Below are 138,700 nucleotides of genomic sequence, written 5' to 3'. Positions count from 1 at the left end.
CATGGTGTCGCAACAGTGCCATCTTCAATTCATTTTGCGCTTCACAAGGCAATCTGCAGAGTGAAGTTCTGCAACTGTTCCACTCTGCTTACTCAAGCTTTTAAACCCTATATTATTTGATTCCCAGTTCTAATAGTTGCAGTTTTGGGGAAGTGAGGGACTGCGTTATAAAAAGGGGTAGCAAAGAGAAACGATAAATGAAAAACCAGATTATTAGATGGGGGAGGGGAAAGGGACGTACAAAAATGCAACAGGTGAGATCCATTTTGATATTGGTGCAAAACCATGGGATAAAAAGAATGTCACCAAAGTGAAAGGAACAAGTGAAAGCACACTTTAAAAAAAATACAATTTATTAATTTTATAATAACAAAAAAACTAAAAACACACACACATCACAATCAAAATCATACACCTTAATTGACTTCCCTCCAACTCCCCCTCCTGGTTCCATTATTTTATACTTGTTTATATAAGTCCACAAAATCTTATATTTTTAACTATCCAATTTTAAAACCTTATGCATGGTATTACAAGTGACCTTTAAAAGTTCAACTAATGTAAAGCCCAATACACAAGCTTTGTGTAAGTGGAAGCACACTTTAAACTTTTGTTGTTTCATGGTTTTTACTCCCTGGGTAGAGCATTCCACAAACAGAGAACCGTAGTTCCTTGTGTGCTTAGGAGTTCCTGTGTGTGCTAGGGCTCCCCTATTCACTTCCACGGAGGAGACAGAAGTTCCATGCTTTTGTCCTTTTGAAGGAGCTCCATGTTTATGGAGCTCCATGTGGGCACTAGAGAATCAATGGAAATCTGAAGGCAGGGCAATACTTGTAGGAAAAAAGAGTGTTGATTTGACTCTCCTAGAAATTGAAACTGCTATAATGTTGCGTCTAACAAACCACATATCTCCCCCCCCCCAAAAAAAATAGATGAAGTAGTTAATGAAACATTTTCATTAGTCACCCACACATTGTGCAGTCCCTTCTGCTGGCTCTCTGGGCGTACAAAACACAATGACTATGTGCCTACTGTTCAAATCTCGTCAAATGCACATCTTCACGACACAGATTGTGAAGCCTGGCATTAATTATTGAAAGGCATATCAAAAACACTTCAAAATGCTAAGTAAAAACATTTGTGCGACAGTCTAATCCAGAGCTGCTATACACTCTGTTACATAATACAAGAACAAAGAGCTGGTAAACTCATTTTAAATACATTTGCCCAAGAGTTTCTTTTTTAAAATATGCAGTTCATTTGCAAGTATATTAAAGCAAAGGGAATGAATAATACTAGATTGGATGAATGAATGGCATCTATATTTATCACACTGGATTCAAAAACTGTGAGGGGACACTGATAATTATGTTTCAGAGCCTGGTACATAATAAATTTTCTCTGTTGTCTGTATTGTGCTCCAGAGGTTTGAAGAAACCTGTGACGAAAACATGAATGTAAAACAACGCAGAAGGCCCGTTCTGTGCTGCTCCAGTTGTGAAGTGTAGAAAAGTCTGATAATACAGAACAAGCAATCTGATGCCTTTCTAAATGCTTAGATTTTGGCTTTTTTAGTCCCTTGTGATGCAATGCTGGATGGACTGTGTCAGAATAGGGCATAAGAAAAGAAGGACAATAGCTCCGTGATAGAACACGTGTTTTACTTGCAGGAAAAGGAATTTCCATTTGATAAGGTCTTTGTTAAAAGGGCTGGGAAAGAACCCCACATAAAACCCAGGAGAACTGCAGCCTGTCAAAGTAGACTGAACTTGATGGAGCATTGGTCTGACTTAGGGTTAGGCAACTCTTTATAATTAAAAAAATAGCTTAGATAGCTCTAATAGGGACTTAGACAATTTTATGGAAGCTAAATCTATAAATGGCTGCCTACCGCCATACTCTAGCACCCTCCCATCTGGACTCCTGTGATGTCCTTTATGTGGGACTGCCCTTAAAAAACTACCTAGAAACTACAATTAGTGAAGAACCTCCTGCCAGAGTGTTGGCTGGGGCCGCTGCAAGGGATCATAGGACAAACAAAAATGTGTGTGCATGCGTGTAAAACAAATACATGCCCTCAAATTTCCCCCCAAATACCAGGATTGTCATGAAAACCCTTAAACCATCACAGCTTCTCCCTTTTCCACACAAAGTCCCAAATTCACAAGGAGCCTTTCTGTTATGTACTGAAGTTCTCACCCTGGGCCAGTAGGGATACTGTAGATAGTTTTCACTCAGGTCCACATATACAAATAAGGAATTGAAAGTGACAGTCAGTGATTGGATAGTTACAGAAAGTTGTTACTGTTGCTTTGTAGTTGAGCTCTATATAAGCAGTTTGGCTTATACTGAAGGGTTCACCCTTCAGCCCAGTTCTGTTCTGGCCTATGAATAAAGAGCTGTTTGAAGAATTGCTGTGTCGTCTGATATGTTCACCCACAACTTAACACTTTCCTTCAGTAAAGAACTTCAATGTGTTACTGGAAGTTCAAATCCATGTGTCTCTCCAACATATTTCTTAGACGGAGTCCCCAGGCCTGCTCCCATCTCCCCCACTCAATATGGCGACACTTCCTGTTTTTATGTAAGTGAGATCCTGGTTACTTGAATGCCCCTAAGAAAGTCTTTCACCATTTCCCAGTCGGTTGGTCTCCTGTAAAGAAAGCACTGAGTGGGGGAAAGGCCTGTGCACAAGGCTGGTGTCCTGGCTGCGAGGGGTGCCAAGCAGTCGTGGGTGCTGAAGAGCGGCCATTATGGTCACTTGGCTCTTGCTTGTTTGGTTCGGCCGCTGCATCTGCTTCCCATCTGCTCCTCTGAGGAGGAGGTGTGCGGTCTGTGGGAGACACACTGATGTAGAATATGTCTCTGTTTTCATCTGAGGAATGTTGCAGAGGGTACGCAAATATGCTGTGGTGGCTGAAGTGTGTTTGAGCAAAGGAGAGCAAGGAAACTCTTGGGAATACTTCAAGAGTTCTCAGTCGTGAGGGAACATCAGGCCATTGGATGAATGGCTTGAGTTGCCTCAGAGCTGCTCCGCCAGCTATGGAGTTAAATGAGACATGAATTATACAGCATGTACACCGATATGCGGCACAGATTATTTATAATTAAATAAATGTATGCATGTCTAAAGTTCACGGCGCGATAAATAAATGTACGCGTGTCTAAAGTAAACAATGAAGGAGGTGAGCATGGATCTGCATATATATCAGGCATAGGCAGCGAAAGGCCTGTTGACTGTCCTGAACTTTTCTTCTGGAAAAAATCCCTCCCACTTCAACTGCAGCCACTGGCCCATTGCTGCCCTAAAACATCTTGGGACATGGGGGGAATTCTTTCCCATCTTCTTATGGTATATGCCTTATTTTTGTGATATAAGTTACACGGAGAACATTTCTGATGCGGGATGGCATTAAACTTTCAAAAACGAGGTAGCCACGAGATCAGTCGGTTTGTCAGTGACAGTTATGCTTATTTTATTAAATTAGTTTTTATTTAAAACTTTTATTAAGTTATTATTATTAAGTACATCTTTTGTCTCCTTTTTCAATTCATAGTCTTTTTCGCAGTTTGTTTACATGTAGTCAGAGACACTTTTGTCATGGACATCTTGCGATGGGGGAAAAGAGAGGGGAGAGAGAGAGGAAGGGAGACATAGCTGTCTGAAGGAGCGTCTCCACCCCCATCATTCTACCCAGACACTGAGGTCCAGCACCGAGGGCCTTCTGGTGGTTCCCTCACTGCAAGATGCCAAGTTACAGGGAACCAGGCAGAGGGCCTTCTCGGTAGTGGCGCCCTCCCTGTGGAACGCTCTCCCACCAGATGTCAAAGAGAAAAACAACTACCGTATTTTTCGCTCTATAAGACGCACTTCCCCCCTCCAAAAATTAAGGGGAAATGTGTGTGTGTGTTATGGAGTGAATGCAGGCTCCATGACTTCAGCGAAAGCAACGCGAAACCTCTGAATCACAGCGGGAGCGCTCCCACCGTGCTCCAGAGGCTTCGGGTTGCTTTCACTGAAGCCTGGAGAGCGAGAGCGAGAGGGGTCGGTTGCGCAAGAAAAAAAATTCTCTCCCTCTCTGCGCAGCGCCCGTTCAGCGAAGTGGGAGGAGAAATGGAACGGCTCCGTTTCTCCTGCTGCTTTGCTGAAGGGGCGCTGTGGAGAGAGGGAGAGAATTTTTTTTCTTGTTCTCCCCCCCTCTAAAACTAGGTGCATCCTATGCTCAGGTGTGTCCTGCAGAGCGAAAAATATGGTACCAAACTTTTAGAAGACATCTGAAGGCAGCCCTGTTTAGGGGAGCTATTAATATTTGATGTATTATGGTATTTTAATATTTTTTGGAAGCCACCTAGAGTGGCTGGGGAAGCCCAGCCAGATGGGTGGGGTATAAATAATAATAATAATAATAATAATTATTATTATTATTATTATTATTATTATTATTATTATTATTTTATTAGTGGGTGTTTTTCTTTCATTCTGTTGCATACTGTTAGTTGTGTCAGCATCACGTGGATAGGTCATATATATATATATATGATATATATCCCCCAAACAGCATACAAATCAATACGGCTAACCTGACCCAGCAACCAACTGAATGCAACCAACCAAGCTCTGCACCTCCTAACCTTTCGCAATGCAAGTAAAAAGACAGTTATGTTTATTCAGAGCATAATTAAGAAAAGGGTATAAAAGGATCTCTACCAGGGTGGATATGAATAGTAGATGTAGTCTAGATAAGGGGAGGAACTTGTGGTGCTCAAGATTTTGCTGGATTACTGTTGCCATCATCCCTGGCCATTGCCCATGCTGGCTGGACATGTTGGGAGTTGTAGTCTATAAGGCCATAAAAGGCATTGCTTTTTCTTTTCAGCTGTTGAAGAAAGCAAAATGATCTGACAGGGCTGGGGCGGGCAGGCAGCTAAAATGTGGTGACCCTTGACATGTGGAGATCTGCAACCATTTTGTGCTTATTTACTTATTCCTCTGTCTTCAAAGGAACAAGCCTTGAATTACATCATTCAAGCATTCAAGTCACAAAGCTGGGGGGGGGGGGAGAGGAAGAACTTCCACAAAACCCATAGTGAATAAATTACCAAAGTTATTGATTTACATCCACTTTACAACCCAGTGCACATAAATTAAAAACAGCTGACTAATTCTAATTTTGCAAGACTTTGTACAATATGCATTCCTCAGTTTTTGCAGCTATCAATGACAGATATATTTAGTAGCAGAAAAGGCTTTCAACTTCTGCAGTATTTAAATAGTTGCTGTTCTTTCTAAATGACATGGTAGTCGCCTGGAAATTGCCACATCTGATCAATTCAAGAAAGCTTCCTTCTATAACAATGGGATATTTTTCTCTATCATTTTCGCGGTGTCAGTGTTGATTATAGTTAATTAGTGCAACATGGAATGCAAGACCCGGCCTCTGAGAACAAAAAAGAAGGAAGTCTTTTGGTTATAAAAAAACCCCAATGCCATATTTCTATCATTCTCAAAAGCCAATTACACATTACTTGGCATTGTACTTTCTTACTGCTAAAACATTTTGGAGCATAAAATTCCTGGAGCATGTTATTGTCTGATAAGAGGACATAGTAATGACAAAGATCTCTGAGTGGTTCCAAAGCGTGGTGTGGATCTTACATCAAATACTTACAAACTGCAGTTGCTCTTTGGGAGTCTGTTTCGTCTCTTAAATTGCTTGGCTGCTTGCCACATGCATAAATAGATGGATAAACACTGTAAGGTTATGAATATGCATTCTGAGCTAGTCTATCAGACAAGATTTCAAACGGGGAAAATGATCAGCACAATTTTAGCCAATAAACATGATGGCAAGCCCCCAGGACTCACATCCGGAGGGCAAGGTGAAGAGTGTTGTTTATGTACATGCAAAACTCAAGCTGCCCCCACCTGCATGCAAACTACAGTGGCTTAGCACATGGGGAGCCTGTCCCTGATATGTTGTGGCCCAGGAAGGGAATGTGGCCAAGGGAGAGTCTTGAGTAAGCATGGACGACTGTCAATTTTGGATTTTCATTTTTTCCAGTCTTAAGTTTAGATCTTCACATTTCCACATCAGCTTGCAATTTTTTTTCCCATAGAAAATTGTCAGTGATTTTTTTGTGGTTCCACTAATATATACATGTATATAAAAAGGTAAAGGGACCCCTGACCATTAGGTCCAGTCGTGACCGACTCTGGGGTTGCGGCGCTCATCTTGCTTTATTGGCCGAGGCAGCAGACATACAGCTTCTGGGTCATGTGGCCAGCATGACAAAGCCGCTTCTGGCGAACCAGAGCAGCGCACGGAAATGCCGTTTACCTTCCCGCCGGAGCGGTACCTATTTATCTACTTGCGCTTTGACGTGCTTTCGAACTGCTAGGTTGGCAGGAGCAGGGACCGAGCAACGGGAACTCACCCTGTCACAGGAATTCAAACCGCCGACCTTCTGATCGGCAAGTCCTAGGCTCTGTGGTTTAACCCACAGCGCCACCTGCGTCCCTTATACATGTATATGCAGCACACTTTATATGCATTTATATATATATTCATTTTTGTACACATTGCTTGGCTGGAGATCTGAATTGCAAAGTTCAGGTAAGTGTGAATGTGAAAGGATGCTTATGTTTTGGTTTCCTTATTGTTTAAGGAAATGCAGATCTGGTAGCTTTGCCTTTAAACGTGAACTGAATCAAATTTGGCCCCTAAACCTCGGGTTCCTGACTCTTGGATTAGAATGGGATCTGTCCCAGCAAATTTCTACCATATGTATTCTGAGGAGCTGAACATGGGGCTTATGCAAGAGTTGTTCATGCATATGTTCTATTGCATTGAAAATTTAAGTATTATGATTTTCATCTAGGATTGCTGCAAGTCAGAAATCAGGGGGCGCACTGATTACAAGGGTGCCTTGTGTGGGCAGCATGGTTAAGCTATGCTTTGATCTTGCATCAGATGTGATTAATGTGCAGTTGTGTAACAAAACAGAGAAGCCCAAGGACAGAACATAAAGTGCTCCAGTGCTGCCACCTCCTGAATGTGACATAGTGTTATGAGTTTGGGTGTGCCAGACCCCTCTTGAATCCCTGGGTCCAACAAGTGCTAGCTTCCTATGTTGAGGTAATCGCCTGGGTGATGTGCCATTAAGAAGCATAAAGGAAAGGTGATGGGTCATTAAGAGAACAAAAGAGAGGGAGCTCTGTGCCAGACAGCAAATGGATGGAGGTCCCTCCTTGAATGTTGTTGTTGTTTAGTCGTGTCCGACTCTTCGTGACCCCATGGACCAGAGCATGCCAGGCACTCCTGTCTTCCACTGCCTTCCACAATTTGGTCAAACTCATGCTGGTAGCTTCAAGAACACTGTCCAACCATCTCGTCCTCTGTCGTCCCCTTCTCCTTGTGCCCTCCATCTTTCCCAACGTCAGGGTCTTTTCCAGAGAGTCTTCTCTTCTCATGAGGTGGCCAAAGTATTGGAGCCTCAGCTTCACGATCTGTCCTTCCAGTGAGCACTCAGGGCTGATTTCCTTAAGAATGGATAGGTTTGATCTTCTTGCAGTCCATGGGACTCTCAAGAGTCTCCTCCAGCACCATAATTCAAAAGCATCAATTCTTCGGCGATCAGCCTTCTTGATGGTCCAGCTCTCCCTTCCATACATCACTACTGGGAAAACCATAGCTTTTACTATACGGACCTTTGTTGGCAAGGTGATGTCTCTGCTTTTTAGCAGAGCTCTTATATAGTTAGAAGGAAAAAGGTGGAGTTTGAGAGCAGAGTTTGCTGTGATGTGAACAGAAGAAAAAGCTGGAGGCTGGAAAGGCAGAGAGGAAGCCATGGCTAGGAGAACTACCTGAAATGATTTACAGATTGTATCTAACTCTGAGTAGACTTGCTAAGATGTATAAGATCGAATTGGATAGGTGTTGGAGATGTAATGAGATTGAAGGCACGGTCTATCATATGTGGTGGACCTGTAAAAGAGTATTGGGAAATAATTCATAATGAACTGAAAAAACGTTTTAAAGTAATTTCCCCCAAAAAAACAACAGAGTCCTTTTTGTTGGGGATAACTCACATGGAAATTCTCAGGTGTCAAAAAAGGTCATTTATGTATGCCGCTATTGAGGCTCATGTTTTGTTAACCCCAAAATGGAAATCAAACGAAGTCTCAACTAAAGAAGATTGGCAACTTAAACTGATGGAATCTGCTCAGCTTGCAGACCTAACATATAGAATAAGAGAACAAGAAGAACATATGTTTAAAGAAGATTGGAAAATGTTTATTGAATATATGGAGGCAAATGGCGTTTATTTGAAAACGTGGGCAACATTAAGATAAATTCAATAGTGTAAATAAGATTTGATGGATGTAATAATGGAATACGGAATGGTTTAATTTATATAAAATATGCAGGGATTTATGTTGTGCAAAATGAACCATGGAAAGAGAGGAAGGGAAGTCATTGATTTTTTTAAGGTTGTTTGAACGAATATTCTAAAATGTAAAACAGAAATTTAATTTAAAAAAATGAAAAAGGAAAGCCATGGCTGCTTCCTGTTTGAATCCAAGGCTGCAACTATTCTTGGGGTGTTAATAGCAGGCTTAGATTTTATATACGTATAAATAAACCATATATCATAAAAACACCACAGTCTTCACTGTGCCTCGTTCCCAAAAGGAAACTCGAACTTTGTACTAGAAGGAAGGGCGGGAAATTAGTGCTAGACTACTGGAGCAAAACTAGCTCCCACACTGGGGAGCGACGTCCAACAATTCATCAGCACCTACAGCAGTGGTGCTGGCCAATGCGCCTTATGCACCATCTGCCAGCTTAATATTTGAAGCTATTTTTAAGGGGACTGCTGAAGTGGCTTGCAAGTGAAACTGTTCACAACAGCCGTTCCCAGATGGTGACAATCTGACCATCTCGAAACAAGAAATGTTAAAGTGAGAGGAGGCACCACGAAGCACGTGTGTGTTCTTCTGTGCTGTGCTGGCTTTGTATTGGTATATAATGATTCTCCATCTACATATATTGTTTAAGTAGAGTTCAACAGTGCTTTTTTCTAGCGGGGGTACGCATACCCCTAAACATTTTGTGAATCTAAGTTTGGCCTCATTGAGGGGCAGTATTTCAATATGAGTAGGGAAATGAGAGTGCCCCTAAACATTTTTTTTTCAGAAAAAAAGCACTGGAGTACAATATAAGTCAATAAATGCCTTTGACTAGTCAAGTAATTAGTCCTATATTATACTATTAATATAAATTCATGAAGATTTGGAAGGAGCCAGTATTCATCTTCGTTTTATATTTATTTTTCTATTTTCTTACCTGAAAGAAACTACTAGGCTCCCTACTGAATCCAATATGCCCAGCTGCAAGAAAAACATATTTCACTCTGCACCTTTTTTGTTTTTGATGCTGCCCAAAAATGTGTCAAACCTCACATTCGAATAAACCTTGGTATGGAATCATAGAATCATAGAATCATAGAGTTGGAAGAGACCACAAGGGCCATCGAGTCCAACCCCCTGCCAAGCAGGAAACACCATCAGAGCACTGTGTGTGTTTGTGTGTGTGTGTGTTTGTGTGTTTTAATGCCCTAATTTCACATTTCACAAAGAGAGAAGTACTTACCAGTCCTATCAGACACCGTAATAATTTTGAACTATATTATAAAGTATGTATCCATTCAGAAGCTGTGGCTTCTATTAAACTTAATTATTTTTCCCGTGGTTCTAACTCAAGGGTGGCTTTTCTTTAATTTAATTATTCCCCTTAGTGCTTAGCATGGTCAGATTGCTGCTGCGGAATGCAGTGGAGTCAAAGGAAAGAAATACAGCATTTAAGATATAAATGGATCTGGGGGTTCTTCAATCTTTGGAATTATGTTGACTTCCATTAGCGAGATAGAAATTATTTTCCTGTACTGCTGGGAAGAACTAATTATATTTGTTGCTTGGATTTTCCTTTTCTTTTTGCAGGGTGAGCGGCGTTCTTGTAACATGATTTAAAGATACACACAAGCACCAGCCAAAAGCAGTACCGGCCAAGTCAATAGGCAGTTTTCTACCTTCTCTTTCTCTCTCTCTGAGTTGTACAAGACATTTGCTGAAAATCAGGGAATGAAAATGAGCGAGTGACCTTTCCTATGTCTTCTGTACTGCATAGAGGGAGATTGTAGATCTCATTTATGCCTAAGGTAAGGGAGTGTAGTAACTCTGGGATAACCATTAAGAGCAGGCATAGGCAAACTCTGGCCCTCCAGATGTTTGGGACTACAGTTCCCATCATCCCTAGCTAGCAGGGCCAGTGGTCAGGTATGATGGGAATTGTAGTCCCAAACATCTAGAGGGCCGGAGTTTGCCTATGCCTGATTAAGAGCATAGGGTTGTAGCTAATTGAATTTTACAATGAGTTGACCCATTGAAATTAATGGGCTTATACCAGTCATGTTAATTGCAGAAGGTCTACCCTGAGTAGGACTAGCATTTGGTTACAACCCATCAAAAACACCACCTTCTTATGTGTTCTTGCCTTTGTGCTGTATGAATGGTAAAGAGTGGATTTGAGTTGACCTGATAGAGAGACTCCAAGGGAGTTGTGGGCATGTTGTGTGTCAGGAACCATGATGAGGACGGCTACACTGAGGAGGAATGGTGGGAGCCACCCCCCCCCCCGATCCTGAATCTTCCCAGGAGCAGGAGGACAGTATAGATTTGGAACAGTGGTTTGCAGAGGGGCCTAGTTCAGAAGGCAGAAGCTGGGAAATACTGGATGGGGAGCAGCTAGAAGAAGACAAAACACTGGTAGAGAGAGGGTTAACAGATTCTCAGTCTCTGGAAAGCATTCATCCCCCCTTCCGCAAAGACACGAAGTGCTCAGGAAGTGTTAGAACAGAAAGCGCAGAGGGTAAAAGCTCAGATTACAAAACATAGGAGTGCTGTAGATTAATAGGGATGGAGCAGGGAGAGAGCCTTAACTGGGAGCACCACCAATTCTAGGTAGACGTGTTCTTTTGTCTCTCGCTGTGATTATTAAAGAATCTAACTGGTAAGACATTCCTTTCGTTTGATCTTCTTATTTACTGCCATGGGGAAGGAAGCCAATTCCCCAAAGACTGTCACTGTGGCTCCTGGACTTAACTTTATGTGGCCCTGTGGACGTCTGGCAACTGAGTCATCTTCCTGCATTGTGTTGTGAGCAACAAAGAGAGAAAAGGACATGCAGCTACTACACAGTGAGTCAAGGGCGGGGGAAGCCTTTCAGGGAGCTGTGAGTGAAAGGAACCTGGAGGGAGAAGAGCCAGTTGAGAGGGGTGGGAATGGAAATAGAGACAGAGATTAAATGAATGGCGCATTGGAAGGAGGGGAAGGGAATTTTACTGCAGACAACTCATTCTGACCTGTGTTAATGGAAGGGTGAAAGCATTGGCTCCCAGTACGTTTCTGAGCACGTCAAAGTGTTGGTGCTGACCTTTAAAGCCCTAAACGGCCTCGGCCCAGTATACCTGAAGGAGCGTCTCCACACTGAGGTCCAGCTCTGAGGGCCTTCTGGAAGTTCCCTCACTGTGAGAAGTGAAGCTACAGGGGACCAGGCAGGCAGAGGACCTTCTCGGTAGTGGCGCCCACCCTGTGGAACACCCTCCCATCAGATGTCAAGGAAACAAACAACTATCTGACTTTTAGAAGACATCTGAAAGCAGCCCTGTTTAGGGAAGTTTTTAGTGTTTGACCTTTTATTGTGTTTTTAATATCCTGTTGGAAGCCACCCAGAGTGGCTGGGGAAACCCAGCAAAATGGGTGGGGTATAAATAATAAAGTTGTTGTTGTTGTTGTTGTTGTTGTTGTTGTTGTTGTTGTTGTTACTATTACTATTATTATTACTGAGTGGGGAAGAGAGCTTGAATAAGATCATTAGAACATCTAGGTTTTAAATATATATATATATATATAGAGAGAGAGAGAGAGAGAGAGAGAAGTGATTCTAAACAGTACAATTCAAGTAACATTTAAAAACAAACAGACAAACCCACGTACAAAATAAAAAGGAAATGTTGAGTGGCTTAAGGTGTTTTGTCCATATAAATTGGAAGAAAAATACAAAACATGCTGGGCTGCCGACTACAATGCATAACTCTCGAGAAGAGCTGACCGAATGTTCTCATATTTCTCTTCTTTGCACTCATGTCAATGTGCTGCCCGTTCAAATAAGGACAAGGAGTGCAAATCTTGAATCCATTGTTGGTATGAAAGGCAGTGGCTTCTCCTTCCAGTGTTGAAGCATCATGCATTTGGCTGACTCTAGTGTGACAATGACTCAAATAGTTCATGGCCTGGTGGTAAATTTGAAAGAGCAGGGATGTTATTTAGCAAAGACGTGTACATCCTTCAAACGCAGTAAGGTTTTCAGGACTAAAATAATGATTACCAAGACATTACCCCAAAAGGGGTGTATAACTCTGCTGCTCCTCTCCAAGGCGAAACTTTCCTCATCTTTGTCATGTCAGATCTTTAATTAATGTTGAGGAATTCATGAGTTTGATCACTGAAGGGGGTGGGTGGGTATGAGATAGTATGGGACCTACTGGAAGATCTTTGGGTGATTTGTAGTATATTGGGAAGTATTTCTGACTAGCAAAACAGAAAAAAAGCTACAGTTGGCCTTGTGCCGATCACTTATCGGCTCTGCCTCATTGTTCACCACTTGTAAATTATATTAAATTGGTTGCATTTGATAAGGTCCTCATACAGCTATGCTGACAAGTTTTAACTGCTTATCTGTAGTAGCTCAGATATAGATTTGCAGGGCTGCCTTTAGCATATGCACCGCCGGGGTGCAAAGAACTGCCCAGCACCCCCAAATTTAGTTTAGCCACCCCCAAATTAACTTTTATTGAGCTTTTTGGGGGATGGGGGAGGTCAAAGTTGTTGACCTTTTTTGGGGGCGAACATTTGACACTACAGAGCAACAGAGGAGGGAGTACAGACAGCCCTGTAGATTTGTATGTGCAGATTATCTCAGTGTATGACTAATAGACTGTACTAGGTAACTCACCCTACTCATTGAGCCACCATTTTACCTAAGACCTTGCCTTTCACTGAACCCCTATTTTCTTCCTGGCTTTAGCTGGTATATCTTGAGGATCCCTTAAGTCAGTCTACACATGCTATAAAGTGAACGAATGAACAAATATTTATTTATGGTTTTTTACATCTATGTCTCAAGGCAATTTAACAGTCAAATCATTAAAACAGCTAGAATTATGGAGGTGGAAGGCATCAAAATCTACTGTTTAACAGCCTAGGCATAGTCTAAGGGGCAGATCATCCATTCAGTAGCTGTTCAACACCAGCCACAATTTAATCCAGAGTACAGGTTGTTACACTGTGAGCAGAGAGCAGATGTATTGCATAAATAGATTCTTCTGGCGAGTTAATATCACAGTCTCTCAAATCAAAGAGTTGCTGACACAACAGCTCCTTCCTTCATGTTTTGATGGTCTGCTATTACAAAGAACTGATCCCCACTTCTTTGATTCCTAATGCCCATGTAAACTTTGACAAAAAAGGGAGGAAGGGGACATTTAGGCAGAAAACGCTGGTGGAATCCGGGCCAGATTTCCTGACACAGATGGTGCTTGTCAGTTATAACAGCTGCATGTGAGAAATCTGATAGACAAGAAGGATAATGGATAAAAATATTTAGGCACTGCTGCCAGCCGTTACGCCAAAACAATATTGCCTCTTTTATAGATGAGGGAAAGGCTTTGTGTTCAGGCATTGTATCAAGCTGTTGTGTCTTTGATGCAAAAATGAGTAGCAAAAGATTCCCTCTTATCGGTCATAATTGCATATCCAAGTATTATGTGGTAACCTCCAGCTTTCTTTTTTAATACTCAGCCAAAACTTGAGTTTAAATTTGGCTCATACTAAGTGGATATCAAACACCACATGGTTCAAAGGAAGAACCTATAAGTCAGTCACAGGTTTTTCCTTCCTAGGCATCATGGACTGCTGATGCGAGGAGGGAGCTGCAAGTCTCAAGTTGAGACAACCCAAAATTCTCCTTGTCTTGGAAATCGAGTGATTCCAGCAAGTGAGTCCCATGCCTCTCCTCATTACCAAACTCCCAAATCTGCTGCCTCTTCTCAGTTTGGGCAATTCACTGATGAAGATCTTCAGGCTACCTCTATGTGCCACCATACTGATGGAGGCTATCTCTATGTGCCACCATACTGATGGAGTGCCACATGCCTAACCATCCCATGGAAATGCCAACCCTGAATATGAGCATCTATCTATGAGGTCTTGTGGGTTTTGACCAAATTAGTGAAGGGTCTTCAACAGAATGATAAAGCAAAAATTAAATAGTCTCCTGCTTTTCATCTCTGGGGCACATCTTTGCACCTGATATAATTCACTGCATCCTATACATACCCATTCAGAGATAAAGTTCAGTGGATCTTACTCCTAGGTAAGCGTGAACAAGACTACAGCCCAAAGGTATGTGCAACTTTAACTCAATATTAAGACTGGATGTAGAAGAAGAAGAGAAGAGTTTGGATTTGATACCCCGCCTTTCACTCCCTTTAAGGAGTCTCAAAGCGGCTCACATTCTCCTTTCCCTTCCTCCCCCACAACAAACACTCTGTGAAGTGAGTGGGGCTGAGAGACTTCAGAGAAGTGTGACTAGCCCAAGGTCACCCAGCAGCTGCATGTGGAGGAGCGGAGACGCGAACCCGGTTCCCCAGATTACGAGACTACCGCTCTTAACCACCACACCACACTGGCTCTCACAGTATCACAGACACTCCAAGCATCCCTATTTTCCAGGGACAGTCCCAGATTTACAGAAGCTGTCCTAGTTTTCGATTTGATCCCAGAATGTTCTGCTGTACCTTAGGACATCCCTATTTTCATCGGAGAACTGTTGGAGGGTATGGAGTTATGCGACCCCTGAGCCAAGGAAGCAAATAGCTATACGACCTTTAGAAGACATCTGAAGGCACCCCTGTAAAGGGAAGTGTTTTTTTAATGTTTCATTATGCTTTTATATACGTTGGAAGCTGCTCAGGGTGGCTGGGGCAACACAGTCAGATGGACGGGGTATAAATAATAAAATTGTTGTTGTTGTTGTTGAACAGGACACCCCTATTTTCATCAGAGAAATGTTGGAGAGTAGTATGGTATCACCAAAACAAACACACACACCCCATAGAACATAAGACTCCCAAAGTTAAAATGTGCCCCAAATTCTCATTGAAAAATTGTTTTGTATACAATGATAACTTTTCCCTGTCCCTGTGTGTCATTCTGTTTTCTCGCAATGTTTTCAGCATGTCCTTATCACGTACATTCACATACAATTTTAGCTCCTCATTTCTCATCCAAACTGGGAGAAAATTTCACCTTCCTATAACGAAGAAAAAGAGATTAAGTCTCTGAGGATGGATTTTCAAAATGACTAATAAAAATTGCATGTCTGGTATGGCATCAAAAAGGAGGCCAGCTTTTCAGAACGTTTGTAAGGGGATCAGACATTTGTTCCATGTAGCTGTAATGTTAAGAAATGGCCCTTTGATACCGGCAACTATGGAATACGAGCTCTCTCTGTAAGCTTTGATTTCCAAGGAGGAAGCTTGGTTTTGGATAAGCGTTTCGCTGCATGCTTTGAACTCACTGGCAGCTTTTGGCTTTTGCAGTTCAGAAGATTTGAAGCTGCAATGCATGGTGTTCTCTTTCTGTGTGACACTGATCAGGGTCAGTCCCAGACTATGGGGGCCTTTGGCCCTGTGCTGACATTGGGCTTCCACTCTCCCAACTAGGCAGCTGACACATGCGTCCTACTGTGTTGGCCACTAGATATGCTTCAGTGGCTGACAGGTAGTGGTGCTTTTGAATGGGAGTTAATTTTGGCTCCCACCTGTGGATGTTAAGCTACCCAAAATGCAATGCCCTGCCACTGAAAAACATTTGGCTTCTGGTGGACAGGGCAGTGAATGGTGGTGTGACCAGGTTGGAGGGGTGAGGAGCTGTTCCAAATTCCGGGGGCACTGTCTGACCTGTCCGACCATTAGTCCTGGCTCTCATACTGATGCCAGCGAATCACAGAATCATGGAGTTGGAAGGGAACATGAGGATCATCTAGTCCAACCCTCTGTGGTTCAGGAATCTTTTGCCCAATGTGGAGCAAGACCCTAAGGTTAAGAGTCTTATGCTCTACTGACAGAGCTATCCTAGTAGTGCAGTTTGATCCCATCCTATAAACTCCTTGGGACGCGGGTGGCACTGTGGGTTAAACCACAGAGCCTAGGATCAGAAGGTCGGAGGTTCGAATCCCCGCGGTGGGGTGAGCCACATGACCTGGAAGCTGTACGCTGGCTCCCTCGGCCAATAAAGCGAGATGAGTGCCCCAACCCCAGAGTCGGCCACGACTGGACCTAATGGTCAGGGGTCCCTTTACCTTTACCTTATAAACTCCTTAGCAACTTGGGACTAGGATATCTGCAAGAGCACCTATTTCCCCACTTCACTTTCTCCCCCCTTTCTTTTTTGCATTTTTAATTTTACAATGAAAACAACAAAAGAGGGGAAAACCCCCCAACAAAATACAGATATCAAATCCCCTTTGACTTCCCTCTCCCCCTTTTGTGGATCCATATGTTTACATTTTCCTTCGGAATCTTATCACTGACTCCAATTATTATAAATCCTTAGTCAGTCCATAGTTCAGATTTTCGCTACAAGTTTTCTGTCAAACCTACTAATGAGTGTAGTTGTTTACAATAATTTTTCAAATACATTATATACTTCCCCCATTCTTTGTTGAAGCTTGATTCTTCCTGGCTCCTGATTCTTTCTGTAAATTTTGCCAGTTCAGCATAGTTCATTTGTTTTAGCTGTCACTTCTCCTTGGTTGGAACTGTATTTTCTTTCCATCTCTGAGCCAGCAACATTCGGGCAGCTGCAGTTGCATACATGAATAATTTCTTCTGGTCCTTCGGAATCTCCAGACCTAAAATTCCTAAAAGAAAAGCTTCTATTTCTTAGAAAATGTTATTTTCAACATTTCCCCTCAACTCATTAAAAGCTCCCAGGAAGCTTTAATCACTTTACATGACCACCACATATGACGAAAGGTGCCCTCTTTTTCTTTACATTTCTAGCACATATTAGAATTTGATGTATACATTTTAGCTAATTTACTAGGAGTTCAGTACCAATGCTCCATCATGTTCATGTGGTTTTATTTCAAAATATAACATGCTGTAAATTTCAAATCTGTAATCCATAATCTCTCCCACGCTGCTAACTTAATATTATAACCGAAATCCCTCACCCAGTGTATCATCACTGTTCATCTTTCATTTTCTCCTCCTGTGATGAGGCTGCATTTAAATGTTTTAATGTTGTATTTTAATCTTGTTTTTAAGTTGTATTTCAATCAACTTGTTTTTATTATTGATTGTTAGCCACCCTGAGCCTGGTCTTGGCTGGGGAGGGTGAGGTATTATTATTATTATTATTATTATTATTATTATTATTATTATTATATTATTATTATATTATTATTATATTATTATTATTATTATTATTATTATTATTATTATTATTATTATTATTATTTTCCAATCCAATAAAAGTTTATACATTTTGGAAATTAATTTGTTTTTATTTTTCAACAACTCTTTTTTCGAATCGGGAAGTTTCATGTGAAGAACCATTATTTTTATCCAACTTAAACACTTCATTAAGCTGGTGATATTGCAGCCAATCGGTTATCAGTCCTCTTATTTCTTCATACCTCCTTAATTTTAAATCTTGACCTACCTCTATTAAGTTACCCAATCGTTTCTCATATTTATTTTTTCTACTGATATTGCTTCAAGTGAAGAGAGCCACCACTGTGTCTTTGTTCTAATAGGTTTTTATATTTATCCCACACCTCATAGACCAATTTCCTTATAACACCCACTTCACCTTCTTAGTATTGCGTTCAGCTGTGATGGCCCTCTTGGTTGTGCCACAGTGGTGGCCTCCATCCTCAGAGCTCCGACAAATGTCAGTGATATTTCATGGCTTATTGAAAAACACACCTGTCACTCAACTGCCTTCTGGTGTTCAGTATTTGGAATCAGTTAATGCTGACCTTTGGATTATCAGTTGCAGTCAGCTCAGAGCTAGCTCGTGACTCGGGGCTGGGTCTCGGCGGCGGCAGCTTTCCCTCCTCCTCAACCACTCTCCAGCAGCTGCTGTGAGCTGCACAAGGCCATGGGGAGGCAATGGGTTGCTCCCTCACAGCCACCACTGCTGGGGGAAACAGGGACATTCTGGGATCAACTCAGAAGCCTGGATAGGGCTGTCCCTGGAAAATAGGGACACTTGCAGGGTATGTGTGATTTTATGGTTGTTATCATTTCTGACTTGTTCACTTGCCTGGAGATGGATTGCCATAGGTGGTACATAAATACTTTTTTAAAAAGCAAGTACAGTGGTACCTCAGGTTAAGAACTTAATTCGTTCCAGAGGTCCGTTCTTAACCTGAAACTGTTCTTAACCTGAAGCACCACTTCAGCTAATGGGGTCTCCCGCTGCTGCTGCGCCGCCGCCGCACGATTTCTGTTCTCATTCTGAGGTAAAGTTCTTAACCCGAGGTACTATTTCTGGGTTAGCAGAGTCTGTAACCTGAAGCATCTATAACCTGAGGTACCGCTGTAAATAAAATGTTTATTCAGAAGGAAGTACGGCTGATTTCAGTACCTTTTCCCCAAGGACTGGAGTAGTTGTAAGCTCCTGGGATGGGGGGCAGAGAAGCTGTTGGACACTGTATACTTTCCTATCTCTGATCAGAGAGGGAAGTCTGTGGTCAGAGGGCCTCCCCAGTGGGCAGAGGCGGAGCTAAGGGGGCGCCGCCCATGGTGAGCATACCAGGGGGGCAGGGCTGTGATGCCACCCCCCTCAGGGATGACACTCGGGGCGGACCACCCCCACACCCCCTTCCTCCGCCAGTGCCAGTGGGTCAGGAGAAAGGTGCATCACCCTTGCTAAACTGTCCTTGGTGATGGATGATGGGTCTGTGTGCCACGTAGGACGTGTCTTGGAAAAGCTATTTTCTTTGCTGTTACTGAAGACATGCACACTTTTTACCCAGCACCGAATATTTGTGGGTTGCAATTAATTGCATCGACAATCTCTGTTCCACAGATGCAGAGGTTATCTTTTTTTTATTTAGAGGGGGGGAGGGAAGAGACCAGATGCAGTGTTTATTATGTTTGAGTCAGCTGTATTACATTGAATTACCCCATGTCATTATTTGCGGCATGAAATGTGTCCTGCTATCTTCTTGAGGAAGAGCTGCACAATAAATTCAGCTCCTGCCATATACTTTTGATGGATACCAAGGTTCTTGGTGTGAGATTCAACTGTAAGTTAAAGTTTTAGCTCCCCCCCCCTTTCTCATCTGATTGTCACATTAAATCAAAGCTAGTTGGCTAAAAGAAAATAAGCTAAAAATTCCACTATTTTGCAAACACAGCATCTATATTGAAAATCCCTTCTTAGATACTTTTGTGTCCACAAATTATATAGCAATGGTGCACCATATTTATGGGGTTCTGTGGGAATTTGCATCATTTGGCCCAAACAGTTAAGAGATTTGCCACATCTCGCCTACCATTTGATGGAACTGAGTATTTCAATAAATCAAGAAGAAGTATGGGGTATTCCTAAGAACGTAAAACGTTGGATAATATCCACAACCTCTTGCCAATATGTACTTGACTAATCAGTCTTATAAACATGTAATAAACATTTGCTGTGCTATATTTTATTCTGTTGTAGTAGCTGATACCTTCGGCATTTCACATGCCTTGCAATCCTATGCATTCCTACTCCAGAGTAAGACCTGTTGAATGTCAGGGGCCTTACTCCCAGGTAAATGCAGTGGGGGTGGAATCGGTGACCCTTAGGGTGCCTAACAAAGTCAGGAGTCTTTCTTTGTTTAGCAGGACTATATGTTGAGGCCGCCTGTTCCTATGCCCCATGCATAAGAGTAAGAACTTTCAAAGGATTGCTGCAGACATTCCAAATTTTCAAGGCTCCAGACAGCTCCACCTAATGGTTACTGTTGTCCAATGACAGCATGTGTCAGGCATGGAGAGTCCTCCCCTCCTTTCTGTAACTTCACAGAAAGGAATTAAAGTGCAGTTGATATATTTATAGTCCTTTTATTACAGCATCATGTTGCAAGCACAAATATACAACTCTCTGCAAGGAGGGCAGTTGGCTACTCTAAATCCTCCTTCTGACTTCCACAGCATTTTAGGTGCCAACAGGAAGTCCCTCCCTCCCTCTGACTCCTTGCTCTCTGATAGGTTCGGACCTCCGAGTCCATGGTGAGGAGGGGGGAGTCCACCACACTCTCAAATGACGTCTCAACTAGCTGCCCCCTCCCTTCCGGTTCTCTTGTCATTATCTCATAACTGGTTAACTCCTTCCTAAGCTGTTCAGCTCCTGTCTTTCTCTCTGTTTCTGAACATGCTGTGGACAAGGGTGGAGTGACTCTTCCCCCTCCAGCTCTCCATTGGAAAGAAGCTGGTCTGCCACAGAATGCATTCCCCAGTCCTTGTCTTTAGACAATTCCCCGTCAGCCTGTTTTATTCAGGCCCTCAGTCTGTAGCTGCCTTCCTGAACCAAGCCCCTCCCTCCCATGCCCTCGGAGACAGTGGTCCCCCACCTGCAATGGCTCTGGCCTTGCTGCAGTTCTCAGTCACCCCTCCTTCCCAGATAGATTCACTTTGCGTGGCATCTGTGCTGTTGGGATAGAAGCTGATGAGTGCTGAGAATCTCAATGCTATATGAGCCCAAGGAAAGCATAAGAACTGCAATACAGTGGTACCTTGGTTCTCAAGCTTAATCCGTTCTGGAAGTCCGTTCCAAAACCAAAGCGTTCCAAAAGCAAGGCACGCTTTCCCATAGAAAGCAATGCAAAACGGATTAATCTGTTCCAGACTTTTAAAAACAACCCATTAAACAGCAATTTAACATGAATTTTACTATATAACGATACAATTGATCCATAAAATGAAAGCAATAATCACTGTACTATAAAATAAATAAGACAGTATTGTAGATGATAAAATTTTTAATTTTTTCTTTCTTACCTGCACTGATGATAGTCATTGTTTGGATGGGGGCTTTTATCCATTTCTGCAGTCACATAATCAATCCACCAGTAGCTGAATTGGGTTCCACACAGTCACAAAAACAAATAAATTGAAAAAGCCTCAAAAAACAAAAAAGCAAAAATAAATAGCAAAAGCAAAAGTGCCAAACCTAATCCATTCCAGAAGTCCGTTTGACTTCAGAACTGTTCGAAAACCAAGGCACAGCTTCTGATTGGTGCAGGCTCCCAGAAACAATAGCCAACAGCTGCATTGGATGTTCAGCTTCCCAAAAACATTTGAAAACCAGAACGCTTGCTTCCCCGTTTTTGGCGTTTGGGAACCAAGGCGTTTGAGTACCAAGGTGTTTGAGAACCAAGGTATCACTGTATAAATCTCCCACAGTGCAGTAGCATCTGTTGCTCAGCTCCCAGCACTAGTCGGGCTGTTACCCATACTGTCAGGCGGCTCAAGCGGCGGCAGGTGCTATCAGCAGCGCTGAGGGGAGGACCCAGCCTAGGTAGGTAGTCACTGTGATGGGTATTTGGACCCTGGCAGCTGTCCACATATGCTGGGCGCTGACACAGGGATTGTAAATAACAGGTTTGGGAGCTGTAAGCCCCACCCTCCACAATCAATCACAAGATGCCACGCATGTACACCACTTGAATGGCAGTGTCCCTCAGTTGGGGGGGCAGCCCCCTTAAATATTTTATTGCGACGGACTGAAGGGACCTCAGCCCCTACGAGTTGGCTCCTATGCACTGTACAGTGGATAACTTATTCCATATTTCCTTGAGTGGTGGGACATTATGTAATTTCTTTAACTTCTCATTCATTAGTCTTAATGACATCAGCTAAATTACAGTAAACCAATTCAAAATAATTTTCGTGCCAGAACTTGAGAATGAAACTTAATTAAGATTCTGGGACAATCAATTCTCCCCCCCTTTGATTACATAAAGATGAAAAATATTTTTGCATTGCGAGCCATTGAGCTTTGTCATCATATTCAAAGCTTCATTATGTAGCTTGTACATACTGAATTACCAGGTTTTTTTTAAAATAAAAAATAGTTACAGAAAGTTGATTTTTAACTTAATTAGAAAGCAACATTTAAACCATTTGATACCATTAAACTTCTTTCAAAAGTAAACACTATCAAAATCATTCTGGATATTTTTTTAATTACGATTTGTTCATATGTTGGAAGATTCATCAAATCATGCATGGGCTGAAAAGAGGTCCATGTCGTTTCCTAGGGTACTGTTGTGTCAGACTGCAAACTCTGTGACCAAGCCAAAGGATCCTCTTTTTTTTGTAGCAACCAGCATTTAAGAAGCATTCATAGCAGCTGCCCTAAGACTTGGAGAACATGATGATCCCTAACAGACCAGAGCAATGGCCTATCTTATTTAGCATTCTGTTCTCACAGTGACCAACCAGATGTCTATGATTCTAAGTAGGACATGAGCTCAATAGCGTTCGCCTGCTTATGAGTCATGACTTCCAGCAGCTGGTACTGAAGTCATGATATAGTCATATAGTCATGATGACTAGTAGCCATTGATCATAGACTCATAAAATCATAGAATTGTAGAGCTGGAAGGGATCTTGAGGGCCATTTTGTCCAAGCCCCTGCAATGCAGGAATCTCAAAGCATCCATGACATATGGCCATCCAACCTCTGCTTGATCTGAGATTCCATTGAAATGAGGCTGTATTTTAATGTTTTAATGTTGTATTTTAATCTTGTTTTTAAGTTGTATTTCAATCAATTTGTTTTTATATCTGGTGTTAGCCACCCTGAGCCCAGTCTTGGCTGGGGAGGGTGGGGTATAAATAAAATTTATTATTATTATTATTAACCTCCAAGGAAGGAGAGTCCACAACCTCCTGAGGGAGACTGTTCCACTGACAGCATTCACTGCCAGAAAGTTCTTCCTGATGTTTAGTCAGAATCTCCTTTATTGTAATTTGAATCCATAGGTTCAGGTCCTAGCCTCCAGAGCAGGAGAAAACAAGCTTGCTCTATCTTCCATCTGTCAGCTCCTGAGATGTTTGAAGATGGCTAACGTATCTCCTCTCAGTCTCTCACTGGAGAGCCAGTGTGGTGTAGTGGTTAAGAGCGGTAGTCACGTAATCTGGGAAACCGGGTTCGCGTCTCCGCTCCTCCACATGCAGCTGCTGGGTGACCTTGGGCCAGTCACACTTCTCTGAAGTCTCTCAGCCCCACTCACCTCACAGAGTGTTTGTTGTGGGGGAGGAAGGGAAAGGAGAATGTTAGCCGCTTTGAGACTCCTGAAGGGGAGTGAAAGGCGGGATATCAAATCCAACTCTTCTTCTTCTTCTTCATCTTTTCCAGGCTAAACATACCAAACTCCCTCAACCATTCCTCATAAGGCTTGCTTTCCAGAGCCTTGGTCATCGTGGTCACCATAGGATCCAACTGCTAGGGGCCGAGGTGTCTTTGGTGCCCCTAATAAAATATTTGAGGGGGGCACCCCCCAGTTGATGGGCATGGCCTTTCAAATGGTGTGCACGCACCATGTTATGCAATCGTTTATGCAGGGTGGGGCTTAGCTGGGTCCCCCCCCCATTTTATTCAAGTTGGCATAGCTGCCCTCTTCTACACATGTTCCACCTTGTCAATACAGTGGTACCTCGGGTTACATACGCTTCAGGTTACATATGCTTCAGGTTACAGACTCCGCTAACCCAAAAATAGTGCTTCAGGTTAAGAACTTTGCTTCAGGATGAGAACAGAAATCGGGCTCTGGCGGTGCGGCAGCAGCAAGAGGCCCCATTAGCTTAAGTGGTACTTCAGGTTAAGAACAGTTTCAGGTTCAGTATGGACCTCCAGAATGCATTAAGTACTTAACCTGAGGTACCACTGTAGATGATTAAATTGCCAGTTATAATCAAAGCCTAATTCTGAGTGTCTGCTGAAATTTATTCGAAGGAATTTATATACAGTGCTACCTCGGGTTACAGATGCTTCAGGTTACGTACGCTTCAGGTTACAGACTCCGCTAACCCAGAAATAGTACCTTGGGTTAAGAACTTTGCTTCAGGATGAGAACAGAAATCGTGCTCTGGTGGCATGGCATCAGCAGCAGCAGCCCCCATTAGCTGAAGTGGTGCTTCAGGTTAAGAACAGTTTCAGGTTAAGAACGGACCTCCAGAACAAATAAAGTACTTAACCCAAGGTACTACTGTATAAGTTGTCATTTCTGGTGACTGGGTCTAAGTCAGTTTTTTTAAAGCACATTTAGGCAGCAATCCTATGCAGTTGTAGCTAGGCGTAAGGACCACTGAATACCCGGTACATTGTGACTTATTTCGGAGAAAGCATGATTGTGACGCTAATGATCTAACCAATTTTAATACATCAATTTTATATTGATTCATTTAATGCTATTTTTGTCTACTCCAAGACTTTGGATAAGGGCAGGGTGAAACTTGCACTTTTTTAAAATTAAAAAAATATTAATTATGATGGTTCCATTTTCATTACTCCAGCATCATCAGTCCATCACCTGGGACAGGTTGCGGCATAGTAAGCTTAATACTAATATGCTTATTATGAGAGTGGCTATACGGCGGGGTTTCATCCTTTCTCTTAATATTTCTGTGATAACATAGGTGGTGATTCAGTCATGAAGTGAAGATTACCAGGCAGACTGTTTAGGTAGCAAGGATTTACAAAGTTCAATTTAAGCTAAGTGATAGGATTATGCGCTACTGAAGAGATTTCTGGGATCGCAATCACCACTCTGCAGAATAGAACTTCGGTGAAAATGGGGCTCCATTTGTTATGCGATTCATGTTGCTTTTTGTCTGTATTGAGCTTCTTTGAAATTCCCTACGTCCCAGAACATAATGGCTGTTATCACAAAAGCATGAGTGATGAGTGTTTCCAGGTGCAGTCAAATTTAAGGCACTGATAAATGGCCCAAAATAAGGATCGGGGTATCTTCTGACCTGTGGAAAATTTGGGACAGGACAAATATTGGAACCCTCATCACTGCTTTTCCCACTATGAAAGTAAACAATGAGAAAGCCATAGCTGTCAACTTACAGATTTGAAAATAAGGGACCAGCAGCCTCAAAAATAAGGGATCAGCAGCCAAAATAAGGGATTTTAGTCAACCAGCAGCCAAATGAAGCCTCAAGTGGTGGTTCCCATAGCGCAGCAACCCAGCAAAGGGGATGCAGCAAGGAAAATCACCCTCACCTCTCCACTGGGAAGCGCTGAGCAAAGGCGAGTCCCCAGGCAACGCGGTCGATTTGATCGGCACAAGGCATGCAAGCTCCACCCCCAGTCGTTCTTAGCGGGTGATAGAGTGGTGCAGAGCTAACAACTTGCTCATAAATACAAGGAAGACAAAGGAGCTTGTGGTGGACTTCAGGAGACAGAAGAGCAACGTCTAGCCACTTCTGATTGATGGGGTCTGTGTGGAGAGGGTAACAACGTTCAGATTTTTGGGCATTGAATTACAAGAGGATCTGTCCTGGAGTGTCAACACAAGGGGGCTTGTGAAGAAGGCACAGCAGAGACTGTACTTTTTGAGAATACTAAGGAAAAACCATCTTCCGCAGAAACTGCTGCTTGCCTTCTATCACTGTGCCATTGAGAGTGTGCTCACTTATGGCTTATGTGTGTGGTACGGAAGCTGTACTACCCAGGACCAGATGGGGTTATGCAGGGTTGTTAAGGCAGCAGAGAGCATTGTTGGCTGCCCACTCTCCACCTTAGAGCAGATTTATGCCACAAGGTGCCATAGGAAGGCACTGGACATAGTAAAAGATCCATCGCATCCTGGTCACTGTCTCTTCGAGCTCTTGCCGTCGGGACGGAGATACAGGACGATGAAGACAAGAATGAGCCGTCTTAAGAACAGCTTCTTCTCCAGAGCGATCTCGGCCCTGAATGGGAAGCCCGGACTTTGAAAGTAATCTAATCTCCCTTGCTGTATTATACTGTATTGTTTAATTAGTGTTTTTATGGAGCAGTCAAGTAATTTCGTTGTCCCCGAAGGGGGCAATGACAATAAAGATATTATTATTATTATTATTATTATTATTATTATTATTATTATTATTATTAGACTCCTTATTGGGTGAGCAACACAGCCAAGCAACACAGTTGGAGCCTCCCTCCTCCCTGGCCGGCAGGGAGGGAGGGAGAGGAGCTGCTTCCTTTGAAACATGGGAAATTTAAGGGACATCATCAATAAGGGACAGCAGCGGGACATGGCGCTGGGATAAGGGACTGTCCCGCCAAATAAGGGACGCTTGACAGCTATGGAGAAAGCCAGTGTGTATTTTTTAAACATTTGTAGTTATTTAGATCATATTTTATATGTGAAAGTAAAATGGAAACACTTCATTATGCTTTGCTTTAACTGCAGATTGTGCTGAACTGGAGACTGAAGCATTATTCTATTTTTTTCCCAATAAAAAAATCTAATTGAGGTATCTTCTGCTTAGCAAACTGCCAGCATGGCTAATTAGGGAACCAGTTATGAGTTAATTATGATTATTTGCTAAATGGCCCATATCTAAAGTGTTGGAAAGCCTGTTTGCAGTGGGGGACTTGTGGCTGCCTAGAAGTTGCTAGACTACAACTCCCATCATTCCTGACCATTGGCTGTGCTGGCTACAGTTCCAACAACACCTGGAAGGCCATGGGTTCTACATCCCTGCTTTAGATCTTAGGGAGCTATCCTATGTAGTAAATTTACCTTAGACTAACTAGCAAAGGAGAGCTACTCTAGTGCAGGCATAGACAAACTCGGCCCTCCAGATGTTTTGGGACTACAACTCCCATCATCCCTAGCTAACAGGACAAGTGGTCAGGGATGATGGGAATTGTAGTGTCAAAACATCTGGAGGGCCGAGATTCAGGTAGGTAGCTGTGTTGGTCTCACACAGTTGAAATATACAAAAAAATTTAAAAATTGTCTAGTAGCACCTTAGAGACCAACTAAGTTTGTTCTGAGTATGCATGCACACTTCTTCAGATACACTGAAACAGAAGTCCGAGAGGGCCGAGGTTGCCTATCCCTGCTCTAGTGCATACCTAGAACCTAGAACCCTCCTATTCACAGTGCTTTCGTTTGGTTTTGCCACTGGTATATCACCGGCATAGGCATGACTCTACGGTGTAAGCCACAGAGCCCTAGGACTTGCCGATCAGAAGGTCAGTGGTTCAAATCCCCGCAACGGGGTGAGCTCCTGTTGCTCGGTCCTTGCTCCTGCCAACCTAGCAGTTCGAAAGCATGTCAAAGTGCAAGTAGATGAATAGGTACCACTCCGGCGGGAAAGTAAACGGCACTTCCGTGTGCTGCTCTGGTTTGCCAGAAGCGGCTTAGTCATGCTGGCCACATGACCCGGAAGCTGTACGCCGGCTCCTTCGGCAATAAAGTGAGATGAGCGCCGCAACCCCAGAGTCGGTCACGACTGGACCTAATGGTCAGGGGTCCCTATTCCTTTAAGAACATAAGATCTGCTGGCAAAGGTGAGAATCTATTTGTATTTGTTTGCAAGAAGCTGGGTGTAGCTGTGTATCTGAGTGGCTCGCCTGGTGGAGTCATAGCAATAGCCTGCTGGCAGGGGGGTCAACTACCGCTCACTGGGAAGGAGAGGGTCGAGGTGGCAGTGAGGTTGGGGCTGTGTGAGTGCACTGGCAGGAGTGCTGAACTGCTGGTGTGCTTGGAGTTGGAAGGGACCCTGACGATCATCTAGGCCAGCAGTTCTCAACCTGTGGGTCCCCAGGGATGTTGGACTACAACTCCCATCATCCCTGAGCTCTGGCCTTGCTAGCTAGGGGTGATGGGACTTGTAGTTCAACAACATCTGGGGACCCACAGGTTGAGAAAGGCTGATCTAGGCCACCCCCCTGCAATGCATGAATATAGGTCCCTTAGGGACATGTGACCTTGGTGATGGTGTTATCAGCACCACACTCTAACCCAGGTTTCCTCAACCTCAGCCCTCCAGATGTTTTTGGCCTACAACTCCCATGATCCCTAGCTAGCAGGACCAGTAGTCAGGGATGATGGGAACTGTAGTCTCAAAACATCTGGAGGGCCGAGGTTGAGGAAGTCTGCTCTAACCAATGAGCTATCCTTGCTCAAGCTTCACTGCCTAACCTCAGTAAATGGCAGTAACGCCCCTGTCAAGAGGCTATTGCCTATGACTCTTCCCCACCTGGTGAGCCTCTGCTGCCTGTATATAATTTGTCACTGGATTTCCCTGTGCCTTCTATGGGCATGTACATATTCATGATCCTTAGAGAATAAATAGCAGGTCTTCTTAGAGAGCTAGTGGAGTGTGGCAGCTAAGACATTGATATATGTAGCTAGAAGTCTCCAGTTTGCATCTCATATTCCATGAGCTCCATAGCTGCCCATGCGGCACAATCCTGTGCAATGGAGTTTATTTCCTAGTAAGTCATCAAATGTTTATAATGGTCAACGGACCAGTAAACAAAGGACAGCCTATAAATGCAGACTATCAGCCTTAGTAGAACCAATTACAGTCATACTTTGGGTTACGGATGCTTCAGGTTGCATTTTTTCGCCGAAACCCAGAAGTACTGAAATGGGTTACTTCCGGGTTTCAGCAGTCGTGCATGTGCAGAAGTGCCGAATCGGAACCCGCGGGTGCACAGATGTGCTGCAAACATGCATCCTGCACGGATCACGTTCGCAACCCGAGCGTCTACTGTATTAATTATTAGCAGTGACAAATCAGGAACTAACCATCATGGCAGGTCTAGAAGATATAACAACATTCAGATATGTTGTCACCTCTTTGGTAATAGGTTTATTCATCCTCTCAAGGAAGCTACTCAAAAGGGTCTCTTAAGAATAGACCAGGAAAACACATAAGAGGATAAATTATGCATTTTCTAACCTCTTGATAGAATCTTCAGCAGAAGAATACACGAGAGACTCTTTCAATCTCTGAATAGTTACAAGGACAGAACCTATCCTTTGGGAAATCTTTCTTCTAGGATCTTAGAGGGTAAAACATTAAAATGAGCTGACAAAACTATTGTTTTATGCCTGGGTGTAGTAAGAAAAATGAGATGTGTCGTGCACGTGTCGTTGCAGGCAGACCAAGGTAGGCCATGACAATAGGGCACATTGCCACAAACAGCAATCCTACACATGTTGTTATTGTTTAGTCGTTTAGTCGTGTCTGACTCTTTGTGACCCCATGGACCAGAGCACGCCAGGCACTCCTGTCTTCCACCGCCTCCCGCAGTTTGGTCAAACTCATGCTGGTAGCTTCAAGAACGCTGTCCAACCATCTCGTCCTCTGTCATCCCCTTATCCTTGTGCCCTCCATCTTTCCCAACATCAGGGTCTTTTCCAGGGAGTCTTCTCTTCTCATGAGGTGGCCAAAGTATTGGAGCCTCAGCTTCAGGATCTGTCCTTCCAGTGAGCACTCAGGGCTGATTTCCTTCAGAATGGAGAGGTTTGATCTTCTTGCAGTCCATGGGACTCTCAAGAGTCTCCTCCAGCACCATAATTCAAAAGCATCAATTCTTTGGCGAAATCCTACACATACTTACACAGAAATAAGCCCCATTGTGTTTAATAGAGCTGACCCTTTGCAGCCATAGGCAAGTCACTGTTTGTCACCCTCAGTCTTCCTGTTGAGTGGGAGGATAAACATCCTCACATATTTTGTAGTTTTGTTGCAAGGTTTGCAACTACAAAATGCGTGTTAAGAGCTTTGAACACTTGAAAGTGCTATAGAATGTCTACTGACGGCAACAACAATAACAACAGCAGCCACGATTATGTCTTCCTTCATTCCTTATTCTGCTCAGCAACTTGTACTTTTGACTTGAGAGATTCCTGGCATCAGCACATACTATGATGCTGCAAATGATCAAGGTATCTGAGGATCTATGATACATCATATTGACCAGTTTTAGGAGGAGTGTAAGAGCACGTTGTGCAAGATACATAGCCTATTTCCTTGCTTTGTGGCTGGCTGCCCTCAGTTGACCCTGGACGCCATAAAATTACACAAGTGGGTTGCTATGGACATTTTTGGAGCTGTAGGTTAAAGCAATCGCTGCTGAACTCGGGAGAATGCCAAGCACCATTCCAAGGCAGCTTAAGTGGATGACCCTGTTTATGCCGGAAACAACTTTTATCCAATATCAATTAGAGTACTCTGATCACAGATGCTTTTTCAATGAAACAGAGTGTCTTATTTGTTTCGTGTTGTTTAATTCCACAATCATGTAAGCAAGAGCATTTTTTTTTTTAAAAAAGGATAAATCACTTCGTAGCCATGATAATTGCATAGATCTATTTTTTCACTTGGAGTTTACAAAATATAATACATTGTTCAATGAATCCAGTAAAGGGTTGTTGTGCTTTTGGTTCATTTTTGCTAGTACAGTGGTACCTCAGGTTACATACGCTTCAGGTTACAGACTCCGCTAACCCAGAAATAGTGCTTCAGGTTAAGAACTTTGCTTCAGGATGAGAACAGAAATCGGGCTCCCGTGGTGCGGCAGCAGCGGGAGGCCCCATTAGCTGAAGTGGTGCTTCAGGTTAAGAACAGTTTCAGGTTAAGAACGGACCTCCGGAATGAATTAAGTACTTAACCTGAGGTACCACTGTATATTATCCTTGTTGCTCGTTTTGTATTGCTGATCTTGTTGATGTTTAATGTTCTGGTCATGTTTTATGACTGTTGGGATTGGTACAAATATATATATATATATGCACACACAGATAAATTATAAACAGATAAACCGATAAAAACATTGGCAGGATTATTGTAGCAACCTGCAGTTTCATAAGAGTATATATTTAAAGATGAATAAATGAGCAAATAAAGTTAATTTGGATATGCAGAAGATATTAAAAACAAATTTAAGGAACCACAGAAAGGGGGGGAAGGAAGTCAAGTTTTGAAATGTCAAAATGATTGTAAAATTAGTGAAATATATAAAATTAGTGAAATGTATAAACCTGAAAAGTATATTATACAGACACACACACACACACACACACACACACACACACACACACACACATATAATACTGCCAAAAATATTTTTCTTGATTTGCATAACTGATTTGTCTACTTAAAGGACAGTATTCTTCATTAAGTATTTACCCCAAGAGAAAATCCAGATTTTGTGTCACTAAGGCTGCAGTCTTATACTTCCTTCCCTCTACGAAGTACCATGATTAGATGTAATTAGGCTTAATTCTAAGTAGCCATGTATAGGACTGCACTGCACTTAAAAAGAGAGACAGAGGAAATGGGGAAAGAGTCAAATTACTCTTGAATTTCTGTCTCTTATTATAGGTTCCCTATACACATGGGCATTTTATTATAGAGAATTTCTGTCTCTTATTATAGGTTCCCTATACACATGGGCATTTTTGGAGAATGGAAGGCAAAAGTCGAAAAAGAACACTAAAATCTTCATTAAAGCTCAGGTCTGGAAATAAATGGCAAACATTATAGCACCACAGAAGATTGTTCAAGTTCTTAAGCATTTGGAATGGGGAAGAAGGAAATAGGAAAAAGTTTTTAAAAAATAAAAAAGAGCAAACTCACTAATAGGATCTTTTTTATTTTTTGAAATAATTTTCATTGGATTTTACAAGTGTGGAGTTACAACAATAGAAAATGCTTATCCATATTTAGAGATTTCTCTGAATCTCTGGACTTCCCACCTTCCTCTCCATGAGTCCTATTATCAACCTTTTCAACTGCATATTATTTCATCATCCAAATTTTATGCCTCTCCGTTTTGTCCATAATATCTTCTACATTGCAAGTACAGATAGGTAGCCGTGTTGGTCTGCCATAGTCAAAATAAAAAAAATCCTTCCAGTAGTACCTTAAAGACCAACTAAGTTAGTTCTTGGTATGAGCTTTCGTGTGCATGCACGAAAGTATCTGAAGAAGTGTGCATGCACACGAAAGCTCATACCAAGAACTAACTTAGTTGGTCTTTAAGGTGCTACTGGAAGGAATTTTTTTATTTGTACATTGCAAGTGTTATTGTAATCCTGCTAATGCTTTCATCTGCTTACAGTGATCTCTCAAGTAAATTATATTTTTTCTTATTCTTTATTAAAGTTTTAGTCTCCCTGGTTTCTGAGCTTTCCGGTCAGTTTTGCCATTTCAGCGTAGTCCAACAGCTTAGTTTGCCATTCTTCTCTGGTAGGAACTTTGTCTTCTTTCCAGCTCTGAGCTAGTAGCATCCATGCAGCTGTCGTTGCATACATAAAAAGTCCTTTCTTCTTTGGGATCTTGGTACTTACAATTCCTAATAAAAAAGGATTCTGTTTTTTTAACAAAAGTTATTTTAAACTTTTTTTTCCAATTCATTATATATCATTTCCCAGAATGCTTTTGGTACCTTACACCATATATGGTAGAAGGTGCCTGCTTTTCCCAGCAGATATTTGTACTTGTCTTGTACATTTTTATTAACTTACCAGGAGTCAAATACAAATGCTCACTAATAGGATCTAAAGAGGAAAGGGGTGGATTATAAAAACATATGCAGGCAGACTTCTCCATTTCATTGTTTTGAAATATGCAGGAATATCTCAGAAACAAATCCTGGCAGAAGTGATACCTTTAGGTTGAAATTGTTCCATTTCCTTCTCATCTCTGCCAAACTGCCCAGGAAGCCCACCATGTGCAGACAGTTTTGTACATCCTGGAAGTTTTGTTGGAGAATTAAGAAAATAATAATAATACTAATAATAACATTAATAACTTATTTATACCCTGCCCATCTGGCTGGGTTTCCCCAGCCACTCTGGGCAGCTCTCAGAATATTAAAAATACATTGAAACATCAGTCATTAAAAACTTCCCTAAACAGGGCTGCCTTCAGACGTCTTCTAAAAGTCAGATAGTTGTTTATTTCTTTGACATATGATGGAGGGTGTTCCACAGGGTGGCATAGCTATCAACCTTCCCTTTTTTTGTGGGAAATTCCCTTATTCCAGCGCCGTTTCCCGCTGCTTCCCGCTGCTATCCCGGATTGTTAGATATCCCGTAGACTGTCCCCGAGACAGGTGAGGCTGCTGATCCCTTATTTTCAAATCTGAAAGTTGACAGCTATGCAGGGTGGGCGCCACCACCAAGAAGGCCCTCTGCCCCGTTCCCTGTAACTTTGCTTTTTGCAGTAAGGGAACCACCAGACAGAGGCAGAGCTAGCCGCTCTGGCACGCGGAGCGGCGTGCATACTTTGCACCTGGAGGGGGGGCTAGCTTCATGTGATGGCGGGGTGAGCGTCACAGGGGGCGGGGCGAGTGTCACAGGGGGCGGGGCGGTGATGTCACCCCCCTCAGGGATGACACCCGGGGCAGACCGCACCCACTGCACCCCCATTCCTCTGCCAGTGTTTCCGAAGGCCCTCGGCGCTGGACCTCAGTGTCTGGCTTGGACGATGGGGGTGGAGAAATGAACGCCAAAAGGCAAAATTGCATCTCTGATTAGAATGCCCCTGAAGCTTCAGTATAATTTTAAAACAAGTTTGGGAGAAGCATCAATATGTACAGGAGGTGGGTCGCCAGAAAGTGGCACCAAGCTCAAAGCAGCTGGACCCAAAGGAAGACAATCTGGCACGCTTGCTGCCATCTCAAAAGCCGATCTTGAAAAATGTAAAGAGTCTGAACCTATTTTCTGGGCCATAAAATAGCACCGTGTCATCTCAATTCTATAGCCAATGACTTCTGGAAAGAAAATGGAAAATAATATAACATGATTGACTACACTTAGGAAATGTTGCTAGGCACGCAGAAAATGATAGAAAACCGTCAGGCAGAAGTGGTTTGCACTGTGAAAAAAGGCAGCAATAATTTTCCCCTAGCAGAATGAGTTTTGTAAATCAAAATCCCCACAAATAACTGATTAGAAAAACTCACTTTTGCTGGGGAGGGGGGTGTCTTAGGCTAAGCCATACTTGGGAGGAGGAGGCATTCTAGATAGGGTCCTCTTGATTCTCCAGGATGAACAGGGGCAGAGCTATAATGCTATTCAACTGCTAGTGCAATGTCTCTTGTGTTCTTGTTTGATTTGTCGGCTAGACAGATTCCCTGCTGATTAAGCACGCCTGATCTCAGAGCTGCTGTTACTTTGCTAGACACTTTCTGAGGCTGACACATTACAATGAGAAATCTCAATGTAGCTGCACCACACAGATGATGGGAAAAGGATATACCGTATAGACTGTCTCCTTGACAATCATGCTGGTGAGATACTGCAATTTATCCCACCATCTTCTGAACTGCACTCGCCAAGAACCCAGGAGAGTCTTCTCTGCTGCTGTGCTTAAACTCTGGAACTCCTTGCTGCAGGAGATCCAATGGCATTAGATGCTAAGTCATAGGTAGGCAAACTAAGGCCTGGGGGCTGGATCCGGCCCAATCACCTTCTAAATCCGGCCCGCGGACGGTCCAGGAATCAGCGTGTTTTTACATGAGTAGAATGTGTCCTTTTATTTAAAATGCATCTCTGGGTTATTTGTGGGGCATAGGAATTCGTTCATTCCACACACACCCAATATAGTCTGGCCCCCCACAAGGTCTGAGGGACAGTAGACCGGCCTCCTGCTGAAAAAGTTTGCTGACCCCTGTGCTAAGTGAATTTTTCTTGATCCTATGAAGCGACCTGTTTGTGAATGTTTAGCTTTCAACAATCGTACATTTTCAGCTTGTCTACTGTTTTAGCGTTTGTTTAAATTATTATATAGTTATTTTAAAAATGCACATGATATTAGCTGCTTTTGGTGTCTCCCTGATGTGACATAAACACGGGAGGTAAATATTTTATCTATGACTATCCATTCACCTATAGACACACTCCCACAGAGGTGATGTAAACGTGTGTACAGTATATTGCTCATTATAAAATATAACGCTTATTACTGTAGTCAGTCGCAATTGTGTGCCATTTCCCACACAGTATATTATGGTCAGGGGAGGGGGCTCAAAATTTATCCCATGGTGAAAATTGTAGTGTGTGTAGATATTCCATCCATGTCTGTTGGTGAGTCAGACACAGACATGCTAATTCGCTCTAGGTCATTGTAAGTAGGCGTGGGTATAAATTTTGTATTGTGGTTTTAATCGCAGAAGTCACTTGTCAATTACTTTCTGTGAATGAAAACCTAATGTGGAGGATAAACATTCCTGTATCTCCTTCCAATATTAAAAGCAAGATGGAAGGCATGCAAAACGAATCTCGTCATTACCATGGTCACAGAATCACTTCAAAGTGATGTTTTATGTAAGCAAGGAAAAAAGCGGGGGAAATGCTTGAAGTAGATTTCTGGTTTTTGTTTTTTAAAAAAAATAAAAAAAGACTAAAGGGAGATGTGAAAAGCAAGGGAGTGGTTCTGCTTTGTTTGAAGTTGATGGCAAAATTGACTTCAATGAGATTCAGGTTTGGCACAAATGCTGGTGTCTGGTACTATTTCTGTTAGGAGTAAAAGAAAAAGGAATAACTCACAGTTAAATGCAGTGAAGAGTCCTAGCAATTCACTTTTTGAAGCTGATCCCCAGTCCTATATTGGGTTATAGGGGTGTCTATGGCTGTCAGTTGAAGCCCCAGCTGCTATCTTCCTCAAGGGCGAATGAGCACCCTCACACCAAGCATGCTGTGTGTGGCATTGTGGGTGGGGTGGGGGGCAGCTAAGTGCATATAGGCACAAGATACACCCCGCCTCCTCTGCTCTTTTCAGGGGCTGCTTTATTTCCCCACTGGGCCAAGCAGGAATTTTTGGTCAGGTGGCTATTTGACTTGGCAGGCTGGAGCAGGTTGGTGGTTTCTAAAATATCGTATTGGCCTGAATATAAGCCACACCTGCAAATAAGCCACATCTTTAAAATTCAAGGGGGGTAGGGGGAGAGAGAGAGGGAAAAAAAGACAATACCTGAATATAATCTGCTCCCTTAAAATTCCACAGGCACTCACACCCATAAATTTCAAATGTAGAAGAAAATCCTACAAGCGATACTATCAAAGCCAATTTTTGTAAGGTCACGAATTTAAGCCACACTTTAAATTTCCACAGTCAAATTTTTTTTTTGGGGGGGGGCTTATATTTGGGCCAATACTGTAGGTTGACTGGTCACTTTGGCAGGTGGGTGTGGGAAGTAGAGCGGCAGGTACGTCAGCAGGTAGGTAGATGACCTTTAAGGGTGATGAGTGGCTCCTATTTTTTTTTAAATATAAATATTTTATTAAGTTTTCACAATAGAAAAACATTCAAGTAAATATACCAAGACAAAGAAAATACAAAATCACAAAAAACAATACAATACAAAAATACAAACATTGAACACATCAAAAAAGGAAAAAAAGATAAAAGCACATATAATAACAAAAAACAAAAATTCCCTCTTTCTTAATTTCTCATCTTCAAATAACTTATTTTCCCGACTTCCTCACGTCTCCCGTTCTTGTATCCCTTTTAAAAATTAATTCAGCAATTTCATATCCTATTGATTTATCTGTTATTTACCCCATCTTACATTTTACTTTGTTGCTAAAGCCCCTGCAATTCATTTCAATGTCCTCAACATTCAAAAATTTTACAATATTTCTGCAAATAAATTTTAAATTTCTTCCACTCTTCCTCCACCGACTCCTCTCCCTGGTCTCAGATTCTGCCAGTCATTTCCGCCATCTCCATGTAGTCTATTAGTTGCATCTGCCAGTCTTCCAAGGTGGGTAGATCTTGTGTCTTCCAATGCTTTGCGATGAGAATTCTTGCTGCTGCTGTAGCATACATAAAAAAGGTTCTGATGAGTGGCTCCTAAGTCCTGTAGCTCAGGGTTTGGGGGCCTGGCAGCTGGATATGGGGCACCTTTGGGGACAACTAGCCTCATCTACTGGGAGTTTTAGGGCCTAGAGGGGTGGTGATGCAGGAAGGCCTCTCTACCTGCCTTCAGGGTGAGGCTGGACTTTCCCTTTGCAAATACTGCTAATGTTTGAATTTAATAAAGTGACCCACAGTTCAGCCTAACGGTTGGTGTTAGTCTTTTGATTTTAGTCCTCAGCTGCAAGAGAGATGCATTGGCTGCCATGATAAACTTTTGGGTTTTGACACAGGTCATTCAGACCCTAGCATAGGAGCCAACTCCTAGGGACCGGGGTCTCTTTGCCCTCCCCAAATAAAATATTTGAGGGGGCCCGGGCCACCCCAAAATTAATGGGCATTACCATTCAAATAGTGTCTGCCTGCCACGTCTTGTGATCAATTTTGCAGGGTGAGGCTTGGGGCTCAGCTACACAGCTGCAAATAAAACGTTTTAAGTGTGTTTTAAAGTGCAATATACAAATGTGACACTAGATGACAACAATGAGCTATGGAAATCCAATGATTTCCCCCCCAAACTTTTTTTAAAAAAAGCATTTTCACAGCGTTTTTTTATATGTGTGTAGATTCCACCTTAACTGCCCCCACCCCCAATATTGTTTTCAAGTTGGCACCCTTGGGCTTTAGTTAAACCAGGAAGAAAGGAAGTTACATTCACCAGATGTTTCCACCTTGAAATGTTATATAATGCATCCCTGCTGTAATTTGTATACAATAGGATATTCTGGCCAGAGTATTACAGCTGAATTGAAATACAGGCTCCTCTATTTTGGGAAGACAGGAAGCTGGAACATAACAGAGCAGGAAGAGAATCTAGGAGTTGTTTCCTCGGTGCCATGGCTCCTGGTTCAACACAAAGGCACAAAAACTGTGTCGCTGGAAGAGGCAGGTACCGTTTTGACCTATGATATGGGCAGCCACCTGCCACAGAGACTGAGCAAGCCAGGCTGGTTCTGTGATGAGGTCCATCAGCTCTATGGCTTGGCATAAAACTAGTGTGGAGATTAACTGCAGGTGCGTATTGGGGTGAATCACGCACGGTTCCTAAATCAGAGCCACGCAGGTGTGCTCTTGATCTCCTTTCTCCCACATCATTAATAATGTGCAGGTGCGGTGGTTATGACAAAAACGATCTGATCTTCAGATCACAGGAGGTAAGACAGGCAGGCAAATGGCAGCCTGTGAGTTCAGTTTTGACCTCAAGAGCAAGTCATTTGGGTCTCTGCAGGAGCCCTGATTCTAAGAACTCCCTCACTTATATTATGTCTCTCATCCCCTTTCTCAGAGGCTAGACAAATGCAAAGTAGTTCTTTTAACAGTGTGAACTGCAAGAGAGGCGCTGTGGGGGTTCTTTGCACAGGAACCTCTCAGTTGCTTGTTTTGCAAATGAGACAAGACGCAGGTGGATGGGAAGGAGCAGCACAGTGGGCAGGACTCTGCCAAAGCCTCTGTTGGAAAGAGGTGGTCCAACAGCTAAGCAGTTGTGTCATACTTTGCAAGGAATAGCTTGAAACCTAGCAGAAATGCCAACCTGGGCAGGAAGGCATATGTCTCGCCTCTCATGCTGCTGGGTAGTATTCAAAATAACAATATTGTTTTCATAAAGGCATCTCACGCTTTGAGTGGTTTTGTTTCCCTGCTGTGCCGAAATATGTCTCCCAATTTCTTTTTTCCTTTTTTCATCTTTTTCCAGACATACTTTAACAAAGTATGTCTTTCTTTAACAAAAGAAAGAGGGAGGGAGGGAGGGGAGAAAACCATAACACCAATTCTGAAAATTTATGCTAAATCCAAGGTGCAATACCGTCGTTTTATTGATTTTATACTGTTCACCGCCATGGTACTTGTTATCTGAGTTCTTTTTTACCTTTTATTTGTTGGTGGTATAGATATGTTTGTAAATAAAAAAGTAAAGTTTTCTTCTAAATAGTCACACACAGAATTGCAGTGTTAGTTATTAAGCTTTATGTGAACTTTCCCCAAGTCATTTTAGAACATAATTCTTCCTTGTACACTGCACAGAGAGATAGGAATAGTGAAAAGTTGCTAGTCTTTTATCAGAACAGATTTTGTTGTTTAGTCGTTTAGTCGTGTCCAACTCTTCGTGACCCTATGGACCAGAGCACGCCAGGCACTCCTGTCTTCCACTGCCTCCTGCAGTTTGGTCAAACTCATGCTGGTAGCTTCAAGAACACTATCCAACCATCTCGTCCTCTGTCGTCCCCTTCTTCTTGTGCCCTCCATCTTTCCAACATCAGGGTCTTTTCCAGGGAGTCTTCTCTTCTCATGAGGTGGCCAAAGTATTGGAGCCTCAGCTTCAGGATCTGTCCTTCCAATGAGCACTCAGGGCTGATTTCCTTCAGAATGGAGAGGTTTGATCTTCTTGCAGTCCATGGGACTCTCAAGAGTCTCCTCCACCACCATAATTCAAAAGCACCAATTCTTCGGCGATCAGCCTTCTTTATGGTCCGCTTTCACTTCCATACATCACAACTGGGAAAACCATAGCTTTTACTATACGGACCTTTGTTGGCAAGGTGATGTCTCTGCTTTTTAAGATGCTGTCTAGGTTTGTCATTGCTTTGTTCCCAAGAAGCAGGAGTCTTTTAATTTCGTGGCTGTTGTCACCATCTGCAGTGATCATGGAGCCCAAGAATGTAAAATCTCTCACTGCCTCCATTTCTTCCCCTTCTATTTGCCAGGAGGTGATGGGACCAGTGGCCATGATCTTCTTTTTTTTGCTGTTGAGCTTCAAACCATATTTTGCACTCTCTTTTTTCACCCTCATTAAAAGGTTCTTTAATTCCTCCTCACTTTCTGCCATCAATGTTGTGTCATCTACAATGTTGTGTCAGAACAGATAGGGAGGCCCTAAAGTCCCACCTAGGAATGAACAATTTTGGTTTGCCTCAGTTTCTGATTTTTCTGGTCTTAAGTTCAGTTCTCCACATACTTGCATCAGTTTACGATATATTCAAGTCAGCATGAAAATTCAGCAGTATTTTAGTGCAAATTTCTGCTAATATACACATTTTTGCAATTTTGTCTGAAGCACACACTTTTGCATTTTATATGTGACTCTCAGTAGCCTGTGCATCTTTATGCGTTGACAGCATGCATTTTTGCACACCTGAGTTGGTTGGAGAAATTCATCACAAAATTCGGAGAAGTGTAAATTCCAAAGGATGGCTGTGTTTCGGCTTGCATATTGTTTAGGAAAGTGTGAATTAGGTTGGTTTGTATGAGACCTCCGGGTATAGGGCAGTATATAACTTCAAATAATAATAATAATAATAATAATAATAATAATAATAATATGATAACCCCAATCAAGTTGAATTTAGTCCCCATCCGTAGTCCTATCTCTCCCTCCCTCTCCCAAAGCCAGATTAATTTTTTTATAAAGTTTTTTATTGGGTTTTAACAATAGAAGAAAAAATACAAGGACAAGGACAAAGAAAAAAGATATAAAAACACACAATACATACTACAAAATACAACAATACAGACATTAAGCACTAAAATACTAAAATACAAAAATGCATAAAAAGAAAAAAACGCATATACAAACAACACAAAAATTCCCTCTTTCTTATTTTATATCTAAAATTCACATATTTTCCTGACTTCCTCGCATCTCCCATTCTTGTATCCCTTTTAAAAGTTGGTTCAGCAAATTCATAGCCCTCCAAAGCCAGATTAAATAGCTGCTTCACTCTGTATGTATTACTTTTCTACTAGGGTGGTAAAAGGTGATTCACAAGAATGATACCAAAACAAAAGAGGGGGGGGTATGGAGACGAATGCTTCGGAGTAGCCTTTGCAGCTTCCTTTTCAGTCCATCTCCTTTGTGATCTCGACCTAAAGGGTGGAATTATTCATGGAGAACAAAATCTATGGAGAAAGACACAGAGGATTTTTTATTTTGTTTTTATTTTTTGCATAATGGAAGTGGAGGCCAACTGCAGGGATAATTTTGAGAGTTTTGTGGTTGCTTTGCCAAGGTGGTTACAGAAAGAGAATTCATTCTCCACGGTTGTCAACCTGAGACCTTTCCCCAGTATTTCAGCTTGATATAAAAAAAAGTAATCCCATTTGAATACAGAGTAAGTGGTTAAATCTACCATGAAATGGGAGAAGGACGAAAACTTACAATGAAATCGGATCATGATCCAGCCTGAACAAAACCCTTCGTCCTTTTCTCAAAACATCACTCAGGTGCCAAAGCTTAATATCCACTCTCTTACTGAAAATAATTTCAGAGACCAGAGGTCTGGTAAAGTAAATGTACAGTAATTGTACTTTTAGTCTTTCTTTCAATTTCTGGAACGTTGTGCGCTTTAATGTCCTTATGTAGGATCTTAAGTACCTTCAAACTTCACGTCTTCTGGTTTAGTTATGTAAATTTCTCGCTTCGCTCATATGAGTGATAATATGCAGGCTGTTTTGCATACGAGTCAGGCAGCTTCATTTTCCAGGGAGTGAGGTGAAACCTACTTGAGTCCGAGCTCCACTAATTGAATTCCTCCTCTTATTTCCATTCTGTCCATCACTCATATATCAGGCCTTGGGAGAAGTCCCCCGCACACCTTTCTGGTCACATAAGCAACATGGTTCAACCTTAAAAGACAGAGGATTTAATTTTAACTCTGTAAGGAAATCCAGCACTTTGGCTTAAGGATATACCTTTAGGCACCAGGCGAAAACGTTCCTCTTTGCTGACAGACTCAGTGTCTTTAGAAAGCATTCCTGACACACACACCCTCCCAGGACCAGGCGTGCATTGAGGGTAGTAGAACAGAGAGCTCAGAGGCAGAAAACTCAGATCAGCCGACGCAAGGGTGACGTGGAATAGGAGAGGTGGAGGGGGTGGGACTTTTCTTGGAGCAATGCCATTATCTAGGGTAGACTGCATTCCTTCGTCTCTCTCTGTGGATATTGAATAAATTATGTGGTAAGAACTTTTGTTGTTTATCTGTTTCTTGGCTGCTACTGTGGGAGGGATCGGATTCCCCATGCCTGACACTGTCTGAATGTGAATTTACATTGGTTTCCCTACAGTCTTGCATGCTACAAATGTTTTGCACTACAACTCCCATAATCTCTGAGTACAGTGGTACCTCGGGTTACAAATGCTTCAGGTTACAGACTCTGCTAACCCAGAAATAGTACCTCGGGTTAAGAACTTTGCTTCAGGATGAGAACAGAAATTGCACAGCAGCGACGCGGCAGCAGTGGGAGGCCCCATTAGCTAAAGTGGTGCTTCAGGTTAAGTTCTTAACCCGAGGTATCACTGTATTGGTCACACTAGTGGGGACTGATGGGAGTTGTGGTCCAAAACACACGAAGGACTCTTAAGTTGAGGAAAGCTTATTTATAGAAATAAATAAATCCCTTGTGAGTTTGATTCCCTTATCTACGTTCGACTTGGGTGTAAATAGCTCCTAACACTGTTTGGAATAATACGTTTTCTCAGGAGGTTTTGCTACAAGTTGTTCTTCTGGGAATTTCTCAAATAGTACCTCATACATTCTACAAATTAAACATACTTTTTTTTATTTGAGGCAGTCTTTATTTTCTGCCCACTCTTTCCGCCCACACTTGTCCAACATTTTCATGCAAATATGGGTCAGGCTGGGGACTGAATTATGCTCCAAAAGGTTTTACTACTCAGTAGAGTAATTAATCTACCCGAACTAGTAAAATTCATCAGTTTTGCTTACATGGTTAATGAGAGTAAATCTTCTGTGAGTTTAGCTCTGCTATTTTGTCAGCTTTAAAATGGCAAATGTGATCCGAATACAAACATCATGAAAAAATATTTTAATGGGCTGTGGAGAAAAGTACACATTGCCAGCCTGATTCATAGAGGGTTGTAATTACCTTGATTTGCATGTGGATATTATGCACAGTATAGGAATCTGTATCAACAAGAGTTTCCCCCATCTCCAAAGCATGCATGTGCAACAGGCAGGCAGGCTGTGGCTCCATATGCAATTTCAACATGTGGACTATGTTCACTGGATTGGGGTTCATGTACCGATGTCTGCGTCACAATGGGTTACTGGCAAACATCTGGACAGTCAAGACACTTTGTTTTTCAAATGGTATATCAGCAAGGGACCCTTCCAACAGCTTATCAATCACGTGTTGGAGGGTGAATAAGGAAATGTGTTAAGCTGTGGGCGAACACAGCAGATGACACAGTGATTCTTCCAAAGCAGCTCTTTATTTGTAAGCTGGAACAGAACTGACTGAGGAGCTCAGTCAGCCTGCTTATATAGAGCTCCAGAACAATGTAACTGTTGCCATTTTCTAAAACTATCCAATCACTGAACGTCACTTTCGATCCTTCATTTGCATAACTGTCTACAGTACCCCCCTGCTGGCCCAGGGTGAGAACTTCAATACATAACAAAATGGCTTCTAAATTCAGTATCCTCCAATCCAGGGGTCAGCAAACTTTTTCAGCAGGGGGCCGGTCCACTGTCCCTCAGACCTTGTGGGGGGCTGGACTATATTTTTTTGGGGGAAATGAATTCCTATACCCCACAAATAACCCAGAGATGCATTTTAAATAAAAGCACACATTCTACTCATGTAAAAACACGCTGATTCCCGGACCGTCTGCAGGCCGGATTTAGAAGGCGATTGGGCCAGATCCGGCCCCTGGGCCTTAGTTTGCCTACCCATGCTCCAATCTATACAGGTGGACAAAACATAAATACAAGAGGAGCCATTTTCACCTAATGGACCATTTTCATTTCTGGATATCTTCCAGTTGCATTAAAGCTCTTTCCCCTCTTCTAGCCAAGTTCCATATATATATGCCATTAAAAGAACAGTTTTGTGACTGGAAGCAGGCACCTTATCAGAGATCGCAGGCAAGGTCTCTGGGAACCTGCAGAAATAAAAAAGCACGCTTGCAGCCGGAGCCCACAAACAAAAGAAAATAGATTCAGTGGATTCCCTGACCTCCTGACCTCCAAGCTAAGAACCCATTTTGAGCATAAATGAGCACTAAATTGCTCTTGGGCAAATGACGTGCTTCACTCGTGATGCCAAGAGGCAGAGGATCAAGAGGGTCAGGCAAGCTAGCGCGAGTTTCTTATGCGTCTATTTTTAACTTTAAAATGTATAATGCCGAAGAAAGTGAAACATTTCATTGCCGAGGTTATGAAGGCTACGGAGGTCCTACAGCAGTTTCTGTTGGTTTGTGCCAAACCTTGCCAATTTTATTTTAACCTCTTGTTTGCCTAGCCATTATTAGAGCCATCAAAAGGACTGGCCCAAGGCATTTTGGCACCTGAGGCAAATCACAAAATGGTGTTTCCCCCAGGGGAGAAGGAGTGAGTGAAAAATCTCCATTGGGAACAACGAGCGTGGGGGTGGGTGGGAATCTAATCAATCTTACCTAATGGTTTAAGTGGGGATCAAAGGCTGTCATGGAGGGGAAAGGGGCCCACTGTGAATCATGCCAGGTGGGTACAGAGCCCAGGAGGCAGCTGTGGAGGCAACATTGAGTGGGTGATGTATTCCTTGGAGGCCAGATTTGCTGCGCTGTAGATCCTGCCACCTGAGGTAGTCGCCTCACCTTGCCTCATGAGTGGGCTGGCCCTGCTGGTGACATTTTATGAATTTTTTTTTCCACATGGAAGAAGAAATAATTGTATGAATATTTAAATTAACACACACACACACACACACACATATATATATATATATATATATATATATACGCATTATTTTACATCAGCCATTCTGGTATTATTAAATATATAATAAATTAGTGATGACAAGAAGCACTAGAGGAATAAGAAATACATGCCTCTAGAATAGTTTTTCATAAACTCTCTGAATTTTAATAACCAAGGCAGACTAGTTCTGGGATAGGAGCAGAATCAATGAAACGGATTGAGAATTAATTACATTTGTTCAATGTTTCCATGGAATTTATCACTTATACACTGAAATTATTTTTGGAAACCTTCATCAGTTAATATGTTTTTTGTGTGCCCCCCCCCCCGATTCCTGATTTTTAATGAAAGTCAAGATCCTTGTGATGAAATATCAGTGGCATGAACCTAAGGGTTCAACACTTTTAATAAATGGTTGTGATAAAGGGTTTGCCACTGTAGCAAACTCAAATTGAAAATGATCTTAAAACTATGGTCAAAGAATTCATAGTATTTTGACTTTAAAAAGTTTAAAAAGAGGCTTTCTGTGTATTTTGTAGGTGGTATTTGACCATTTACATTTCTTTCACGTTTTGTGATCAGCATAAAAGGAAGCATGTGGAAGATCAGGGATAGGGAATCTGTATCTCTCCTAATATTTGTGAACAATGGTGGACAATGATCCCCTGACTGTTGGCCTGCCTCCACAGTTAGAGGCAATATGCTTCTGAATATCAGTTGCTGTAGCTTCTTGTCACTATTTACATCCAAGTAATGTCCACTAGCTTCTTGTGACGTTTGTATAGTCATATCCCACCCTTAATGGGAATAGTGATGGATAGCCTATCTGGAGGAAAAATTGCTGCTGGCCTTTAAAGCCCTAAACGGCCTCTGCCCAGTATACCTGAAGGAGCGTCTCCACCCCCATCGTTCAGCCTGGACACTGAGTTCCAGCTCCAAGGGCCTTCTGGCGGTTCCCTCTCTGCGAGAAGTGAGGTTACAGGGAACCAGGCAGAGGGCCTTCTCGGTAGTGGCACCCGCCCTGCGGAACACCCTCCCATCAGATGTCAAGGAAATAAACAACTAACTGACTTTTAGAAGACATCTGAAGGCAGCCCTGTTTAGGGAAGTTTTAAATGTTTGACCTTTTATTCTGTTTTTAATATCCTGCTGGAAGCTGCCCAGAGTGGCTGGGGAAACCCAGCCAGATGGGCAGGATATAAATATATTATTATTACTATCATCATCATCAACATCATCATCATCTCCTATTGTCACAGGTCCCTCAGTTCTGTCAGGATGTTGCATGGTTTGGCAACCCCAGATAGAAAAAGAAGAGGAGGAAGCAGAAAAACCAGAGGAGAAGACTTGAAGGTTGGCACACCAGGGATAGTGGCTTCAGGTGCACCAGCCCAGACCATTTACATGCACAGCAGCCTCATAAGGTAAGGGAGTCTCTTGAGTGAAGCTGCCCTGTCTTGTGTTTAAAAGCTTGGCGTGAGGGGAATGTCACTTGTTGGGACATCTTGGTTGATTCCATTCAGTTCTGCGTCTCTTGCCTTGCTCATATCTTTCTGGACCCTGTGTTTGCTGCTGATCGTGTATCACTGTTAGCTTGAAGAGAGATCTCTTATTCTCGAGTGAGTGCTACTGTAATGGTATTTTGGGATGGGAGTGTGGGGATACTTCCGCTTCTAAGGTTCAGTGTGCATGTCACTGAGAAACATTAAAGTGCTACAGACTTGTATTGCTGCATTATTATTTGTCTTGCTCCACAACCTACCTCATGCTTTGGGGGAATGGGAAAATGATAACAGAATTATATTGCTGCACAATTTTAATCCATGCTGTACTGGGTATATTTTGGATCTGTGCCTCTCATGCATGTCTTAGTAATAGGACCTAAGAGAAGCATTGCCACTCCTATTCTCTGATCATTTCATGAAGTGGATTATATAGGTTCAATCAGTAGCAGTGCCCTGTTATTGGGGATCAAGAGGTGGAGAATGTGACCTTCACATCCCCTTCAGCATAATATTTTCAGGCTATTTGGAATTGAAAACAAGGATAATTTGTGGGTAGTGACAACTATCAGTTGACAGAATAACACTGGGCTGCCCTGCCGCCCTTGGAAAGGTTTCCTAATGTGCACAATCTAAAACCATTTCAGCTTAATTCAGACACCATATATTTTGGTGAAGAGAAGTCTCCCTCGGGCATCTAAAGGGAAGATTTCAGACATGCAAAGCATGATGCGAAAGGGCAGCAGAGCCTCGGCATCTGGTTTCTTCTTCTTTTGGGGGAATGGCATTTCCTTCTGAGAAGTGAGAGCAAGTCTTTGAGAGATTCCGAATTGGAATCCCAACGCTCGCAAATGGGTGGGGGGAGGACTGACATCATCCACGTTTGCTTGCAAAGTAAGTAGCAAAAAGATTGCTGGTTTTAATAGGCCGTGTTCAAAAGTGCTGAGACTTATTACTGCCGTTATGATAGATATTTTCCTGCCATGACGGTTTTCATTGTTATCTCTCAAAGGCATTCATCTGTGATTTCAAATATCATTAAGGTTTCCATGGTAAATTAACTTCCAATTATATTTAGTCTGCTCACAGCAATAAAGGCTGGTAGTCACAGCATACATCGTGGAAGAGAGGATTGGTTGCAGGTTCCCTATCGGGGATTTATCACATGAGCTACATTTTGGGTAGTATTCTCTGTTCAGAGTAATGAGAGGTGCAAAAGGGTCATCTGATTGCATTTTGATGCCTCGGCAGTGTGCTGAGTTTAGAATGTCATCCCATCCCATGGTCTTCCAAGAGGCATGCAGTATACACATAAATAATCATTCTTCTCTTGGGAAATCACGACACATACACACACCCAATCACTTGTTTCAAGTAGCAGTTCTCAAATGGACAGGTGAAAGGGCGAAATGTAAATGTGGACATCTCAGTTTTATGACCTTGGGGAACTTGAGTTTTCTCTATCAGCACCATATTTGTATGAGACGGGTTTTGTTTTTCTTCTTCTTCAAAAAAGATGTACCGGTGATATTTGACTCCTAGTAAGTTAGCAAAATGGACATGGGTGGCGCTGAGGGTTAAACTAAAGAGCCTAGGACTTGCCGATCAGAAGGCTGGTGGTTCGAATCCCCGCGATGGGGTGAGCTCCCGTTGCTCAGTCCCTGCTCCTGCCAATCTAGCAGTTTGAAAGCACAAAGTACAAGTAGATAAATAGGTACCACTCCGGCGGGAAGGTAAACGGTGTTTCCGTGCGCTGCTCTGGTTCACCAGAAGTGGCTTAGTCATGCTGGCCACATGACCTGGAAGCTGTACGCCGGTTCCCTCGGTCAATAAAGCGAGATGAGCGCCGCAACCCCAGAGTCAGCCACAACTGGACCTAATGGTCAAGGGCCCCTTTATCTTTACCTATAAGTAAGCAAAAATGTGTAAGACAAGTACAAATACCTGGTGGAGATGTAAAGAGAAAGAAGGTACCTTTTATCATATGTGGTGGTCATGTAAGGTAATGCAAGCTTTTTGGGAAATGATATATAATGAATTGAAAAAAATATATGTTTAAAATAACTTTTGTAAAAACAACAACAACCAGAAGCGTTTTTATTAGGTATTTTAGGTACCGATATTCCAAAGGAGCAGAAAAGACTTTTTATGTATGCGACAACAGCTGCACGGATGCTACAGCCTCAAAGATGGAAAGAAGACAAAATCCACACCAGAGCGGAATAGCAAACTAAGCTGTTAGAATATGTCGAAGAAGCAAAAGTGACTGGAAAGCTCAGGAATCAAGAAAATAGTAACTTCAAGAAAGAATGGGGGAAATTTATAATTTATTTAGGAGACCGCTGTAAGCAGATGAAAACAATGGCAGGATTTAAACAACACTTGTAATGTGACTAACATGATGGACAATATGGAAAGATACAAAATATGGATTATGTAATAATATGCAGTTGAAAATGTTGACAATAGGACCCATGGAGGGGAAGGTGGGAAGTTGAGGGATTCAGAGAAATCTCTATGGTTAATGTGATAACTCTTTACTTGTAAAATCAAATAAAATTTATTTCAGAGAGACAGACAGACAGACAGACAGACAGACTGTTTTTGAGACCCAGAAACACTGTTTCTGGGCATTTGTTCCCTGTAAACCTTAACAGTATGGGTGTGGAACCCAGGGCCTTCCAGATAACAGACCATCCAAGTGTCCCTATTTCCCAGGGACAGTCTCAGATTTACAGGAGACAAATCTGATTTGATCCCAGAATGTCCCGCTTTCCCTTAGTACGTCTTCATTTTCACCAGAGAAATGTTGGAGGGTATGGAGTTATGTGACCCCTCTGAGGCAAAGAGATACAACCTTTTTAGAAGACATCTGAAGGCAGCCCTGTATAGGGAAGTTTTTACATGTTTTATTGTGTTTTTATATATGTTTTAAGCTGCCCAGAGTGCCTGGGGCAACCCAGTCAGATGGGCGGGTACAATGATGATGATGATGATGATGATGATGATGATGATGATTTATTGAATAGTGCATCCCTATTTCCATTAGAGAAATGTTGGGGGGATATGAGATAATGGACCCCAACTCCCATCATTCCTCACCATTGGACATGCTGTCTGGGACTGAGGAGAGCTGTAGTCCAACACCTGATGAGCTAAGGGTTTTCTGATCCCTGATTTATCACAGATTTTGAAGGAGTAGCATATCTATTAGAACTTCATTCTGCCTTTGGGAATGCAGACTCCTTTTAGAAATGCAGACCGTTTTTCAGCAAGCCATCCCATCGATGAGACATATTACTAACGAATAAAAAGCAGCTGAGCTCTTCGGGAGAGTGACTGATATAAGCATCAAGAGCAGGCCTGCATTTGGCAATAAAGGCCCCTTTCAAAATCCCCGATTATGTGTTCATTGACCTAAATCAAAATCTGGCTGGGCTGGATTAGTACCTTGAAGAACACCATACAAATTGTCACTCATCCTGGCAAAATCAGTCAAGTACACTGATAAATCAGAAAAAAGGACAACTCTCTTGTCGTTGGTTAAGACAGAAGAGTAAACGCGCTGCTGTTCCCTGTAAATTTAGAAACACCTGTCTATAACCCTGTTTATAAATTGTGTTCATGAGCAGCTTTCTACCAGCTACGCATGCTTTGTTTTCCGGTCTAATTTATGGCTTTGTTGCTCTGATATATCCGTACAATCATTTCCTTGCAAATAATCAGGGTGAGGTTGATTACTTTGTGATTTCACAAGCACATTTCAAGATGCATTTGATGTTGCATAGATAGGTAAATCCTGAAAGGTGGAAAAGTTATGGGCCTCACTATTTAGATTCTGGATTACTTGAGATGACATTAGGTGAGCTGCAAGCCGCAGCAGGGAAGAATACACGAATAAGCAAAAAGTGAACTGATTGCCAAGCAAAGGGCTAGTTTCTGAACGGATGTAGCAACTTTGGACAGAACAGTATGAATGTTTAACGATGGACCAGTTCCAAAATCTACTTTTTCCTTCATTACGTAATGTCACCCTGTGCTTACTGTGAGATCCAGAAGATAGGGGAACATGTTCAGGTATCTTACATTCCTCCATGTTCTCTGGCAAGCCTGATGGTTCATTTTAAAGTCTCCTGTGGCTGCTGTAGTTACAAAGTCCCACTGAGTTGATTAGACATGGATTGCATCCTAGTCTTTGTCATTCTGGACATAACTGCATAACTTTCTTCTAGGATAAACAGCTCTCTCCAGGGCCAGCCCTCCCCCACAAGGGGAACATCTTTTGACATCCCCTTTGTTCAGCCTTTGAAAAATCATTGTTTATATCTTATTTGTAGCCCATTTCATTACTGTGATGCACAATTTGTTTTCATTTATCATCATCATCATCATCATCATTACCTCGCCTGCATCAGAAGGTCCCAGTGCAGGTTACAGCATTATAAAATAAAAGATTAAAAACAGCTCAAAACAATTTACAACAAAACAACAACAACATATCATCATCACCATCATCATTATTAATGTCCCGCCCCATCTGGCTCCCAACAGAATATTAAAAACATGATAAAACATCAAACATTAACAACTTCCCTAAACAGGGCTGCCTTCAGATGTCTTCTAAAAGTCAGATAGTTGTTTATTTCCTTGACATCTGATGGGAGGGCGTTCCACAGGGCGGGCGCCATTACCGAGAAGGCCCTCTGCCTGGTTCCCTGTAACCTCACTTCTTGCAGGGAGGGAACTGCCAGAAGGCCCTTGGAGCTGGATCTCAGTGTCCAGGCTGAACGATGGGGGTGGAGACGCTCCTTCAGGTATACTGGGCAGAGGACGTTTAGGGCTTTAAAGGTCAGCAACAACACTTTGAATTGTGCTTGGAAATGTACTGGGAGCTAATGTAGGTCTTTCAGGACCGGTGTTACATTGCCTCAGAGGCCACTCCCTGTCACCAGTCTAGACACCAGTCTAGCTGTTGTATAACTTATGGACCTGGTTAAAAGTACTCACAATCTCTCTCACACACTACTTGACCACTGATGCATAATTTCCCCACAAAAAAGAAAAGTCAATACAGCACTGCTTGTGCTAGCCACTGTTTGCAAGCTTTACAAGTGAATAGAAGCACTGAGTTCTGCTCAAGACTGGGTTGGAGGGTGGGCTTCATCGCGTGTGCAAGACGTCACACCCATCGGGATGAGGCCACGAGGCCCAATGCCACCATGGGGAGGCCCCAAGAGGCCCAGCCCCACAAGATTGGGCAGGAGTATCATCCCTGTCCCCACATCCTTGGGCGGGGCTAAGATGTCCTCAGCCCCATAGAGTTAGTGCCTATGCAAGTAGAAATTAGTTGTTTGCACTATTTATTTCATCTGCTGATATTTGAGTAGATAGCCCATGACAGGAGCCTTTTCCCAAAGCATAGTGTCCCCCCGCCAAGCCCAGTAACGCAGGCTGTTCCCTAAATTAGCTGCTGATCACCGAAGAATTGATGCTTTTGAATTATGGTGCTGGAGGAGACTCTTGAGAGTCCCATGGACTGCAAGAAGATCAAACCTCTCCATTCTGAAGGAAATCAGCCCTGAGTGCTCACTGGAAGGACAGATCCTGAAGCTGAGGCTCCAATACTTTGGCCACCTCATGAGAAGAGAAGACTCCCTGGAAAAGAGCCTGATGTTGGGAAAGATGGAGGGCACAAGGAGAAGGGGGCAACAGAGGACGAGATGGTTGGACAGTTTTCTCGAAGCTACCACATGAGTCTGACCAAACTGCGGGAGGCAGTGGAAGACAGGAGTGCCTGGCGTGCTCTGGTCCATGGGGTCACAAAGAGTCGGACATGACTAAATGACTAAACAACAACAACAACAAAATCCAGCCCAAGTTATCTGTAATAACCACATGTAAGCACAGTACAGAATAAGTAAAATGTGACAAAGTAATTAGTAAAAAAAAAGCAAAACAAAAGCAGATTGTCTAGGTCTTCGCAGAGTAAATGATGTGATTACCGCCCCCTACTTTACGTTCATCTCTTGCCGTTTGCATCAATCAAGAGAGCATAATTAAATCTCTTTCTCTTTGTGCCACATACATGACTTCACTCTCGCATTGTATTCCATTTCCAGTAACCCAGACTACAGCATTCTGGTTCCATTCTCACTATGCTTAACATGCATCAGTGTTCTCTTTGCTTTTAAGCAAGCATTGAAAGGCTGCCCCTCTAACAACTAACTGTAAACCTGAGGACATGATTAATGGCAGTTTAGGTGTACTGGGTCATGCTGAGTGACATTGCATATACACTTTACAAATATAAACAGCAGGTGTTAGTCACACATTCTAGTAAAACATCATTTAGAGGCACTGTTTATATAGGAAACATTTTTTAAAAGCATTGCCATTTTGCACTGACCTTTAATTTGTCTAGGGAGGGGGAGGGAAAGCATTTCCTTGATTTTCATACATAATTATCTGTGGCATATTTTTCCAGATATCAAAAGCCGATAGATCTACTTAGGAATGAAAGAGGGGATGCAAGTGTCATCTCAGAGCAGAGTCCTGAATCTTATAGCTTCAAAGGAAGTTCAAAGGAAATAAAAAGAGATGGGGGAATCATTAAGCCATCAGTGCCACTGAGAATCTCCTCTGAGTTAACTTTCCTGCTCTATGCCACTGAGCTCCTTGGAGGAACGGCAGGATATAAATGTGATTAATAGCCAGACTAACTAAATAACTGGAGTACTGATCATGCCCAAAGACTTGTGGCAATTTTCTTGACAGACTTTTCCACAAGTCAAATTAAAAATATATTCGAGATATGCCTAGCTGAGAAAAAGCACTCTTAGGGTGCCTTCAGATTGTCAATATTTTTTAATTTTTGGGGGTGGTGGTGGTGAATGAATGATTGTTGGGAAGTTATGTAAATACCCTGCAAGCAAATCAGGATGGATGATCATTTTCGTATAACCTCCCTGTACAGAAATCAGAATGAAAGCACAATCCAAGACTGGGTATGCTCCCTGATGTTACTGAACTACAGTTTCCATCAGCCCCAGCAGGTACGGCCAATGGCTAGGAATGCTGGGAGTTGCAGTTCAAGAAATAACTGGAGGGCAAAAGGTTCCCTCGACCAGCTGTAGAGAAATCAGCAGGAATGCACACTAAAGACCCAACACTTTCTAACCACTGCATATGCTTTAATAATAATAATACATTTTATTTATACCCCACCCTGCCTGGCCAGAGCCGGGCTCAGGGCAGCTAACACCAGTAAAATTACAGTAAAAACATAATAGGAAAAACAACAACAATTTAAAATACAGGTTAAAATGCAAATTAAATTGCAGCCTCATTTTAAAAGTAGCTCATAGATCAAAACCATAAGGGGAGGGAAACATAAGGGTCAGACTGAGTCCAAACCAAAGGCCAGGCGGAACAGTTCTGTCTTGCATTCCACCAAGTCGGGGCCAGTACTGAAAAGGCCCTGGCCCTAGTTGAGACCTTAAGGTCCTTCATGGAGCATACCAAGAGAGGTAGGTACGTGGGTCCTAGGCAAACAAATGAATGAGTAAGTTTTTCTGGAGGAAAAAGGGGTAGCTCAGTTGGAAGAGCATGAGACTATTAATCTTAGGGTTGTGGGTTCAAGCCCCGTGTTGGGCAAAAGATTCCTGAATGGCAAATGATTGGACTAGATGATCCTTGCGGTCCCTTCCAACTCTACAGTTCTATGATTCTATGACACACAGACCTCAAGTTGGTTACTGATTTTTTAATATGATAAAACACCTAGACAATACTAATGAGTTGCCCAGTTTTTCCTCACCATGCTGTGCTCCTCAAAGCATTGCTGTTTGGTAACTGAGTTCTTGTTTAGGGCCACAGATGTAAAATCAAGACTTACAAAGACAAGATAGTAAAGGGCCTTCAGAATCTGATTTTGTTGCTGCATCCATCATGGCTGCATTTAAGCAACTGTGTCTTGGCTTGAATGCTTAAACGCAGCCAATGTTTCGAGGTTTGCCCCTTGAAACTGATTGCCAAGTAGGAATGTACCCAACACTTAGCTTTAGTTCCTGAAGCTTGACTCTGTAATGTAAAGGATTCTAACTGAGCTTTAATCTCATATTCTGCTCTATGACTCCTGATGTGTTGCATGTAAAGGGCAGAGAAGGACACTAGGCCTGCCAATTTCCCCTTTTTTGTTTTTGTTTATGTCCTCTTTTCAAAGGAAATGTGCAGCTGCAGGTGTTATACTTAAAGGCTTGGGCAGCAACCTGGAAACATCACTTAAAAACCTCCACTAATACATTTTGCACCCGTACATGAAAATTTGCATTTTTATAGCTCTTTTAATCTCATAACAGTTTGTTAAAACTGGGCAGGCATTTCTAAAGAAAGCTCCTGCCTACTCAGGTGGTTTCAAATGACTGTTGTAAAAAAAGGATAACAACTCCAATTCCATGTTCAAAATGGCTTGATGTTTGCTCATTTAGAAATGTTCCAGTTAGAGTTAAACTAAAAGGACATTTTAGCCTTTGATCTGGTTGAGAACATGCATGCTTTGGATTTGCATATGCAGCACAAGGGGTCTTTTATTTAACTGCTGTTACTCTGGAAAAAGCATTGATCCCAGAGAAAAAAGAATGACAAAGTGGTGTCCAGATGGTCTATCAATTGTGCTTCTCTGGAATATCCTATGGGGAAATATTCTATCATCTATCTATCTATCTATCTATCTATCTATCTATCTATGCTGCTCCTTGCACACAGAACATGTGAATTTTATTCACTATGAGGAGAGAGGCATGGACTGGCATAAAGGGGGGAACTGTCAACATCCCTTGTCCCCGAGTCCCTTGCCCAACTGCTCTTACTTTATGCCAGTTCTCCTTTCCTGAGTGAATGAGCAGCCACTGGAACAAGGAAAAGGAGCATCAGTTTCCACATATCTTGTCCTTTCCCCAAGGTGTGCTTTGGGCCTAAAAGCAAAGACAAAGAGAAAGCAGTGGTGTAGAGTGGGTTGATGGCACCCGGGGCTTCATGAAGGGAGGGAAACAGGTGGAGTACGCATGCACACTGAACTGCCCAACAGTGTCTGCGTTACCCAGGAGATCGCAGCCGCAGTTGCGTGTTGAGTCCCACAAAGCCACCCTCACCAAAAAAGACACACTTCACGCATAATTTTTGTTTAAGGTTTTTGGCATAATTTTGGCCACAACTTTATTCAATACAAAATATGTGAGTGGTTGCTTAGGCATTGGTTATGACTATCTGTCCATGCCCAGGGACAGTGCTGACTTCCGGATTCCAGCGGAAGCCAGCTTGGGAAACAAGTATTGGGTGAGAAAATATGAAGCTGGGTAACAGTCCCTCACTTCTCACCCTCATGTTCCTGTGGGGCTTACCCGGCCCAAGTCCGACTCCGGGGACAAGGACAAAAGGATGGTAAGCCCCTGGATTCCTTTACGGAATTCCCATTCCGCACCACCATTTGGAGGGGTAGGCACTTACCCCTCCTTCCACCAATTTTAACCAATGCCTAACCGCCAACCTTACAAGTTGTGACTATTTGCTACGCAGTAGGCGAAACCCAAATGGCACCAGCCAATCCGCCAAATGGTAAATTCCTACCAGGCCCCCGCACCAAGGCGGACGACCCCTAGACAGGCATAGCAAGGTCAAGCGAACCAGCAGAAACCCCCCCTTCATTAAAGGGAGGGTGGGCGGGTGATCCGTTGCAGAAGCCGAGAGGACGCTCTAGTGCTAGGCATCCTACATTTATAAGCTCGGCTCCCTCCTCCAAATTTTGCAACATCCAAAAATCCCCAGCAACTCAAATTAACCCCTTACTGGCTTGGATTCCCAAATCTACCCAGCAACGACAGGGTGGCTTATATTTTCCCAACCGCAACACGTGCTCTCATTTTTTAAAAGGAGAACACGATTTGCGTGTTGAGTCCCACAAAGCCACCCTCACCAAAAAAGACACACTTCACGCATAATTTTTGTTTAAGGTTTTTGGCATAATTTTGGCCACAACTTTATTCAATACAAAATATGTGAGTGGTTGCTTAGGCATTGGTTATGACTATCTGTCCATGCCCAGGGACAGTGCTGACTTCCGGATTCCAGCGGAAGCCAGCTTGGGAAACAAGTATTGGGTGAGAAAATATGAAGCTGGGTAACAGTCCCTCACTTCTCACCCTCATGTTCCTGTGGGGCTTACCCGGCCCAAGTCCGACTCCGGGGACAAGGACAAAAGGATGGTAAGCCCCTGGATTCCTTTACGGAATTCCCATTCCGCACCACCATTTGGAGGGGTAGGCACTTACCCCTCCTTCCACCAATTTTAACCAATGCCTAACCGCCATGGAGCCATAAGCTCCCCCGCCAAACCACTCACAATCCCAGCCAAGTCCTTAACTTAGCCACCACTGCACCCAGCCAGGCCTTGTTCCCTAAGGTCGAAAGGTGCACACCATCATCCCTAAAGAGAGATGCATCCTGAAAACGAATCTCCGGATGTGCAATCACATCACCTCCCAGCTCAAAAATCTTTTTGGAGACCGCGGCATTAATCCGCTTTCTGGCTCTTTCTGTGGCACTCGGGCAAAGACTGCCCCTCCAAACCCGTCGTTGCAAAAACTTAGACCAGAATATCTTTGCTGTCGGCACCATTGCTCTCAGCACCTCCAGGTCGCTCAAAATTGCAGCACGTAAGGATAAACAGTCCTTGGACACCATGTCGTTCTCACCCAGCTGAATCACAATGGCTGTGGGCGGCCGTTCCACACCCAACTGCCTCCTCATCAGTGGCAGGAACTCCGGCCATAACATTCCCCTTCTGGTCAGCCAAGAAACTTGTACGTGTGTAGGCAGACCGAGACCTGGTCCCAATCCAAACTGCCGAGCCTCAACGCCAGCCCAATGCACGATGCTGTGCCCCACCATCCAGATGCGGACAGCCGCTAAACCTGAGGTAGATAAACAAACATAAGAGATGTTAACGGACATAGACTCTAAAGGCGTCAGATTTCCAGCGGCCCAAGTTCTTTATTCTATTGGCTGACAGTCCCCAGTGCGCTGCTGTCGTGGCAGCTCCAATCCTAAAAGAATGGGGGGCGAAATCATGTGCAGAGCCACCACTAGCCTTAATGGCCTTTCGCATCACCATTGTAAACTGACGTCTGGACAAAGGCAAACCGTTCTCATGCCTCAATAGGGGACCGTCCCCTGGATTTCGGACGGCAAGGTACCTCCTAACATCCTTGACCGGGCAAGGTCCTGCCTCCCCTGTAGCCGGAAGCCTAATAAGGGCTCCCCTGCCTTTTTGGTCCGTTTTAGAATTCCTAATTGTAAGTCTCAGCTCCGTCAAAGATAGCTGTACGTCCTGGAGCAACAAACCCCTAGAACGGCCGTCCCTGTGAGCTTCCAGCACAAGCTCACCAACCCTTAGGGCTCCAAAAAAGGCAATAGAAAAAGCCGCAGAAAAAAGGCGAGCCTCATACCCTGACCAGCAAAGCTTCCTCAATTCCTTACGCATCTTACTTAATAGGTCAAAGGAGATCGGGTGCCTAGCGGCTGGTTGAGAAGGACAAATCCTACCCCACCCTTCAAGGGCCTTGCGCACCACAAACTTCGCGCAAGGATCCTTGTCGAATAGGGATTTACAGAAAAAGGCAATGGCGGCTGCCTGGATCCGTATGGTCTTAGCCGCACGTCCCAATTGGAACAGGTGCGCCAGATACCTTAGCACCTGTGATGAGGAAGGAGAAGCCCTCATCTCTTCCCCTGCCGACTGATATGTAAAGGCCAGAAAATCAGTCCACGCTTTGGTGTACGACCTGAGGGTAGAAGAGGAAACAGAAGCAGCTACTCCCTGAAAAACTAATTCCTGCCAAGGTTCCAGAGATGATCCGGGAAATATTCCGGACGTAACCGAGCCTCTGGAACCAGGAGTCTGAATCGCTCCATCTGAAAACGGGACAGAGCATCAGCAATTTCGTTAGACACTCCAGGAATGAAACGTGCAGAAAACACTATATTGTGGCGTAAGCAATGCAATACAAAAGCGCGCAAAAGGGCCGACACCCTAGGAGAGCGGGACGACAGCTTGGCCAGCACGTTCACCACCGCCAGGTTATCGGTCCAGAAGCAAACGCGTCGGTCCCTGAACTCATCGACCCACAAGTGTACTGCCACTGCAATAGGAAAGAACTCAAGAAAAGTTAGATCACGCGTAATGTCTTTCCCTTGCCAATCCAGTGGCCAACGCATGGCGCACCATCTGCCCTTCCAATATAGACCGAAGCCTTGGGAACCTGCGGCATCTGATTGCACCTGAAAGTCGTTATGCAAGTTCAACGTGTCTTGCCATAACGACACTCCATTGAATTCCTCCAAGAATTCAAGCCAAATGCTGAGATCAGCCCGCACTTCTCTAGATAAACGGACCCGATGATGTGGGGCCTTCAAACCCACGGTAAGCCGGGCCAGGCGGGAACAAAAAGGGCGTCCAGGGGCCACCACCCTGCACGCAAAGTTCAGGTGACCCAAAAGCGATTGGATCTGCCTAAGGGACACCTTCTCCAAAGGGATCATTTCCTCTATGACCGTCTTCAAAGCAACCAGCTTATCCATTGGCAAGCTGGATGTTTGGGACACCGTATCCAAGAGGATACCCAGGTAAGTAAGTTGGGTTGCCGGACCCTCTGTCTTGTCCGCTGCCAGCGGAACCCCGAGTTCCTGCGTAAGGTCAGCGAAGGCCTGGAGCAACAACGAACAATTGCCAGATTCAGAATCTGAGGCCAATAAAAAATCATCCAAATAATGAGTGACCCCGCCCAGCCCGGTTTTTTGCTTGATGGCCCACTCCAAAAAGGTACTGAATGATTCAAAAGCGGCACATGCTATCGAACAACCCATAGGCATGGCCTTGTCAAAATAATATTTCTCCTCGAACCGAAAACCTAGGAGCCAAAAATCGTCCGGGTGAATTGGCAACAATCGAAAAGCCGATTCAATATCGCATTTTGCCAATAAAGCAGCCCGTCCAAATTTTCTAATCATCTTAATTGCATAATCAAGGGAGGCATACTTTACTGAGCAAAGTTCCTGAGGAATCACGTCATTGACCGAGGAACCCCTAGGATGCGATAGATTATGAATTAAACGAAATTCACCAGGGGCCTTCTTTGGCACAATACCCAAAGGAGAGATGTGCAAATTATGAAAAGGCGGGGCACAGAATGGGCCCGCCATCCGATGCATGGACACCTCCTTTGCAATCTTTTTTCGGGCGATTTCGGGTAATTCACGGACTGACTTTTGATTAGGGGGATTCCGTGCCACGGGAGGCATGGCTACCGGAATCCGAAAACCCACAGAAAAACCCTCACTTAAGTAATTTGCGGCGTCCCTATTGGGGTAAGATTGCAGCCATCGTTTAAGAGCCGGCAATCGTACCGGGGTGTGGGCCAATGATGTCAACACACTATTTTGCTGCTCCTGAGGTTGAAGGGAGGGGGGGCTGATTTGGGAGGTTGCTGAGAACCTCCTCTGCCTCCACGAAAGGGCCGCCTACCGCTAAAGCAAGAGGAAGCAGGATGCGTTCCATTACATTTATCGCAATTATGTGAAAATCTACAGGCTGGACGCTGGCAAGAACCCTTATTAAAATCCCAGCATAACAAACGACGGCCAGATCTAAAAGCCGAAAACTTCGGCTTTTGTTGTTCCGGCACTTTCTTATCTATAAGTGGAGCTACATGAGTAGTCCACACATCTAGATCCTTTCGATCCCAGCGGGCTGAAGGGATCTTGGCAGCACGGCGTCTGAAATTCTCATCATATTTGATCGCCGCCTTCTCTCCGGCCTTGGAAAATGCGGAGCGCACAATGGATAGATATACGAACAGATGGAGAGACCTCCGTGGATAGGCTGCCACTACGACACCAGCGAAAACCTGAAAACAGTCGAGCCAATGCTCGAAAGACCTGACCACTGCAGAGGCCCCTGTACGCTTTTTGGGTGAAAAACTTTCTTTTTCCTGATCCTCAGAGGGTGGGAGCAATTTGAACATATCTACATAGCGGCCATTTAAAATTCTGGACCGCATTTTTGACGACAAATGCGATCCCGGTATGATGTCTCTAGCAGAGTTGGTTGATACTTTAATGTCGGGAACCAACACACCATCTTTACAATCTAAGACCGCACCATATTGTGCCCTATGAGTGTTGGATCTTCGATCCCAAGCCCACCTTGGAAGCCCGGAAACCGATTCACCAAAACCCCAGTAAAGCTGCATATTAGTACCCTCATCATCGGAGCTAGACGAAGACGTACCGGAATGAGAGGAAGAAGTGTCGTCTCTCTTCCTCTTGGCGCGCTTCCGAGATGACTTCTTTTGGCGACGTTTTCCTCCCAAAGACTTCCTGGCAGGCACTGGGAGACTGTCTTCAACAGACGACTCAGATTCGGGCTCCAGTTGAGATGGAACTGAAACAGACTGCACAGAGACAGCACGTGAGGTGCCAGAACCCGAGGCCGCCGCAGCCGGATGGCGAGCTGACCCACGCCTGCGAGTCGACTCTGCCACAGGGGCACTTATTCCTGAGGCCCTCCTAGAGGAGCGACCTGACCTCCGAGGCTGACCCCGGTCTGCAGGTAGGACAGGGGACTGGGATAACTGGGGGTTCGTAAGCAAACCGCCAGATGATGACCCTTCTGCCCCATCTTCACTAGAAGAGGGTGAAGCCGGAGACGATGCCAACGCAGCAGGAAACTGGCTTCCAGACGTGGACGGCTGGGTGGAGCAACGCTGCAGGAAACCATCCATTTCAGCTGCAAAGTGAGAAAGTGCTGCGGGGTCGCCAGCCATGCTCGCCACCAAAGACTGTACCCGCCCTACTGGTTGGCCTGCAGAAGGTGAGCGGAGCACCTGGGATGGGCCTCTAATCGGTCGTTTAGCAGCGGTGGCAGGGCTGGAACGACTGACGACCTTCTTCGGACCCATACCTGCTAGCCGGAGATAAGTCAAAACCAATTAAATTTCGCAAATCACTACTACCAATACTAATTTATCAAGCTTCCCAAGCTAGTCCTAAGGTCGTATCCTCTATACCAACCAAGCCTTTATTTTATTCTTAATTATTATTATTTTATTATTATTATTATTTTTTAATTTATTTATTTAATTATTTATTAATGTATTAATTTATTAATTTATTAATTTGTTTATTATATCTAAGTTGTGTATATTAATTTTAGATTATCTTATCTACTTGTTTTAAATAAACTATATAATAAACAATGCAGTCTATTGACTGATCAAATCAACAATAATTTAAAACAAGCAGCAGTCTAAATTGAGGGTGCAGTAGCTGATTTTGGTCAGCAGGGGTCGGACCAGGCCAATCCACTCAGCAGAGTGGATGCCAATACTAGGCCGAAATACTGGGGGGGAGCTCTGTCGCCGAGGCGCAGCGACAGGCCTCGGCCACTAGAGGGCCACCTGCAGCCCAGGAAGGCGGCAAACGGCCTGCAAGCTACACGGGCGACCAAAATGGCGGGCGGAAACACACCAGCAAATTCTTTTTTTTTTTTACCGTCGTCGAGGCGGCAGCCGCGCAGGCAAATTCCCGGCACCCCTGCCGGCCCGCGCGCGCTGTCGCCGGCCCGTTCCCGCCGCCGCCAGGCAGGCAGGCCGCGCAGCCACCAAGGCGGGCCCGCCGGAGCCCGGGCGGCAGGCGCCACGCAACGGCCTCGCGCCTCCGCCGACCAGGCCCCGCCACCGCCAAGGGAAAGGACCGGAGGCCCCCGCCGGGGGAGACCGCACCCGCCCGGGGAACCGGTAAGAGCCGCCGCTATCCCGCGGGGGAGGATCCCCCCACGCGGGCGCCCCGCGGCCCCGGCGCCGCCGATACTACCTAAGGGGGGGGCGGGAAGGCCAACGCGACCAGGACAAAGGGACTAGGCCCCACCTGAAGCGGCAATGGGGCCCCCGGCCCGACCGCGCGACGCAGGCCCCCGAACCCGCGCCCGCCTCTGGGGGGGGGACGGGTCTCAACGGCCGCGGCAATCAGGCCGAGGGAAGCGCAGCCGCACCGGCTCCCCACGAGGGAAGCGGCCTGGGACAAGGATGGGCCGGGGAAGCTAGGCCTCCCCGGGCTGGGGGGGGTCCCCACCCTCAGCCAAGCTCTCTCTATATATTATCTATATATTTTTATTTAAAATTAAAACGATAACTAAAACAGTTTAAGGAATCAATAGAAATAAGGGGGAACGAGAGAAAGAAAAAGGTGGATTGAGGGTAAGGTAGAGGAGGGTAAAGGGAGGAGGCTTAGAAGAGGGAAAAAATTGAGGTTAAATCTCAGTAATATCTGAAATACAACCGTCTCCCGACTTGAACTGCTCCGTGATCCGTTGCAGAAGCCGAGAGGACGCTCTAGTGCTAGGCATCCTACATTTATAAGCTCGGCTCCCTCCTCCAAATTTTGCAACATCCAAAAATCCCCAGCAACTCAAATTAACCCCTTACTGGCTTGGATTCCCAAATCTACCCAGCAACGACAGGGTGGCTTATATTTTCCCAACCGCAACACGTGCTCTCATTTTTTAAAAGGAGAACACGATTTATAAGAAAAGAAGAGTTGTTCTGTTGTCTGGAGAGGGCACTTCCTGGTTCGCATGGAGAAGTTGTTCTTAATGGAGACCAGCAATGGAAGCATGCAGCTGTATTGAGGCAGCACCAGGTGCTGAAATTTTGCGCCCCTAACAATTTTGTGCCCAGGGCAACCGCCGCAGTATCCCCCCCCCCACGCCTCTGGGAGAAAGAAAGATAACAGTGTAGTTGAGGACTACTCATCTGCCAAACTTGGAGCTGGCCCTGAAGATAAGCAATAATTGCCCTTCAGTTTAGTTTAACAAAGGGGATGTGGGTGGCGCTGTGGTCTAAACCACAGCGCCCAGGGCTTGCTGATCGGAAGGTTGGCGGTTCGAATCCCTGCAATGGGGTGAGCTCCCGTTGTTCGGTCCCAGCTCCTGCCCACCTAGCAGTTCGAAAGCACGTCAAAGTGCAAGTAGATAAATAGGTGCCACTCTGGCGGGAAGGTAAACGGCATTTCCATACGCTGCTATGGTTTGCCAGAAGTGGCTTAGTCATGCTGGCCACATCACCCGGACACTGTCTGCAGACAAACACCCGCTCCCTTGGCCTATAGAGCGAGATGAGCATGCAACCCAAGTCGTCCGCGACTGGACCTAACAGTCAGGGGTACCTTTACCTTAGTTTAGCAAAATAGAAGCAGAGTGTCAGACCTGACTCATACAGATATGGGGAAAAGATGCTTAAGACTTCCCTTCCACCCCCCTTTTTATCCAGTACTGCCCCACCTCCCCAAGCAGCTTTTGCTCTGTTGGACCATAAAATATAGATTGAACAGACCTACTCCTAGCCATTGTTCTATTGCAGCCTTCCTCAACTTGATGGCCGCCAGATATTTTGGACTACAACACCCATCATCCCTGACCACTTGTCTATGCGATTCCTGGGGATGATCGAATCAGGGTCTCAAGCATGTGGAAGGGGAAGAGGTTGCAGAAGGCTGTATTGCAGCACAAAATCTCAAAGGTGCAGACCTGACTCAGCCATAGTCTACCTGGTGGCTTTTAAGCTGAAGTTCGTAACAGTATATGTGAGCCAGAAATTTCTAGAGGCTTTGCTGCTGCGTTATCAAGAACTTGACTGCAGGCTCCTAGGAAAATGTAATTCACCTATATCAGAACGAACGACAGGCGTGAATAATAACAAGGTGGTATGTGTGCTTTCCATTCTACTCTAGCAATTAGCTTAGCTTCGCTTGCTAATATACAAGTAAGCTTGGCCATGAGTGTGACCCTTTGGGGAATCCTGCCACTGCTGATAGTGGAATCAAGCACTCTCTCTGCACATGGAATAAGTTATTTTCAGCAGCTATTTTAACGAGTAATTTCCCCCAAAGAAGAGCCATCTGCTTGAAATGCGTTGGGAACTTTGGAACTGCAGCAAATCTTTCCTCATCAAAACATCTCTTGCTACTTATCATGGTAACATGTTGAGCCTTTGCTGTTGGGTTCATGTAGCATTGAAAGCTATTTAAATTGGGGTGGAAATCTGTTATGTGGGCACAGCTTGGAGGTGGATTCCTCTGGGCCTGAGGGTGCGAGTACAGAGTGGATAAACAATGTGGAGCCAGAGGTGGAGTTTAGCATTTTTCAGTTCTGCTGGAGACAGGGTGGCCACTTGAATCTCACCATGGAGAAAACAGGATATAGACTTACATAAGACGATACAGTGGTACCTCAGGTTAAGTACTTAATTCATTCCAAAGGTCCGTACTTAACCTGAAACTGTACTTAACCTGAAGACCACTTTAGCTAATGGGGCTTCCGGCTGCTGCCGTGCCGTCGGAACACGATTTCTGTTCTCATCCTGAAACAAAGTTCTTAACCTGAAGCACTATTTCTGGGTTAGTGGAGTCTGTAACCTGAAGCATATGTAACCTGAGGTACCACTGTAGTTCAGTTGGTAGAGCATGAGAAGCTTAATCTCAGGGTTGTGGGTTTGAGCCCTGCATTGGGCAAAAGATTCCTGCATCACATGGTGTTGGACTAACTGACCTTTCCAACTCTGCAATTCTATGATAAGATAATTTAGATGCATGGATAAAGATGCTGATTTAGCAATAATTGGTGCAATTTAAACAGAAATACATTTCACCACGGGGGAGGGGGAAACTCTGACCAGGCGACCCATGTGGCTTCTCAGCCTGCTGTTGATAGGTAACTTCAGGGCCTCTACTCTCCCTGCTTTTGGTTATTTATTATTAAGCAAGACTTCAAGATAAGGATCTGACAGTGCAGGATTTCGTCATGCTGACAGCCCTTCAGATATGCAGCCTGTGTGTTGTAATGCCATGAGTGTTGGATTAGGGCCTGAGAGACCAGGATTTCAACCCCCATTTAGCCATGAAGATCACTAGTGACCTTGAGCCAGTGTCTGTTTCTCAGCCTAACCTACCTTGCAGGGGCTGGTGAGGATCAATTAAGGAAAATGAGAACCATGTACACCACCATAGGTTCCTAGAAGGAAAGGCGGAAAATGAAGAATAGTACATATTGTCACTATCATTATTGCAGTTGACACTGAAGTGTAAGTGGGTTCCCACGAGGCAAGACACAGTGATAACAGCAAGAACCTTTATTGAACTAACAGAACTGGACAACAGGGGCAAAGCAACTGCTTATATACATTTCTGATGGCCTGGGCCACTCCCACTCCCAATGTGATTGGCTGTCGAAACTTCCAAGCTGCGAATCATAACTCAGAGTTTAAGGGCCAATGGCAGAGGCCCAAATCCTGAAATGTTCTGTGATTGGATGTTGTTGTTGTTGTTGTTTAGTCGTGTCGTGACCCCATGGACCAGAGCACACCAGGCACTCCTGTCTTATCACATCAGAACACAGGGGCTCAGAATCCTTAGTCCAGACTCAAGCTCAGGCAAACACAGATCACTGAATACATAACAGTCACAATCATCAAATGTTGGTGAGTCCAGTGGCATAATGGCCCCTCAAACATTATATGATTCTTGGTAGTAATCAGGACTAGCCCACCCATGAGACAAGGTGAGGCAATTCCCTCAGGTGACAGAATTCATTGGAGAAGCAGATCCCAATGTCAACCCCCCCCTTGTTCCTATTGTTCCCCCTTGTTCCTTACTCATTGAGAGGCGTCATTTTGGGGTTCACCTCAGGTGCCAAAATGTCTTGGGCTGGGCCTGGTATTAATGATCTACAAAATCCATCTGCCTGGGGGAGAACTGTGGAGGTTTTTTTAAGAGGAGGAGGAGGAGGAGGAGGAGGAGGAGGAGGAGGAGGAGGAAGAAGAAGAAGAAGAAGAAGAAGAAGAAGAAGAAGAAGAAGAAGAAAGCCCTTTGATTTAAAAAGTAGCATGCTTCTTCAACAGTAAGAGCAGGTTTAGCAGAATCTTGAAAGCAGCATTTGCTTGTATTTACAGTTGTGCATGCAAAGCTTTCCAAGTTCAAAACTGTGGTCTATGATACTTCTGCGTGTTAATGTAGTATCATTGCACATGTTGTCAGGTACTGAGCCCTGGAATGGTACACAAAATCACAGAACTGCTGAGTTGGAAGGAGACCCCAAGGGTCATCGAGTCGAAACTAAGCCCCGAATCCTAGATAGTTAAGCGGTAAGAAAAAGCTTTGCTGTATTAAATTAGATTGAAGGAGGGGGTGGCAGCTATAAAAATAGATTTTATTAAATTATTAGTATCATTATTTGGGATGTAGTCAGTGTAAATACTTTAATCATATTCAAACGCTGAAGTATCTCTTATCTGATTAAATTTTTATGAACGTATTAAAAAAGTAAAGGTGGCATATTAAGATAACTCCACATGGCTTCCCTAAGGAGTGAGGAATGGAGGATCAAAAGCCTGATTAGTGCCTAATGAGGAACCTTCCTTTCTCACATAAAATTAGACTGATTCTAAAGTGTCATACTCAAATTATGCAGCAGCTTCAACAAGACTGCCACAGTGCTGGAGAGCCAGAATATGAAGTAACCTAATGTAAATTAAAATGTGTGTAAGGGTCTGAGGCAATTTTTCTGAAGTTACAGAACTCTTGCAGTGATAGTCCCCACCCCACCCCAGGTTTTTTTTGTTGTTGTTTTTAAAAAGCTTTATTTTTCAGTATTGGAAAATGCTTTTAACAAACAGTCCCCAAATACCCACAAGGAACAGTGTTGATTTTGGGAGGTATGACATTTTCCCAATTTGGATACGGGGGGGGGGGGGTGTCTTGCCAAATGCAAGGTGGTTCTTTTAAAATTAGATTCAGAGGCAACACAAGACAGAAGTGAGTGAGAAGATTGAATATTTTATTCTAAACAGCAAGCAATATATACTATTACCAAGCAAACACTTCTTTCTGCCACTTGGAAGCCCTCAAGAAGAGGCGAAGTGATTCCCCAGGTAGCCACCTCAGTCATCAAAGAGCTGAACAAGAGATAGAGAGGGGGAAGCAAACAGAGGAACAATGGCGTAGCGTGGGGGGTGCCAGGGGTGCCGGCCGCACCGGGCGCAACATCGGGGGGGGGGCGCGCTCGCTGCCTCCGGAGTCGCCGAAGAGCCTCGGGCACAGGCTGTAGCGGAGCCGCATGTCTCGCGGAACCAGCGAGCTGTGTGCGCGTCCGGGCTGAAGGCGCCCGGCAGGCAGCGGCTCTCAGCGCTCGCCGCGGAGGACGCGCCAGGCAGCCCCTCCTCACAGCCCCGCCTCCGCCGGTGCTGCTGCAGCTGCTGGGCCGTTGCATTTTCCTCGCCTCTCTGCCCCCCTCCTCCTCCGGGCAAGCGGCGTCGTTTGGGCGGCAGCGCCAGCGGCAACTTGCAGGTTAGGGGTTAGGGGGGGCGCAAATTACTTGCCTTGCCCCGGGTGCTGACAACTCACGCTACGCCGCTGCAGAGGAAGGAAGGGTAATCAGGTTACATCACTAACTCCTTGAAATACAAATATTTTCTGTCCATACAGGGGGAAATGTTACAGTGTAATGTCCTCATCTGCACGACATGGTTCGCTGAACTATGGTTTATTTGATCCGCAAGAATGTATGGGCTTGTTGAGAGTTACCTCACAGCCACTTTGCTCTCTCGTCTTTTTTTACTTCCATGCTATGCTGAGCTAATCCACAATTTGTTTTAGTGTATGATCTAAACCCTAGTTTATGGTTAAACTTTTGCCTCACTAGCCATGTGTTGTAGGCAAGGATCTGGTAAGTCGTAAGTTGGCTTACCCGGTTGTACAAACAAGGCCCAATATGTACACTGAAGTGATTTACACATTTACACCTAGTCCATCATTGCCTTTCCCACACTGACCAAGCAAATGGCTCTGGGAAGCCCACAAGCAACACTTGAAGGTAATATTCTGTTTGTGCTGTTGTGTGTACAACACGATATGGCTCTTCTTCACCTAAGAACCATTCCATCAGGCTGCAGCAGAGAGAGGGTCAAATATCAATACAGTCATACCTCATGTTACGTTTGCTTCAGGTAGAGCGGTTTCAGGTTGCGTCCCGTGGCGACCCGCAAGTACCCGAAAGGGTTACTTCCAGGTTTCACCGCTAGCGCATGTGCAATCGCACAAAATGACATCACGCGCATGCGCAGAAGCGGCAAATCGTGACCCGTGCACGTGCAGATGCGCAGATGCAGGTTGTGTTCCTTTCAGGTTGCGAACGGGCCTCCAGAACGGATCCTGGTCGCAACCAGAGTTACCGCTGTACATGCCTAAGCTATGAAAAATCACAGATGCATTTCACTCAGCTTTTGCTTTAACATGCAATTGCAAATACATATTTTTAAAGCATGGCGTAGGGTGCTAAATCGGGGCCCGGGGTCCTTAGTCTCTTGTCTTTTGAACAACATTTACTTCCTGAGGATGAAAAGAATCTGTCCTCTTCCTGCTCCCCATTCCTACAAGGAAACTTCGTAATTATTTTCAGCTGAGGTGCTAGAAGAAGCTACTGAATCAGTAATCAGGTCTGTGTTTGATTTTCATGAACATTCCTCTGCCTGCCTTTACCTAAGGCTTCCTTTGGCCTTCATCCAAATCTCAGGCACATCAAGACTGCAGACTGAAACTGATTCAGCAGGCATTCCCTCTCCTTTTCTAACAATCCTGAAAACTTGTACTTTTGTGAGAAAGGTCAGGGATCTTCACCAGTTAATTCTCATGAGCCACCTGCTATTGGCATAAAACCTAGATGTTGCGCTATTGCCTAGATTCTAGGTCTCTCTGCTGGCATTAATTTCTTTGTCAGAATTTTTTTTTAAAGTGAATTTGCTATAGCTTTTCTTTTTCAAAAACCAATGCTGGTGTCCCTGTTTTTTAAGAAATTTGAGGAGCAGGCAGGCAATGCTCTGGCCAGTTCTTATGTTAGAAGTCAGCCTGCCCCTGCCTTTTGATAAGTTTCTGGAAGTGACAGTCTTGACACGAGCCAGTGAGATTGTGATGCTGCCTACACTATACATTTAAAGCTGTTTCATACCATTTGACACAGTCATGGCTTCCCTCAAAGAATCACGAGGGCTTTGTTAAGGATGGTGAAAGTTGTTGGTATGCCCCTATTCCCCTCCCAGACTACAGTTCTTTAACACTGAGAAGGGATAAACATATATTTTGTCTTTCTGACTTTGGGCCTTCCACATAGCAGGTTGGCATTCAACTAAACATACAGAAGAAAACTCCCTCAGAACTATACAACCAATCAGAACACACACTAATTCAGTGAACACCATGCAACTCTGTCTGGTTGCTAAGCAACACCTCAACGCCATTTGTTAGCTGACTTCCTGATAACAAGATTAACCTTTAAGTTATCCATGGAATGATCTCTGCTGTTGCACTTCTAACACATTGGAAGCATTGTGAATTGGAGGTTAGCTTGACCTGTGCCATTGTGGTTATTTACAGGCTATATATGCTCAAGTTTACTATCTTTTATCAGCACAAATGCTAGGATTTGGGGCTAAACATGCACAGACTTCCTTACCCGCCCAGGGTAAAGAAGTCATATAAACAAGCTTGCAGAGAAAGCATGGGGATAATGCTTTGTTACTTTAAATAAAAAAATTCCTTCCAGTAGCACCTTAAAGACCAACTAAGTTAGTTCTTGGTATGAGCTTTCGTGTGCATGCACACTTCTTCAGATACCTTGTTACTTTGTATCCTTCAGATACTTTGTTACTTTGTAAAGGAAATCCTCATTTCCCTAGAGATGGTCAAGTGAGCTGTGGAAGATAGTGTTGCGCATTTTCCTTCTAAAGAAGTTCACTAGTTCCTAGGTAGCTTAGGGTGAAATGGCATATTCTAATTCAAGATGGCTGACCTGACAGCATGACCCATGGCAAAATCATTGGGAACAAGTCCCACTGAACTCAGCATAGCTTTCGTCTGAGTAAGGTTGACCTGAAAAACAATTTTACACAGTAATAAAGTGACTTTCCATATTGCACAATTAAATCAGCCATTAGCCTTGCTTAAGGCGTAGTTGAAAATCTGTGTGGTGCACCTTGCTGCCATATTCAGTGTTAATGGGGAGAGGCAGGAAATTGTTGATAAGCAAGTATTTGCCACAAGTGCTTTCTTTTGTCTCCCATCCTGTTGGTGTCAATTTGCCAATCTTTAATAACCTGAATTAAGTGAAAAATTGAAATCCAGGCTGTCGAATAGTTTGAAAGGGACCCCATCAAGGTTTCTTTGAAAGAGGAAAAAAGAAGAAGTGGTGATCGCTGATTCTGCTGTCTGGATCAATACTTCTATTCTCAATAAAAATAAACACTTTGTGACCTTTTCCCTAATGTGTTGTGGCTGCTGTGTGTTTACTGCATGATTCAGTTCATCATTTGTAAGCGGTTTGAATTCAAAACCGAAAATGGCACCCTGTTTGATAGACTTTTAGTTGCCAGTATTGGGGGGGGGGGGTTTGACATACTGGGGCATTTTGTGTGAATGCTGCAAAGCAATTTACTTTTGTGTGTGTCTGTCCATTCAAAACATTTCCAGTTCTTTTCTCGAGTATTCAAAACATTAGATCAATGTGAAAATGCTGCTCATATTTAACAAGAATTTCATCAAGCTAACTAAAGAAAGGAAATCTAAAAGCTGTTTATGCTAAATTTTTAAACTGTATTGTTCAGCTGCTGCATTAACAATGGCCGTGGGAACATAAAGGAAAGCAGCCTGAGGAAGATGAACCCTATGTCTTTTACTGTGTCATTATGAAGGGAGAATAGTCAGGAAAGATGAGGCTTTGTTGGGAAAATTGTCCTTGAGATGTTCTTGTATCACCACCTGACTCTAAATAATAGGTATGCAAAGTAACTGCATAACACCACCTTTTAGGATGGATGGACCTGGGTATTTTGGGAACACAAGAGGATGTGATTCACCACTTTTATCTGGATACTGAATCTTGACAAATCCTCAAAATCATCTTCGTTTTGGTGGCTATTACCTCCTACTTACAGCTGTCTTCCCAAGGAGAAGATGAGGACGTAATTATCCAGGGAACTCTCCAAAATGCACTTCAGAGAAGAAGAGAAAGCACAGATGATGGATTTTACTGCCCCTTCTTGAGACGACAGTGCTATGTCTGCCTTTCAAGAAGTATAAGCCAATCAGGTTTGGCTGGTCTGATCAGCAGCACCCTGTCTCTCATTGTTTCTGTGTTTTGTGGGGAAGGGGCGTTGATAACGTATTCGCTGAGCTTATTGCTTGCCTGACAAATATCACACCAGGCAAGCTATTACTTTTCTTTGGTCACTAAAGTGCTTACCTGCTGTCCATAAAGCATAGCAGCTGAGAGCAATTGTAAAAGGCAGAAACAATTGAACCTAATGAGGCTGGTGGCCTAGCAAGCTGCATCAGCGATTGAAAGGACTAGAAGGTCACATCTTGGAAGAGTTTGAAGGTCCTTTGTTCATGTCTAGAAGGACAAAATCATTATAGGAAAGGATAAAATCTACATTCTAGATGATAAAATCAAACCCTTAGTGGCCTTGAGGAGACCCATGGCTTAACCTTAGTGAAAGTTGTATTGATGCCATTCTGGAGCAAATTCATCACAGAAGGAGCACAGATGGCCTATACACAATCAGGGTGTCAGGGAACTGACATCGGAGCGAGAGGCGAAGGGGAGGCTCCCAGATGATGCTGGCGAAGGACCCAGCAGCAGGGGGAGAAACAGCTCAGTAGAGGGAGAAGCCAATCAGCGCAACACCAGGGATAAAGGGGGGCAGACGGGGGAATTGGAGAGAGGGCTCCAGGACTCTTCACTGGACATCAGTGAGGAGAGCCCAGGTCCTCCGCTACAAACGCCTTCCTTGCGCAGAAGACTCCCGCGCAGTGAGAGGAGGAGGAGACTGGGTGTCAAACAACTTTTATGTTGGAAGAGGTTCAAGAAACGCCCACTGACGGATTCTGCCAGTGACTGAGGCAGCCACCATGAGAAGGGGCTGTGCAGTCAGAAAGGTTTAACAAGGCAAATTAACCAAGAAAGGCACCAGCTTACGCACGAGTAACTCATACCCATTACACAGGGTTTATATTGATTAAATTGTGTTCCAAGACTGAGATGTGATTTGTTTTGGAAGCCCAAGACTACATTTCTAATTTTCCACAGTCACTGTGTTGCTGTCTTTTTGTTTTTTGCTCCCTTAACTCTTTTAACACAGATTACCAATACATGCAGAAGAAAGGGAGTTGTCTAGCTCAGGGGCAAAGGACACACAGAAGCCCAGATTCAATCCCTTGTGTTTCCAGTTAAAACAGGACCAGGTGATGCGATCAAGTAGCTGGTGACATCTTCCAGGGACCTTGGAGAGCCATGGCCAGTCAGAGTAGTTTAGACTTCTTCTTGCAGCCCAAGGACCATGTATGGCCCTCAGCCTAATTTCTAGTGGCCCGTAGCCTAGTTTCTGCAGGGTATCAGTTCGGACTTCAGGCACTGCTGGAATACTTCCTTTAATAGATTACCACTGTGAGAATGCAGCCATTGAGAGAGAAAAAAGTTCTCCCCTTCTAGGCTAGATGAACAAAGACAACTTCCTATTTTCTCAATAAATATGCTCAAAGATAGCACGATCAAAAAGCTTCCTTATTCCTACCTTATAATTTTGGCGAGTGTTTCAAGAGACACGAATGGAAAATCCTCCTCACATAGTGTGTCGTTAACATGTGGAATTTGCTGCCTCAAGAGATGTGGTGGTGGCCCCAGACGTGGATGCTTTTAAGAGGGCTTTAGACAAGATGAAGGATAAAGCTGTTGGTGAGAGCATGAGGGCTGGCTGTGTGCATCCTCCAGGTTTCAGAGGCAGTGTGCCCCTGAGCTTCCCATTGATGGGCAACAACTGTGAGAGAGGGCCATTTCTTTCATGTCCAACTCATGGGCTTCCTAGAGGCAGCTGGTTGGCCACTCAACATCCCAGTCAACATCACATACATTTTTTTTTGGTGGTGATGGTGAGAGATACACCCACCTTGCCAAAAAAAGAAGAAGAAAAGCCTAGGCCATATAGTTCCAATAAACATTTGTGGGAAAGGTAGGCTATTCACATACTTGGCGACTCCAAAAGTAGGCAGTCTTCCCTCTCTGTCTTTGAGGGAACAGGTTGTATCTGTAATAAGGGTCTGTTCAGCAGGCTGCCGGCTGCCCTTTGGCTGGACAGTCCCTTCCATTCCTCTTTGAGACAAGATTATTATGGGGATAATTAATGTACATTAATCTTTGGCGGGTTCACGTTGCTAAATAATGTTGTCACTATTTTAATCCCATTTAATGTACCCTCCTTCTGCCTACCATGGGCAATGGGCTGTGATGTTTGTGAGTGTGGCAGAGAAATAAGGTGGAAGATGAGATAGTTAGTTATTTGCTCTGACATTTTAATTGTTCTGAGGGAACAACCAAGAACGTGAGGCAGCACTCTGTCTGAGAGAAAAACAGAACCCAACATTCAAGGGAATACTTATGGCACACTTTTATTACTGTGGTAGTCATTGTTGTGTGACTGTACAATCGATGTACATGGGGTTGGATCCAACTAGGTTCTCTCACAGTAGACCCACTGAGATTGATAGATCTAATTTAGTCATGTCCATTAATTTGAATGAATCCACTCTGAGTATGCCTAACACTGGATGCAACCCACATTTTTTACAGCAAAAAAGTCGGGCCCCTGATACACGGTCTTTATAATCTAAATAAATGCATTTGCTTTTTTTTAAAAAAACAGCTGATCAGTTCTTTTCAAATACTATTTTGTGTATCAATTCCGTGCAGAGATAGTGAAATATTTCATTTGGGCATTCAAATGATTAAGACAGCTATAGTTCCAAGACAGTGTGTGACCTTTCAAGTTTATCGGAATGCTTCTTCAGGTTAGGAGTTAATCTCCTCCCCAGAAAAGTGGAGGTGGAGGAAGAGAAGAGAAACAACATTTCATTCCCTGAAATCCTTTCCCAGGATGCAGAGGTACCCTACAGTCTTTGCCTTTCTCTTTTCCTAGTCTTCTTTCTCCTTACCTTCCTAGATGATAAACAGCACAATCCTATAAATGTATGTACCTCAAATATATGCACAGCTCTTGAAGTGCTACTTGGGTTAGGGTATGCTAGGGTTGCCATACATCCAGAATTTCCCATACATATCTGGAAGATTGTAGTAGGAAGCAGCATCTGGGCAAAAATCATTTAAAAGTCTGCGAAAATCCAGACATATATGCCGTTTTGGAGATTTCCCTTAAACTTTTGGCAAAACTAAAAAAAAGCTCAACAATTCTCCCCCATCCCAAGAAAAGCTAAACAATTTTTATGTCTGGATTTTCACTTTTTGAATTATGGCAACCTTAGGGTATGCTGACATTACTGTTTACTCAGTTTGCTCCCACTGTTAGTTTTTAAAGCCACATTCACAGATTTCTGGTTTTGCATTTTCATTGACAAATGGGTCTCATTCACTATTGGTCATTGCACATATTTATATCATATTGTATTATATTATATTATATTATATTATATTATATTATATTATATTATATTATATTATATTATATTATATTATATTATATTATATTATATTATATGTATAGTATATAGTATAGTATATTAGGTTGAATCTTGCATTGCATATGTATTACCATTAATTTATTTTTCGTGTTATTTTATTGCTCCTTGACTTTGTTATTTTGATTGACAGAGCCAACACCATTATGTATTTTCATCTGGACTTAAGTATGAGAAGTTCAGTGCTGCTTAAGAGTTTAAATGAATAGTAGCCCAGGAAGGAGTAGTTATGCAAAACTTTCCATAACAACTTTGTACATTGTTGCCTACTTAACAAGGCCATTGCAATAAGAAGAGTAAATTAGCAGACACCATTTGCCATGCATCAAGAGACACATTTGTTATCCTGTATAGTGAATGCATAATTTTAGCCTTTGATTGCTTGAAAGAACCTATGGGACCAGAAATACAGATTGCTGCTCCCAGATCCCTCAAACATGTGGGGGCTTTTGCAATATTCAGATCTTAACAATGCATGCTGAGATGAATGTAAAGTGCTTTCCCTGTTCTTTCTTCTTCAGTGAAGGCCCTGGATGAATGCAATTCTTTGAGCAGCAAGGTATTGCCACAATATATTTATTTACTTTAGTGGATAATCTAGGGAATACAGTGGGAATTCAGCGTTTCTCCCCTTTAATGGATATATATGTGACCTTAAAAAAAAGAGTGTGCAAGTATATATGAGGGATCCCAGCCTCTGGGGTGTTTACAGTAGTGGTGATGAGGTGTCTGGCTCTGGATGTCAAAACAAATGGGTTTCAATTTAGATGGATGATGCTGGGAGAACAAATAAAGCAAAGCCATCATGAATTCTAATAGCTTGGCTGCTGTTCATGAAAGTACTGTTCCGTTTGGAGAGTTACTGGGTCTCTTACCTGAATCATAGATTCATAATCTTTTTAGAGTTGGACTCCTGGCAGTCAGCTAGCCCAACCCCTTGCAGTGCAGGAATCTCAGCGGAAGCATCCATGTCAGATGGCCACCCACCTCCTGCTTAAAATCCTCCAATGATTGGTCCATCACCTTTGGAGGGAGTCCGTTCCATTGTCAAACAGCTCTTACTCTCAGAAAGTTCATCTTAGACAAACCTGCAAAACACTTGAATAATAATTTCAGGTTAACTGCGAACCGCTGATTTATATCGCTACTATCATAAGGTTGTCAGCTGTGGTGTGGACAAAATCAGAGTACAGTGGTACCTCAGGTTAAGTATTTAATTCGTTCCGGAGGTCTGTTCTTAACCTGAAACTGTTCTTAACCTGAAGCACCACTTTAGGTAATGGGGCCTCCTGCTGCTGCCGCGCCGCTGGAGCCCGATTTCTGTTCTCATCCTGAAGCAAAGTTCTTAACCTGAAGCACTATTTCTGGGTTAGCGGAGTGTGTAACCTGAAGCATATGTAACCTGAAGCGTATGTAACCTGAGGCACCACTGTAGATTTGTAGAATATGGAGATTTAGAGCAGGGGCTGGCAAAGTTTACTTTGACTGGGCCTGTTCACTCCAGCAGAGATCCCTCTGTGGGCCGGATTGCGCCCGCCTGCTCATGATTTCTGGTGTCTGTGCAGGCGTGATTTTTGGCACCACAGAAGCAAGTCCCTGCGCCGTGTGGGCGGCTTAGTTTGGGGGCAGCTCGTGGGCCGGTTAAATGACCCCAGTGGCCCATGAGCCTTAGATTGCCTACCCCTGAGGGTTGAAATGTGATTGAGAGGAGTTCTGATGTATCTGCATGGGAAAGCATAGATAGAAGAACTTGGAAGTTTCCTAGACTGGCCTTTCTGACGCAACCTGTACTGACCTTCTTTCAGGTGCTAGGCTGCTACACTCTTAGGGTTGCTGACCTCATTTCCTACTTCTTCAGCTTCACCTTGGGAGAAGAGACATCAGTTGTGTCTCTCCTGCTGAGAGTAAATATGGCTCAAGACAGAACTAGGACCTTTCTATCAAGCATGCATTTCCTGTAATAGCTTTCTTATTTTCCTCAACTGGGAATCTCTGTGTGGCTATATTCAGGGTAGTGTATGCTCCTCCAACAGGGATTCAGTATTCATTTCAACTTCTGTGGAGCGTTTTAACTCTAAACGGCAACAGAAAAATGAGGGGGAAATTCCGGGGACTTGCCTACACTATATAAATGTCTGGAGAGAGAGAAAGCCTGTGCTTTTAGAGGAAGTGCAGAGAAGCAGCTTACCAGGTCATTGGCTGCATTCCAGCAGACTTGATTGAAAGCCTTTGGATCTCCCCTGGTTGCCTAAAGCATTGGCAGAGCGCTAAAGGAGAGGAAGTAAACAAAGTGATGGATATTAAGAATGATAATGAGGCTATAGCAGCCTGGTCAACTCCTGGCAATTTAATGTGATGCTGTTATAGTCCTTGGCACACAATAAGGCACAAAGGAAATGGGGTGAGAAAGTTTAATTCTCCTAGGGCACCTCGGCAGGTCCCAAGTACCTAGACCAGGTGCGGGGAACTTGTGTGACCCTTTGGATATTATTGAATTCCAGTTCCTACCAGCCTCAGCTAACATGGTCAGTGATGTTGTTGTGGTCTAACAGCATATTGAAGTTGCCCAACCCTGACTCTGGTGTGTACATACTCCTGTTTACTCCGAATCCAGTGTGCTAGTGTGGGAAGTGGTGCACACACAATGTTAGCCCAAGTCCATATCTATCCTGCTGTTTCTTATGAAGTACTGCCAACTGATGCAATTTGCCCCAAATCAGATTTGATCTGAATTGAGGGGGGAAATCACAAATGCCGTTTGAACTGGTAATGTGTACAAAAGCCTTAGACACTTCCTGTGATCTCCAGGTCTATGTGTGCCAGGTTTGTATGTATGTTCCTCACATGCCCTTTCATTATTTTTGCTACAAGAGTTTTGTGCTGTGCTGAACTGCATACCCTCTAACATTTCTCCGATAAAAATAGGGCTGCCCCATTCCATCCTCATCATTTTATTATTTATACCCCGCCCATCTGCCCGGGTTGCCCCAGCCACTCTGGGCAGCTTCCAACATATATAGAAACATAATAAAACTATACAGGGCTGCCTCCAGAAGGTGTCTTAAGGTTGTATAGTTACTTATCTACTTGGCTCGGGGCTTGCATAAGTCTATACCCTCCAACATTTCTCAGATGAAAATAGGGATGTGCTAACGAAAAGTGGTATATTTCAGGATCAAATCAGAAACCAGGATGACTTCTGTAAATACTGTCCCTGGAAAATAGGGACACTTGGAGGGTCTGGAATTGTCAAGCGCTTTGGTTTTTTTTTTTTGTACTTGAGTCCAGAGAGAGGGTAAATTTTAAAAAGGAATGTGTGGTTTTGGCAGTAGGAGCTATGAAAGGGAATGTAAAAATGCTTCAAGTGTGTATACCCACACATCTCTTGTCCATGAACATCTGGCTCCTTCAGATCACGGCCTTCAGTCGAAGGCCACAAGCATTCTCTATTGCAATCCACAGAGACTGAAGGGTTCTGTTTGTGTATGCCCAATGTCCCTTGGGGGCAAAACTCACAGCCCCTAGACGTGCTGTAGCTCAGCAGCATGTGCTTTGCATGTTTGATTTCCCCAGTTGCATCCTAGCATCCTGAGTCAAAGGATATCAGCTAGCAAGGCCAGTAAAAAATTCTGCCTGAGGCCCAGGAGAACTGGATTTATGGCCTACTGAGATCAGTGTTGACAAGGCTAGGGAAGGCTAGATAGACCTTGTTCCGTATTAATTAGTCTGCAGAGTACCTTGCTAACATCCCATGCGCTGTTTTTTTCTGGCATCAACTGCTGTTGTTTTTGGTTTAGGAAAGCCAATACAGCAGCAATTCAGCATTTTTTATTTTATTTTTTAAAAGAAAATAGAGCAGGCTTGAGTGAAAAAGTAACACCCCCTTCCTCACCCCTGACCAACCCTTCACTTATACTTTCCCTTGTTTGACCAGATTCTGCAAATGAAGAAGTCGGTGATAGAAAATTACTTTCCCAACTGAACAAATAAAAGACAAGACTGTATTAATTTGATACGGTTTTTTGTGAATTCTACTAGTGAAAGGTTGATGCTGCTGCATTCAATGGGACTTACTCCCCAGTAGGTGTACATATTTGGGAGCAATTGCCATTGAATTCAGAGTAGACGTGCATTCATAGAGCAGGCATGAACAGGATTGTGATGTTACTTGTCCTAGAAGGGAAAAAGATAAGCAAGAAATGAGAAATGGGGATACAGAGCCAGTGTGGTGTAGTGGTTCAAGTGTCAGACTAGGACCTGGGAGACCAGGGTTGAAATCCTCACTCCACCATGAAGCTCACTGGGGGACCTTGGGACAGTCTCTCACTCTCAGCTGAACCTGCCTTCACAGGGTTGTTGTGGGAATTCAAGAGCCGTGTACACCACCTTGAGCTCCTCGGGGGAGAAATGGTGGGATATAAAAGCAACAAATAATAAAGAATAATATGGACTACTTCTACACCAGGGTTTCCCAGCTTTGCTCCCCGGCTCTTTTTGGATTACACTTCTCATCATCTCAGACCGCTGGTCCTGCTAGCTAAGGGTGATGGGAGTTGTAGTTCAAAAACAGCGGGAGAAACCCTGCTCTACACCAAGGGGAAGGATTTTATTTTATTTTTATAGAATTTTTTATTGGTTTTACAAAAATTTTTATAGACAACACAAACAAATAAAGAAACAAACAAACATGTATAATTTCATATGCTTTTTTTCATAAACCTTACTTCGTCGACTCCCCCAAACCTCCCCTTTCTACATCCCAATTCCCAAAATTATTTCAGCAAATCCTAACACTTAATTTTATCAGATTTATCCCTTATTCTTTTCTTTTACTTAATATTTTACAGCTGTAAACCCCTTCCCCCCCCGAAAACCTCAACTTTTAGCTTTCATTCATTTTACAATGTTTCTTAAGATAAATTTTAAATTTCTTCCAATCTTCATCCGCCGTCTCTTTCCCCTGGTCACGGATTCTGCCAGTCATTTCAGCCAGTCCCATGTAGTCGATCACCTTCATCTGCCATTCTTCCAGAGTGGGTAGGTCTTGTGTCTTCCAATACTTTGCGATGAGTATTCTTGCTGCTGTTGTAGCATACATAAAAATGTTCTATCTTTCTTTGGCACCAATTGGCCGATAATGCCCAAGAGAAAGGCCTCTGGTTTCTTAGGGAAAGTACATTTAAGTACCTTTTTCATTTCATTGCCAAGGGGAAGGATTTTAGGGAACGAAATACAGAGTTTTCAGTCAGTGATCAATGCTATTGCTATGTCTTGTTGCCCAGTAAGAAGGCAAACCCAGATATGGAACCAAAGGAAAAAGTAACCAGTGGTGTTGACCCAGGGCCGTCTTACCCATAGGTGCTAGGGGTGTGGGGCACCTGGGTGCTGGGCTCTCAGGGGTGCCAAGCCAAGAGTCCCAGGCCCGAGAGTTGAGTCTGGGGAAGAGCCTGCCCATCGGTTGGAGCGCCACAGTGGGCTCTTCTGCTGCGGGTGGCTCTGCGCTGCGAGTTTGGGGGCAACCGAGCCAGCGAGATGCTGAGGTGGCCGGCGGGCCAGCTCCACCCTCCTGCGTGCCTGGGACTGGGCAACCTTGGGGGGGGGGTGCTGCGTGGATCTTTGCCCCCTGGCACCGCATATGCTTGAGACAGCCCTGTGTTGACTCTTGATATATAATGAATATTTGATTTATTCAACGCATTCATTCTCTACCTTTCAGCCAGAAAAGTTCCAAGAATGCTTTAAAGGTAAAGGGACCCCTGACCATTAGGTCCAGTCGTGACCGGCTCTGGGGTTGCGGCGCTCATCTCACTTTATTGGCTGAGGGAACCAGCGTACAGCTTCCGAGTCATGTGGCCAGCACGACTAAGCCGCTTCTGGCAAACCAGAGCAGCTCACAGAAGCGCCGTTTACTTTCCCGCCGGAGTGGTACCTATTTATCTACTTGCACTTTGATGTGCTTTCGAACTGCTAGGTTGGCTTTACAAGCCAGCAAAATAACTATTAGATTTTATTCTAGCAATCCTAACCTCCAATCTCTGCTACTGGAGGGGGTGAGGATTGAGTGGGCATCCCTATCTGCTGGCTTCCCCCAGCCTCTGCCAGGGGAGGGGAGCCCAGGTAGCACACAGGAAGCATGGCAAAAGAAATGCCACACTGGTGATATTAACTTTCTCAAGTTAATAAGTGTGATACCCCACCCCACCACCTCCATACAGCAGAAGGACTGATAAAAATGTTCAGTGTGAATTGTTTGTGAAATAAATGATTTTTAAGAGCGTAAGAAATTCTTGTTTTCTGCAACAGATGTGCCACTGTTACATAACAGATATTACAAGTAATGAAAAATACCAGGTTTCACTTTTTTTTATTCATTACTCAAGCAATTTATATTCATTGTAATGCAAGAGAAAAATTCAAAGAATTGAGAAAAAAATGAGTTAAAATTCCTTCAAATACTTAAGTGATCATCTGAGAGTACACAATATTACAGCTGAGTGAATGTTAGCCTATCTTCACTGTCAGGGAACTGACATCGGAGGAAAGGGAAGTGGTAAGGCTCCCAGAGACTGGGAGAGAGTCAACAGCCAAAGCAGGGACCAGCAGGGGGAGCGCGGGGTCTCTGGAGGAGGATCTCAGTAATGCTGAGAGAGACGCAGCAGCCCAGGCAGGAAGCAGCAGGGGAGAGAAAGGGGTGAGAGACACTTCGAGCGAAAATAGCGGGGAGGTGTCAGAAGCTACCGCAGGGAGACCCATGCTTCGCCGGAAGCTGCCACGTCGTGAGTCCAGGAGACGCGTTTCCGTTAAGGAACTTCTTTGCTGGAAGCGCTTCCGCAGACAGCCACTGTCAGACTCTACTAGTGACTAGAGCAGACATGTCTGAGGAGCTCTGTCACACACAGAGGTTTGTGGGGTCGCACAAACTCTGAAGGGGCACAATTTTAAGCACAAGCAGCTAACCATCCCCTGACAGCAGTCTGACAGTCTCTGTACGCTGCCTGTGCAGGAGAAAGCATCATGAGCAACCCAGTCGGAACCGGAGACGCAGGGGTTGGAGCTGGTCCAAGCTTGGAAGAAAGGTATCAAGCTCTGGAGGTCCAACTTGCGCTGCAGACGGCGAGGCTCGAGGAGAGAAGGGCTCAGGATGCTGACAAAAAGGGGAGAACCACTCAGTTCCCCAGAAAGGTACCAGGATTGGTGCAGAAGTTTGGGGGGGACCCCAAGGATTACCATGCCTTTAGGACTGAGATGCAATATGCTCTGAATGTGCAGTTTGATGAGTTCCCTGATGAGGAATCGCGAGTTGCTTTCGTAATTGGGCATCTTGAGAAGGGGGCGCGGGACTGGGTTCGACCCCTGATGGCAACGCACAACGATATCCTAAAGGACACTATGAAATTCTTTCGTGCAATGGATATCATGTTTTCCAGCGATATTGAGGAAGGGGTGGCACGCAGACAGCTAATGGCTTGCAAGCAGGGAAGCAGATCTGTCCGTGAGTACTGGACTGAATTTACCATGCTGATTCACAGATTGGGGTGGGATTTATCGGCGGCACCCATTCAGATGCTATTTGAAGAAGGTCTTTCTTCAGCTGTGAAAGACGAGCTGGCCAGGAGCCCCAGGGCGGGGTCTATGGATCAGCTGACCAAATCTGCGCTGACCATTGGAGCGCGCCAGGAGGCAAGAGCCTTGGAGAGGCGGGAAGGGAGAGGGGAACGTTGGAAGGAGTTACGCATTCCAGACATTCCTGAGCCAGCTTTCCCGCCGGCAGAGCCGATGGAAATCGGAACAGCCCGCGCGCGCGCAGTTTCAAAGCCCAGTGAGGGGGCGAAGAAGGAGGGAAAGGGAGCCCGGAAATGCTATCTCTGCCAACAGCCAGGCCACTTTGCCAGAGTCTGCCCCCAGAGGAAGGAATGGCAAGGGATGGTGGGAGCTGTTGAGGGGGAAGAGCAGGGAGAAACGGAGCAGGTAAAAGCCAACGCCTGGTTGCCAGCAGGGCACTGCAGCCAGGCCAAAGAGCAGTGAAAGTGCCCCTTCCCCAAGTGCCAGTGCCAGAAGCTCCTCGACCTGCTCTAGTGATTGAAGTGTCTCTAGAGCTGCAAAATGGACACCCCCTAAAAATAAAGGCGCTGTTGGACTCAGGCAGCTCCTGCAATTTCATGAGCAAGGAGTTTGCTGCTGAGCACCAGATACAGACTATCCCTTTAAGCAACCCCCTGCAGGTGACCACGATTGATGGCAGGGAACTGTTGGGAGGAGGCGTCAGCTTGCAGACCGTCCCAATGATAATGAGGGTGGCAAGGCACACAGAACTGATAGCGTTTAATGTGGCCACCTTGGGAGGCGCTCCCATTATTTTGGGAATGAGCTGGCTAGCCCTACATGATCCGCTGGTGGGCTGGCATCAAAGAGTGGTTTCCTTCGGTTCCGCACACTGCTTAGAACACTGCAGGGCGGAAAAGGGGTCAGCAGGGGCCCAAGCCACCCTAGCAGGGACGGAAGTGATGGAGAAGGGGAAGGTGCCACCACAGTATGCTGATCTCAGCGACGTGTTCAGCGAGAAGGAAGCGGACCAACTACCCCCGCATAGGCCCTTTGATTGCCAGATCAATTTACTCCCTGGAGCACAGCTTCCGGTAGGCAAGTTGTATGCCATGTCAGACAGGGAGATGCAGGAGTTGCGAGCGTTCATTGACAAGAACCTGAAGAGAGGCTTCATCAGAGAGTCCAAGGCAGCGGGGGGTAGCCCAGTGTTTTTTGTGGATAAAAAAAACACGGACAAGCCGAGGCTGGTATGTGACTTTCGGGCCCTAAATGCAGTGACAGAGCCGGCGGCTTTTCCTATGCCCAGGATTGATGATATTTTGACCAGGGTGCGAAAAGGAAAGATTTTTACAAAGCTGGACCTAAGGGGGGCGTACAACCTGATACGTATAAGGAAAGGGGATGAATGGAAGACCACCATGTTCACCCCTTTGGGGGCATTTGAATACCTCGTTATGCCTTTTGGATTACAAACAGGCTCCGCGTGTTTTCAAGCCTTTATGAACCATGTACTGGGGCCTTTGCTCTACAAGAATTGCGTGGCCTTCTTAGATGACGTGTTGGTGTATTCGGAGAATGAGGAGCAACATGTGAGAGACGTCAGAGAAGTGTTGAGCAGGCTGCAAGCCAACAGACTGTGGGTGAAACTGGAGAAGTGTCAGTTTCATACCAAGGAGGTGGAATTCCTGGGGTACCGCTTGTCAGACAAGGGGTTGGCCATGGACCCCGGCAAGGTTCAAGCGGTGCTGGAATGGAAAACACCCAAGACCAAGAAGGATGTGCAGAGGTTCCTAGGGTTTGGAAACTTTTATCGTAAGTTCATCCGAAACTTCGCCCACCTGACGGCGCCCATCACGGACTGTCTCAGCAGTAAAAAGAAGTTTGTTTGGACGGGGGAGGCGGAGCGAGCGTTTGAGGAACTGAAAAGGGCCTTCGCCTCTGACGAACAACTTCTACATGTGGATTTACAAAAAAAGCTGAGGGTCGAAACAGACGCTTCTGACAGAGCCATAGGGGCGGTGCTTCTTCTGCAGCCGGGGAAGGAGGGGTCAGAGTGGCGACCGTGTGCCTTCTTTTCGCGAAAGCTGAACAAATCTGAGAGAAACTACACGGTGCACGACCGGGAACTTCTTGCGATTTATGAGGCCTTCCGGAGATGGAGGCACCTACTAATTGGTGCACAACAGAAGGTGCAAGTGTGCACGGACCATAAGAATCTAGAGTATTGGAGAACTGCGCGAGTGCTCAACCAAAGGCAGTTGAGATGGGCCCAGGAGTTCTCCAAATTTAACTTTGAGATTTGTTACGTACCAGGCCCGGAGAACGTTAGGGCGGACGCTCTCTCACGCAAACCTGAATATTTGGAGGGAGAGGGTGCACCCGAAGAGACCCATGTTATTCCCGAGGACCGCTGGGTGTGTGGGGCGGCTTTGGTGGGGCAAAGGGAACTGGTAGAGGGAACGGTGCAGGATGAATACGCCCAGGACAAACTCAGGGGTCTCAGGAGGGAGGGAGACAAACCCGGGGGTTTTGAGGAGAGAAACGGGGCGTTGTACTACAAGGGAGCGTTATACATACCTGAAGGGGAATTGAGGGAAAAGGTACTCAAGCAACTGCACGATAGCCCCACAGCAGGGCATTTTGGGCAACACAAAACCATGTGGCTGGTTACCAGGGAATTCTGGTGGCCCAAGGTCAGGGAAGATGTGCGTGAATATGTGAGAGGGTGTGACCGATGTCAACGAGCCAAGGGGGAGAGGCGGGCACCGGCAGGTTTATTAGAACCACTACCCACGCCGGAAAGACCATGGGAGGCAGTGGCAATAGATTTCATGACTGATCTGCCCAGGTCCAAAGGGAAGACAGCCATTATGGTTGTGGTAGACCTGTTAACCAAGATGGCCCACTTTATAGCCTGCTCACATGCGGTCACAGCAGAAGAAACCGCTAAATTGTTTGTGGAAAATGTGTTTAGGTTGCATGGTGCCCCCTTGAGGGTGGTTTCGGACCGAGGGAAACAATTTACTTCCAGGTTCTGGAGGAAGCTCATGAGCTTATTGCATGTAGAGGTGAATTTTTCCACTGCCCGTCATCCAGAAACCAATGGGCAGGCGGAAAGAGCTAATGGTGTCCTCCAGCAATATTTGAGGTGTTATGTGAATGACAGAGAGAATGATTGGGTGGAGAAGCTGGCGTTGGCAGAATTTGCCTATAACAATGCAGAGAACGTGTCCACGGGGATGAGCCCTTTTTTGGCCAATCACGGGTGTCATCCCCGAGCCTTCCCAGGGGGGGAGGGGGAGAACTGGAGCGTTCCTGCCGCAGAACAGTTCGTTGAAGAAATGGAAGCGATCCATCGCCAGCTCCAACTTAATTTAAACAGGGCGAAGGAGGAATATAAGAGGCAGGCAGACAAAACCAGAAGGGAAGGGGAAAGCATTAGGGTGGGGGACCAGGTGTGGCTGTCCACCCAAGGGTTACCATTTAAAGGAGGTTGTAAGAAGTTAAGACCCAAAAGACTGGGCCCATTTGAAGTCACGCAACAGGTCAACCCAGTGGCTTTCAGACTCCGGTTACCGAACCACATGAAGTTGCACCCAGTGTTCCACAGATCATTGCTGTCACCGTATATAGGGGACAGAGAGGGGAGGGTCAATAGGGGACCAGCTATGGAGGAAAAAGAACACAGCTACCATGTAGCAGAGATTCTCGATTCCAGGTGGAGGGGAGAGCAAGTAGAGTATTTGGTAATGTGGGAAGGGGAGCCGGAGTCGGAAAACACCTGGGTCAGGGCAGAGGATGTAGATGACGAGGTTTTGATTGCAACTTTTCATCAGAGATTCCCTAGAAAACCCCAGCCAGTGGCAAGGTTCCGGAGGGAATACTTCGCCACCACCGACGACGAAGAAGAGTTGGAGGGGTTCGCTGATTCCGAGGTGGAGGAGGATTCAGCGAGTCGGAACGAAGACCGATGGAGGGAATTGTTCGAGACGTCTGAAGATGAAGAGGATTCTTTTAGGGGTTTCAGCTCCTCACCGCCCAGAGGAGAAAGTAGGGGCGGGGGAGAGGGGGGCCCTGGAGGGGAGGTGGATGTCAGGGAACTGACATCGGAGGAAAGGGAAGTGGTAAGGCTCCCAGAGACTGGGAGAGAGTCAACAGCCAAAGCAGGGACCAGCAGGGGGAGCGCGGGGTCTCTGGAGGAGGATCTCAGTAATGCTGAGAGAGACGCAGCAGCCCAGGCAGGAAGCAGCAGGGGAGAGAAAGGGGTGAGAGACACTTCGAGCGAAAATAGCGGGGAGGTGTCAGAAGCTACTGCAGGGAGACCCATGCTTCGCCGGAAGCTGCCACGTCGTGAGTCCAGGAGACGCGTTTCCGTTAAGGAACTTCTTTGCTGGAAGCGCTTCCGCAGACAGCCACTGTCAGACTCTACTAGTGACTAGAGCAGACATGTCTGAGGAGCTCTGTCACACACAGAGGTTTGTGGGGTCGCACAAACTCTGAAGGGGCACAATTTTAAGCACAAGCAGCTAACCATCCCCTGACATTCACATTGAGTGATCAGCTGTGCCTCTGACAACTTGTAAAAATATGATAAAAGGGACAATGAAAGTTGAAAAACTTTATAGGTCTGGTACAATTCAACATTTTAGTACAAAAACGCTATAAATTTGTGACAGTACAAGCACTTTTGTTGTTTTAATGTGAGGTATATGTCATAAAGGACGCGGGTGGCAATGCGGGTAAAACCTCAGTGCCTAGGACTTGCCAATCGCATTGTCAGCGGTTCGAATCCCCACGGCGGGGTGAGCTCCCGTCTTTCGGTCCCAGCTCCTGCCCACCTAGCAGTTCGAAAGCACCCCCGGGTGCAAGTAGATAAATAGGGACCGCTTTATAGTGGGAAGGTAAACAGCGTTTCCATGTGCTGCACTGGTGCTGGCTCGCCAGAGCAGCTTTGTCACACTGGCCACATGACCCGGAAGTGTCTCCGGACAGCACTGGCCCCCGGCCTCTTAAGTGAGATGGGCGCACAACCCTAGAGTCGGACACGACTGGCCCGTACGGGCAGGGGTACCTTTACTTTACTTATATGTCATAAAAGAATGGCTGAGATCAAGATTTTTTTTTTGTTTGAAATAATCTATATGCCTTTCCTGCCAATTGCATTTTCCTCTGAAACTACTTTCTCAGGATCAGTTTACACTACATACCGCAAAGCAGTTGAAAGTTAGTACGTCATTGACAGGGATGTTTAATAGGCATGTAGAGAAATCACTTGAACATAAAACTCTAAAAAGTGTGTGTGTGTGTGTGTGTGTGTTTTCAAACTGAATGAAATTAAGTTCCTTCTGTGTCACATTTGCAGTTGTGTGGTGATTTTTGTTGCACATACAAGCATAGTTGGTGCCAGCTTCCAGGCAATAAATGGTGAAGCCACTTGCCATTGTATTGATAAACCACTAGGCCCTATTCTGACTTGAGCATGAATAGTTTCTGGACCCTATGTTCATGCCGTGCGGACATGATGCTTTTGTCTGAGTCTCTGCAGGTTAGTTGTTTTGGAAATTTGGGTCATTGAGTCTTCTAGCTGTGTTATATGTTGTGGTATAGTGAGTGATCTGAAACTGAAGCGGAACAAAATACTGAATGGCTCATCTTTACATGATGTGTTTGTTGAAAAAAAAAAAGTTCTGGCCCGTGCCTGGCCACTTAAGTAATTGAATTTTTGTCTAGACAAGGTATTAACTAATTCATTTAAATGTACTCCAATAGTAAATTATTGGAACAGATTGAGACTTGGAGTGAAACATAAGGGCCCATGATAATATGGGACCAGGAGATCTGCTCCCAGATTGCTAAGCAGATGGGATTGTCTATTTGTATGTAAGTTGATGTCCTAGCAAAGAGAAAAGCACAGTCTCTTCCTTCTCCAAATGTGAATCCTTGTAACCCACTCAATAGTATGGTGAATATTGCAGAGATGTCCCCCTTTCGTCTTATATACCCATGTCTGAGATTTCTTACATTCTGAAGAAGTGAATGAGAGAACAATATTCCTTAGCACATGGTAATTCTAAGATGTGTCACCATGTGATATCTGGCCTCATTCAGAAGACATGCTCAGTATGTGTAAATGAAACAACACAGAGTTTAGTGAGGACTGATGTGAGAATCAAGGTTTAGTGTTAAGACTAGCTGCTCATATTCAACGAGTGTGTGTGTATACTTTTATATATGGAATCAGCAGAGTGAGAGACATAGTAACTGTCCTGTACATCTAGCCTATAGCAGACTTTGTTAGTCTGAGGCCAGATTCTTATCTGGCCACCTTCTGAAGACCATGTGGGTACATCTAAAGTCCATGTGGGTGGGTCCAAAGAACAGTCCTTTAGATGAAGTTAAATAAGTGAGGAAGTTCTCCATAAGCCTTATGGAAACAGTGTTATGTGTATCACATAGGGTTGTTACCTATGCTGTTCCTTCAGATATGTGGAGTCCAGCAGAAATTGGCATTTGAAAGTTGATGGGATTGATCAGTGGAGATTGAAGGATCATTCACATATTAGAGTGAAAACAGCTGAAGTAGTGTGTTTGCCATTACCTGTCGAAGAGCTTGCATGTACAAGCTGTACACACACAGGCTCTGTATCTGTGATCAGGAATTCTGCCCATCATTTGCCGCTGAGGAGAGGCCCGGCTTCTCACCTGTGTCCGTGAAAGTCTGCCACCTGCTGTCATCATCTTCCTTAAGAGGCAGATAGCATGTGGCAGATGTCGAGACAGATTGCGAGCCACTTTTGAGTCAACTTGATGGTGGCTTTACCCTACTTTAATTGTGACTGTGATATAATAATAATAATATACTAATCCCATTATTATAGTCATCCCATCCATTTTTTAAAAAAAGCAGGATTCAGAGAAAGAAAGAAAATGTGTGTTTCTTGGATAAGATGTTTAATTTTTCTTTCAACACTGATAATGCAAGAGGCAAAAGAGCATTAAGTTAATGTGCAGCCAAGAAATGCTGGATTGTGAAATTTCTTTTAATGGGTTCTTTCTGTATAACAAGAGATAAAGCAATTGTCATTTTGCTACCTTTATGGCTGGAACAAGGGAAGCGGAGATGGAGGTGAAAAAGAGCAACAGGCAAGGTTATTTCTCATTCATGTGCTCACAAATACATAATTATGTCTCTACAAAGGAGCAGTAAGCAGAAATAGTAAGTAGGAAACCCCCTCTGGCAAAATTTGGGGGTGTTCTTTGTAATAAAAAATGAATACCCTTGGTGGGGCGTGATGATACACTTACTGTACTTTACAAAGCATGCATTTTCTGTTGTCTTCCTTTGTCTAATTAACTTTCCCTAGTTCCCAAGTTGCAGACTAAACATGATCTGGATTGTGTGAATGCCATTAACATGCAAATGTGTTGGGCATGTAAACAACAATTTGGGAGGGGGAGCCTCGGCAGACTGGGTATGGGAAGAGGAAGTTTCACTCGTTATCTTCTTGTCACAATGTAGATAATAATGGCCTCTTGAAACTTACTATTTGCACTTTAAGTGAAAAGGCTGTTGGCATCAATGGGTGTTTCCATTGAAATGGAAACAGCACCTTTTAGACGCAGGGGTCAGCAAACTTTTTCAGCAGGGGGCCGGTCCACTGTCCCTTTTTCAGCAGGGGGCCGGGCTATATATTGGGAGGGAAATGAACAAATGCCTATGCCCCACAAATAACCAAGAGATGCATTTGAAATAAAAGGACACATTCTACTCATGTAAAAACACTCTGATTCCTGGAACGTCCGCGGGCCGGATTTAGAAGGCGATTGGGCCAGATTCAGCCCCCGGGCCTTAGTTTGCCTACCTATGTTCTAGAGGCATTTTTTTTGTTTCAGAGCCAGGGGGTTGGTGGTGGGACACTGAGGAGGGGTCAAAGGGAGAAGATTGGGAAGAGGGGCTGGATGCTGAAGGGACAACAGGGTTTAGTGAGCAGGAAGAGCTGGTGACAGAGCAGTTCAGACTCTGAGGCTGAAGCAGAGAAGGGAGTTGGTCAAGGGGCTGCTGAAGAATCCATGGTTTCTCCCTCTCCTGCTGCAAGAAGCTCGCTTTCCCCTGGTCTCCATGAAAGCTCAGAATAATGAGGAGGGCAGAACAGAGGCCAGAAGTGTGCAGGCATAGTTTGAGACTGCCTGGCAAACATCCGGGAGAAGAGAAGCCTTAGAAAGGCTGGAAGGCAGGAACCTTCAGTCCTGGAAACTGCTCCACAGCAGCAAGACCCTACTGGGGAGGGTCGCAGAGTTATATGCTGTTTCCTTGACTCAAGAGTTAACTTCACTGATCACGGAGCCCTGCGCCTTTCATGCTGACCTGTGTCTGACTCCGGCCCTGACATATATCATGGTGGGAGCATTATTATTATTATTATTATTATTATTATTATTATTATTATTGAATTTATATACCGCCCTATAGCCATGGGTATCAGGGCGGTTCACAGAATAAAATCAATATAAAACCACAAAATACCTAATGAAAATAAAACCAACACCCCCCCCATTTTAAAAGGGCATAGGATGTAAATTGGATCAACCAAAGGCCTGATTAAAAAGGAACCTTTTTGCCTGGCCCCTAAAGGTGTATAATGAAGGCGCCAGGCGAACTTTCCTGAGGAGAGCATTCCACAGATGGGGAGCCACTGCAGAGAAGGCCCGTTCTCGTGTTGCCACCCGCTGGACCTCTTGAGGAGGAGGCACATGAAGAAGGGCCTCAGAAGATGATTTCAGGGTCTGGGTAAGCATATTCAAAGCACACACACACCTGAAAATTCTGGGAACTGTAGCTTACCCCTCACAGAAGGGAAGTTGAATACCCCTTCCCAGTATTTTGTTCAAGATGGCATCTGTGGATGGGAGGAATGTGCTCTAAAGTTATAGTGTACACAGCCTCTGATTTGTTTCCTAGGAGTGCAGCAGGGGAATGGAGCAATACCTTTTAAGAAGCATACACTAGGGAGCCAGTGTGGTGTAGTGGTTAAGAGCGATAGACTCATAATCTGGTGAACCGGGTTCGCGTCTCCGCTCCTCCACATGCAGCTGCTGGGTGACCTTGGGCCAGTCACACTTCTCTGAAGTCTCTCAGCCCCACTCACCTCACAGAGTGTTTGTTGTGGGGGAGGAAGGGAAAGGAGAATGTTAGCCGCTTAGTGATAAAGCGGGATATCAAATCCAAACTCTTCTTCAAAAGAAGAAGAAGAAGAAGAAGAAGAAGAAGAAGAAGAAGAAGAAGAAGCAGCAGCAGCATACACTAGCGTGCTGCTTGTCTTCCTGAAACCATACTTCTTCGTTTTTTAGTTTGTTTTAAACTGGTTTAATGTGATATGTGAATTGGACCAGCATGTAAATTGCCTATCGAGTGATCACTAGCAAATCATTCAGATCTTCTTTTTTTAAGAGAGCAAGATTGAACTGAAGTATTTATAGCATATCTTGAAAATGGCTCTCAAAGTATGTTTTTAAATGATCCACTGGGACCAAAAATAGAGCTTAGATTTAATAATCTTTAAAAAGGGGGGAAATGGAGCTGCTTCATGTGGGTTTTAATCTTCTTTGATGGTGCCACTTGGGAAAATCTATCCATGTGCACATCAGTTTGTCAAGAGTTTTCAAAGATGTTTAGCGCATTGGGAGAGGGAAGGAAATAAGGTAGGGAAGCAACGTGTAACTCCTGGGGAGAATTTTGGTTACATTGCTAATTTGCATTTTGATGCGATCTGATTACTTAACGTACAAAAGATAACTAAAAGTGAATAGAAGTACTTCCCCAAGCTCCTGGACTCCCACATTTTGCAGTGAAAGAAGCCTTCAAGGATGGTGAGATTCCTCAGACTCAAATATTTAAAGAGAGGTTTTTAGGTTCCGCCTAGGTAGGAAACATGTACTAGCCTGATATTCTCCTATCTCTCTTGAGAAAGGAGTAGGTAGAAGGGATCGCTACAGCTTGAGATAGAAAAAGATTGAGAAAGAGAAAGTGTTTGAGAAATCCTATTTTAGCGTGGAGCCGGAGATAGCTTAATAGAAGTAATTTAGCATTTGTAACCTCTATCTCTGTCCCTGTGAGACTCGCCTCTTGTATACCTTCAGAGTCTTCTATTTAAACACATGTTGAAGCATTTTCTTTAAATGAAAGACATAGCGAAAGAGCTTACTCCCAAATCTGTTTTTCCAGGTTTCCTTCCTCACTAGGTCATCTAGTTTTTCAGCGAACGTTTGCTGTGTTTTATATCAGCAGGAACGAAGAGTTGAAGCACTCCTAAACAGTGTGTTCAGAGGGCACTTCCCATGTAGTGGTGGTTGTGGGTCTCTTGTCCCCTAGAGATTCATAAGGCCACAATGGACCTGCACTAAATTGGTCAGGATCCCCCATATACTCTCATGTCACACATGGGATATAGAAGTTTTACAATAAAGATTCAGGGAACTCTTCAGCCAGCCCTGCATTAGGCAGATAGCAGATTTTAGTATTTAAAACAAATTACAGACACAGAAATAGTGTGGGTCCTGAAAACATACATCTCAGCTGTATAGTGAAGATGCCAGGTGGGTTTATGTTGGGAGGGAATTCTGCTACAGAGAATACCCTATCCACTGGGCCATTTCCAGCACAGCTTTGCAGTTGTGTGGACAATAACAGCCTTGTGCAATGCCTGTAGAAGGCTGATCGCCGAAGAATTGATGCTTTTGAATTATGGTGTTGGAGGAGACTCTTGAGAGTCCCATGGACTGCAAGAAGATCAAACCTATCCATTCTTAAGGAAATCAGCCCTGAGTGCTCACTGGAAGGACAGATCCTGAAGCTGAGGCTCCAATACTTTGGCCACCTCATGAGAAGAGAAGACTCCCTGGAAAAGACCCTGATGTTGGGAAAGATGGAGGGCACAAGGAGAAGGGGACGACAGAGGACGAGATGGTTGCATAGTGTTCTCGAAGCTACCAGCATGAGTTTGACTAAACTGCGGGAGGCAGTGGAAGACTGGCGTGCTCTGGTCCATGGGGTTATGAAGAGTTGGACATGACTGAACGACTAAACAACAACAAAGCAATGCCTCTGGAACATTGCAGACAGTCATTGTTTCCCTTCATTTCTCCTACTCCTTCTTCTGAGTGGTGGGAGAACTCTACTACCACTAGCAGGGCATAGCAGACCTTAAATGTTCACTGCCAGTATTGGTGTAAAGCAGCAATGGGCAGCCCTATGGCCCTATGATGGTTGGACTGCAACTTCTATCATCCCCGACTATTGGCCACACTGGCTAGGACTGATGGGAGTTGAATTCCACCAATATCTGGAGGGCCAAAGGTTTCCCATCCCTACTGTAACCTAAGATAATGTTACAAAATGATGAGAACTGAAATGGCAAGGTGTGATCCTAAAAGGAGCTAAGATGCACTCCTTGAATGACGTCGTTTGACATATTCCCATCAGAGTCAGTGGGAATACTCTGAAGTAAGGATGGTTGAGGTATTCAATATCTGTGAATTCCAATGAACTGAGCTGACCTACACCTTCCATAGTAAAATATGTGGGGATTGAAAGGTAATTGTACTTTGGGTTTTGCAGTTTTGCAGTTATTATTCTCCCTTCATAAATTGTACCAAAATGCATTACGAGCCATATTTTAGGGGGGGGGGAAGTACATTTGGAAGTGTGTGCATGAAGATAAAATCCATGTTTAAATAAGAATTGTCATGAGGATTTAAAAAAATATCACAGATCAATGTATTAATGGGACAGAAGAGATCAAGGAATTAACACAGACAAAATTAGTATGGACCCGGCCATCCCTACTCCAAAGGCAAGTGGTCTGAGGGTGCAGAGTAGCTGCCTTTGATGCAGTTGATGAAGACAAGGTATTGATGAAAATTAACATGAAGAGTGCTTCTGATGAAGGCCCATCTGATCTAGAGAGCCAGTGTGGTGTAGTTGTTAAGAGCGGTGGACTCGTAATCTGGTGAACCGGGTTCGCTTCCCCGTCAGTGGCGTAGCGTGGGGGGTGCAGGGGGGGCCGGCCGCACCGGGCACAACATCTGGGGGTTAGGGTTAGGGGGCGCAAATCCATGGGTTAGGGGGCGCAAATTACTTGCCTTGCCCGGGTGCTGACAACCCACGCTACGCCACTGTTCCCCATTCCTCCACATGCAGCTGCTGGGTGACCTTGGGCCAGTCACACTTCTCTGAGGTCTCTCAGCCTCACTCACCTCACAGAGTGTTTGTTGTGGGGGAGGAAGGGAAAGGAGAATGTTAGCCGCTTTGAGACTTCTTAGGGTAGTGATAAAGCGGGATATCAAATCCAAACTACTACTCTTCTTCTTCTTCTTCTGATCCAGCAACCAGTTCTCACAGTGGCTAACCAAGCAGGACATGAGAAAAACAGCTTCCCTCTTGTGATTCTCAGTAATTGGTACTCATAGGCATGCAGCCTTCAACAGTGGAGGTGGAACATAGTTACTGTGGCTAGCAGCCATTGATAGCCTGATAGCCACCATGGATTTATCTCATCCTCTTTTAAAGCCATCCAGATTGGTGGCCAGGTCTACTCCATCTTATGGGAGCAAATTTCATAGTTATAACTTTGTGTGAAGAAGCACGTTCATTAGTCCATCTCGAATCTTTCTAGATTCAGCTTTATTCGATTTCTCTGGGTCCTAGTGTTATGGGATTTGGAGGGGGGGGGAAACTTCTCACGTTATCTACCTTACCCACGTTAGACTTAATTTTATACACCTCTATAATATTCCCTGCTTGCTTACCTTTTTTTCTAAACTAATCCCCTTCCCATATTACCGTATTTTTCCATGTATAAGACTAGGTGTTGGTTTTTTTACCCAAAAATTAGGTTTAAAATTGGGACTTGTCTTATACATGGTTAGTGCTGAGGGGTGTTTTCTTAATTTGGAGTCCCCCAAAATAGGGGACGTCTTATACATGGAAGCGTCTGATACATGGAAAAATACGGTACTTGGGGTAGGTGATTGTTCATTTTTGCTTTCTGTTTTAAAGCGTGTAACATGACTCCCCTTCTTACAAAGTTTTTGGAATGTGCAGGCATTTTTGTCTATCTGACTTTGCCGTTCTCATAAAAAAAAAAAAATGCAGGCCCTTTCAGAATATATTATATTCATTAAAAAGTACCAACTCCAGACTGGCTTAAGTGGTCATCAGGGATTTTGTTATCATCCCACACGATTATACACTGTACTTAACTACATTTTGCAGAGCACAACATGTGGCCGCTAAAATAATAGTGGGGCATTTCACAGCTTTTTAAAGCTATATGTACACTCAGGCATACACTACACTGAGTTTCAGCACTTAGGTTTTTAGTCCAAATAATTTTTAATACATACATAGCTCTAGAAAGAAAAGCAACTTGATGAAGATCAATGGGTTCCTATAAAACTTCAATATAGCATCGAATTTGCATTAGTTTGTATCTGGAGTCAGCTTGCTTTATATACAACTCAAGGGATCAGCCCAACGTCCCTACTTTATTCATATGCCCTTAGCACCCGTCTTTATGCTCATGAAATATGCTATAGTGATGACTTGTAAAATCAGAGTGGGTGACTGATGAAGAAAAGAGGTACTGTCTTCTTCTCAAGGCTAATGTATATACCTGGGGAATATCTCTGCATTTCAGTATATTACTACATGATTAACATGATATCTGCATAGCAACTATTAGCATGCATCTAGTACAGTTTGGATGATCAAAAGTTGAGCTGTGAATGAGTATTGTGCCTGGTCAGGCATCTCCTTCTTGGAACACCAGAATGAACTCTGGAAGTCTTCTGGTGTGAGGCAGTGGATATGGCTGCCTGTCGGAGTATTAAGCTGTTCCTCCAGCTATGCTCAACCTGTATGTTGAACCCAAATATTACAAAACAGTGTAAGCCTCCAGGTATCCCCTTCCATAAAAAGCCAAATCAGGTAAGCGCTGTCCTCTGGACCTTGCCACCATCAAGAGAATATCATAATATTTAAAGCAATGCTTCCATGAGTTACCCTTCGTATTTGATTATATGTGTGTGTGACTGAATAAATGAAAATCAAAATGAAATTGAGACCACATATCAATAAGTCTCTTATGATATGTGTTCCTCTTCCTGAGAGATATATGTGGCTAACTTTGTTCTAGCACAGCAATTGCCTGTTGAATTAATTCCAGACATTGTCTGCATGCCTACAATTTGTTCTGCGGCGTCTCTTCTCAGTTGTTACGCTGTTTGTTTTTCACTCCTGGAAAGAATTAGACGAATGCTTTGTTTTTCTTGAAAGAGAAGGCGGGCAATATTTATACCACCTATCATTTCTCCCCCCTGGTCTAATCATGTAAAATAGATGAGAAGGTTTATTTACTTTTGTGCATATTGTTATTTTAGTTATTATTCCTTCAAGCATGGAAATCTTAGGCCGTATCAACTCTTAAAATTACACGAGGAAAGGAGTTTGCCATATGATTCAAGTGACAAAATGCCAAGCATAGTTTCTTATAATTCGCCATTACTCTTCGACTGTGGCCGTTATTGTGATAGGAAATGGTTTTCGTCAATCACATTCTAACACATCAGAATAATTTAATAGATGCCATACTTCAAAGAGTTGATGTATTGACTATGGACTGCATCTAATGATAACTTTGGACTAGCAGAAAGTACATCCTCTGATTAATGCCTCCTAAGGAGAGGGGGGGACGCGGGTGGCGCTGTGGGTTAAACCACAGAGCCTAGGGCTTGCCGATCAGAAGGTCGGCGGTTCGAATCCCTGTGACGGGGTGAGCTCCCGTTGCTCGGTCCCAGCTCCTGCCAACCTAGCAGTTCGAAAGCACGTCAAAGTGCAAGTAGATAAATGGGTATCGCTCCGGCTGGAAGGTAAACGGCGTTTCTGTGAGCTGCTCTGGTTCACCAGAAGTGGCTTAGTCACGCTGGCCACATGACCGGAAGCTGTACTCTGGCTCCCTCGGCCAATAAAGCGAGATGAGCGCTGCAACCCCAGAGTCGGTCACGACTGGACCTAATGGTCAGGGGTCCCTTTACCTTTTTAAGGAGAGAGGGAGGTTCCTGCCTGCTTGAAGAAGCCAGTGGTAAGCCTGCTCCTCAAGAAACACTCCCTGAATTCAAAAATATCTAAGTAATGCAAGATAACAAAGTCATTTTGGGAACTGATATACAATGAATTGAAAAACATGTTAAAAATAACATTTGTCAAAAAAAACCAGAAGCCTTTCCATTAGGAATTACAAGTACCGACATCCCAAAAGACCAGAAAAGACTGCTTATGTATGCAACAACAGCTGCAAGGATGCTACTAGCCCAAAGATGGAAGGAATCAACAGTCCCAACTAGGGAAGAATGGCAAGCCAAATTGCTGGACTCTGCTGAAATGGCAAAACTGACTGGGAGACTCGGGAATCAAGAAGATAATGACTTTTAAAAAGAAGGGGGAAAATTCATAACTTAGTTAGGAGACCATTGTAAACAAATAAAAACGTTAGCTGGATTTTAAAAATAACTTGTAAAGAAACGAAAGACATGGATAATTTAGAGAGATGAAAACTGTGGAGAACATAATGTGTAGTCTAAGAAAAAGTATTTTAAGGATGCTTGCAGGGGACAGGGGGAAGTCACGAGATTCAGAGAATCTCATATATGGATATGTTAAAAGGTTTTTCTTTTCATTATTTTAAATTTGTTCTTGTAAAAACCAATAAAAAATATTTCAAAAAATATATACCTAAGTAATTACTGGCCAGTTGCCAGTCTTCCCTTCTTGGGTCAGGTTCTTGAGTGGGTGGTTGCAGACCACATCCAGGCACTCTGACAGGCTTTCTAGAGCTATTTCAGTTGTTGTTTAGGCCTGGTTTTGCCACAGAAACTGCTATGGCCATCCTCATCTCCTTTGTTGGGAGAGAGACAGGGGAAATGTGTCTTTGTTCATTTTCCTTCGCCGTATTAGTGGCTTTAGATACCACCAACCGTGGTATCCTTCTAGAGTGGCTGTCTGAGTTAGGGGTGTGTGACACTGCTTTGTGGTGGTTCTAGACCTACTTGGATGGTCATTTCCAGAGGGTGATGCTTGGGGCGTATTCTTCAGCCTCATGGAGCCTTCAGTGTGTGGTTCCTCAGGGTGGTGGCCTTGTGACTTTACAGTAACCTCCCTCAAAGCATACTCTTTGCTATTCTACATAACCTGAACATGTTTTTCATTTCAAAAGACCGAGTTTTATTTAGTTCTCCTGCTATTTTTAAATTGATTTTCTCTGATGACTGGTTTTAAACTGCTGCACTTTTAAAAATGTGCATTTCAGCGGTGCAAAAAAATTATTTTGCTTTATTATTTATTTTTTGTTTTAAGCTAGTCTGAGTGTTTTATGAGCAGAAGACAGATTTTCCTTGATTGTTTATATCCTAAACCCAAAATTCAGATATTACAAAGGACATACCTAGCAAGAGTGTGTTAATACTTATGTAAAATACTGGATGAGTGGTGTTTATTCATTTCTAGGGAAAGTCAATTCCATTGGGAGTTTGAGCTCTACCATTCTTTATAAATTAAGAAGTGGGATTTGCAAAGGTGGTTCTTGTTGAGACGACAAATTATATTTGAACAATGAACCAGCTTATTGTACAATGAGCCAGCTGTATTTTCTGCAAACGTATAATTATCTTTAATATTGATATACTGAGACAAAATAACTGCCAAGAGCTGTTTGGAAATGATGCAGTATTGTCTTGTAAATCCATTAGCCAACCATCTCAGCAGCGTTCTTCAGTTTGCTCCTTGATCAGCATGCCAACATCAATCAGGAAACACTTATAAATCAAAAGGTGTCATGAAACTACTTTCACATATGCAACTTGACCAAATTTCTGCTCTAGCTCTGACTCCAGCAGATTGTTTAGGGGTCAGTGTCAAAGTTTCTACGAAAGGATGGCTTGCTAGAACTTGAGTGCATTTGAAGGACACATGCCATTTTAGCTGCAAAATATTTTGACTCCATTACTCTGTAACATTTCTTGATTTCTAAGGGATTCTACAAAGGGAATCTTAAGAAGATTTAGTACACTAAAGGCATCCAAAATGAATAGCATCAGAAGTTTCAGAACAGACTTAAAGTCACCTTGGGCTCACATAAATCCCGGGTAACAATATGGCAAAATGCCTTTCGTTGAGGCATGAATTGGTAATGAGAACATTATAAAAGGTTTCCTTATATATCTCCAAGCTGTCAGTAAAAATTCTTCTCAATTAGGATGAAGAACCCACGATTTAATTACTGAAAAAGGAAGCTGACCTAAATAATTTTAGATGTTTATTAATATTATTATATTAGTTAGTTTTTTTTTTCTTCAAACCTCTTCAGGAACTCTTGGAAAATTTGTCAACAAACATTATCCCATCATGTGCCCCAACCCAACAACTGGAGAAGTAAACTAAACAACGCTGTGCTTCTTTGATAGCACTGACTATACCTTGCACTGTGAGAGGTGAAAAACGCCAAGAACGCAACCCATCCTTCTTGTTCACTTAACCATTTCTATCAAGTGAATCCACACACAAACCCAGCTTCATCCACGTTGACCTTCTGGGCTTTAACTGACCAAACCTACTGAAGCATGAAGCCTTTGGACCAAATGTTCCCAAACAAATTACACTTTTTCTTAAGGTTTTAATAAGCCAAAAAGCTAAACAGTTTGAGAAACTGATTTGGGAGGGGGAGGGGGAAGTAAATTTACAGTTTGGGTGGTTAAATAAATAAACAAACAAGAAAGAATATAGAGATAAATGCATGCAACTATACCTAGACTGCTATCCTAACCAAGTCAATACATATCAGTGTTGGTGCTGACCTTTAAAGCCCTAAACGGCCTCAGCCAAGTATACCTGAAGGAGCGTCTCCACCCCTATTGTTCAGCCCGGACACTGAGGTCTAGTTCCGAGGGCCTTCTGGCGGTTCCCTCACTGCGAGATGTGAGGTTACAGGGAACCAGGCAGAGGGCCTTCTTGGTAGTGGCGCCCGCCCTGTGGAATGGCCTCCCATCAGATGTCAAGGAAATAAACAACTATCTGACTTTTAGAAGACATCTGAAGGCAGCCCTGTTTAGGGAAGTTTTTAACGTTTGATGTTTTACTGTGTTTTTAATATTCTGTTGGGAGCCGCCCAGAGTGCTGTGGATGCCTGGCCAGATGGGTGGGGTATAAGTAATATTATTATTATTATTATTATTATTATTATTATTATTATTATTATTATTATTATTTGCACCCCTCAGTTCACTGTATGGGTCCTTTCACGTTCCTCTCATTCCTTATGCTGCAGTGCCGACCTGCTCTCTAAAAACTTTCCAGTGTTTTCAGCTTACTTAAAAACTTTTGGACTGTTTGCAGCTTTTAAGTTTCTGACTCTACAGTTCTTTTCCTTTTCAATTCTGCAAGTAACTACTCTGTTTTCCAACTGAGCATTTATACAAGGTTTTTTACTCCACCTCCCAATCTTTTGGCCATGCCCCCCACCCCCGTATTGCATTTTAGGACCGAATTGAAAAAAACATTTAGCCACCTCATTCAGGTAGATGGGAAAGGAGTCTTTTAGGGTTTGAGCCCTTCAGAGCTTACTTTGTTTTAAAATATTTTCTCCTCCAGCTTCTGAATCCATGTATCAGCAATCAAATATCCTTTGTGCTCTACTATCACTTCTCTCCCAGATAATATCCCCAGTTTGCTCAAAAGGCCAAGAGGTAGTGCTTTTCAGAGTATGCTTTTAAGCTCCCAATATTGCCTCTGTTGCCATGCCTCCTGTAGGTGTATCTATACTTGCAGGGGAAGAGGGAACAGGGAGCAATGGTGTTTGCCACCTTGATGAAGAACAGCAGTCATGCGGCTCACATTGGGTAATACACCACTGGAAACTATAGCACAGCTGTAACAAGGCTGAAGGCTAGGATCTACAGTAAGGGCAGCTTATCTTTGAGCCTCCAGGTGTTGCTGGACTACAACTCACATCATTAAAAAGGTAAAGGTAAAGGACCCCTGAATGGTTAAGTCCAGTCAAGGGCGACTATGGGGTTGTGGTGCTCATCTCACTTTCAGACTGAGGGAGCCGGTGTTTGTCCACAGACAGCTTTCTGGGTCATGTGGCCAGCATAACTAAACTGCTTCTGGCACAACGGGACACCATGACGGAAACCAGAGTGCACGGAAATGCTGTTTATCTTCCCGCCACAGCAGTACCTATTTATCTACTCGCACTGGCATGCTTTCAAACTGCTAGGTTGGCAGAAGCTGGGACAGAACAACGGGAGCTCACCCCGTCATGGGGATTTGAACCGCCAACCTTCTGATTGGCAAGTCAATGGTTTGGACCACAGTGCCACCTGCGTCCCTTTAACTCACATCATACTGCTGGCTGGGTCAGCTATGAGTTGAAGTCTTACAGCATTATGTTGTGAACAGCCCTGAGGTCTACAGGTACAGAGCTGTATCCAAATTTAATAAATTATTATCTGGAGGGCCACAGGTTCTCTACCCTAGTCTGCAACACAGCCTTCCACTCATTCCTTCAAATCTAAACTGGTCTTCCTTTTCCTGCACGATATTTAAAAACAGCCTCGTCCACTTTTGAATAAGTAATTTCATTCAAGTTGTTTGTTTATTCAGGTTGTGTTTGATGTGCCTCTCCAGGCTAAAATAGCTGTAATAATGTAATAATAAATCTCCCCCTATTACACCACTACAGAAATGTCACAGTGCATATTTAGGGGGTGTGGAGAACTTCAAAGACTCTCATTTGAGTATGGTCTAAGTCAGAATTCAGAATTGGCTGCCTTGGCTTGATCTACTGCTCTCCCCATCACGAATATACTCCCTCTTTGCATCCCACATGCCATTGATTATTTCAGAGGTGCCAGACGTGGTAGACAGGTCAGTGAAGAGCTGGGCATCCCCAATCAATAGTCATTACGTTTGCCTTCACTGCAGATTGGACTGACCTTCACCGGGAGAGGGGCACCCTTTTCTTCTACCAGAAGGAATAATTAAGAAAAGACTTGGTGCGGCGACATGAGATTAGCACTATGGAGAAAAAGTAGCCAAGCTCCGAGGCATTTATAAAAATAAATGTGATTGCACAGTTCTATTCTTTGATGCCCTCTCCATGCTAATGAGAAGAGAGATTCTCTTCCCTAAGACGTGACAGCTGGTGCCTCCTGCTTTTTGCTCTTTGCCTGGAAACTCAGCAGTCTCCTTCGGGGCTTTGAGCAGCCTTTTATAGCGCCGATGAAAGTTTATGTGGCATGCAACTTCATCCCTGTAGAACACGCTCTAGAGCGATGGGACCCAAGCTCATGGAAGAGGTGGGTATATGCAGAGCAAATGGCCTCCAAAGTGGCTTAGAATTAAAATGAAAGGTGAAAACAGCACATAGTTAAAAACTTTAAAAACCTAACACTGCAAGTCGCTAACACAGCAGCAACTTTTTTTAAAAAACAGAACTGCACAATTGAATGTGTAACGGTTCCAAGGCGTTGCTCGAGAGCAAGCAGGCAAAAACCTCCCTGCTCGGCTGTGAAGCCTTGCTTTTGATGCCAAAATAAACTTTATGGAGTGGTCCAGAGTGCCACTCTCCCATGGCTGGCTCATTCACTGGCAGAATCCGTGAGTGGGCGGTCCTTAAACTTTCCCCAGCAAAGTAATTTCTTGACGCCCAGTCTGCACCTCCCCTCTCGGCGCGAAAGCTTACTGCACAAGGAGGGCGTGGGTAACGGAGGACCCCTCTCCTCCCCGCTTTGCCCAGGCAAGGTGTCCTGGCACCGCCTTGCCTCCTCCGAGCCCTGAAGCTCCTCTCCACTGGAGGCATGGTTACTCTCCTCCGCTGAGGAGGAGCTGCTTCCCACGATCTTTGGGGGCTCTCTGTAATCAATCCGGCTTTTCCTCTCTCCCTCCTGAACCGATGGTAGTTCTCTGACAGAATGGAAAACAAGTGAGGTCCCAAATGAAGAAGAATGGCAACTTAAGATGGCAGAATTATGTGCAGCTTGCAGACATAACATATAGAACAAGAAGAACATACATTTAGAGAAGATTGGGAAACATGGATTGAATATATGGGGGGAAATTGTGTACACCTGAAAACGTTAATAATTGTGGAGGATATATTCAACAGTGTAAATAAGTTTGACGGATGCAATAATGGAATACTGAATGGTTTAGATTTTTGTAAAATATGCAGGGATATATGATATGCTAAATGAACCATGGAAAGAGAAGAAGGGAAGTCACTGATATTTTATGGATGTTAAAAGGAGTATTTTAAATTGTAAAACAGAAAATTTAATAAATAAATAAATAAATAAATAAATAACCCACAATTGAGTCATACCATCACCCAGCTAAAAGAAACCAGTGTGATATTGCTGTTTAGTCTGGGTGCCTACCTTACAAATTTTAAATTGGCAGTAGTCATTTCTTTGCTCCAGGACGTCCTGGGACTATAGTTTTCTTCTGCCAAACACAGTTGTTCTTTTGGATTTGAGGCAATAAGAATGCATATGGCGAAGACTCTAGGTTATATTAGTGACACTGCGAGTATTAGACATAAAGCTACCAAGCCACCTCTGCTATGAATGCTAAACATAATCATTGGTTCTGTTTGACAAATCATCAAGCAAATTGTGAAACGAAAAGGGATTGCAAAGACATCCAAGAGGACCTCTCCAAACTCAGTTGAGCAGGCTGTAAAATGGCAAATGCAATTCAGTGTAAACAACTGTAAGGTGAGGCATGTTGTGTGTGTGTGTGTGGGGGGAAATGTTTGAATTTCACATACACACTCATGGGGCCTGAAGTGACCAGGATCTTGAGGTCATAGTGGATAGCTTGATGAAGATGTTGACCTGGTGTGCGGCAGCTTTAAAAAATGCAGATTCCATGCTTGAGATCATTGGGAAAGTAATCAAAAATAAAATTGCCAATATTGTAATGCTATTTCACAAATCTATGCTGTGGCTGCATTTGGAATAGCGTGCATGGTTCTGGCTTACAAGAATTTAGACTTGCAGAGTCTCTCATTTCAAAGAAGTGGACGGGCCGTTACGACAAGGGAAAAGTAAATGTTTGGGCAAGGAACTGGTCCTTTGCATATGACTCACTCATCAAACGAGCATCTTCCAGACTAAAGGATGGGTTGAGGTAAATTTCCTAGGACCATGTAGGCGATTCTCTCAGCTTGCCCATATGGATACATATTTATTTTATTTTAAAATGTATATGCCACTCTTTCTACTATGAAGTTGGCAAAGTCAACACAGTAAAACAGTAGGCAACGGTATACAGTGGTACCTCGGGTTACATACGCTTCAGGTTACAGACTCCACTAAGCCAGAAATAGTGCTTCAGGTTAAGAACTTTGCTTCAGGATGAGAACAGAAATAGTGCTCCGGCGGCACAACAGCAGCAGGAGGCCCCATTAGCTAAAGTGGTGCTTCAGGTTAAGAACAGTTTCAGGTTAAGTACGGACCTCTGGAACAAATTAAGTACTTAACCTGAGGTACCACTGTAGAAACATTTCAAATGATATTTTAAAAGGGATGGGGAAATAAAAAATATATACAAAGAAAATATACCAACTGAACCCAGAGACTAGGGACGAATCTACACTCTCCATTTAAAACGTTATAAATGTGTTATTAAAATGTGACACCAGGGGGCTCTGCAAAGCAGCAAGCAACCGACAATGGGAAACTCCTATTAAACTTTGCCAATGTAGATCCTACCTAGGTCTCAGCATTGAGAAGACCCTCTCTCTGCTCTTGATACCCCTGAAGGTGGGGCACATCAGAAGGTGGGGCACTCAGGGAATATTCTGTAAGGTTTACCTCAGTATATTACTCTGTTTATGTGGAGTTTCTTCAGGTTGGATTCCTAGAGGATTTCTTGTATCAAAAATGAATTAAAAGGGTGCTTTGCCATCACAGTATGTTTGTGAGCATTTTGAGTGGATAAGATGAGAATGGGGGGGGGGAGTAAATGAGAGAGTCGTGTTTTGTAGGAGGCCATTTTTGTGGTTTCTAATTTATCCCTACCGCCACCCCGCTTTAATTTTACGGTGTAATTCATGACAGGGTGATTACATAACATTTGATGAAAGCAAAAATGGCGAGGGGCCTTTTAATCCTGGTTAAAAAGGATGGCAAAGGAAAGAGAAATTGCACACATTTTGTAGCTCCCGACACATTTGCCATGGAAGGTGATTCTACATGGCAAAATAGCCTCACGCTCTTTGGACGCAGCATTTTAAGCTGTGATGTGATTGACAGTGCAGGGAATGGAATGTCTGCCAGCTCCTTCAGAGAATCTATTTAAGACACTTCTGTGCCGGCGAAAGGATTTGTCATTGTCAATAGCACCAGCACACTTGATCAGAGCCGTGGTCAGCCTTGTCACTAAGGACGGAACGACACGCCTGAGAAAAGTGAGCAAAGAGAAAGGCTCTGCCACAGATGAATATTCTCCTTAGCTATTCGCACGTGTGCCAGTTTGCAAATTTCACGAAAAAGCCCAATACGGCAAACATTTGATATGTTTTTTAAATTTACTTATTGACACAGCTGTGAGGGGTGATGGAGCCCTGAGGAGAATGGCGAAAGAACAACTCAGTCACAACCTGTCACATCACACAGGCTGCAAAATTTCGATAGGTAATCCCTTGAAATTCTATAGAAAACAGTGTTGAATGATCCTGAAGATAAACACCTCAACAGGCTTGCATTGGAGCAGGATGCCAAACTGTAGTTGTTTTCAGGTCAAGGCCACCACCTGAGGTGAAAGGGGAAGTGCCAGTTTTCCTTGATGCTGCTGCCACAACTTGCTCTTGCCGCCACCATGTGCTCTGCCATATGTGCCACTGGTGGTGAAGCAGCACCACCATCGCCGCTGATTTGGGGCGAGATTGTGCTGATTTTGGGTGAAATCTCACCCAAATCATGTGAGATCTTGCAGTTAAGGGCAAGATCTTGCCTCAAATGGATGTGATTTTGGCCCAAACTGCTATATAATAATAATTATTATTATTCTTATTCTTTTATTTCTATGCTGCCCATCTGACTGGGTTGCACTGGTTTTGGCAGTCGGCAAATGGTTAGACATGTACTTAAGACGTTGGCATCCATCAAGAATCCTTGCAGCTCTCAATATCATTGATACAAATATTCCCCCACCCCCTGGGCAGTTGCAAGGAGTCCACAGTCACTGCACAGTTACCAGTTGAGTGAAGTTAAAGGAACAACATAGTTCCAAGGCACATACAGAGTGCCAGCTGAAATGAGCTTCTTAGCAACCACGAGCAGAGTTATACCTTGGGGGTGCCTAACATTCAAAATGCAGTGTTTAAAAGACTGTAGGTTCTCTGACCGCTCAAGTCAAAATTAGTGCATCATTGCCAGAAAAGTCTGATAAATTAGACAGAAATTGGGAATACTTGGGGGGTGGGGGGAAGCAGTTGCTAAAATTTAGCACTCAAGGCTTCAATGCTACTCTTGGGATCTGTCTTAATAATTTGTTTCAAAGCGGAGGGCAAAAGCTGTATCTCTGTAAGCCTAAAATGATGCTGTAGAAAATGAGATGTTTAATGAGGACTGTAAGGAGGCTAATTACTAGGTCAACCTCTTCTCATGTGTTTACAATGCAGTCAAGTGTAAGTAATGTAACCTTGACTTCATAAGGGGCTGGTGTCAGAAGTTGGCATTGCTAGGCACTGGCAGGGACTCCCAGGGACTCCCAGATCTGGGGGTCCATTGAGCCTGCTGCTGTGACCCCTGGCTCTTGGTGCCTGTTCACCTGCCCTTTTCTACTGCGAAAGCAGAGAAAGGAACAAGAAGGATGAGCAACAACATTTGAATGTCTTGTCCTCCCTTTGTCCCTCCGTCCCTCTCCATCCCACTTCGGGAGGTGGATCCACTCAGACTAGGGGAAGCAGCAGGTGAATGGGAAATAATAGCAGAGACGAGAGGGAGATAGGGGCATGAAGTGAGGTGACCAGCTGAGATCATCCTTGGCAAAACCTGAAACCGTCACTGCCACATAAAGACAACACCTGAGGAAGAAGGAAGGACTCATACTTCATATCGTACTTTTTGTGGTTTACTTGTGAGCAGTAATTCATTCATTGTCGCAACCATTTACGATAAGTCTTTAATATTCCCATTTTTTTAAGATTAGGAACTGCACTTGAAATATGCTAAAAAGGCACATTTGTTTGAACTTTGTTAGCTTGCTCTTTTATAGTAATGTTAGAACTGTGTTAACTCCATGTTCGTTCGTTCGTTTAAAAGAATACATGTACGCAAATAATGCATGTCTTCAAGTAGGTAAGGCAGCCTAGATTCTGAATGGAAATTTCTTGAATTATGTGACCCACATAAACTACGCACATTGTGGAAACTTGAAGCATTTCTTCACATACTAAATTCTGCATTTCAAACTATTTTGAATGACTTATTCTGATTTTATTCTTTATATGTTTTTATATATTAAAAAATATACCGATTCGCCGTAAAAATATATCACAGTGATTTACAATATAAAAAACATACAACCAGATAATAAAATCATAGAAAGTTTAAAACAAGTTAAAAGCAAAAAAAGAAATGGAAAACAAATATAAATAGACCATTGTGGGGGATATTCTCTTAATTTTCTGCTAGTCATGACTAGGGAAAGGACCAGTGCAGAGCTTCTCTCCTTGAAAATCTTATTCAACCTTCTGTTCACTTCAGAGATTTCAACCCTGATTTTAAAAGGACAGCAGAGTTTGTCAGGATACTTAATTCTGCACCCTGTACAAAACTCTGTATTGTGGCATTCACACAATTTTGATTCATGTTTATACTGGTGGTTCCTAATTAGCTAAGTACTGCGGACCCCCTTTTTTTCAAAAACTAAGCCATGGATCCCCTACTTTTGGAAATTTTGGTAGCTCTATGGTAGCTTTTGTTATGTGAATGTTGTCATGAACCCCCCAGGATGGGTTATGTAGACCCCCAATTGGGAACCACTGTTCTATGCAGCGCTAAATAGATAACAGGTGTCCTCTAGGCATGGGAGACTTCGCCCTAAGACAGGTTTCCCTGTCATATAAACGAGAAAATATCTCCCAATACTGTGGTGCCCTTTTAAGCATTCCATGATGTACACATATATGGTATTTTATGCAAATTATCTCTTCGTACAGGTTTGTTTAAACCTGTGGCTGTGCTCAATATGACTGCAAGAGAAGATATGCATGTAAAAGCACAGATGATGTGCCAGAATTAGAATTACTTGACCTGAATAAAATGTTGCGCCATCATATCCACAAACTACTGGACAGTCTCGCTTCCTGCATTTTAGCATAAAAACATCAGCTCACAAGCTACAAAATTTAATGAACAAACACATGGAGAATTTTAAGCGATCTCCTCAAAGCGACATTTCATGTAAACAAAGAAAAAGAACAAATCACAGGCGGTCTTAATTATTCCTCTCTGACCCCCAAAATGAGCGTTTTTAAGATGTGGGTGAAATTTTAAAAGCCTCTCAGATCAGCTGACTTGCCTGCTTAATTTGTCCATCATGCAGCTCCCATTTCCCCTGACAGTCAAATGTTATAATCAAAACCTACACGGCATGTTTGTTTGTCTTTAATGTTTCCTCGCTCTGTGCAGTTCTTTCATCTAGAAGTGAATACTTGTCCCGCTATGCAAATGTTGCTCTCTATTCATTAGCCTGTCAAAATCTCTATAAATATTAAATTGTTTTGAGGAGGGAAAGCTTAATTTGCGGGATGAAAATGTGTTATTGCTGCATTCTGCCATATGAACGGTGATATCTACAATTAGACGCCAATTCCTACTTCCACCTCAGCCCACTCTGAGCCCAAAGCGCTTGTAGCTTCTTGTCATACTAGTGATATGAAAATGGAAAGCTTCCCAGATGGATTGCAGCATCAAGGAAGAGTGACTTTGTTTGTTGTTTGTTTCTAAATGCATTAAATCAGATGCAATGCCAACGCTTTCCCCTATTTGCTTCACATATCAGCTGGGACAACGTACTAAATGATGCTGTGACCTTAACATTTTATTGACAGTCTGCTTTGTTATTTACATGGCTGAGGTGTCTCCATCCAATTACATTAATCCTTAAGCGCAGAATGTGAGGTAGTAAATTAACATTCGTTGTTGTTAGTGCCCTTTTAAAAAAATCAAAAAACACCCCGCAATCAATGCTTCGTCAATATGTGGTTTGTATGCTTATTATGTTAAGGGCAGTTCCTTGCAGAGTTTTAAAAATGCTTATGAGCAGGCTGGCACCATCACAAGTATAAATAAGGCTGTGTACACATTATATCTTTAAAGCACGTTCCCCTCCATCCAAAATCTTGGGAACTATAGCTTACCCCTCACCATAGAAGCCAACTCCTAGGGGCTGAGGTCCCTTTGCCCCCCCCAATGAAATATTTAAGGGGTCCAGCACCCCCAAAAAAATTCTTTTCTTTTTCTAGTGTTCTACCTAGTGTATGTGTAGGGTTTTGTGTCAGCGTCTCTTGTGTGGGTTCTCTTACTATTCGCTTGCTGTATTTCCTTGGTGGTAAGAGAGGTTGGGGGTGGCCTAGAGTGTGGTTGGTTGTCTTTAGGTGGCTGTAGGGAGATTTGTTTTGTGTGAGGTGTGTGTGTGTGTGTGTGTGAATCAGGTTAGCCATATTGATTCGTATGCTGTTGGTGGATTCTTGTCATTGTCTTGTTGGGCTGTGTAAAGTGGAACCAAACCGGGGTGAAGACGTCTTCTTCTATTTGTCCCTGTGTCAGTTTCAATTTATTGGTTAGTTTTTCTAATAAGGCTGTTTCCCATGCTATTTGGTACCACTGGTCCATGTTTACTGCTGACAGGTCTCTCCAGTGTCTGGCTATGACCTTTCTGCCCCTCCCCCTAAAAAAGTTGATTGCCATTGCCATTCAAATAGTTTGCATGTTCCATGTTTTGTGATTGATTATGCAGGCCCCAATATTTTATTCAAGTTGGCACCCCTGCCCCTCACAGAGCTACAATTCCCAGCACCCTTTACAAGCTATAGTTCCCAGGATTCTTCTGAGCAGGGAAATGTGCTTTAAAGGTATGCTGTGTACTTAGATTAAGTCCCAGTGTCTCACACTTCTTATCTATTCAGGCTGTCCCTTCTTTCATACCCACAATAAAATACCCTGCCGGAAGGCAGCAGCATGATCCTTATTGGATATTTTCTCTTTATGCTATTTACTTGTAGGCTACGTTGAAGATCGCAGTAGTTTCCATGCATGAGAGTGCTTTTCACAAAGGATCTCTGGCTAGAGCGGCAGCCCAGCCTCTATCTAAGCCACGTTTTGCTCAAAGAGCATTCAGCTGGTGATGCTCCACAGAAACCTTCTGTTCAGCTTTAATTTACTTTCATTTTTGCCTGTTCATTGACTTATATGGAAATAATAATGTCTTACATTCGTGCGTTCCCCCAAATCCTTTTGTAATAAAAACACTCCAAGCTTACCAGAAGCAGTCGTTAATTAAAAAAAGAATATTCTATGGATTTATGCCAGCATAAACAGTGGAGAATTAGTCAATGTGGGCAAAAAAGAGGAACCAGTGTGAGGGTAACGCTACCATCTGTCACAAATATTAACATTACTGCTGCTATGGGTGACAAATAGCAAAAGAGTTCAGTCTGCCAGCATGGATTAGACATCTCTGTGCTACCCTCCGATATAATCCTTGATGTAAGCCAAATTTAGGATGAGTCTGTTGTTTTTCAGAGTAAGCAGCCCAATCTATTTTGATCATGCTTGCAACAATATGGGAGAAAAGGGGGCCTGAACATTTTTCAATTTTACATGACTGTCATTTTAAAATATCATACCAGAGACTCATTTAAAAATTAGTGAAAATGTGTGTGTTTCATTTATTTTAAACAATGCAATCCTCTTTTCTATCTCAGCAGGACACATTGTGGTTTGCAGAGTCGTAAAGCCAAAATAGGCAAACACCAAGGTGAAATCTACAATTAAATCAAATTCGACAAATAAGAACAAACTTTAGCAGGATCTTTTAAAAAAATCCACAGTTTTTCTGATGCTAAAAAAAGATGGGACTATGTGAACTTTAAACTGGACTTTGACCAGACAGCCCTTCACACAGAGGGAAAAGTAGCTCTGCAAAGTAGGACACAGCCAAAGTGGAAACCGTAATATCCAGAATGGCTGGCAAAAGTAAAGGTGGACATTAAAAAAAAACAACTTTGGCTGAGCTGAAGATAAGAGTTGATGTTCATGATTCAGTTTCATTTACAGGAAGGCACCTGTGGATGATGCTAGATAAGACAGAATTTTGTAAGGTGCGGCAGCTGAAGGGAGCCATGACTTCCTTGTTTATCAGGATTCAAACTTGTCACTATAAATGTCAGGGAACACAAATGGAGATTTGAATGCCTGGCTCAGGATAAGCAGCATGTTATTATGAGGTCCTTCCCTGCCTGTCATGCTGGGGGTGTTTAAAACAGTCTTTTGACATGTCTGTGTGATAAAGTGAAAAGATGTGCTGATAGAGGAACAGTGCAGTCCAGTATGTCGTCAGCATTGCCTGGTGTGCTGGGGCACCAGAGTGGTACCAGCTTCCCTGGACATCTCTGGGACATCCTGACAGCCAACCTGCTGGTTGCCACACAACCCCAACCTTGCCACCATCTTGACCCAGGGCCATCCAGATAAGCTGTAGCAACACCAGGATACCTGATGGAGCGTCTTCACCCCCATTGTTCAGCCCGGACACTGAGGTCCAATGCCAAGGGCCTTCTGGCAGTTCCCTCACTGTGAGAAGCCAAGTTACAGGGAACCAGGCAGAGGGCTTTCTCAGTAGTGGCATCCGCCCTGTGGAACGCCCTCCCATCAGATGTCAAGGAAATAAACAACTATCTGACTTTTAGTTACAGATAGGTAGCCATGTTGGTCTGCCATAGTCAAAATAAAAAAATTCCTTCCTGTAGCACCTTAAAGACCAACTAAGTTAGTTCTTGGTATAAGCTTTCGTGTGCATGCACACTTCTTCAGATACACTGAAACAGAAGTTGCCAGATCCTTCTATATAGTGAGAAGGTGGGGAGGGGTATAACTCAGAAGGGTGGTGGGAATGGGAGATTGGCAGATAGCTGAGATGAGCCTGTTGACGACTCTTAACGACTGTAATAGGTCTTACAGGAAAAGGCAAGGGGTGAGAAGGTGAGAAATGGCTTAGTCATGTATAATGAGATAAGAATCCAATGTCTCTGTTCAGACCAGGTCTCTCCATGGTTTTAAGTTTGGTAATGAGTTGCAATTCAGCAGCTTCTCTTTCTCTATCTGACTTTTAGAAGACATCTGAAGGCAGCCCTGTTTTGGGAAGTTTTTAATGTTTGATGTTTTATTGTGTTTTTAATATTTTGTTGGAAATCGCCCAGAGTGGCTGGGAAAACCCAGCCAGATGGGCAGGGTATAATAACAATTTATTGTCATTATTATTATTATTATTATTATTATTATTATTATTATTATATTTCTCACCATTAACGCCTCCCTCATTCTCTTGGAGCGGCAATGGCACCCATCTGAGAGGTGCCCAGAGAAGTCAGCCCCTGGGGCTTACTGCCAGGTAAACTGACTGAGAGAAGCCTCACAAAAGTCTGGTTTTAATGACGCTGTTAACTTGTGGCTCCTTGAAGACTAACACAGTTATTGTGGCAGAAGCTTTTGTAGACTCGAGCACCATCTTGCGAATGCCGCTTGCTTCCTCGTACTTCCACAAACCTTGAAGTTCCCCTGAACATTCTTTCTTGTTTGTGGGTGTTTATGTTTTAGCTATATACAGTGCTTTTTTTCTTAAAAAAATGTTTAGGTATACTCTCATTCTCCTACTCATATTGAAATACTGCACCTAATGAGGCCAAACTTAGATTCACAAAATGTTTAGGGGTATGCATCCCCCTACATCCCCCCAGAAAAAAGCACTGAATATAGGGATAAGGACTCTAGAGAATGGATTCACTATGAATACATATAAGTGTTTTTTAATCATAGGAAGTGTTTAGAAAGAAATAGCTCTGTGAATCTTGCTTTTGTTTATGCTTATCCTCCTTATACCCAGAGAGTATTGAGAGAGCTAGTTCTTAGAGCTTAAGAAAGTGTAGGTTCTTTCTTGGTGACTCAGCAAAATTAATCTGATTATTGTTGTTGATGCTGCTTCTGCTTCTGTTAGAATCTGGTTGTTGTCATAATCCGATTGATGTTGGTTCTTGTTGTTACTGCTAGTTACTAGTACAGTGGTGCCTCGCAAGACGAAAAGAATCCATTCTGTGATTCTCTTCGTCTAGTGGTTTTTTCCTCTTGCGAAGCAAGCCCATTGAAGGATTAGCGGATTAGCACTATTAGCGGCTTTTAGCGGCTTATCTGCTGATCGGATCAGCTGATAAGCGGCTTAGCGGCTTAGAAAAAAGGGGGGAGGGGAAAAAACCAGCAGGAACTCACAAGACATTGTCGTCTTGCGAAGCAAGCCCATTGGAAATTCGTTTTGCGAAGCACCTCCAAAACGGAAAACTCTTTCGTCTAGTGAGTTTTCCGTCTTGCGAGGCATTTGTCTTCCGGGGCACCACTGTACTGTTATTATTTCAGTTTATTCCTTGCCTTACACCAAAGTCTCAAGGCCAACCCATAAACTTCCATAACAATCAATTGCCACATATGAAAGCCCTAACTGGGCTCCTAATCTTCATTTTCAGAGCGTCCTTGAGAAACAGCAGAGATAATTTGGCCCAGTTTTCCACAACAGTTATGGTTATTTATTAATGTGATTTATTTAGTTTATGAATTACTTCCTATGAGACATCTCGAAGCAATTTACTGTACAAGAAAGATGTATATGGTTCTATATATGTGCCTAAATGGGGCAATTTTCAGCTACATGTTAGATTTCGTGTTATCTTCTGTGTAGACAGGGCAAACATATCATGTAGATTTGGTAGTACTCTGTAATACACCCTCCATTAGCTGCAAGCTCAGGTGAACGATGGGTGGGGAAGCAGAGCTTTCTTCCTTGATTACCTCAAAGCCCAATTATCTAAAGGTTTCCAGCATCCCTTCAGACACTTAGATAATTGGGCATTTTTATGGACAGGAAAGAAAGGTATATTATCCGAGTTCTCTTTCATTACAGTTTCCTTCTTATTTTCCTCCTCCTAGATCTTTGATGTGAAGTGCACGAGATAAAGGAACAAGCCAAATATCTCTTGGGAGTGAAGAATGTGCTCGGAATATTATCTGCAGTGATGAGCTATTTATGTTGTCAAAGCTTCCAAATGCAAGCAAGGTATTTGTGAATCTTTCCCTTTACAACATAATTGTCTGATATTTGCTTCTGCGCTGCTCTTCCGTGCTCGTCTGAAGGGGCAGTATTGAAATTCTGCTATGGAATATAAATAGTCTGTTTATTTCCCTAAACCAGCAAGATGGCTCCCTGGCTACATTTGAATACTTCTATGAATATTTCCTACTATGAATATTTCCACCATAGGAAGATATTGCTAAGAAATGCCTTTGGATGTCTACTTGATTAAGCTCCCTGCTTGCAGAGTATCATTGGCTTAAGTGGAATTAAATCGTCAGAAAACTGAAATCGGTTATGACTGCAGACCTCATAACTCAGCCCTACTGATTTCACGGTGAGAGGAATGAGGCAGGGAACCACAACAAAATGTCGCTGTCTATGCCTGGCCTGCGAACAGGGTGTTCCGAGAGTGGCCAGTTGCACATCACCACAAAAGAGGACAGAGGCTTGCATATACATATATACATATGTTAGTTTATAGCCAGTGCTTTTTTCTGGGGAGTATGCAGGGGTACGCATACCCCTAAACATTGTGTGAATCTTTGTACTTTGCACTCCATTTAAAGGTAAAGGTACCCCTGACCAGTTGCGAATGACTCTGGGGTTGCGGCGCTCATCTCGCTCTATAGGCCGAGGGAGCCGGCGTTTGTCCGCAGACAGCTTCTGGGTCATACAGCTTCCGGTTCATGTGGCCAGCATGACTAAGCCGCTTCTGGCTTCTGGTGAAACTAGAGCAGCGCACGGAAACGCCGTTTACCTTCCTGCCGGAGCAGTACCTATTTATCTACTTGTACTTTGACGTGCTTTTGAACTGCTAGGTGGGCAGGAGCTGGGACAGAGCAACGGGAGCTCACCCTGTCACGGGGATTCAAACCGCTGACCTTCTGATCAGCAAGCCCTAGGCTCTGTGGTTTAGACCACAGCGCCACCTGTGTCCTTACACTCCATTTACTGTGTTTCTTTTCCCCAATTTAAACTATAAAATGGTATTTTCTTGAGTCAAAATGAGAGTACCCCTAAACATTTTTTTTATAGAAAAAAGCACTGTTTATAGCTATATGATAGAAGCAGGCAGGGTGGTACAGCTGGGGCTGCAATTGTCCCTCAGCTTTCCAACACCACATTGTTCTCTGGGTGCAGTGGCAGGAGCACAGGATCGGCTCTGCCACTGTACCTGCGCCGTCTCAAAATCTCCACTTCCTGGCCTCTTCCTCTCAGTTCAGTATGCTTCAGTCATGGGAGAGCAATGCAAGGCCTCCCATGCTGCCCTGACAGCCTCTGCTGCATTTGTGGGCGCAAATTTAGAAATCATTACTATAATTCAAAAAGGAAGACATCTCACCATAGTGAAGGAGACCTTGAGCAGAAATATAGTACAACTCCGAACAGTAGGTGAGACTGTACCCAGATTTCTCACCTGCTTTTCAGGGCACTGCCTACTGGCGGTAGTTTATACGAAGATGGAAACACAGAAGATAAAAGGGATAACACCAATGAAATGATTCATGAACTCCACTACCATATCAGCAACGGCAGTAAAATGTTTTAGAGGAACTGTGCATTACAAATGGCCAAAGGCCAACAGACTAGAATAAAAATGCATTTAAGGCAGTGGTGGCCGAAGTCGGCCCTCCAGATGTTTTGGGACTACAACTCCCATCATCCCTAGCTAAAAGAACCGGGGATGATGGGAATTGTAGTCCCAAAACATCTGGAGGGCCGAGTTTGGCCACCACTGATTTAAGGATTTCTTGAACAGTGGCAATGTGAGACTATGTGTATTTTCATAGGAATAGTGTTCCAAAGGTTTGGGACCACCACCAAAGAGACCCTGTCCCTGATAACCCTGATAATGTGTATGTGGGAAGGGAGGATTATCGTTCCCCTGTTTTGTTTTAATTATTTGTGTTTTTATCTTGTATTTTATTCTGTGAGCTGCCCTGAGATCTTATGATGAAGGGTGGTATATAAATAGTAATAATATGAATAATAATAATCAATCTGAGAGTTCTCACGGGTGGCTCAAATATTCGGCTTCTGATGCAGATCTTAAACAACTAGGGTTGCCATATTTTGAAGAGCAAAAAAAGAGGGCACATTTGCCGACTTCTACTTTTAACTATGGATCGCTATAACGACTCTACCCATGAAAAAGAGGACGTGTCCCGGGAAAAAAAGGGACATATGGCAACTCCAAAACAGCAGCTTTGTTTTATCTCGATTCAAGTTGTGCTTCAAGATTGATTGCGAAACAGTGTTGTATTTTTTTTATGGTGTGAGATTTTTATGAGTCATTCAGTCTCAGAGTAATACTATACAGCTTACTAATTTGATAACGGTAAGACAGTAATTCCCAAAGAGTGTTCCGTGAAAGAGCTGCTAATGAGTTGTGAGAAACGATTCAAATAGTTAAAGGTTCTTCCAACATCAAAGTGTTTGCCCACACACCTGTCTGTGATTTGCTGCTCTTGGCCTCACCTCCTTAAGAAACTGCCTTATACAGTGGTACCTCAGGTTACAGACGCTTCAGGTTACAGACTCCGCTAACCCAGAAATATTACTTCGGGTTAAGAACTTTGTTTCAGGATGAGAACAGAAATCGTGCCTTGGCGGTGCGACGGCAGCAGGAGGCCCCATCAGCTAAAGTGGTGCTTCAGGTTAAGAACAGTTTCAGGTTAAGAACGGACCTCCGGAACAAATTAAGTACTTAACCTTTACTACCACTGTACCTAGAAGTTTAACAAGCGACATGAGAATTGGCATGGAATTTAGGAAATCCTAATTGCTCTATGCTTGATGGACCAGTGATCAGCCTTGGCTTCCAATGTTCCTAAATCCCTAATGACTATTTAATGGCATTAACAGTCACCTCCTCTCAGTATTTCTGCTCTTACCTTGAAAAACGATCCTTACTTTCCCAAGCTATCCGAAGAGTACTTAATTGCTTCCTCACTAAAAGGTAAAGGTAAAGGGACCCCTGACTGTTAAGTCCCTTCACGGACGACTCTGGGGTTCCAGCTCTTAATGATATAAGGCATAGGTTTTCTGCAGTTAGCAGGACACACAATGAAAACAGAGATTCTACTCAGCACTTTAATATTCAGCATGCTGTGACATCCAACAATGTCCTTTCCATGACTGAGCTCCTCTGTAATGATTATTATTCACAAGTAAGTCTTGTTCAGCTACGGTCCTTTACAACCTTAAATCAAAGTTTCTATTTTCTAGCCCTGCCCATTTTATTGTTTCCTGTTGATTGTGCCAGTGGCAGGCGTCTAGTGATTTATAGCCTGTTCTTTGTTCCCAGAATAGCCATTCTTAAAACCCCAGTGTTGATTTCAGTTCCTGTCAGGAGGGAAGGTGTTAATTAAAGGTTTCCTTACGGTCTTCTCCTCACTGTTTTCCTTTTCCTTCAGCGAAATAAATTCCCATTCTTTGCCACCTTGGCTTTCTTCCTGCGTAATTGTTAGCAACTGCTGCCCCATGTTTCTTTTTGTCTCGTGTACAGACCTTGCAGTTTTCTTCCATGTGGTTCAGAATTATAGGCCTACAGTTACTCTGAAGCATATTTTACCAATTACTATGCAATTACTAATAGCAGTATGCATTACAATTAGCGTGTAATCACTAACAATGGCTAGCGGGGAAAGGGAGCTGGCTGAGCCCGAAGCCACAACAGCTCAGTTTATTCAAGAAAAAGCAGTGTAATGCCAAAAAAAGAAAGGGGGAGGGGAAGGAGAGATCTAGTTTTGCATGTTTCCAACTGAGTCAGTTTAGAAATATGCCTGGTGTCTCTGCCTGGTTGTCTGTTTGTGCACTTGCTTCTTTCATAAATATAATGTTCTGGTGCTGAATAATGCCTGTTCCTATGCTAAACTGCAAAAACTGGAATGAATAATAGATGCTGGCAGAGGTGCTAAGTGCTCTGTGTATCTGCACAGAGATGGAGGAATTTTCACACATCTCGGCGGCCCTTGGAAGTAGTAATGACAGTAACACCGTATCCACACAGCAAGCATCTCGTTAGTACACCTCAGCGCCTTCTTTTCCTTCTATGTCCAGAGCAAGGTCTCAGCGCAGCAGCCACAAGCTGTAGAGTTGGATGATTTCAAACTCACTAGGGGACGACACGTACATCCCAGCTCACTATCCAGGCAGAATCAAGGTTTGTAATACAGACATAAACTGACAGCAGCTCTGGGCTCTGTGGGGATCCGTCTCTTGCTTGTAGCTGCGCTACCATTTGGTTCTTGACTCCTTCCCAGTGGAAGGGAAAACATCCAGGAGCTGTCATTTTTAGTTCACAGTTTCCCCATCCTTTTCAATAAATGTTCCTCAAAAGGTTCCGGTTCTCTGTACATATATTTTCTGGCTTGCTTTACAGGAATACAAAGCCGAACACTGGTCCATGTTGTCTCTCAACTCTGTCTTGTCACTCAGGGTGGGCCTCGTGTCAGTTTTGGTTTCTCCCATTTTTCCAGTCTTCAATTCAGTTCTCCACATTTCCACATCCATTTGCAGTTTTTTTTAAAGTCCTGGTGGAAATTAATCGGCACTTTCCTGAAAAATTCTCCTAATATACACATGCAATTTTGCCTAACATATTTTCCCAAAGCGGTTTTCCATAATAGAATACAGTACTTAATTCGTTCCGGAGGTCTGTACTTAACCTGAAACTGTTCTTAACCTGAAGCACCACTTTAGCTAATGGGGCCTCCTGCTGCCGCTGCACCGCCAGAGCACGATTTCTGTTCTCATCCTGAAGCAAAGTTCTTAACCTGAAGCACTATTTCTGGGTTAGCGGAATCGGTAACCTGAAGCGTATGTAACCTGAGGTACCACTGTACATTTTTTTATGTGGTTGGCACTAACCTATGCATTTTAATGCGCATATTAACCCTACAGAAGACCTGCAAATGCCACATTGGTAGTCAAGGTAACTCCAAGACTACCGTATTTTTTGCTCCATAACACTCACTTTTTTCCTCCTAGAAAGTAAGGGGAAATGTCTGTGCGTGTTATGGAGGGAATGCCTACGGGTGGCGGGGGGATCTGCTGCAGTCGTGAGCAGAGGATCCATGGTTTCCCTTCCTTCTCTCCTCCGTGGCTCGCTTTGCTCGCTTTGAAACAGCAAAGCGGGAGAAGAGCCACTGAGTGGGGAGAAGAGAGGGACAGAGAGCCTGGTTACAAAGCACGGATCCACATAGATCCTCAGGATTTTTGCACTGGGTCACCCCAAATTCACCATCAGATCACATAGCATGTCTATGGCTACAGCTTGCACCAAAAAAATCACGCACCCACTGTTGCCTGGGGCCGCAGTGGTGCAAAAACGTGGTTACAAAGCATGGATACACATGGATCCTCAGGATTTTTGCATTGGGCTACCCCAAACTCACTGTCAGATCACATGTCTGTGGCCACAGCATGAACCACAAAAATCATACATCCACTGTTTCGTTTAGAATATTTTTTTTCTTCTTTTCCTCCTCTAAAAACTATGTCCGTGTTATGGTCGGGTGCGTGTTATAGAGCAAAAAATACGGTAATTGTAGTTGCTGCCAGAATGAGCTCACTTAGGTTTATGTACTTACACTGATATATGCTGATTGACTTTGCTTTGATGTTATGCTAAAGTTGCCATATGTCTGGAAAATCCCGGACATGTCCTGTTTTGGGGCGCCTACAGTTGCCCATGGGGAGGAAAAAACTTAAACACGATGCAGTTTCCAAAAAATAGACCAAAGGCAATTGTGTTTCATCCAGCGGAGCTTTACAGATACTAAAGGCAAATGAGCATAATGGTCACAAATCCAATACTCAGGGTTCCGTCCTCTCCCCCATGCTTTTTAATATCTATATGAAGCCGCTGGGAGAGATCACCAGGGGGTTTGGGCTGGGTGTTCATCAGTATGCAGATGATACCCAGCTCTACCTCTCTTTTAAATCAGAACCAGTGAAGGCAGTTAAGGTCCTCTGTGAGTGCCCTGGAGGCTGTTGGAGGATGGATGGCGGCTAACAGATTGAGGTTGAATCCTGACAAGACAGAAGTACTGTTTTGGGGGGACAGGGGGCGGGCGGGTGTGGGGTATTCCCTGATCCTGAATGGGGTACCTGTGCCCCTGAAGGACCAGGTGCGCAGCCTGGGAGTCATTCTGGACTCACAGCTGTCCATGGAGGCACAGGTTAATTCTGTGTCCAGGGCAGCTGTCTACCAGCTCCACCTGGTACGTAGGCTAAGACCCTACCTGCCTGTGGACTGTCTTGCCAGAGTGGTGCATGCTCTAGTTATCTCCCGCTTGGACTACTGCAATGCGCTCTACGTGGGCTTACCTTTGAAGGTGACCCGGAAACTGCAATTAATCCAGAATGCGGCAGCTAGACTGGTGACTGGGAGTGACCACCGGGACCACATAACTCCAGTTCTGAGAGATCTGCATTGGCTCCCAGTACGTTTCCAAGCACAATTCAAAGTGTTGGTGCTGACCTTTAAAGCCCTAAACGGCCTCGGTCCAGTATACCTGAAGGAGCATCTCCACCCCCATCGTTCAGCCCGGACACTGAGGTCCAGTGCCGAGGGCCTTCTGGCGGTTCCCTCATTGCGAGAAGTAAGGTTACAGGGAACCAGGCAGAGGGCCTTCTCGGTAGTGGCGCCTGCCCTGTGGAACGCCCTCCCAGCAGATGTCAAAGCAATAAACAACTATTTTACTTTTAAAAGTCATCTGAAGGCAGCCCTCTTTAGGGAAGTTTTTAATGTTTGATGCTGTACTGTTTTTAATATTCAGTTGGAAGCCGCCCAGAGTGGCTGGGGAAACCCAGCCAGATGGGCGGGGTATAAATAATAAATTATTATTATTATAATACATTCAGGATTGGCACAGTCCATAAGAAATCCAGTTGCAGCAGTTACAATAAAACTTGCAATACTTATAATAAGACTAAACATTAACACTGTAGCATACAGAACAGAACACCAGAGCAAAGAGACAGAAAGAGAAAGTGAGTGAAACTCAAGCTCCTTTTGGCCTCACTATTATAGTCCGCATGACCTTGACAGAAAGATAACAGGACCAGATTATACCAGCTGTACTCATCTTCCCAGAAGAAATAACCCAAACAAGAACCTTCTGCCTGTTTCTTTCCCATAGGAAGAAAACTTTCCAGAACCCTCTTGAATTAAGTGGAATAGGAAAGATCTCTACACATCAGATCAATACTTTCTGTACTAAGAAATGCAAACTGACACCTACAGGTCCATCCAGGGGGATTTTTACAATTGTAAGCCAATTTCTGGGCTGGGCAGGGGGTTAAAAAATGTGTGTGCGGGCAGCCCTGACTCTGTTTCGGGCTCAGCGGTAGGTGGACCAATGGGAGGCTCTGGCCAAATGGACGTATGCTGTTTTTTGTATAAGTAATGCACAAATGCTTTCCCAGGTGAGGACAAGGTATGACAATTGCTTGGTGTTTTGGTCTTCGCCCCAAGTCTGTAACAGCAACAAGGCTTTGCAGGCTAAGTTTCCTTTCTCATCTAATAAAGCACTGGAACTGATCAATATGGCGTTTTAACATCCTTCTTTGGTGTTGCACGAGCCTCCTTTGGGCCTGTGGCTCAGGAGAGAGAGGGTGTGTGTGTGGGGGGGGGGAAATCTGTGCCAGAAATCTGTAACCTTTCCCCCCAGGCATTAAACACAGCATGAAAAAAATCTGCTGTTTGGTCTGCACTTTTTGTGCCTGCTTCAGTTGGTTGATTGCTTTGCTTGCCGTTTTTTTGGTTTTTTTTACGGGTAGAATTAATTAATACAGCTTACTCCCCCCCCCCTCCTTGAATGCCTGTTGCATTTAATTAAATGATAGAGTCTGAATCCTGTTCCCGGATCGCAGCAAGAACAAATCGCTTATGCAAAAGGTGTTTTCTCGGGGGTCTGGGTGAAGATGCTTCCCCCGTAACAACACGGTGGCAGTGCTGATGTTCCAGATTACTGACGGAGTTATTTGAATGCCATTTTTTCGGGGTCATGATGTTCAGCCAACAGCTGCTCCTGCCCTAGCGCTTCTCCAGCTCTTTCTTCATTCCCTGTTTTCTCACAGCTCAGACAAGAAGCCTGCCTTTCAAACACAACCGTGGCACAGTGGCCGCCTTTCTGGCCCCATACTGTGCCGTTGAGAGCACATCGATTTGACCAGAATACAGACAAGACAGCTTGCAACAAAATACGAATCTCTTTTGTATTGGGACAATGAAAGCTGGAATTTGTATAGGTATAAAACTCATAAAGGGACATGGGTGGCGCTGTGGGTTAAACCACAGAGCCTAGGGCTTGCCGATCAGAAAATTGGCAGTTCGAATCCCTGCGATGGGGTGAGCTCCCGTTGCTCGGTCCCAGCTCCTGCCAACCTAGCAGTTCGATAGCACGTCAAAGTGCAAGTAGATAAATAGGTACTGCTCCGGCGGGAAGGTAAACGGTGTTTCCGTGCGCTGCTCTGGTTCGCCAGAAGCGGCTTAGTTATGCTGGCCACATGACCCGGAAGCTGTACGCCAGCTTCCTCGGCCAATAAAGTGAGAAGAGCGCCGCAACCCCAGAGTCGGTCACGACTGGACCTAATAGTCAGGGGTCCCTTTACCTTTACCTTAAACTCATTAGTGCAGTTAATTAGGGCATTTGGATACAAAATAAACCCTATATATTGAGACCGCCATGAAATGCTGAGACTTTTTGACTTTGCAAGCTTGCACTAGGGTTTGGGGGTTTTTAAAAATCATTTTTATTTGATTTTACAAATATAAATTTATAACCATACCAAATGCACATCCATATAAAGAGATTACTCTGAAACTCAAGACTTCCCCCCATCTCCTCCATGGGTCCTATTGTCAACATTTTCAACTCCATATTATTACATCATACATATTTTGTATCTTTCCATATTGGCCATCATGTTAGTTACATTACAAGAAGAAGAAGAAGAAGAGTTTGGATTTGATATCCCGCCTTTCACTCCCCTTCAGGAGTCTCAAAGCGGCTAACATTCTCCTTTCCCTTCCTCCCCCACAACAAACACTCTGTGAGGTGAGTGGGGCTGAGAGACTTCACAGAAGTGTGACTGGCCCAAGGTCACCCAGCAGCTGCATGTGGAGGAGCGGAGACACGAACCCGGTTTCCCAGATTACGTGACTACCTAACCACTTAACCACTACACCACAAGTGTTGTTAAAATCCTGCCAATATTTTCATCTGCTCAAAGGGGTCTCCTAAATAAATTAAAAACTTTCCCCATTCTTTTTGGAATTTCTTGTCTTCTTGGTCCCTGAGCTTTCTGGTCAGTTTTAACGTTTCAACATAGTCTAACACATAGGTAGGCAACCTAAGGCCAGGGGGCCGGATGCGGCCCAATCGCCTTCTCAGTCTGGCCGGTGGATGGTCTGGGTGTTTTTACATGAGTAGAATGTGTCCTTTTATTTAAAATGCACCTCTGGGTTATTTGTGGGACCTGCCTGGTGTTTTTACATGAGTAAAATGTGTGCTTTTATTTAAAATGCATCTCTGGGTTATTTGTGGGGCATAGCAATTCATTCATTCCCCCCCCCAAAAAAAATATAGTCCGGACCCCCACAAGGTCTGAAGGACAGTGGACTGGCCCCCAGCTGAAAAAGACACAAGATCTACCCACCTTGGAAGAATGGCAGATGAAGGTGATGGACTATATGGAACTGGCAGAAATGACTGGCAGAATCCGAGACCAGGGAGAAGAGTCGGTGGAAGAAGATTGGAAAAAGTTTAAAGACTATTTACAGAAATATTGTAAAATTAATGAATGTTAGAATGATGTTGGATAGAAACTAAGTGGTTTATAGCTGTAATGTTATAAGGGAATATGAGAAAATGGACTATTAATAGGTAAAAATCCAATGTTACAATACTTTAAGATTGAAGACTAGGATAAACAAAGAGGGGAGGGATTTGCTGAACTGACAAACTGAACTGGAATACAGAAAAGGGAGGCGTGAGGAGGTCCGGGAAATAAGCAAATGAAAGATAAGTCATTGAAAGATTGAATTGTTTTTAACTATTTTTATTTTGTATTTTTCTTTTCTCTTTTTAATTTTGTAATACTTTGAAAATTTTAATAAATATCTTTTTAAAAAAAATGAAAAAGTTTGCTGACCCATGGTCTAACAGCTCAGTTTGCCATTCCTCTCTGGTAGGGACACTTTCTTTTTTCCATCTCTGGGCTAGTAGCATCCATGCTGCTGTTGTCGCATACATAAAGAGTCTTTTCTGTTCCTTTGGAATATCGATACCAATAATTTCTAATAGAAAGGCTTCTGGGTTGTTGTTTTTTACAAAAGTAAATAAACGTTTTTTTCAGCTCATTATATATCATTTCCCAGAAAGCCTTTATTACCTTACATGACCATCACATGTGATACAGGGTACCTTCTTTTTCTTTACATTTCCAGCAGGTATTTGTGCGTGTTTTGTTTTATACATTTTTGCTAGCTTACTAGGAGTTAACTACCACCGATACATCATTTTCATATAATTTTTTCCCCATGTACAACATGCCGTGAATTTGCAAGCTTGTACTAGGTTGAACCAATTGTCCACCTAGCTCCCATAGTGGTGCCTTCCAGGGTTTGTTTATCTCCAGCTTCTAACAGCTGCAACCACTATGGTCAACGCTCAAGGATAATGAAAATTGTAGTCTACACAAGAAGAACCGACTGGATCAGACTAGGCCAGCATCCTGCTCTCAGAGTGGCCAAGCAGATACCTGTGGGGAAACCCACGAAAAGGATTTGAGCACAAGAGTGCTCTTCTTCTCCTCTGTGGTTTCTGGTAACTGGTATTCAGAAGCATTACTGGCTCTGATTTGAGGGGAGAATATAGCCCCTGATAGTAGTAATAATAATGATAATAATAATGATAATAATAATGATAATAATAATGATGATGATGATGATGATGATAATAATAATAATAATAATAATAATAATAATAATAATAATAATAATAATTTATTTATACCCCGCCCTCCCCAGCCAAGGCTGGGCTCAGAGCGGCTAACAAGCAATAATAAAAGCAAGTTGAACGATTACAACTTAAAACAAAATTAAAATACAACATTAAAATATGGAAACATTAAAATATTAAAATGCCTCATTGCAGGAGGAGAAGGAAAAGAAAAAAGAAAGGGGGGGGGTCAAATTGGCTCCAAGCCAAAGGCCAGGCAGAACAACTCTGTCTTACAGGCCCTGCGGAAAGAAATCCGATCCTGCAGGGCCCTGGTCTCATGAGGCAGAGCGTTCCACCAGGCCGGAGCCAGTGTTGAAAAGGCCCTGCCTCTGGTTGAAGCCAATCTAACTTCCTTAGGGCCCGGGACCACTAGGGTGTTGCTATTTATGGACCTTGAGGCTCTCCGTGGGGCATACCGGGATGCATAGTAGGGATGCAGGTGGCGCTGTGGTCTAAACCACTGGCCCTCTTGGGCTTGCCGATCAGAAGGTTGGTGGTTCAAATCCCCACGATGGAGTGAGCTCCCTGTTAAATAGTGGAAAAGATGGACGAAGGACACAGCTCTTTATTACAACAGTTAGAACTGCTCCTAGAATCAGACTGACTGCAGCCTAGCTGGCTGCTTTATATAATACTAAGTAACTTGAAACTGTAACAACTCACAACTAGCTAAACAATCAGGAGTGACAGTTTTCAATCCTTCCTTTACATACAGGTGGCCCTGAGTGAGAACTGCAACTAATCTTGATACATAACACTCCCGTTGCTCTGTCCCAGCTCCTGCCAACCTAGCAGTTTGAAAGCATGCCAGTGCAAGTAGATAAATAGGTACCACTACGGCAGGAAGGTAAATGGTGTTTCTGTGCACTCTGGTTTCTGTCACGGTGTTCTGTTGCGCCAGAAGCGGTTTAGTCCTGTCGGCCACATGACCCGGAAAGCTGTCTGTGGACAAACGCTGGCTCCCTTGGCCTGAAAGTGAGATGAGAGCCGTAACCCCATAGTCACCTTTGACTGGACTTCACCGTCCAGGGGTCCTTTACCCTTACCTTATTGCCCCGGATATCTCACAAATGTGTGTTCTATCCTTTACAAATCTCTTCATAGAATCATAGAATCATAGAGTTGGAAGAGACCACAAGGGCCATCGAGTCCAACCCCCTGCCAAGCAGGAAACACCATCAGAGCACTCCTGACATATGGTTGTCAAGCCTCTGCTTAAAGACCTCCCAAGTAGGAGACTCCACCACACTCCTTGGCAGCAAATTCCACTGTCGAACAGCTCTTACTGTCAGGAAGTTCTTCCTAATGTTTAGGTGGAATCTTCTTTCTTGTAGTTTGGAGCCATTGCTCCGTGTCCGCTTCTCTGGAGCAGCAGAAAACAACCTTTCTCCCTCCTCTATGTGACATCCTTTTATATATTTGAACATGGCTATCATATCACCCCTTAACCTCCTCTTCTCCAGGCTAAACATGCCCAGCTCCCTTAGCCTTCTTCTTCCCCAGCTCAGGCTGACTTAATCATGAGGCAACATGAGGTGACTGCCTCAGGAGGCAGGATCCACGGGGCAGCGGATCCAGCCTCCAAGGGATGCATTGTCCGCTGCTGCTGCCATGGTGGCAGTGACAGTTGCAATGCCCTCCTTGGAGCCCAGATCTTCCACTTCTTTGGCAGTCCCCCACTTCAATGCTGCCTCTACAGCAGCCTGTTAGTTAATATGAGGGGCTGCTGGCCTCCTGCCCTTGTCCCTGATGAAGATCTCCACTAACTCCTCCTCCTCTTTAGGACGTGTGCAAACCACTTTGTGGTTCACCTCAGGTGCCCAAGTCTCTTGGGCCGGCCCTGTTCCCCCCACCTTACTGTTTGCTTTTGATACAATTCATTTTTAGACCTATTGAAATCTGTGGGAAAACGTAGTCACAACTAATTTTAATTCACTGGGACCAAGGCTGGTCCTATAGCAAATCCACTGCAATGAAGTTCTGCTAGGGTCCAGCAGATCTCTGGCTGAGCCGAGAGGTTCTCCGCACAGCCAGGCTTTGCCAGTTTAACTCCCTCGTCCTCAGCTCAACTGCAAATACACCGACATACCTCTCCTATCCCAGCTTAACTGAGACCCAGCTGGCTGAGTTGATCCTTGTGGATCTTAAACTGGCATTTGCCCTGAAGAAGAGCAGGAACAGGAGAGACTGAATCCTAAACCTGTTCATCTCAGATAGGTGACCTGGCAACCCGGTGTAAATTAAGCCAGCAAAAATGGTATTATAACTCAAGCACTATTCTGAAGACTTGTTTTCCCTCTGCCAGGTTTAGGTTGGCTCTGCCAGCAACAGCCTCACTCCTGAACAAAGTTTGGATCTGGAGTACTTGTTGCCAGATTAATTTTTGCCGGCCTTACTTTAGGCCAATTTCTTCTGTATAAGATTGCTCCCTAAAGCGTGGTAATTTGCAGTGCAATCCTAACCTAACTACTCAGAGAAGTACAGCATGTTGAATTCAATGGGACTTATTGCAAGGTAGGTGGAGTTTGCAGCCTAAGTCTGCAATGTGTTGTTGCATCGTATTTTTTTCTTTTTTAAAAAAGCCTTGATTAACATTATTAACAACCCAGAAGTGTAGTAGCAGGGTATTACATCATACCATATACAAAGCAAACAAGCAATAAATAATAAGAGAAAGAAATGGTGACACACCAATATCAATCAAGACATCCATATTTCCTGAACTGGCACTGCTGCATCATAATTCAATATATAAATTACGGTATGCTTCAAAGGGAATTGAGGCTCTGCCTTCTATTTGCCTTGAGTCCTTTCAGTGATTTGTATTAGAGTGTTGCTACACTTTACAATTATATTAATGGACAAGGAAAAACTGTTATTTAACCACTTGGAAATCTAATTATTTTTGATAAAGTAGTAAATTCAAACAAAGGTAAGAACAGCTTGTTGAAGAGCTCCTTAGCATGCATAAAGATTGCATAAACTCTGGGGATTAATCCATGTGCTAATTGCTTTATAAGTAAAGATATTTCGAGGCCCTTGTAAGAGATACAGAGATGCTTGTCAATTTTCTGGATTGTATATCAATGTTAGATGTAAGATCTTTTGGGATACAAGTGCAAAAGTTGCAGTTTTACTTGTGTACTGAATTGTCAGATGATTTAGGTGTGTGTTTGTTTGGCTGAAATCCTGTACACACTTTAGCCTGCTTTGCTACTTCTGAATAGACATGGAACAGGTCTATACTGTTCATTGAGTAATCCACCTGCTATATATCATAAGTTTGCTTTCATGTGCAGGTTCATCTTACTGTCATATCTGATGGTAGCGGAGTGTTTTATTAGCCTCAGATGTGTTTCACTGTTGTCACCCAGCTGTGATCTTATCTGGACAGGTTTAGCCCTGGCTGCAGTTGCCTATGCTCTGGAAACCACTAGGTTAGACGACTGCAATGCACAGTATGCTGGGCTGCCTTTGAAGATTGTTCAGAAACTAACGCAGAATGTGGCAGCTAGATTGCTAACTGGAGCAAGAAGGCACGAACATATAATGCGGGTTCTGACTTGACTGCACGGTCTGCCAATTCGTTTCCAGGCTCAAGTCAGCCTGCTGGTTTTGACCTCTAAAGACTTATATGGCTCTGGACCTTTATATACCGAATGGACTGCCCGCTACACTATGAACCTGCCTGGAGCCTGAGATCATCATCTGATGCCCTTCTCTGTGTGCCACCAGAAGGTGGCGATGAGAAAATGGGCCTTCTCTTGTAATAGCCCAGCTTATTTACAGGACGCTCTTTCCAGGAAAATCCACATGGCACCAACTTCATTATCTTTTTAGCTCCAGGCAAATATGTTTTGGTTTTTGGGCAGCACCAATGATATTGTTGTTGTTTAGTCGTTTAGTCGTGTCCGACTCTTCGTGACCCCATGGACCAGAGCACGCCAGGCACTTCTGTCCTCCACTGCCTCCCGCAGTTTGATCAAACTCATGCTAGTAGCTTCAAGAACACCATCCAACCATCTCATTCTCTGTCGTCCCCTTCTCCTTGTGCCCTCCATCTTTCCCAACATCAGGGTCTTTTCCAGGGAGTCCTCTCTTCTCATGAGGTGGCCAAAGTATTGGAGCCTCAGCTTCACGATCTGTCCTTCCAGTGAGCACCAATGATATAAATTTCTTAAATTTGTTTTTAATATCTCTGTAATATCACCATCATTATCAGTACAGTGGACGCTTGGGTTGTGAACGTAATCCGTGCAGGAAGCATGTTCGCAACCCACAGCACCGTATCTGCACACGGACGGGTCATGATTCAGTACTTCTGCGCATGCGCAAAGCACAATTTAGCGCTTCTGCACATGTACAAGCGCCGAAATCCGGAAGTAACCCGTTTCGGTATTTCTGGGTTCAGCGCGGTGCACAACCTGAAATCACGCAACCTGAAGCATCTGTAACCCAAGGTATGACTATTATTATTAGCTTGATTGTAAAGCTCTTCAGGAACTTTTTTTGTCTCTTCCTTGTATGTTGCATGAACCACGCGGATGATTTTGCAGAATCTGAGCCCATTCACGTGACTCAGCTGAATTTGACAGTCAAGCCTTGCAGACTGGCAGCATCAGTTTGTGGTGAGGCTGCCATGTGCTGATCTCACACCACCATGTGCTGATCTCAGCCCAGATCAAAGGCATGGGGTCTCTCTTTTGAGGTATGGGGGAATATGTCAACTCTACATAGGTCTCCATGTGATATATTTTGTGCGTGCCAGAGATTTGGGTGTGTCAATATTTTCTTTGTTTAGCAGATAGTATGCTTAATCCTCGAAATAAATAGCTCTTTGTGTGGGAATTCCATAAGTAGGGCAACATGACAGTGAAGGCAATGTCTCATTCTGTCACCTTCTTCACCGCTGATGCCTGGAGCAGAGCCTTCAGTGATGACCACAGTGTACAGGCAGGTATTCTTCCTTAGTCCAAATTACATCCCACCCCGTCTCGCAGCCAAGCCATTTCCAGTCACATAAGACGTATGCTGCATTAAAAAAAATAAATCAGAATCTGACAATCCATTACTGGTGCCAGGAGAAATTCCAGACCTTAACAATGCAGAGCACAAGTTTTGTCGAGCATATCTGCTCCTGCGATTCTCAACATTGTTCATGTTCAAACACGGATTCCAGGCCCGCTTGCAATAGGCAATTTCATCTGATTCTAAAAGCTGTAAAAATATTGCTGAAAGGGGAAATGTATCAAAGGCGAACAGGAAAGTGGGGGAAGAGGTCTCTGAAGGATAGGGCACATGTTCTGGGAAGAAATCAGGGACACAATAAAGTTTCCCAAAGAGATCAATGTTCTTCGCAAGTGTCTTCAACGGATAGGGGCACATTAGTTTTCTCAAGCTGGCAAGCAAGACTTCTTGCATTTAGGACCCGACATTACCTGTATTAACATTATACGCTTTCCCCTACATAATGCTGTTGTATAAAGTACAACACTGAAATTGGACTGAAGGAGTTGAACAGCGTGGTGCTTTTCTTCTCTGCTCTGCTTTCGTTAATGGCAGCTGAAAGGATTTCCATCTAATGGCTAATCTAAGAGCTACTTTAAAATGTCAAAAGTCTCCCAAAATGGAACATCTCTCTGTGGGTGAGGAAGGAAGGTGAATCAATTGAGGCATTAACTGTGGGGGGTCTGCCTTGAAGGGGGCAGCCCTTCAGCCTCTGGAAAAGAGAATCTCCGAGTGTTAAGTAAAAGGGCAAAAAACTTATCCAAGATATGAATCGCAAAATTACCCTCCACTTGCTGATACTTATGGAACCATCTACACTTGAGAGGGATGAGTCGACATGCTTGGGGGAAAGGTCTGTTGAAGTTCAAAGCACGGAGGGGAGGGGAATCAAAGTAGCATAATGTGGACTGAGCAGGGGTGCCAACTTAAATAAAATATTGGGGGGGGGCACATAAGCCCTGCCTCGCATAATCAATAGCAAGACACCGCACACACACGCACCATTTGAAGGGCAATGCACATCAACTTTGCGGGGAGCATGGCCCCCTCAAATATATATATATATGTTTTTTAACATATCATTTTCAACAGTAATTAAACATACTTTTACATCTTATTCCAATTTTTGACTTCCATCAATCCTGTCTGAAAATTTTCCAATCTAATCTCTCAGTATGCATTTCTTATCTTCCCTATTACATTTCAAACTCATAACCAATATCTCTATCTTTTTCTACTTTGTAACACTTCATATATTTCTCCTTACAAAACTTCTTGGAGTAATACTAATTTCTTGATTACAGTTGCTCTTCAAATAATTCATATAATTCTTCCAATCTTCTGTAAATCTCTGGTCCTGCAGGTTTCGAATCCTTCCTGTCATTTTGTCCAATTCTGCATAGTCTATTAATTTCGTCTGCCATTCTTCTTTTGTCGGAATTTCTTCTTGTTTCCATTTCTGGGCTAACAATACTCTTGCTGCAGTTGTTGCATATAATAACAATTTAACATCTTGCCTATTAACGTCCTGACCTATAATACCAAGTAAAAATGCTTCTGTGTTTTTTTTTAAACTTCCGGTTGATCACGGAGCTGAAAGCAAGCGGGATTTAACCCTCAGGGGAGAATCCAGCTTTTTGGGAGGGAAGGGGGCATTTGCATAGGCCCCCTCAAATATTTAATGGAGGGGCTGAAGGGACCTTGGCCCCTAGGAGTTGGCTCCTATGCGACTGAGCATGCTTGGAGGCTATATCACATACATACATACATACATACATACATACATACATACATAACCTCCCACCCTGGTGTGAGCAGCAGGGCTTGGGATTTGACTTTTTGAGACAAGGTCTGTGTATACTCTCTACTGTACATTTAAAGCACATGATTCACCCCCCCCCAAAAAAAAAGAATCCCAGGAGCTGTAGCTTGCCCCTTGGAGAGTTGCAATTCACTTCCCAGAACCCTCTGCAAACTACAGGTCCCATGATACTTTGGGGGAAGCCACAGGCTTCAAATGTGTACACAGCCAAGGACAATAAGCAATGGGGGCCAAACAGAAGCAAGGCAAATTTAGGTGGAGGACAAAAAAATGCCAGTCTCAAGTGTAAAAATGCTTAGCCAATTTAATAAGTTGCCTTGGGAACTTAGGAACTCTTTCTCAGGAGGCTTTGAAGAGCAAAGCGGATGAAAAGTTGCTCAGGGATTGCATTGCCTGGGGATTCCTGCTTATGTGACTTGTATAGCAGTTTCAGAAGCTGGAGAACACTCTGTTCTCTGGCTGCCTATAAGCATCCTGGCTCTGCTTTTATGTCAAGGCTTAGGCAATGTAGTCAGCCAAGGGCATGTCGAAGAGACATGTGGTTATCTATGAATCCAGTTAATTAGACTAACATTTGCTGTAAGTGTTCAGTTTTCTGTAAAGCTATCTAAAGGTTATGTTGTGCTTACAGATAACCCAACCACGGAGGAATTCTGCAACCTCCTCAAATGGGAGCTGGCTATTTATAGGAGTGGTAAAGATCTGGAACAGTTGTAGCCTCTCATATTAAATCCATTTACTGTATAATCAAAAGCGAGACCTTTGCCTCGCTTTGAGTGTTGTTTTGGGAAGATGGGATCTGCCTTCAAAAATTTAACAACAGCAACAACAACAACAACAACAACAACAACAACAACAACAACAACAAAGCTATCAGAGAAGCAATCCTTTTGCCTGGCCTATCCTGTGGAGCCTTGTTAAGTCATAAAATTGCCTCTGATTTGATATCATTGCTGTCTATACTGTCAGAAGCGTTTTCATTCTGTTTCTGGTAACGCTTACCTGCTTTGTGCAGATGCTGACTTTTGCTTCGCTGGATCACAAATACGGTTTGAAAGAAAAACCAGAAAATAATGCTCTGTGGGTTTTTTAATAATAATAAATGGCTCACACCAGCAAGGCTTCTGTCTTAATGATAGAGCCAGAGCACTAAGCTATCCCACCAGGCTTGAAAAACTTAACAGAAATGAGAATGGATCTGACGGAAGGTTTTTAAGGGCACAATGAGACAACAAGCTTCCTAAAGTCATTACAGGGAGAAAGAGGATTGCAGATTTGACCCAGACCTCCCCAGGGATGGATTAATCTGGCACCACCCAGGCAAAACAGCATGCAGAGGATATTCTGACTCAGGAGCTAATGACTGCAATTTGTTGAGTCTCTACATGGTGAAAAGCTCAAGTGACATTGGCTAGGGATTCCCAAGTCACCAGGCAGGTGATGACGCTAGAGTTTTTCCTCTCTGCAAGCTCTGGGAACAGCTGTTATTAAGGCTGTGCTTATAATATTACCCAAGTTCTTTAAAAAAAGAAAAAGGGACTTTATTGAGTGTTCAAAACATCGAGTGCTATCTGATTATATCATGCTCTGGGTAGACCCATTGTGATCACTTGACCTAACAAACTTTATTTTAAAAGCCGTGAATGACATCTCTGGGAATGATCTCAGTCGCTATATGAAATGCAGTTTAGGCACCTGTACATTCAGGAATATTGCTGGAAGAGGAGTGTGCCCAAGCACAGCAATTGCTTCAATAGAGCATAGGTCATTAATACCTCTCAGGCTTGAGCCTTAAGATAAAATAAAATTTTGGGGGTTACTGTAATTTTAAATGAATAATATGGATTCTCAGTGTTGTATTGGCCAAGTGATAAAATGCAACTGAACTTGACAGCATTTAGGAGACTGTAAATGTTATGTTGCCTCTCTTGCTGTTGTAAATTCAGTACTTAGGTAGTTTAGTGGGCTTTTTAAAAATACACGTTAGAGTCTCAGTACACCCTAATGTCAACTTTTGGTAAGTGATAATAGTGATTTGTTCACTGTATAGTATTTATGTGATACATGAGTTACATTTGTGTGTGCGTTACATTGATGAACATTATGACTGTGTATTTCTGAACAGAAATCTTTCAGGGAAAAGGTGGCTGACATTTTCCACCTTTACTGGTTTGGTTAGTGGACAGTCTGAGGGATGTCTGCAGATTTGATGCCTCATGACGAATGTAGCCCAGGAGCCATATATTGCCTCCTTTCTGGTGTTTGACAACCCTGTTTTTATAGCCCTAGCCAGGGAGCAAAAACAGGCGCACTGACCCTGTCAATCCACTGCTTGAGGATTTGCAGAACTCCATGACAGAGTTCCTCTGGCAACTTTAGTATTGAGAGAACCGGTGTGTAATGCAGTGCTTAGAGTTGAATCCCCCAATAAACAGTGGTACCTCAGGTTACAGACGCTTCAGGTTACAGACGCTTCAGGTTACAGACTCCACTAACCCAGAAATAGTACCTCAGGTTAAGAACTTTGCTTCAGGATGAGAACAGAAATTGCGTGGCGGCAGCAGGAGGCCCCATTAGCTAAAGTGGTACCTCAGGTTAAGAACAGTTTCAGGTTAAGAATGGACCTCTGGAATGAATTTAGGTACCACTGTAGTCTTCATGGAACACCCAACTTGGTTCCCAACTTCTCTCTTTTGAATTGAGGGTGGTTATTTTTTTATTTAACTTCCTGGTTTTCAAAAGACTGAAGATTTTGATGCATTGTTTTTCTGAGCACTTGGGGTCGAAAGAAAGCAATTCAAAACAACTGTTGTTCAGACATTTCATAACAAATCTGCTAGGCAGAGCCAGACAGAGGATGGTGACAGGTGGGTCTCCTGCTTCCCTCCCCCCAACATAAACCCTGGCTACACTTATGTATTGGCTTCTCGCATGCCAATGGACATCACTATGATAAGCAAATGGCTTTGCAGCCCCCAAGCCAACAGTGCTGACTTGGGCCCCAAACTGTGGCCGCACCCTGGGAGCATGTCCATGGCCATAGTGAGCCCCAACAGAGGCCCCATGGTGGAGGCACAGGCAGTGGTGGGTTGCGGCAGTGTGTGGCGCATGGTGACAGGCAGAGTAACCCACAACTACAACAAAATTGTGGTTGCCCGGGGGCTCCTGGAGTTGGCACCCAGGTCACAAGTTGTATGGGCTAGGATCTATAGAATCATGTGTCTAATTCAGACCACTCAAATTTGTATTTCTCATACAGCTGTTCCCAGTATCCTAGGGTTGCCAGTGAAAATCCAGACACAAAAGGTTTTGGTTTTGGCCAAAGTCTTGCAAAGTTTTGCAAAATCTCAAAAATACGTCTGGATTTTCCCAGACATTTTTTTAGCAATTTCCATTCGGGCATTGTTTACGAGGGCCGAATCCCAGTTATGTCTGGGAAATTCCAGATATATGGCAGCCATTCGATATCCTAGAACAAACTCTTTTGTAGCTAACAGAATTTCCAGAATTGTGATGATGTGCTTGTGGTGGAAGATCTATTCCCCAAAGAAAGAAAGAATAATAATAATAGTAATAAAGGCTTGAAGTAGCTCTTTGATCCCACCCCGAATTAGCACCTATTTACATGAACAATCATTTGTAATCAAAGACCATCAGTTATTTGAATAGTGGTATAACCCTGTTAGAAAACCAATTAAAAAGGGGTTAGCAATAAGGTCAAGAAAACATGTTAGAAATAAATACAGTGCTGTGCTTAAATTGAAGCTTTGTGCAAAGGTGTTCATACCTGCAGGCGGAACTAAGGGTTGCTTTTAACATGATGAAAGAAATGTCTTGGAGGGGAAAAGAAGTAGAGTGGTGGTGCTGGATAAAAAAAAGAGGGAGGGAGGGAAAGGCAGGCAATGTTATTTTCTTGTAAACAGTACTGCTTTTTGTTGTTGTGGCTGAAGGGAATTCGAGGATGCTGGTACCTTTTCAGTGTGGAGTATTTTGAAATGTTGAGGTGCATAATATCCCCTGCTTAAAATGGATAAGGTAAACCGTAACAACCCTTTCACTGTTCTGCTCACCTCTGATAGCAGCAAACACAGAATTTAAAATAACAATATTCTGTTTGTAGCATGTGGATGACAACATCCATTTCTATCCATCTTATGCACTGTGGCGCCTGAGTCGAAACGTGCGGGGCTGGAAGAACCAGGTCGGGGAACAGTGGGAAGGCACGCTCTGCCTCCCCGCTGTCCCCCGAGCTTGTGGGGCTGGCGATGGCCGCGCAGAGCTGCGCTGATCCCGATGGCCGCGCAGAGCTGCACACCGACCCCTCTTGCTCTCCAGGCTTCAGCGAAAGCCTGCATTCGCCCCATAGGACGCACCCTGATTTCCCCTTCATTTTTGGAGGGGAAAAAGTGTGTCCTATAGGGCGAAAAACACGGTACATCCTATGCCCTTTTAAAATGTTTTTTTTGGGGGGCGGGTTCTGTTTTTATTTTTATTAGGTATTTTGTGGTTTTATATCTTGATTTTATTCTGTGAACCGCCCTGAGACCCCCAGGTATAGTATAATAATAATAATAATAATAATAATAATAATAATAATAATAACCACATCCAACCTGCCTTTTCTTCCCCAATAAATAGCAGGGATTCTGCTGCCAGAAGGCTAATGTTGCAGTACAGGTGGGACTTTTTAAAAAAAGCATCACCGTGGATCCAACAGAGTACATTTCAGTACTGTCAAAAGAAGGAATGGATTTGCCCCCTGCTTCTTTTATACCTTCGTTCAGCCCTACTGCTCTCTTCATCCCAATATCAACTAACCATGGAATTTTGTTTAGTAATAACAGCCCCATCCTACATGTTTACTCAGAGGAAAGCCATGCTGAGTTCATTGTGTCTCACTCCCATGTAAGGGCATCGCCTAAGAGTGAACCAAAAATTGTTAGTTTTCTGAGAGATTCTCCAAGGCTTCTATTTTTGCCTCCACCCAAACTATTGGTGAATTTCAACTTTAGCCAGAGAACATCCGATTAAATATCTCTCCCCCCCCCCCGTCAATTTTGATGTCCATGAATAGGATGGATTTTTTCCCAAGGCTATTTTTGTTCAGCCTTGGTTTCAGTATTGTTAGTAATATTCCTTAAGATGCCATCATATTTTGAACTAGGTTTGGGGTTCCTGCCTGGACGAAACATCCACAAGATTTGAAAGGAAGCACACCAAGAGTTTCATTAAGGCTATGAAATATATTAAACTAGCCAAGCATGCTTCATCAAATGACATCATTCATGCCTCTTGAGGGGCATCAAAGCATAATCCCAAGGAACTTCCCAGATGTATGTAGAAAACTTGTTTGTGGTCCATATGCAAACAAGGAGGTTGGAAGGGTGGCTGCCATTTTGCTTAAAAATATTACTTTAATCTATCTAAACCTGAATACGGTTCTGCCACAAGGAAGAATGCAGTGGGTATTGTTGTTTTTTTTGTCACCAAAGGATATGGAATCTGTCCTACCTGGGACAAACTTTACTTATATTTTTTATCTATCACATCTATTTTGCCTTCTTTTTCAAGTTAAAAGCCCCCAAGCAGCTGTGTTGCCAGAAGGTGAAAGATAACAACTGATTGTGCTCGTTATTCATCACAGTCTTTGTTTTATGTGCCATTTGTGAGACATTTCCTTAAAGAACTGCTCTCGCCAATGGTAGGCAACAAAGCGTGTTGTGCCACCTTCCTTTAGCTTTTATCCAGCGATACGCTTCTTCTGAAATTTACAGTTCAAATGGGGATTAGAGAGAAGAGCGCAGTATGAAAAGGGATTTTCTCCTAACTAATGCAATGCCGTCAGAAAGTCTTTCCACGGGATTCATTACTGCTGATATTTTTCAGCCTCCTTGCAT

At 43.7% G+C, this 138,700-nt stretch overlaps 1 long non-coding RNA gene across 1 annotated transcript; it reads left to right on the top strand.

Annotated features, from left to right (window-relative positions):
* The first annotated feature begins 18,302 nt into the window (after positions 1 to 18,302).
* Positions 18,303 to 114,935, top strand: LOC309515617. Its single transcript, XR_014212577.1, has 3 exons — positions 18,303 to 18,407; positions 46,034 to 46,198; positions 114,815 to 114,935. It is a non-coding gene; the product is annotated as an uncharacterized lncRNA (long non-coding RNA).
* Positions 114,936 to 138,700: the final 23,765 nt, after the last annotated feature.

Source organism: Podarcis vaucheri (assembly GCF_965113315.1).
Source record: "Podarcis vaucheri genome assembly, chromosome: 12".
NCBI lineage: Eukaryota > Metazoa > Chordata > Lepidosauria > Squamata > Lacertidae > Podarcis > Podarcis vaucheri.
The sequence above is the reverse complement of the archived record's forward strand: the minus strand, read 5'-3'. Positions and strand labels throughout refer to the sequence as shown.